Source organism: Staurois parvus, unplaced genomic scaffold (genome assembly GCF_062004578.1).
Source record: "Staurois parvus isolate SC_StPar_1 unplaced genomic scaffold, SC_StPar_1.0 ptg000021l, whole genome shotgun sequence".
In the NCBI taxonomy this organism is placed as follows: domain Eukaryota; kingdom Metazoa; phylum Chordata; class Amphibia; order Anura; family Ranidae; genus Staurois; species Staurois parvus.
In genome coordinates, this window is record NW_028317817.1 from 10,183,075 (window position 1) to 10,327,253 (window position 144,179).

Sequence of the window (144,179 nt, forward strand, 5' to 3'; positions counted from 1 at the left end):
TGAACATACTCAGACTTCTGGTGTACAAGCCTTGACCTCTCCCAAACAGACCAGACCTACTGGCCTAAGGCATCTTATTCCGTCCTGCTTCTCAGTCACTGGCTTCAACAATATGGCTATACAGGATAGAGGTATTTCTGACTATCTTATTCCCACTTTAATCTGAGCAAGAAAATCCGAATCCTGTAAGATTTATCTTTGCATATAGAAGGCTTAATTTGCCTGTTGCAAGGACAAGAAGCTGGATCCTGGGAAATACTTAATACATAAGGTTTCTGTCCTATCCATTCTATTCCAGAAACCTCTTGCCTCAAAATCCGCATTCAATACTTTTCATCAGGAAGTTAAACAAACAAATCCCCATATGGACCTCCTGTATCACCTAAGGATCTTAACCTAGTCTTAACCTGGTGCTCTTTGTTCTTCAGAGACCCCCTTGGAACTGATAAGAGGCATTCCATTTTCAGAACTAATTTGGAAGATTGCCTTCCTGATGACCATTATATCTGTTAGTCTTGTAAAGAGACTTTTTTCACACAAGGACAAGGTGGTTTTGAGACTAAAACCTACTTACCTACCTAAAGTGATCTCTACTTTCCACCTCAATGAGGACGTTGTTTATCTTTACCTTTGTCCTGTCCCAAGACATAACAGGGGAAATGCCCTACATTGCTTGGATGTGGCCAGGGCAGTCAGAGTCTAACTGGCAGCCAAAGCCTTTATTTGCAGGACTGAATTTCTCTTTGTTTTGCCTGTGGTCCCTGGTAAAACGCATCTTGTTCCCTACTCCACCATTGCCAGGCTTATAAGGCAACTTATCTCCAAGACCTATGCCCTTAGGGATAGAATTCCTCCTTTTCCTATCAAAACCCATTCCACAAGGGCTGTTGATATCTTTTGGGCTTTAAGCATCAAGCATCTGCTTCTCAGATTTGTAAGGAATAGGGCCTGATGCTATTTTGGTTATAAATAATATAACAACTGGAGAATTTAGGAGGTATAGATAAGAGGGAAAAAAAATAAAGTGTATCGAGTGAAGGTATCAGCTTCAGTAAATTGAGGTAATTGATAGGAAAGGTTAGAAGTGGTAGGAAACTGCATGTGTGTCATGGTCAGGCTAGGAGACCAATAGCTAAAGCAGTAAAGAGGCTCCCACTGACCAGCTGGATAAGTATACATGCAGGTCACCCTGGCTGAGGATATGGGCTCACCCGGTGTACACCTGAGCTCCTGATGAAGGAAGATGAGCTTTGCTGCATTTTAGTACTAGGTCACGGTCCTCAGCATCGCAACACCAGGGGCCCAGACTTGTTTTTTTTAACACATCCTACAAATGTTTGATTGGATTGAGATCTGGAAAATATGGAGGCCAAGTCAACATCTCAAACTTGTTGTTGGTTCAAGAATGGTTTAAGGACATATTTTGGGACATATTTCCTTGATTCCTTGAGCCTGTGATCATCTCCAGCATTTATTTGTACCACTGTTTACTTTTAACAGTGGAGGCATATCAAAGTGTAATATGAAGTTTCCTGGATGCATGTGCAACCTTCAGTTTATTGTTTGGGTAGATCCTATGGTCTGTGGCTGTACTGCTGATAATGATAGTAGGAATTTTGACTTACGCAGCACAATCCTGAACCCTGCACTCTGTACGTAGCACAATCCTGTATGTAGCACAATCTTGAATCCTGCTCTCTGTACATAGCACAATCCTGAACCCTGCACACTGTACGTAGCACAATCTTGAGCCCTGCATTCTGTATGTAGCACAATCCTGTATGTAGCACAAACCTGAACCCTGCCCTCTGTACTTAGCACAATCCTGAACCCTGCACTCTGTATGTAGCACAATCCTGAACCCTGCACTTGCTACATAGCACAATCCTGTATGTAGCACAATCCTGAACCCTGTTGTCTGTACGTAGCACAATCCTGAACCCTGCACTCTGTACGTTGCACAATCCTGTATGTAGCACAATCCTGAACCCTGCACACTGTTTTTAGCACAATCCTGAACCCTGCTCTCTGTACGTAGCACAATCCTGAACCCTGAACTCTGTATGTAGCACAATCCTGAACCTTGCACTCTGTATGTAGCACAATCCTGAACCCTGCACTCTGTGCATAGCACAATCCTGAACCCTGCACTCTGTACATAGCACAATCCTGTAAGTAACACAATCATGAACCCTGCTCTCTGTACAAAGCACAATCCTTAATCAAGCTGCAGTGGAGATTTGGCTTGGTGTCCCCATAGAGAGGCCTGTGAGTTACTGTCAGCTGGGAGTCACCAGGGAAGCAAGGTGTGTTGTTACCCCTAGCAACAGAAGTAAAAATCTTGTTTGGCCTGCAGGGGATGCCAAAGAGTCCATGGAGCCTATGAGGGCATCTGTCACTTCACCTTGGGGCCGCAAGGGAAAAGTTGCCAAGGAAAGTGCAGCTGATGACTGGTTCATGAGACGATGCACTCAAATGAAGATGGCAACACCTACTACTCTGGTGGGTAAGATTGTCTGTGATAAAACAATGGCTGGGACTGCTAATGTCATGTTGAGAAGGACTGGTTATGAAACTGTCAATTCTGATGTAGGAGTGATCCCAGTTAGTTGGGCCACTGAATGTGGTAAGATAGCACAGGTGTCCCTAGAAATCTCCACGGAACTCCGTGTATTGGAGCCGTAGGTTGCCCTGGACAACTGTGATGTCACTCTGGTTGACCAGAGTAGAACTGCAACTTGTAATAGGAGTGTGTTGGTGCGATCTACTAATACTGAAAGTGTTCAGGTAAACAACGAGTTAATACAGTCTGTGAAAAAATGCAAATGTGTGGGTAATTCATGAAGCACCACCAGAGTAAAGTGCTGGATGTGAGGTATTGCAGCCTGCAGTTGTAAAACAGGTGTTATTTTAGTCTGACATGATTCAGAGTGACTTGTGCAATGGGTCTGCAACTTAGCCCGTTGGTTGTTATGTGTCTCCTAGGGTGGATGAATCAATGCTGAGGAGCACTGGCGAATGGAGCACATGTACAATGGATTGCGATATTTGGGGTAAAGGCTAATCTCGATGATGGATGAGGATATTATGCAAAAAAATGAGGTGGACACTGTTTCTGCTGTGCCAGCAGTAGGGTCTATAGAACAGCCTATACATAAGGGCGAGAATACAGCAGAGACTTTGTCTTAACCCACAAAAGTGATGTTGGCATGGATTGTCAAATTGATGTTGTCACTGGGAATAATCAGGGGCAGCTTACGGATGCCGAGCCTGAGAAGTTAAGAGTGAGCCCAGCACCTGGCAGCTCTCTGGTGGAGCACCAGGCTGTGCTTACCTCCAGCTGGGAGGAGGTCCCTTTAAAAGTTGCAACTTCTCAAGTCTCAGCAGGTGAGTCTCTCGGTATTCCCAGTGTCATAAATATCTTCAGGAAGGACTTGGTTCTGATGTCAAGTGGCTGGTTTATAACAAAAGTATTAAAGGAGATGTTTAAACTTTGGGATGTACAGCCAATCTATACTGGGGTGTCTCCTCCACAGTCAAATGGTTTGGTACTGCAGATTATCACTAGGTGGAGCACCAAATGTCTGTTTTGTACAGAACAAAGGGGAACAAGAGTGTTTTATTTCTGAATTTGTTGATGGTGTTAAAAGTTGCCTCTGGGTACGCTGCTGGACTACTTCCTGTAAATATGATATATGACAGAGGTTTTGGAGAAATTAAGTAAAAAAAGGTTTCACCTCCAAACAGCCAGATGGGAAGCATTTCTGCTGCTATTGTCCAGGATAGTGCTGGTCAGTTGTCGGTGAAGGATGCGTTTACTGCTCCAGTTGAGAAACCACATAAGATGGAAAGGCCGAGCATGGACCAGAGAACAGCAGAGATCCTGACCAGGGCTCAGACAGATGTGCTTAACAAAATCAGGGTCACTATGCCAGGGACAAATGGTATGTGAAAACTGGAAAAATGGATCAGAAGAGAGCTCGTCTGTGCAGGATTTGGATACAGATCCAGGTGGTGTTGAAAACTTTAAATGGTGGGACAGCTGCCTGCAGAGTGCATGACACCAGGTGAAGTGGCATCTTGTGAGGTTCCCGTAGGTGATGGCTGCCCTATGGTGTGTGTGCCCTTTGTAGACACTGTCCTAACAAATGCTGGAAAAGATATTGAGAGGTGTACTATTGACTGGAATATATCTGTTTATGGTAAACTGAATACTGTGGTGATGATTCATGCAGGTTTGATATCCAAATGTACCATAAATAGGAGGGGTGGTCCTGGTACAAGTACAATAGAAATAGGCCCCCTACAGCCTTGGCACAGTAATACTGAGAGAGGTATCATGAAACCTGGGAACCTGAAGCAAAGAGGCAGAAAGGTCAATAGAAAGACCAGGGGGACCCTGTTGAGATTTCAGAAGAGGAAGTCTTTATGGAAGTGCACTTGTAATGTGTTTATGGAAATGCACGGGGATGTCATTGTAGAGCCCAAGTAAGGCTAGCAAGAGGACAAAGGGGAAGTCACCTCTCGAGACAGGGAGTAGCATCTCCCTTTTGATGAAAATTAAGGCAGTCGGGGTTGGACCCCTGTAAGTGAGAGCTAGCACAGAGGTGCCAGAAGCTGTAAGTTGTGTGTTCACCCTCCAGGTCAAAACAAGGGGGGGGGATTATGTGACAGTGGGGTTATCTGTCACAATGTGAAAAGGATATTTCACCCAGGAGTCTCAACAAGGCAGGTTGAGGGACTCCAGAGGGTTTGCTTAATGCAGAGAAAACTAGTTTTTCAGTTTCCTCTTTTGTTTGTAAAGTCAGTTTTGGGACCTGGAGATTTCAAAGTGATTTGGGAGGGATGAAATCTCCAATCCTGGGACCAGGTTTTGGGAATGGCCAGGAGACTGTGCAGGTGTGTGTGTGGGTCACTTCTAGAGTCAGGACCAGGGTTCTGGGCTCCACCCTCCCGACCAGTCCATGTGGGTGCAAGGGAGCAGCCACAAGTGTGCATGGTGGCACAGAGTAGTCTGACAGAGCAGACAGAGCCCAATCCTGTAGGCTGGAGAGGCAGGGATGCTGTGAAAGGGCACCAAACCAAGGTGCAGCGTGTTGGTAAGTGAATGGTCAAGAGGACCGGGGCATAAAGCCTGAGCAGCAGTGCTGCTAAAGAGAGCCAGGAGGCTGAATCTTTTTTTCTTTTGCATTGCTGGTGGATACCCCTGCGTGGGAAACCTATATTGTATGGAAATTTCTTGTAAATAAAATTGGGCAAAAATGGCCCTTAAAAAGAAGAAAGGTTGGCTGTGTGCTTTAAAAGCTCTACCCGTGATGCTAGTTTTCACAACATACATACACCTGGCTATCCACACGATGTAAAAGAAAACATGATTTATCAAACCAGGCCACCTTATTCCATTTCTGTGGTCCAGTTCTGATGCTCATGTGCACATTGTAGGCACTTTTGGCTGTAGACACTGGTCAACATGAGCACCCTGACCAGTCTGCAGCTACGCAGCCCCATACACAACAAACCAAGTTGCCCTTTTTTTCTGTTTTCAACACATCAGCTTCTTGAACATGTTACCTTGCTGCCTAGTATATCCCACCAACTCTTAGATGCCATTGTAACAAGACAAGCAATGTTATTTATTTAACCTGTCAGTGGTCATAAAGTTATGGCTGATCAGTGTAAGTAACAGGAATTTGCTTTACACCTTAGATAATTTAATATTAGTATTCATATAATTTATTGTGTGAAGATTCCCAATTCTTTTAGTGCATCAAGTTTAAAATATAAAAAATGGATAAATCAAAAACTTGCTTATACACAACATTAAATCCACAGTTGACCCAGAGGACGTCATAAAACTCATGATATCATTTTCCCCGACAGGGGACAAAAATATAACCTGAAGCAATCAGATATTCCCTATATTACATCTATTTTAAGAAGGCAAATTGAGCTTGCACACTGTGATTCCAATTTAATTGTGTTTACTGATCCAGTGTAGAAAGATCAACATTTTGAAGCAAAATAGAACCTTTTTCTCAAGGTGACATGGATAACATTAGCGGTCCTCCCCATCATCCCTAGCATCTCCCAATCAAGGAGACAGCTTTCCCACAGGCTGCAGCTAACAATTAGAAGTGGAGAATGGACACTTTCCTGTATATAATTGTCAGAACACTTGAAGAATTTCCCTACTGGTTGGTAATTTGATTGCTGTCTACGGCTTTGTCCTTATTGTTACCTATACAGTATCTTGCATACTGTGCATAGCAAGGCAAAAATCCAGTGTTATCCTGCATCTGATGCATAGGCAGGGGTGGAATGACCATTTGGAAACTCGGGCACTGCCTGAGGGCACGGGGTCAGTAGGGGGCCCCATGAGATGCCCCTTGTACCTTTTTCATAGGCTTTTTTGAGTTTGGGCAAGGACACAAGGGCCCCATGATCCCCTATTGCCCGAGGGCCCCATGAGTTGTCAGTCTGCCCCTGTGCATAGGTAATTTCCTAAAGAAAAGACTGCCTATCTGCATTTTGTGTCATTTGTGTTATAGCTGTTAGCAATAACAAAGCTGAATTTAATTATTGGCCCTGTATTCTACCTCTGACAGACCCACTTTAGGAATTTATGATTCTGTTGTTTTTGCTGCACTCTTGCAATAACAAGAAAACATATTGTACTGTGTATTATGTTTTTAGGCTATTAGGCCTGATATAGAGAAATGGGTGTTTCAACATTCAGGTCAAAGTGGTTGTAAAGGCTCAAGGTTTTTTACCTTTCTATGCACGAAGGTAAAAAAAACCTTCTGTGTGCAACAGCCATCCTTAATACTCACCTGAGCTTCCTCTCAACCCACCAATGTGCACAAGAGCAGCGACTCTCCAGGGACTCTTTCTCCTCATTGGCTGAGACAGCAGCAGGTGCCATTGGCTCCCGCTACAGTTATTAACAGCCAATGAGGAAAGAGTGGGGGTAGGGCCGATTCACTCTCTGTGTCTGATTGGACGGACAGAGCAGCAGCTTGGGAGAAAGCCTGCTTGGGTAGCCCCATAGCAAGCTGCTTGCTGTGAGGACAATTGGCAGGAGGAAGGGGCCAGGAGTGCTGGAGGAGACCTGAGAAGAAGAGTATTGGGGCTGCTCTGTGCAAAACCACTGCACAGAGCAAGTAAGTATAACTTGTTTGTTTTTTAAAGTCAGCCTATTATGTAGCATGCTATAGTGTGCTACTAGAGTAGTGTAGGTAAATTTATTGTGTATGACTCATGGTAACTGTGTGAGTCTGTAATTAGTTTGGGTTACTGCAGGCGAGGCAGGATGGCTTAACAGGTTGGGACACTATCACCTCCACCTAGTTCTGGGGGTCCATGGAACCTTCCAGAAGCCAATTGGTGGAAGGGGTGGTGACCTAATCTGCATGTCTTTGGGAGTCTAACCAATCCCAGGTTTGGAAGGCCTGGTAGAGTGGTGAGATCAACCCATAAATATAGGAGAGTCAGGCTGGTGCAGAGCTGGGTGGAAGATGGAGTGCTGAGGAGGCTGTCGGTGGCCTGGGAGGGGTCCCCTAGGTCTAGGAGGGCTGGCCTCCAGGCTGGCTCAGGAGGAACTATTCAGCATAACGGTATGAACAAGACCAAGGCTTGGGAGCAGTTGGAGCAAAGAGGACAGCGTGAGTACATCAGGACACCCAGGCATTCACAAGGAGAAAGACTGCCACATGTAACAAGATTTCAAAGGACAGCACTGTGCTTAATCCTTTATCTTTGTCCTGGGAGATCTTCAGAACAGCAAGCCGAGCTGGTAGTGTCTGCAGGCTGTGGAACTGGGAGCAGTTCTACAGAAGAAAGGAGACATCTCCTGTAGTTTGCAATAAGCTAAGCTAACTTTCAGAGGGATTGCGAGTCCCTAGCCCGTAAGGGGCAGTTGCTGCTTATCTGTAATGACTGACTGCTTTCAAGGAAAAGAACAGTCCAGGATCTGTTTCTGTAAATAGGAAGTAAGTTGTCCCCGTGCATTGATTCAGCCAAGTTGGGCATCCCATAATCCCTATTACCCTATCCAAGTTATATCCCCTAATAAAATAACAAAAACCAAGTTCATGGACTGTGCACTGACTGTTGATGCAGGTGCAGAAAATTAATGTTGCCTGGCTATGCGTAGCTAAGAGGGATCCAGAAACACAGTAACCCTCAAGAGGGTAGCACTATATTAATACCAGATCTTTTTTTTTTCAGACAGCACACAGAATGGAAAATCCTACCACAAGATGACTACATATTTTTTGTATATGCCATCATTGTTCAAATGTTGTCACTACCCATATACTGTGGATTCCCAATCTATTACAGAGCTATTTCAAGCTTTAGTACTGTCCAAGTCGCTGATTTGCACAAAACACGTAAAGTCAAAATTTTCGATCTGCATACTTGCTTCAGATAATTGAAGCACAGAACCATACAACAGCCAGGCAAATACCAAGTTTAGGAGAGGTCAGTAATGTCAGCCTGGGTAGTCCTGTAAAGATAAAACATCCATTAAAATATGGAACACCCGTGTACTGGTGCTTCTTGCCTAGCCTTGCCCAGTAGTGATAGTCCTGCTTGCAAAAAAAATACAAATGTGATTGAAGAATGCTGACAGACACCATTGACTCATGGGAAGATTGTGTTCAAGGGTGGAACAGGACAGAGAGATCTCCTGGTTTCCAGTATCATAGTCAGAATCATTGCCAACCTGTGCAAATTGTCACATGCCTGTTTGAGACTAACAGGCCAGTTAATGGTTAGTGGTTTGCAGTTATTTTTGGGAAGACTTCTGTATTCAACATTTGGAAAATGTTTAGTTTGCAGAGAAGAACCTCTGAGAAGTTGCTGCTGTCAATTTTCTCACCACCACTGGTTCCCTCTTACCTTGGACTATATTTTGGATAGATGGGGAACTGGAACTATCTGTGGCACACCTATGACTAGCACCCTGCTTTCTTGACTTTTTTTCATCAGCAGTTATAGCAGTCTTGGGACTTCTATCAGTGTTCAGCAGAGCACTGGTTAAAGCTTGTAGGAGGAGTTTTTCTGCTCTAGAAGGATGCAGAACCCCTGACCTTTGTCTGGACAGTGCTGATTGGCCCTGTGCTGATCACATGCACTCTCCCAAGAAAAAAAAACCTCTCCAGCAATACACAATAAACTCTCTCTCTCTCTCTCTCTCTTTCTCTCTCTTCCCTCTTTCCTTCTTTCCCTCTTTCCTTATTTCCTTCCTTTCTTTCTTTCCTTCCTTTCTTTCCTTTCTCTTTCTTTCTCTCCTTCCTTTCTTCCTACAAAAAAAAAAGTAAAAAAAATAATAAAATATAAAATTTGTAAAAAGTTAAATGAAAATAAAAACCTACTGACATTAGTGGTGGAACTACCAGGGTCGCAAAGGTCGCTCTTGGCCAGGCCCTGGCATTCCGTCACTGGGCTCAAGGCTTTGGGCTGATGAGTACAAAATGCCTGGGCTTATTTTTTGTCCCAGTCTGGGCCTGCTATCAATGAAAAGACTGTATGTCCTATAAAACTAATATCAAAACACAGTGGCTAAATGGTTAGCAGTTCCGCCTGGCAGTACTAAGGTTGTTGGTTTGAATCCCAACCAAGGCACCACCTGTCTGGAGTTTGCATGTTCTCTCTGTGCCTGTGTGGATTTCCTCCAGGCACTCTGGTTTCCTACCACACTCCAAAGACATGCTGGTAGATGAGTTGGCTCCTGTCAAAATTGGCCCTAGTATGTGTATGTATGAATGTGAGTTAGGGACCTTAGATTGTATGCCCCTTGAGGGTTAGGGACTGATGTGAATGTACAATATATATGTAAAGTGCTGCGTAAATTGATGGCGCTATATAAGTACCTGAAATAAAATAAATAAAACTAAAAAAAACATATTCAGTACATCTTTGAAATACATGCACATTTCACCCATTCAAACACACTGCAAGAACAAAAAATAGCTGTTGATGTGCCAGAAATATAGTGTGTTTCTCTTTGTAATAACACAATGGGGTTGATTTACTAAAACTGAAGAGTGCAAAATCTGGTGCACTTCTTGGTGGAAACCAATCAGCTTTCAGGTTTTTTTATATATCAAAGCTTAATTGAACAAGCTGAAGTTAGAAGCTGATTGGCTAGCATGTACGGCTCTACCAGATTTTGCAGTTTTAGTAAGTCCACCCAACTATAGCTCTGAGTTCCTAGCACTTGTTGTCAGTCCTGTCTAGAGATGTAAGATTTTTACATAAAATCTCAAAAATGTTTCATTGAGCTCTTCATGTTTGTATAGTTTGAATACCATGTCATAAATATTTTATTTATCATTGTAAAATAACATATTCCATGTTCCTTATTTTTCCATTTTTCCTGGAAAAAAACAGCTTTGGGAAAAAACAAAAAAAAAGTTTTCCCCAATTTTTCAGCTTTTTTTTCAGGCCTTCCCATCTATAGTCCTGCCTACTTCATCAGTGAAGAATTACAAAACACAAATACCTCTATATCTCCTCCCTCCATATCTCCATAACCTTTCCTTGTGCACACTGTGGGGTTGATTTACTAAAGGCAAATAGACTGTGCGAGTTGCAAAATGCAGATGCTCCTGCTAAATGAGCAGAAGCTTTGTTGACTTTCATCATCTAATCAGGTGCAATCAAAAATGCAGTTTTTTTTATTTTGCTTGCATGCGATTGGGCATTCTTTGTAAAGTGAAGCTTTGCATCATTTACTAAGCTCTGGAGAAGCTACACTTGCAGAGTGGAACTGTACTTTGACAAAAGTGCACAGTTTTTTGCCCTTACTAAATCAACTGCACAGAGAACACAGGAAGTTATCAGCTCACGGGATTTCGGGTAAAATCAACAAGTAAACTTTGCACTTATCATCATACAGATGTAACAAAATACTTGCAATAGTATATTTAGCAATGCAAATGGGAGAAAATAAGATGGGTTCAATGTGAGGGTATAGATATATTTTGGCTCAATGCACACTAGCATTTTTTTTTAAGCTCCTAGAAGCTGTTATTAGCATTTTTCTGCGGCTAGAAGTAATAGTGTTAGCCTAAAGTAGTGTACATGAACACACAGGATATTAGAGTTTTTTTTAGCTTCAGTGTCTAGGAGCGGAAAAAAATATTGCTTTGTAGAGTTTTTTGGAGCGTTTTTCCAGCAGAAAAAATGCTATATGCTGCTAAATGCTACTAAAACAATTCTAACCAGGGTGAATAAAAATCAATGATTTTTTTTTAAAAATCGGATTTTTTTTTTATTTAAATCTGATTTTTTTTATTTAAATCTGATTTTTTTTAAATAAAATGCTTTTTAAGGAAAATATATTACCATCCAAAGGTTATTCCATCATGAAATAAAGATTAGTTTTTTAATTATGTAGAATAAGGCTGTATATGTTTCATTTTTTTGGTAAATAAATTCCATTAATCCTTTCACAATGTCATGCTCTTCCAGAGGTTTTTGTAAGATTATTGGGCAGTTTCTCTGCCTACAAGATATTATCACAGATGCTTGGTTTACTTTTGCAGTTCTCAAAACTGACTTTGACTCAGTGGAGATCACATGCCTCTTCTTCACAGCAAAAATGTTATAACATGAACAGAGTTAAGAAAAAGACCTTAATCCTAACTTCTACAAACCTATGAATACAGAATCAACCCCTTCAGTGCTAAGTTTCAAGAAGTTCAGTGAATAGAATAGAAACAATATTTTTCTGATTGTTTGGAGTGGAATAGATCTGCACAAGAAGAAAGTGAAACTAAGTGTGAGGAGGAAGGGCTGACAGTCTAAGTTTCTTAAAATATATATATTTTGTTTAGCCAAATTAGTTAACAAACATGGATGTTTGTTTAACCTCCCTGGCGGTATGATTATGTCAGGAATTTTGTACCAAAAGCGGTACCATTTTTTTGCATGGAAATATGTAGTTTTTTATTGTAGGCTGTAATTTTTAGGAATAACTCACTGAAATCTATCCGAAAAAGAGTCTATTAAACATTCCGGATATGATAAAACTTGAAACACGAAATCATAAATTATAATTTAATAAATAATCATAAAAAATAATAATATAATAATAATAAATTTAATTCAATAATATAATCAAACCAAAAACACTGAAATTTGAAATACAGAGGCAAATTCGCACATCGCTGAGCAAAGTCGCAAAATCGTTTTCAGTGTCTGATGATGAATTTCCCCACAAATCATTATCACTCAATTCTGCAAGTGGTTCTGATTTACTATCGCTGTTCTCTGTTCTCTAGCTTTGACGTAAAGGGATGCTTTTTGGACGCCATGGACTTTTCTAAGTTTCCAGGCACAAAGAACAGTCAAAATGCAGGCAGGGTACAGGACAAAGCAGTAGGGACAAAATGTATGTGAAATGCAGTGAAAAAGCAATGACAGCAAAAATGTCATTTTTTAAAAATTTCAAATTTCCCGCCGGTTCCGCCGCCCGAACGTTTCCGACGTCACAGGGACCAGAACACGGAAGCCAGATGCCGGCATCCGCCGGAGGAGATGGACGGGGACGCTGCAGGGGACACATCGCGGGAGCGAAGGACAAGGTAAGTGCTGCAGGGACCCCCAGAGAACGCTGCATGGTAAGCCCGAGTGTAGCTCGGGGTTACCGTTCTTGGTATAGAAATTCTACCCCGAGCTACACTCGGGAAAACCGCCAAGGAGGTTAAGCAAATAACATATGCTGTAATGTTATTGTTTTATTTGAATAAATCTATTTAAATTATTATTAAGGTAATGATTATTTTTCTCCTTCCTAAGTACAACAGAAAAGTTGTCCAAATATGAATGATTAAACTGGGGATAAAAAAACTAATATGAAAAGTTATTCTAAAAATCTTCATCTACTTGCATATTAAAGTTATACCAGCAAGAATTAGTCTTTATGTAGAAAACTATGATTTAAATCAAGCCTTACTGACTAGTGATTTAAATCGTGATTTAAATCAGTTTGATTTAAATCAAATCCACCCTGCTTCTAACAGTTATTTTCTAGCCTTTTTTACATGTATTGTAAAAACTCTAATAAAACGGCAATGCTACTAAAACGCTACTAGAAAACGCTATTACCAGTACTTTTTTTCCAGTGTTTTTTGGGCTTAAAAAAAAAAATGCTAGTGTGCATGGAGTACTACGCTGTAAAGTCATCTGTTCTGTTACCTTATTTTGCCATATTTATTGTCCTTCTATTCATTCTTTTGTTGATGGCTATGGTATGCTTCTAGATAAACTGTCTCAGTGTGTTATGATCAATAATCAGTAAATGATTTATTTTATCCATGTGCCTACTTTTGTTATACATCTGTGTATGTACAAATCAAATGTTGATTCCATATAATGAGTTCTATCTTTAAAGCTGAGCTGTGGCAAAAGTAATACTGAAATGTCTGTGTCAACTAAGTGTAAATGTCCCAAGTATACACTTGTAGAATTTAGTTCTACATTTTTTATTGTAAGAACATTGAAAGATGTTTTTCTAATCTTTAGTAGGGTCAGCTTGAAAAGAAAGATCAAATAAGCAGGATGGAAAATATTTCTGGAATGTACAAATTTCTAACAGTATATGTGGCTTTTGTGTGTAAAGTCTGTTCAATTCAAAAACAAATGTTAAAAGCAAATGAAATCTTGAACTATTTTCAAATGACATGTGAATAAACTGAAAGTTTTCATACAAATTTTCCTAAGAATTTTTATATGAATTTTAGTTCATAATTCTACTAGTGTAAACCCAGCTGAAGTTGAAAAAAATGCAGCCACCAACATGCCCCATTTCTGATTACATTTATAAAGCATGTAGTGGCCATTAGGGCTTGTGTACACGGGACGTTTGGAAAACACTTATGAATGATGGAAACTGCTGGAAAACGTAGGTTATAAAACGTTTGTTTAGCCGCGTTTGCATACCGCGTTTATGCGCATTTGCGTTTAGAAGCGTTTTTTAAACATAACATCAGTAGACCTTCCAAAATGCCCAGAATGCACTGAAAAATAGTAAAAAATTTACTATTCCAGACATTTTGATAGGAATAGAGAGAGCAGAAGCAGAGAGAGCAGTATGTGTTGAGATTACCTCTCATTTCTTGTTGTATTCACTATGGATCCCATCATGAACATAATGCAGCACGTTCTACCATTTTTTCCTTCACGCAAAACCTGGAACTGAAAAATGAAAAAAGGCTCTGGACAGCATTTGGATATGGAACAGTTTACAAGCGTTTGGCGTTTGAAACGCTGATAAAATCTACTTCTGAACGCAAGTTTGGTGCATTAAAAAAAAATGACTGTAAACTCAACTACCTGTAAACGACTGTAAATGGCATAGTGTACATGGACACATAGGAAAACATTAGGGAGCGTTTAGGGGCTGCTGATAAAAATGCAGAAAAGCTCCTGAACGTGGGTTTAGCAGCTGCAGTGTACATGAGCTGAGTAGGCAGAGCAGGACAGGTTACATGTATAACAGTTCTAGTGGCCATTACCGAGCGGGTTGAGCCTGATTAGTGTGTTTTCCTTCATTCTTCCCAAGGGCAGCATCTGCAACCCTGCTTACACTAATGCATGTCCATTTCAGCCTGTATGGTGAATCACATGTGTAAGTCTGGATAGTCCCTTAAATTTCTTATTTGAAAACACAATAAATTGCAGAATGTACATGTGAATCAGCCACATAGGAAATATTAGGGTTTTCATTTAAAATATATTTGCATGCAGCAAAATTCATGTATTTTACAGGAAAATAGACAGTGCAGTTCCGTTTATGGTGCCTACAGCTATTTACCTGCTCAGTAATGACTATTTCAGGCTGGTAACAATGTTCTTTTTATTGTATTGTTATATAGTTACCTGCACTATTCACATCTCCACAGCCTGTTATTTGTTCCACTTTATTATTACAACCCTGAACTTTAGTGGGAAATATTCTTCATATACTCTGTTTCTTCTTTGTGTATTAGAAAAAAGATAAACCTCTAAGCAAAAGTTCACGGTAACTTGCTACATAACAAACAAATGTGAAATTGCATTAAAACAACCTTTTCTGTGAAAACCAGGTACTCTTTATAGGGTTTCCATGACTTTGGGGGTCAAGAACATCCGCTCATTATCCTCAGCATTGCTGAACAGGTTTGAGCCAGAAAAAATATATCTGATCCTGTTAAAGTGAAATGTCACTCTCTCAATTAACATGGACTATTTTTTATCCTTGTGCTGCTAGCATTAGTAAATGGATAGGAAAGTATATCATATTTACTTGTTTTAAACTTTTTTATACATTTCTTCAGTTACTTCCTGGTTTCCATGTCTAGGCAAATGATGACATACATCCCAGCAGTCTTCAGGGAGGGTTCTCAGCTCAGCCAATGCCTGAGCTAAGGGCAGATGGATTCCAGGAAGTAATGCTACATGAATCACCTGCCCTTAGTCAAGATGGACACTGCCAGAAATGCTAGGGTGTGTTTTTCAAAGTGATTTCTCAGCAAAATAAAGCATGGATGGGTGAGTTTGCTTTGAATATTAACAATGCATTACATAGTATTTTTGGTTTGCGATGCTCAGAGGCAGAGCAGTTCTGCTTTAAGAAATAGGAGCTTCAGCATCCTGCTCCATGGCATTGTCATTCAGCATCATATTCTGTGCATAGACACAACATTTTTCAATGTTCAGTCCCATACAGCATGTAAGCTGCTCTCAATTGTAAGGAAAATAGGCAATTATGTTTGTAGCACTACACATGTAGGAGCCACGTGGATTGGAGGAGTGAGGAGTTGGAGAGCCAGGGGAGCCACTGCTCCCATGCACATAGCTGGATCGAGATTGGGCTCAGGTAACTATTAGGGGAGGCTGGGGGGAAGCAGCACACTGAAGGTTTTTTACCTTTATGCATTCTATTCTATATAAACCTTCATCCTTTATAACCACTTTAAAGTAGATGGCAGTATGTACATGTAGCAGTTAGCTTTTTTTTTTGTGTATGTATAGTTAAAAGCTTGCTAGAATCCTGGGTATGATTAAGCCTAGGTGTGAATATGCAAGGTTACTTTAGCGTAGGGCTAGAGGACTCTACAGGTCAGTCCTCTGGTACCTCCCCATGCTGTATAGACTTGAGAGGTTTCTAAAAGCCAGTAGGCAGAGGTGAGGAGGGGCCGATCTGCCTATTTATGGGAATCTGACCAATCCCAGGCAGGAGGCCTGGCAGTGTGGGAGGTCAACCCATAAATATGAGAGATCCTGGCTAGCAAGGGAATTGGATGGAAGATGGAGTGAGGACGTGCTGCTGACGTGGAGCCTGGAAGGGGTTCCCTGAGGAGGGGAGTCTACCTACAGGCTGGAAGCTGGAAAAAAGGACCTCCATTGTTCTACAATCTACAAGGACTACATTCTACAGCTAGGTGGATGAGGAGATTTTAGTCTGGGGTCTGAATAGGTTCATTTAAGGGGACTGAGTGCTCCTAGTAAGGACTGTGAGCTAATCTGCCAAGAGACCAAAGCCACTCCGGTTGGAGTAGAAAAGTCCAGGACCCTTTTTTGTGCTTTTTGCTAAGTTTTTTTGTACATAGGAAGTTTGTCCTCTAAAGTTGTTTCAGTTCAGCTAATAAAACAACATAACCAAGTTCATGGACTGATTACTGACTTTAGATGCAAGAGTGCAAAATGCATGTTGCCTGGCTGTGCAGAACTTAGGGAGACCCAAAAAAAACTCAGCAGCTCCTGTGGGAGTAGCACTACATACATAAATTAACAAGCAGAGTGTAGGTCTGACAATCAAGTCACTATCTTATAGCAGCTTAGAATAGGGGTCTATATGATTGGATTGAGCTGTGCCTGGCAATCTACACATCAGCATTAAGCAATGGCAGAGATAAATAAAGGCAATGTAAGGCAATGGTGACCATCACTGCAATAACGTCTCTGCAACCAGTAGACTGTAACTGCTTAGGGTGTACTCAGTATGAATTGCTACACTAGAATTTGAGACCAAGATACTTCTTAATATGTACAGCAAGCAAAATTCTTGTAGGGCCACTAACTGAGCAAACAGTCCTTTGCGCTAGTTATTCAGCCAGCTAGCGTTGGGTCCTAGTCTATATGGTGGTGCACATGAGTACAACCCCAGTAAAGTCTGACTGCAGTAAATAATGCTGCTAGTTAGATGTCCAGTCCCTATGTGTTCAGTCTCTGCTAGCAGCAACAGGTTAATTGCAGCAGTGTCCTCTCACCAGTCCCAGCGATATAGCCGCATTTGTCCTGTTGTTCGGGTGCCAGCTCACTTCCTGGTTTGCCTGGGGTGACTCCTGTCCTTAGTACCCACTGCCCCAATCTTTGGCTCAGGCCACAGGTTTGTGGCAGGCTGATGTGCACACCTCAGTCTCCTCACAAAAAAAGAGAGAGAATGTCTGCTCTTCAGCTTGGGAAAAAGCAGCCCTTTCTCCTTCCTGCTCTCTGGGAAATGCAGTTCCCCTGTCCATTAACTGTCATAGCAGAGTTCCCTTCTCAAACTACATCTCCCATGGTTCACTGCTGCCAACATTAAAGTATTTTGAGCTTCTTCTGCTTGTCAGCACCCCCTGGTGGGTGGAGTTGAGGTGGTGTTAACCCATTCAGACTGATAATCCAGGATAGGTGGGGGGAAACACATAGAGCAACTGGAGCACATTGTCCTAAACTTGTCCTCTTCTCAAACTAAATCTCCCATGGTTCACTGCTGCCAACTTTATAGTTTCTTGAGCTCCATATGCTTGTCAGCTCCCCCTGATGGGTGGAGTTGGGGTAGTGTTAATCCATTCAGAATGATAATCCGGTATGGGAGGAAACACAGAGAACAACTGCAGCACAGCGTCCTAAACTTGCTCCTTTCTCTTTCTAGCCAAGCACCTGGCTACATGTCTTATCATTATAATTATCTTTAAAGTGCATGCAACGCCAAATCTTTACTTTGTAATAAAGTAGAGAATGGCTAAGTACCCTGTCAGATTTTTTTCATGACTATTTGTGTCCCAAACTTCCTGTCCCAAAGAAACAAAAGGAAGTAAGAAGAAAATCATCCAAAGTAAGGGAAATCCCCTCTGCCAAATTTCACCAGAACTCTCATCTCCTGTTCTTGTGACAACCCTTAACATTTTGGCTTTTATCTTTTACTGTTAGTTCCAGTTACACTTGTCACCAGGACATAATATGTTGGGTTGGAGGCACTTAGCGGAGATGCTTCCCATTAAGACCTCATCCAGAGCAGGACCCTCGGTCAATAACAGCTGCTGTTATATCTCCATAATCAGACATGTGATCACAGCACCTGGCAGATGAAAATCTTCCAGAATTGATTTCCTTTGGGGCTTTGTGATGTCATGTACCTTAATGCAGAGAGCTGCAAATCAAATCAACAATGGAGGAAAGCCAAACTGTTTCACCATTTCCTATCTGCTGTATATACAGTGAGGAACAGAAGTATTTGAACACCCTGCGATTTTGCAAGTTCTCCCACTTAGAAATCATGGAGTAGTCTGAAATTTACATTGTAGGTGCATTCCCACTCTGAGAGACAGAATTTAAAGAAAAAAAATCAGGAAATCACATTGTATGATTTTTAAAGAATTTCTTTGTCTTGCACTGCTGAACATAAGTATTTGAACACCTGAGAAAATCAGTGTTAATATTTGGTACAGAAGCCTTTGTTTGCAATTACAGAGGTCAAATGTTTCCTGTAGTTCTTGACCAGGTTTGCACACACTGCAACAGGAAATTTGTCCCACTTCTCCACACAGATCTCCTCTAGATCTGTCAGGTTTCGGGGCTGTCGCTGAGCAACACGGAGTTTCAGTTCCCTCCAAAGATGTTCTATTGGCTTTAGGTCTGGAGACTGGCTAGGCCACTCCAGAACCTTGATATGCTTCTTACGGAGGCACTCCTTGGTTATCCTGGCTGTGTGCTTCGGGTAGTTGGAAGACCCAGCCACGACCCATCTTCAATGCTCTGACTGAGGGAAGGAGGTTGTTGCTCAAAATCTCACAATAAATGGCCCCATTCATCCTCTCCTTAATACAGTGCAGTCGTCCTGTCCCCTTCGCAGAAAAGCACTCCCAAAGCATGATGTTACCACCCCCATGCTTCACAGTAGGGATGGTGTTCTTGGGATGCAACTCATCCTTCTTTTTCCTCCAAACACGACGAGTGAAGTTTAGACCAAAAAGTTCTACTTTGGTCTCATCTGATCACATGACTTTCTCCCATGCCTCCTCTGGATCATCCAGATGGTCATTGGCAAACTTCAGAAGGGCCTGGACATGTGATGACTTGAGCAGGGGAACTTTCCGTGCAATGCATGATTTGAAACCATAACGGCGTAGTGTTCTACCGACAGTGACCTTTGAAACTGTGGTTCCAGCTCTCTTCATGTCATTGACCGGCTCCTCCCTTGTAGTTCTGGGCTGATTACTCACCTTTCTTATCATCAGTGATACCCCACGAGGTGAGATCTTGCATGGAGCCCCAGTCCGAGGGAGACTGACAGTCGTCTTTAGCCTCTTCCATTTTCTAAAAATTGCTCCAACAGTTGATCTATTTTCACCAAGCTGCTTGGCAATTGCCCCGTAGCCCTTTCCAGCCTTGTGGAGGTCCACAATTTTGTCTCTGGTGTCTCTTGACAGCTCTTTGGTCTTGCCCATGGTAGTAGTTGGCGTCTGACTGACTGTGGGGTGGACAGGTGTCTTTAAAGAGCTCAGACAGGTGCTACTAAGTTAGATTAATGAGTGGAGTAGAGATGGACTTTTTAAAGGCACAGTAACAGATCTTTGAGAGCCAGAATTCTTGCTGTTTCTTAGGTGTTCAAATATTTATTTTCAGCAGTGCAAGACAAATAAATTCTTTAAAAATCATACAATGTGATTTCCTGATTTTTTTTTTTAATTCTGTCTCTCAGAGTGGGAATGCACCTACAGTTGCAAGAAAAAGTATGTGAACCCCTTGGGATTAAGTGGAGTTTTGCATGAATTTTGCATAAAATGTGCTCTGAACGTCATCTAAGTCACAACAATAGAAGAACACAGTCTGCTGAACATAATACTACACAAACATTAGATGTTGCCATGGTTTAATTGCACATAACATGTAAACATTCACAGTGCAGGGAGGAAAAAGTATGTGAACCTTTGGACTTAATAACTGGTTGACCCTCCTTTGGCAGCAATAACCTCAACCAAACGTTTCCTGTAGTTGCAGATCAGACCTGCACAACGATCTGGAATAATTTTGGACCACTCCTCTTCACAAAACTGTTTCAGTGTAGCAATATATTTGGGATGTCTGGTGTGAATCGCTCTCTTAAGGTCATGCCACAGCATTTCAATCGGGTTGAGGTCAGGACTCTGACTGGGCCACTCCAGAAGGCGTATTCTGTGCTGTTGCAGCCATTGTTTTGTTGAATTACTTGTATGCTTTGGGTCATTGTCCTGTTGCATCACCCATCCTCTGCGGAGCTTCAGTTGGAGGACAGATGGTCGTACGTTTTCCTGCAAAATGTCTTGATAAACTCTGGAATTAATTTTCCCATCAATGACAACAATCCAGCCAGGCCCTAAGGCAGCAAAGCAGCTCCAAACCATGATGCTCCCTCCGCCATGTTTTACAGTGGGGATGAGGTTTTGATGTTGGTGTGCTGTGCCTTTTTTTTCCACACATAGTGTTGTGTGTTCTTCCCAAACAACTCAATCTTGGTTTCATCTGTCCACAGTATATTTTGCCAGTAGTGCTGTGGAACATCCAGGTGCTCTTTTGCAAACTTCAAACGTGCTGCAATATTCTTTTTGGATAGCAATGGCTTCCTCCGTGGTGTCCTCCCATGTACTCCATTCTTGTTTAATGTTTTCCTTATTGTAAATGTGTCAACAAAAATGTTAGCATGTGCCAGAGATTTCTGTAGGTCTTTAGTTGACACTCTGGGATTCGTCTTTACCTCATGCAGCATTCTGAGCTGTGCTCTTGCAGTCATTTTTACAGGACGACCACGCCTAGGGAGAGTAGCAACAGTGCTAAACTTTCTCCATTTGTAGACAGTCAGTCTGTGGACACATGAACATCAAGGCTTTTGAAGATACTTTTGTAACCCTTTCCAGCTTTATGCAAGTCAACAATTGTTGATCGTAGGTCTTCTGAGAGCTCTTTTCTGTGAGGCATGGTTCGCATCAGACAGTGCTTCTTGAAACCAGTAAACCCAAAACAGGTGTGTGTTTTTTAAGGGCAGGACAGCTGTCAGCAACACATCCAATATCATCACACTGATTGGAGTCAAGGTTGGCTCACTCCTGCTTCCAATTAGCTGTGGGAGAAGTCATTAAGCTAGGGCCTCACATACTTTTTCCTCCCTGCACTGAATGTTTACATGTTATGTGCAATTAAACCATGGCAATATCTAATGTTTGCATAGTATTATGTTCAGCAGACTGTGTTCTTCTATTGTTGTGACTTAGGTGACGTTCAGAGCACATTTTATGCCCAATTCATACAAAACTCCACTTAATCCCAAGGGGTTTATATACTTTTTCTTGCAACTGTACAATGTGAATTTCAGACCCCTCCATGATTTCTGAGTGGGAGAACTTGCAAAATCGCAGGGTGTTCACATACTTCTGTTCCTCACTGTATATATATATATATATATATTTTTTCAGATTGGAAGGATGATATCTGCAGAAATGATTGAGATATAATTTTTTCTGTGATTCCCTACAAAGTAAAAGTAATCCTAGTGGCTAAAGAGCCACTGGATTAATTTTACAGGCAGAGAAAGGGGGTCCCACACCCCTCCCACTGAAGTCGTCTTTACCATGTTCTCCTTAATGACCGGGGAGCCTGGTAACAACGGGAAGGGCGGCATCCAGCTGGCACACAGTGAGAGGAACTGATGTTGTTCCCAGGGGCGGACTGACCATTTGGAAACTCGGGCACTGCCCGAGGGCCCGGGTCAGTAGGGGGCCCCATGAGATGCCCCTGGTACCTTTTTCATAGGCTTTTTTGAGTTTGGGCAAGGACATAGGGGCCCCATGATCCCCTATTGTCCGGGGGCCCCATGAGTTGTCAGGTCGCCCCTGGTTGTTCCTCCCACTGTGTGATATCAGAAACCACAAGCGATGAGGATTTTGTCACTTTTGGTTTCAGTCCCATGTAAACAAGCCATTACTAGCTTCAACAGGCATCTGTTCAAACCGATCTTGGTATGATCAGATGCTTTGGAGGGCAGAGGAGAGCAGTCCCCAGATCTCTCCATAAAGAGGACCTGTCAAAGCTCATGCCAGGCCCAGACTGGGACAAAATTAGGCATGGGCATTTTGGACTGAACAGCCCCTGATTACAGTGCCACTTTACAGCGCATTCCCCTTTATATCACAGTGCCCCTAGAGATCTAATCACAGTGCCCCCTATATATTCAAAGAGATGGCCGAATCCAGCAAAGAGACATCCTCATCCAGCAAAGAGACATAAGAGATAGCCCCATCCATCAAAGAGACAGCCCCAACCAGCACAGAGACATCCCCATATAGCAAAGTGACATCCCCATCCAGCAAAGAGACATCCCAATGCACAAAGAGACAGGATGTCTCTTTACTGGACAGGAATGTCTCTTTGCTGGATGGGGATGTCCCTTCTTGGATTGGGCTGTCTCTTTGCTGGATGGGGCTGTCTCTTTGCTGGACCCAACTGAGCAAAGAGACAGCCCCATCCAGCAAAGAGACATTCCCATTCAGCAAAGAGACATCCCCATCCAGCAAAGAGCCCATCCAGCAAAGAGACAGCTCAACCAGCAAAGTATAGAGATGGTCCTCCTGCGCTACCTCCCTACCTGCAATGACCCCCCAAAAAAATGTCCGCAAACACCTAACTATATACCAAAATAGTGAAAACAAATAAAGGAGTGAAAGGGTGCTGTGCTACTTAGTGATACAAAAAAAAAATAAATAAAAAATATGGTGAATACAGATATGCCCCTCAGACAAGTGTAAACATAACATATCCAAAAAAACATGTGAATGGGTGCAAAAAATTGACAAATGACAATAACAGCAGCACAAAATGCTATAATGTGCTGGTGACAGAGGTGAATATATCAATTATGATGATGTGTATAGTGTAATAAAAGTAACTCAGTCCCAAATATATCAATAAATAAAGTGACTCAGTCCCAAAAAATATATATGACAGTCCCAAAACACAGGAAAAAACACAGTAAATCTTCAGTGCATGCTGTGAAACATCCAGTGCTGCAAATATATACGAAAATATCCTCCACCAGCTAGCGTGTGCGCTCACCTTCAAAATGCGACCCACAAGGAGTCACAAAGCATAGAGAACCTCAAATGATGATTCCAAGCCATTGGTCCTCGATAGCAATCAAAGAGTAAAAGTTCATCTCCAATGGCAATCTTTGACAAACACTCTCAGTCATGCTCCAGAAATGGCCACAGACCTCTTTCATCTCCAGTGCCTCACATAGAAGATGCAAACAAGAAGACTCCCATAGTGTAATATGTCACAAACTTTATTTTGAATAACATCGAAAAATAACTGCTCACGTTTAAAATAGGTCTGCAGACCAAAACAGGTAAAAAGTCTTGCAGTAAAAAAACTGCAAGGAAGGTGTATGGGATCGGGAGTACCAAGATGGTGGCTGCTGTCCATACCGCATATGATGTCACCAGGCTTCCATCCTACAGCTCAATCAGCAAAGAGACAGCCCAACCAGCAAAGAGATATCCCATCCAGAAAAGAGACAGCTCAACCAGTGAGAGACAACCCATCCAGGGAAGAGACAGCCCATTCAGCAAAGAAACAGCTCAATCAGCAAAGAGATAGCCCATCCAGCAAAGAGACAGCTCAACCAACAAAGAGAGAGCTCAACCAACAAAGAGACAGCTCAACCAAGAAAGAGACTGCCCATCCAGCAAAGAGACAGCTAGTTTGCTGCACAGCACAGCCATCCAAAGCAGTGTGATCCCAGTGAAGCACACACACAGAGCTTACTGTGAAACAGCACACAGTTAACCCTTTGATCGCCCCTCATGTTAATCCCTTCCTGCCCAGTGCCATTAGTACAGTGTCAGTGCTTTTTTTAGCACTGAACACTGTGTTGGTGTCACTGGGGATGTCAGTGACACCAAGTCAGTTTTCCCCAGTGTCAGAATGCCCATCGCAGTCCCGCAGTCCTACTATAAGTTGCTGATTGCCACGATTACTAGTAAAAAAAAAAATCCGGTATCTATACCGCCATTTGTAACCACTATAACTTTCACGTAAACCAATTAATTTACACGTATTGGATTTTTTTTTTAACAAAGACATGGAGCAGAATACATTTTGGCCTAAATTTATGATTAAATTTGATTTTTTAAATTTTTTTACTGGACATGTTTAATAGCAAAAAGTCCAAAATATAGTTTTTTTCTCAAAATTGTCGGTCTTTTTTTTTATAGCACAAAAAATAAAAAACACACAGGCGATCAAATACCACCAAAAGAAAGCTCATTTCATGGGAAAAAAGGACGTAAATTTCATTTGGGTGCAGCGTGGCATGACCGCGTAATTGTCAGTTAAAATAACACAGAGCCATAACACAAACTGCTTCTGTAAAATGCTACCAGTGGTTGTGCTCTACTTGTATGTATGTTGACTGCTCGTGGTAAACAATGCACTCTCTGGCTGATTTCTTATCTCATCAGTTGTTTACATGCCATTCAAGGCAAAGCGTTCTTATGCTGTACTTGCACATTATGGCAAACGCTTGTGTGTCACGTCACATTTCGTTGCGCTTTAATGTAAAGAGAAAGAGTGAGGCTGAGTCAAACACACAGCTCCATCTAGTGGATTATCTGCAAGTTGCTACATTTATTACAACAATAAAACTGTGAAAATGTGAAAGTCACTTCAAGGTAAAAGCTGCAAGAATACCTCAAAATGTGTGCTCAGTGAAAATACATTGTAGTTTCCTTTTAATTGAAGATCCCTGACTGATTATTTAAAACTCTCATCTAGCCCTGTTAGTCTATTTATAGGTATAAAGATATGTCTATTGCTGGTTGATAACCTGCTCTAAATCCATATCTCAGATTCTTGGCTTTCCTATAATCAAGCCACGCTCTTATCATCTCTAAAAAAAATGTGCCCTGATTTAAAGTTTGCTTCCCATGAATATCTTTGCTGCACACACTCCACTGATTCTTATGTCTTTGATAAGCTCTGGATAAGCTTCAATCAGCTTCATATTTAGAAAGATTCAACTGTAATTTTCTTGTTGTAGTTAAACATAAAGAATCAATCTCCCGTGATAATCTGTTTGCTGCTTCCTAGAATATTGAATGCTATTCTTATTCTGCAGAATTATTTTACACATGTTCCTTAGATAAGCATAAACAATGTTTAAAGAACCAGCAAACATAAAATTTAAACTATTTTATATGTAATAATTTTTTGTATGTAAAAGCTATTAAGAAATTTGCTATAGTATGCATTCAATTGTTCTAATGTTTTATAAAATATTTGAAAGAAAAGAAAAGTTGAATGAAAGTATATAAGGAAACTGTGAGTAAACATGTAGGCAGGTGTAGATTGACCTCCCTACACAGGTGGCGCTGTCCACAACCACTATGCAGGGAGGACAGGAGGAACTCGCATTCTACATAGGCTGCTGCCACAGACGTTCTCCTTGGCCATCTCTAGTGAGGGCAGTACTTATAAAAGGCACTGGCTCACTGCAGTTGGTATGCGTTCTGTGAGTGGTTAAGATAGGGGCAAGATCCCGCTGGATAGGGAGAGTGTGACTAGTGTATGGAAAAGTTCCAGAGGAGGAGGGACATTATAGGGACTGTTCATTATTGCTGCTGTGTGAAACCTTTCCACTTCTAGTGCCTCGTTCCATGCTGCCTTCTAGTTGCTTTCTGTGCCAGGTGATGTGGGTCCTTGAGGACCGCAAGCACTGCAGAACTATCTTTGAGCGTTTCTGCCAGTTTGGAACCTCTACATAGACTCTATTCCAGATGTCTTTAGAATGTTCTTGACAATACACTTCTGTGAAATCTCGGACCTCCACTTGTCGTTCCTTCCCTCTTGGGTTCCTCACCAGCCTCACTCCTGCCTGCAAACAGATGTCACTATTACCAACATTTTAGTTCTGAGTGTTAAAGCGGAGTTCCACCCAAGAGGGTACGTTCCGCTTTAAAGACTGGTCCCCCGCTTCCCATTAACCCCTTGGAGCCGGTGCCTCCCGGTGCCTCCCGACCCTTTTCAGAAGCCGGGAGGCGGGGTGGGGTTTTAAGGTCATGTGACCACCGTGATTCGCCGTCACGGCGGTCACATGATTTGGAAAGGTCCCGATCGAAAGAAGAGATCAGGTCCTTTCCGTGAGTACCGGACATGTGTGCTGGGAGCGTGCAGGGCAAGCGCTCTCAGCACATATGCTTTTGTTAAATGCACGCAAATGTGCAGCCGCTCAATGTCAAGGCACAGCCATGCAAAGCACTGTGCTTACAGTGAAGCACTCACATGTTAACGCCTTCCTGCCCAGTGATATTAGTACAGTGTCAGTGCTTTTTATTAGCACTGATTACTGTATTAGTGTCACTGGGGATGTCAATGACACCAAGTCAGTTCCCCCCAGTGTCAGACCCGCTATAAGTCGCTGATCACCGCAATACTAATAAAAATAAAATTCCAGTATACAGTGAGGAACAGAAGTACTTCTCCCACTTAGAAATCATGGAGGGGTCTGAAATTCACATTGTAGGTGCATTCCCACTCTGAGAGGCAGAATTTAAAAAAAAATTCAGGAAATCACATTGTATGATTTTTAAAGAATTTATTTGTCTTGCACTGCTGAACATAAGTATTTGAACACCTGAGAAAATCAGTGTTAATATTTGGTACAGAAGCCTTTGTTTGCAATTACAGAGGTGCTCTGACTGAGGGAAGGAGGTTGTTGCTCAAAATCTCACAATAAATGGCCCCATTCATCTTCTCCTTAATACAGTGCAGTCGTCCTGTCCCCTTCGCAGAAAAGTACTCCCAAAGCATGATGTTACCACCCCCATGCTTCACAGTAGGGATGGTGTTCTTGGGATGCAACTCATCCTTCTTTTTCCTCCAAACACGACGAGTGAAGTTTAGACCAAAAATTTCTACTTTGGTCTCATCTGACCACATGACTTTCTCCCATGCCTCCTCTGGATCCTCCAGATGGTCATTGGCAAACTTCAGACGGGACTGGACATGTGATGACTTGAGCAGGGGAACCTCCTGTGCAATGCATGATTTGAAACCATGAAGGCGTAGTGTTCTACCGACAGTGACCTTTGAAACTGTGGTCCCAGCTCTCTTCATGTCATTGACCAGCTCCTCCCTCGTAGTTCTGGGCTGTTTCCTCACCTTTCTAATCATCAGTGATACCCCACGAGGTGAGATCTTGCATGGAGCCCCAGTCCGAGGGAGACTGACAGTCGTCTTTAGCCTCTTCCATTTTCTAAAAATTGCTCCAACAGTTGATCTATTTTCACCAAGCTGCTTGGCAATTGCCCCGTAGCCCTTTCCAGCCTTGTGGAGGTCCACAATTTTGTCTCTGGTGTCTCTTGACAGCTCTTTGGTCTTGCCCATGGTAGTAGTTGGCGTCTGACTGACTGTGGGGTGGACAGGTGTCTTTAAAGAGCTCAGACAGGTGCTACTAAGTTAGATTAATGAGTGGAGTAGAGGTGGACATTTTAAAGGCACAGTAACAGGTCTTTGAGAGCCAGAATTCTTGCTGTTTCTTAGGTGTTCAAATACTTATGTTCAGCAGTGCAAGACAAATAAATTCTTTAAAAATCATACAATGTGATTTCCTGAATTGTTTTTTTTTTATTCTGTCTCTCAGAGTGGGAATGCACCTACAATGTGAATTTCAGACCCCTCCATGATTTGTAAGTGGGAGAACTTTCACATAAACCAATTCAGTTACACGTATTGGGATTTTTTTTTTGCAAAGACATGTAGCAGAATACATTTTGGCCTAAATTTATGACAAAATTAGATTTTTAAAATCTTTTTACTGGACATGTTTAATAGCAAAAATCAAAAATATAATTTTTTTTCTTAAAATTGGGAGGCTTTTCTTATTATAGCACAAAAAATAAAAAACGTACATGCAATCAAATACCACCAAAAGAAAGCTCTATTTGTGGGAAAAAAAGCATGCAAATTTTATTTGGGTGCAGCGTTACATGACCAAGCAATTGTCAGTTAAAGTAACGCAGCGCCGTAACACGAAAGATGGCCTGGTCAGGAAGGGGGGTAAATCCTCTGAAGGACAAGTGTTTAATTGTGGAGTGCAGTGGTACATTGGGCTCTACTGTACAATATATTTGGGTGCTACTAACAATGAATGTCACAACAACTCACATAGGGCAGGTGTATTGTGGTAATTGTCTATTTTCATGTGTGTTTTAAGCATACCTAACCACAACACACAAGATCTCATCCCATGCATGCACATGGGAGTTGGTCATTCCAGCACAGCCAGTGTGCCAGGAATGTACCATGAGCTGTGCATGGCCAGCTCAGTGTACTGTACATTCGGTAGAAAACTGCGAGCAGGCAGATAAGCTTGTATTGTTGCAGAAGCATATCTCTTCTGCAATAAAAACCTACCTGCTTTCAGTTTTCTAGAAGTTAGGTTTAGTTCCACTTTAACTTGGTGCTTGCACCCTGCAGCCCCCTTGGCTGTAACTGATTCCCTGTAAACTAACAGGAGGGGCAGAAATCAATTACTACCTATGGGGATGCAAGGTGCATGCGTAAAGTTGAAGAGGATGTCACAGTGCTAACGTTTCTATAGAAACCTGTAACAGACCCAACCGGAACAGGGCTTGTGGAGGGGATTAGGGGCTAGCCTTCTACCCATTGATTATGGCATGGTATATATACATGATTTTGCGCACCCGTGCAGCCCAGTATTTCTGCTATAGGGTGGCATGGAAAGAATTAATTAAATTCATGTTAGTTGTACTGTTTACCGTTTACACTGTTTATGATAATGGGATAATGTGCTCTTAACTAATCAGTGTGTGATGTTTATCTCAATGTGGAATATTTGTTTTATTCTGGGGGCTGCCCCTATTTCTGACGTATATAAAAACCTGTGTTCTTGTTCAATAAAGAGGTTCAGTTTAGCATCTAAACTAGTCCTGTCTAGTCTTGGGTGCAATGCCTGGCTATAATACCTTGGTCCTGTGTCCCAGTGGTGAGGAAGGCATTCTGTCACAACCCCCAATTGCCAACATGCCAGTCAGCTTACAGTGGCATTAAAGTAAAATTTTTGTATTAATAGAGTTTCTGTACATAGCCCTACAGAATAGACAGTGCACAGTCCACATGTGTTTATCTGCTGCTTCTCTGCAAACAGGAAACAGGAACTTTTATAATAGAGAAAAGGCATACAGTTTAACCATAGATGCAGCTACAAACTTATAAACACTGCCATCTACTGGTGGAAGAATATATCTCTACTGAATACTGTTTACCCCAACTCAACAACTACTCCTTATATTAGTCCCATTTTGCATCTATAAAGCTGCTTCAGTTCAGTAAGAGATGTCATCTCATCATCAGCAGCTCTGATCCACTTACGTTTCTCATGGGTTGGACGCTTTTGCATCTCATCCCATGAATCTGGCTCTGGCTTTAAAGTGACGCGAGCAACATAGGACATATGTGTGGCTGGGATGCCTTTATTGCTTCTGATTGATTTCCTGATTGAAGTTTCTTGTCTGGTTTCTTCTTTTACAGTATTTAGATTGTCTGTGTTAATTTCTATATCTATGTAATTTTGTTGCTCATCTTCATGTGACACTAATGTTTGTGTTAGTTCATGAAATTTTAAACACACTGATGTTTCAACGACAGTTACACTTCTACCGATGGTTACCTTCTTTGTGTCTTAGTGTAGAATTCTGTATCCCTTTTGAAATTCACTGTACCCCACAAGTACACCTTCCTTTGCACAAGCATCCCATTTTGCAAGTTTTTCTTTTGGGATGTGCACATAGGCTTTGCTTCCAAAAAATTTTACATGGTTCAAATTCAGAGCTTTTCCATTTCAACAGTTCATATGGAGTTTTCTCAGTTGATTGTCCTGGTAGTCAATTTTGGAGATGCATGCAATCATAATTGCCTTCCCCCAGAATGTGGTTGGCATATCTGCATCAAACAGCATGGTTCTTCCACTCTCACACAAAGTACGGTCAATTATTTCTGCAACTCCGTTTTGTTCTGTGTTGTATGGTACAGTAGTTTGAAATATTACACCATGCTTTCTGAGAAAGTCTGTGTTATCACCTGTATCTTCAGTTCCATTGTCTGTGCGAAATACACTCAGCATTTTGCCAAATTTGTTGCTTACTTGAACCAAATACTATTCAAGTTTCTCAGGTACATCACTTAATATAGTGTAGTAAATCTGGAGTAATCATCTATAAAAGTGAGAGAATACCTCTTCTTCCCTGAAGTCAATTTTTCCATTTGACCGTATAGACCTCAATTAATTAGGTCCAGAGGTTTCTTAGCTCTGCTGTTACTCTGCTTTCTTGTCATTTTCTCTATTATACAGCTGGTTCATTTCATTTTTTGATCACATGGACTAATTTTTATTCCACTTGCATAGTTATTCTCAGGTACCGTATTTTTCGCCGTATAAGACGCACCTGACCATAAGACGCACCTAGGTTTTAGAGGCAGAAAACAGGAAAAAAAAAATTCTGAACTAATGGACTGCAGACACAGTACAGGAGATGACCAGAGACTGCGGACAGCACAGGGATGACCAGAGACTGCGGACAGCACAGGGATGACCAGAGACTGCGGACAGCACAGGGATGACCAGAGACTGCGGACAGCACAGGGATGACCAGAGACTGCGGACAGCACAGGGATGACCAGAGACTGCGGACAGTACAGATGACTGCTGACCTTTGGGGAGGTGGGGAGCGGGTACCTGAATTTGACAGGTACCCGCTCTTACTTCCGCAGAGTTTTTGTTTGATCTTACCTGTTCCTCGATCCAGCCGCGCGCTGTCTTCCCAGCTTCTGTAATGGCGCTCGGCATGACAGCCGGGTGCCCAGTGCGCATGAGCGAGAAGCACTTGCGCTTTGTGATTGGTCCGGCGGCTTCTGGGATCTGTCATGTGTCCCAGGTACCGCCTTACCATTCACAAAAAGCACCGCTTCTTGCGCATGCGCACTTGGCATCCGGCTGACATGCCCAGCGCCCACACTACAGAAGCCGGGAAGACAGCACGCCGCTGGATAGAGGAACAGGTAAGGTCCCGCTGCAGAGCTGAGCGGCCGGCCCGGTATTCTGACACGGCCGCGGTGGAAATACCGGACCGGCCGCTCCATATTCGCTCCATAAGACGCACTGACATTTCCCCCCCAGTTTTGGGGAAGAAAAAGTGCGTCTTATACGGCGAAAAATACGGTAATTTCTTTTTTTTTTTTTTCAAACAAGGACTGTAGTGTGACATTACAGCTTCAAACAGTATGTAAACCAGAAATAAGGCAACACTGAAATGTACATTGCAAAAAGTACAATCATGTAGAGTAAAGAAGAAGAGAGGAAAAGAGAGAGAGAGAAAAGAACTTAAGTACATGAATAATATAAGTAGAAATATAGGTAGAGTTATACAACTAACAACAAAGCATCTATCAATCCAAACATGAGTTTTCCCTAATCGTGTAGTAAATGTCTAGGTAATTTCTTAATTATGTCAGTTGTCTGCACCATGTGTGAATGCAGTTTGAATGTTGCTCCTTGGCAGTATTAACCACCTCATTGCAGTTCAACTGATACAGCTCATCTGTAATTTTAGCCTTGCAAGTAAGATATCCCCTTTTGTGATGGCACAACTGTCACCTTGGAAGGTCACTACATTGCCTTGTTTTGTGAGCTTCTTCACTGACAAAAGATTAGTTAGCAGGGATATACAGGACATTTTTCACAGGTATCCTTCTGATTCCATTATTTGCCCATTAGCTGTGGTGATTTTTTCTGTTTTACTTTGGACTAGGTGAATAAAGAAATTTCTGTCATTTGTCATGTGACTCATAGCTCCTGAATCAACACACCATGCAAAGATGAGCTCCAACTTTTGAATTAAAAAACATATTCAGAATCTGAAGAAAAATCAGTTTCTTACTTCACGCTTTAGGCCTTTTGTAGTTTAGTTTGTTTTTGCATTCTAGCTTTCCAGATTCTGAAATCTGTTTTTAAATGGCTTTGTGTCACGCACACAAAGCATTCACGTTTCTTGTTGCATGTTACTGTTTTTATTCCTATTTTTTGTCTTTAATAGTAGACTGTGACAGAAGCACTGTCACTATTTAGGCTTTCTGTTTTACACTTATATTCATCCATAAGCTTGCCCTTAACATATTCCAATGTCAGTTCATCACCTGGACGTGCATCAAGTGCTGGGACAAGCATTTCATAACTTTCTGGTAAACCACTAGGTAATAATGCTGTAACATGAAAACCTTTTATTTCTTCTCCTATACCTCTCAAGCATTCAACCATTTCTAAGGTGTGCCTTATATAATCCTGCATATCCTGACCTTTCAGCAGTTTGGTTTGGTTTGGTATAGCTTTCTAATCAAATACAAATTTCTAATACCTTTTGTAATCCTTCCCACATTTCTTTAGCAGTTTCACACTTGCATAAATGTATGATTTGATCATCTTCTCTGCTAAAAGAAATTGTACTCTGAGCTTTCTGATCTTTCTCTATCCACTCATCTGAAGGGTATTCTGGCCTGACTCATATATACATTTCATCATACCTTCTCTCATTAGCAACATTTTCATCTTGAATTTCCAAGATTGGTAGTTCTGGTTTGTCAGGTTCGCAAATGAAAGATTTGTTGCCACTGTGTTACTGGCCATTTTCTTTTATTCTGTTACAGTTTTGTTTCTGTTGCAGTATCTGGCACTTATTTGCTGTAGCAGGCTATGACTGGGCTGCTATATCCTGTTGCCCAAGGCACATGGCCCATAACCTGTTAGAGATTCTGTATATAGCTTTACAGAACAGACAATGCACAGTCCACATGTGTTTATCTGCTTCTTCTCTGCAAACAGGAACTTTTATTACAGAGAACAGACAGAGAGGGGGATTTACTAAAACTGGTGCACTCAGAATCTTGTGCACCTGTGCATGGTTGCCAGTCAGTTTCCAAACTTAGCTTGTTCAGTTAAACGTTGGAAATAAAACCTGGAAGCTGATTGGTTTCTATACAGAAGTGCACCTGATTTTGCACTATCCAGTTTTAGTAAATAAACCCCTTAGAGTTTAACCATAGATGTACCTAAACACTGCCATCTACTGGTTGAAGAATATATCTCTACTGAATATTGTTGATGTAGTTGCACAAATATGCATGAACAACATATTACAACATTTATATATGTAGAAAAAAATATGGCAAGGAGAGAACACTTATATTTTATATGTCTATTCATTCATTTATCCTGTATAGCTGTAGATTCAAACTCTTACATATGCCTATTTCTGACTGGTTCTCTTTAAACAAGATTTTAAGGGTACAAAATATGTCCTTGCCCTCAGTTTTACCCTTTTACTGCTTTGTTGTTTTCTTTGCCAGTCTTTACACCTTTGAGACCAATGATTTTAGACAAGTCGTTCCATTATTACCTAAATAGACATCAGAGAATAAAAAGAAAAAGAAAACAGTCAACACAACAAGAATACCTATCTTTTGCAGTTTTCCCTTGTGCTAAGTAAATTGTGTATACATTTTCACATGTGTGTTTTATCTTTTACTTTCTTCAGTATATAGTATATTATATTAAGAGTAATATAAGAGGGTAATTGTTTAAGTGTATAAAATACTTTCTTTGGGTATTTCCTGGAGGCATTTTTGTTCTTTTCCTTTTGTTTTGTGTAGTTAACAATTATTGCTTTGAAATATGTTTTATTGCAAGACATTTCTTAGCTTTTTTTTCCATTTTATGGGGACTAGGACGCTGCCACTAGGTTAATAAAAATGGTTTTCTTTTTTAAAGTAAAATGTTGTTTGTTTTTTTGCTTCAAGAGTTTGTTTCTAAGAACCATATGATTTGATTTATAAAGAGAATAGTCAGCGGTATAGAAATAGGGATAGCAAAAAGGCCTGTGCCCCAAAGAAAGCAAAGGAAGCAATAAGCATAGCACAATCGGCTTAGTTAGTAAAAATAAATTTGCCATATACAGTGTATATAAAAAGTCTACACACCCCTGTTAAAATGTCAGGATTCTGTGATGTAAAAAAAATGAGACAAAGATAAATCGTTACTGAACTTTTTCCACTTTAATGTAACCTACAAACTGTACAACTCAGTTGAACAACAAACTAAAATCTTTTAGGTGGAGGGAAGTAAAAATAAAAAACTAAAATAATAGGGTTGCATACGTGTGCACACCCTCAAACTAATAATTTGTTGAAGCACCTTTTGATTTTATTCCAGCACCCAGTCTTTTTGGGTATGTGTCTATCATCATGGCACATCTTGACTTGGCAATAATTGCCCACTCTTCCTTGCAAAAACACTCCAAATCTGTCAGATTGCAAGGGCATCTCTTATGCACAGCCCTCTTCAGATCACCCCACAGATTTTTGATCGAATTCAGGTCTGGGCTCTAGCTGGGCCATTCCAAAACTTTAATCTTTAGCTGGTGAAGCCATTCCTTTGTTGTTGAAAGATGAAGTTCCTCTTCATGTTCAGCTTTCTAGCAGAAGCCTTTTTGAAGGTTTTGTGCCAATATTGACTGGTATTTGGAACTGTCATAATTCCCTCTACCTTGACTAAGGCCCCAGTTCCAGCTGAAGAAAAACAGGCCCAAAGCATGATGCTGCCACCACCATGCTTCACTGTGGGTATGGTGTTCCTTTGGTGAGGTGCAGTGCTGTTTTTGTGCCAAACATATCTTTTGGAATTCTGGCCAAAAAGTTCAACCTTGGTTTCATCAGACCATAACATATTTTCCCACATGCTTTTGGGAGACTTTAGATGTTTTTGAAAAATCTAGCCGGAATTGGACGTTTTTCTTCGTAAGAAAAGGCTTCCATCTTGCCACTCTACCCCATAGCCCAGACATATGAATAATATGGGAGACTGTTGTCACATGTACCACACAGCCAGTACTTGCCAGATTATCCTGCAGCTCCTTAATTGTTACTGTAGGCCTCCTGGCAGCCTCCCAGACCAGTTTTCTTCTCGTCTTTTCATCAATTTTGGAGGGATGTCCAGTTCTTGGTAATGTCACTGTTGCACCATATTTTCCCCACTTGGTGATTACTGTCTTCACTGTGTTCCATGGTATAGGAGGGTGTGCACACTTATGCAACCACATTATTTTAGTTTTTTTTTTATGTTTACCCTCCCCCCCTCCCCTAAAAGATTTTAGTTTGTTTTTTAATTGAGTTGTACAGTTTATAGGTCACATTAAAGGTGGAAAAGCTCTGAAATTATTTATCTTTGTCTCATTTTTTTTACACCACTGAAACCTGACATTTTAACAGGGGTGTGTAGACTTTTTATATCCACTGCAGACACATCCAAGTAAACAAAAATGTCTCTTAGACGTTAGCCCTACCTAGAAAACAACCAAGTTAAAAATAATGACTGGTGGTTGTTTGGAAATCAAATTTGAAAGAATCTATTACCAATATTCAGAAAGGACACATACACATTGAATCAAATAGCAAATATGCCTCCAATATTGAGGTAGATTGTCTATCTGCTATCTGACAGTTAAAAACAACCCTGGCACCAGAATAAACATTTAAAACAAAGTGCATTCATACTTATCTCTGCTCCCATCTATGGCACTGATATGTAGTGTATTGCAAGGATACAACTGCCTAAAGTTTCCCATCGTGTGTACGAGGTTTTAAAGCACTGAGCAAACTGTTGGTGCTATATACTGTAGAATAATATTGATTTTGTATAAGCACTATACAATAAAAACACACAGAAATCTTTTTTTAACAGGTGTGAAAAACATTTAATTGAGCATTACTTGTACTGTGATTAAGATTAATGTACACAAGAGGATATAAAAAAAAAAGAACAAATTCAGCAAAGCAGAAGAAAACAGCCCATATGCTTCTCCCTTCCTGTTTATCAGAACTGACCAGGCATACAGTGGAACGGTCTTAATAATTCAGGTGTTGTGCTGTGTCCTTGGCTGCTGCATTTGGCTTTTTATTACCATTCCAGTTTTTAAATGGTGAATTAATTAGACATTTTTCTAATTAGATTATCTAACCAGAACAGTCTATATTTTATTTATGAATTATCCAATTAAATGTAGTGCACCCCCCACAGGAGCCACTATCAGGTCCTCTGCTCCTGTCTCAACCCTATTCAAGGCCTTAGGTCAAAAAATAAAAGTCAGCAGCTACAAAAACTGTAGCTGCTGTCTTTTAAAAAACAGCCACTTGCCTGTCCCTTGGTCCCGCGGTGTGTCCCTCGCAGCCCGTTTCATCAGCTGTCCTGTATTCCAGGAGGCCGGCATCTTCAGTGTGGGCACCCGGCTGTGATACCTTGCAGCTTCACAGCCGGGTACCCACTGCGCATGCGTTGAGAAGTGCTGCAATTCCTGAATGATCCTGTAGTCTTCTGGGATCTGTCACGTGTCCCAAAAGACTACAGGAAGGGAGGGAGGACACCTTCCGTTTCCGATCACCTAGGCGATCGGACTGGATGTGGGAGCGGGTACCTGTCAAATTTGAGTACTTGCTCCCCCCCCGCCCCTTAAAGGTGCCAATTCTTAATGGGGAGCAGTCCTTAAAGGGGAACTTCCTCTTTTGGGTGGAGCTCCACTTTAAGGGCACACAAGAATTAGACTTGCAACTCTATGGTACATAAAAAAAGTTTATTGACAGATTAAGGTCAATCAAGATGAGGTATAATAACGGAGAACACAATCCGGTACACAATGTATACAGGTTTCCTTACAGTGATTTCAAAACCCAGCATGCACTGTAAACCCAACAGCATAAACTATAGCTCTCCTCCTAACATGAGCCACAGCAAGTGACAAAGGTGGATAACAATTTTGGATAGAGGCTAAGTCACATGAGAGCTCTCGCAAATGAAGTCAAGGACTGTAGTTAGGACGTGAGCTCATATGCAGATCTGCCCTTAGGATCAAGTAGCCTAAATACAGTCATTAGAGTTACTCTTCTGCCAGCTAAGTTGGGGTCCTTGAAGACAATGGCACGCGTGAATAGGATATGTCAATGGTAAAGGGAGCTTTAGTCCTGTACCCAGTGAGATATGCCAAAGGATAGTAGGAATCTTTAAGATACTATTGCAATAAGTTGGATAATCAGCAGAAAGGATAGGCCGGTTTGGGTCTAGTCCAGCAGAACAGCAGAACATCAGGACAACTGTGTGTACTGAATATGAAGCACAAATTCGGAGCAGCCGACAGTGCTGAACTCCATCCAGCCAAGTCCAGCAGGGACCGGCTCCCTGTGTAGTTTCAGCCTGCCGGCTGTTACCAGCAGCGAACTACAGACAGAACTTCCACTCCGATTGGTGACAATCTCCAACTCCCTCTGCTCTCTTCCTGGGCTTTTCAGTTATACCCCTCCTCGGTTTACTCCTGTTCCTAGGTGCTTTTGGATCTAGTAGTTCTTTATCCAGCAATAATAAAGGCTCTGCTAACTATGTAAACTACATTTCCCAGCATTCTGCATTCTAAGTTCAACCTCATTAATAAGATTATACATTATTACCATCTTGTGGAAGAAAAGGAGATCTTCATAGTTCAGTGACAGTAGTTCTGGTTACATTAGTATGCAGAAACCTGTTATAACATTTTGCAATATGTTTGAAAATTATAACAAAAAAACATTGTATTTCGATCATTGCAAGTGATCAGTATATGTCATGATAGTACCTAAAGCCTAACTCTAGGTACCAAAATTTCAGCAGTTTGAAAGAGCTGTGGGAGTTTAAAGTGTTACTAAACCCGCAACAGTAACATCAGCCTGTATATGCAGTAAAGCATGCTTGTTATATTCACTGTGGAACCTAAGGGGTTAATCCTCTGCACTGTGTAAAAAGGCTGTTTGAACCTGACTTCTCTGACCCTCCCCTTCTTGCAGTGGCCCCCTCTTATCTCCTGGTAAGAAATATTGTGTGGAGTCACTCTACACATGCTTATTTTGGTGTGTACTGCTAGAGAGGTTTTTTTTTTAATTTTTTTGGGAGAGTGCATGTGATCAGCACCCATAACCCTCTATTGATGGGTATGACCTGCTCCGTGCGTACGTGGCATCAGGACATTGTGCAGATGCAGTGCTGAGCATGGGGCACCGAGGGAGCCATTTTTGATGCAGGTTGGGGGATCAATTGGCAGTCCATCCACAGCTAAAGGTTTCATAGCATCCTCCTCTCTTTTTCTCTCAGATACATATCTTATATTTATTCTCTGGGTACATTAATCCTCCACCTGCAAACATTCATGCTTTGAAATCTTAATATAAATACCTAGAGGTAATTATTATTTTCTAGTGATCCATTAGTGTTTCTATGATAGACGTTTAGGAGGGTACCATTTTTTCTTTATGATTTGCATTTATATTTTTAACCTCATAGTGCTTTCTGTGGATGGGCACTGTCAATTGCACATAGCCTGTGTTTGGACTCTTTGGGGGCCCTGGCCTACCCGGGTAGATGTGTGGGTTCCCCAGGGTTACTCCTTTACATAGTGGAAACAGTCGCCACAGTCTAATATCCATTGTAAGTGTTCATCATACTGTCTATTGATGTACTGATGTTTATATGAATACTGATTATTATTAATTGACAGTATTATGATTACCTTTATACACCTCTCTATCTATACATGTAGGGACTTCTCCAGCTTCCCCTGATGAAGACATGTTCATAGTCGAAACACGTTGGATATATTTTACTGGAGATTGATATATGGCATTGTAACCTCCATGTTGATTTGGTAAATGTACTGGAGATTGACACGGCATTGTAACCTCCATATTCATTTGTAACAATTAAGCTTTGGAGATGGCTTCTTCATATTGCATCATAGTGTACATGGCATTGGCATCATGTCTATTGCAGACATATCTGACATTTTATATTGCATGGTATAGAACAGCACAATAAGATGTTTGCATGTAACATTGAAGTTGGAAAGACAAGACTGTAACTTTTTGTCTTTCATGGAAAGACCTTTATACAAATACAATATAATTAGATTTTTATGATTTTGTTTTTAAGATTCTTTGATGATAAATACTGTTTTTCTATTGTACTATTGTTGCTACTGAAAGGTCCCAGGGGAGACATGTTTGTTACCTTGTAGATTATAAGGAATACATCTCACAGTACTAAGAGGCAGCATGAAACAGAAATGTCTCAAAACATATATCGAAGAATTTATACATACAGTAATGTGCACATCAAGAAGTGGTAACCTTAACACATAGTAGTAAAATGTTACACTACCTTCTATTGATAGTCAAAAGCATAGAGACCTGGAAAATAAACCAGGTAGTGTATTAATCAGAAGTACCCAGTTCACCAGTCACTATGTCCAGCGGGCTCAAACCAGGCGTATCGAGCCAGCACGACCGTGGTTTTTCAAATTTATCAAGATGCCCCCTATGTAGGTAAATAAGGCATTCAAAGCTGAGCATATCTTCCACATTTTTAATCCACTCACCTAATGAGGGTAGAACATCAAACTTCCAATGAATCAGAATGGCTCTGCAAGCCTGGAATAGGGCTCTGGAGATTGCCTTTATGGTATAGTAACCATAAATACACTATTAAGGATTTTCACAACCTCTGCCCAGTATACATGTAATTTGGGGCAGCGCCACAACAGGTGTGAAAGGTCCCCTGGTCCCTCTGACACCTGCCAAACGTGGATTCCTGTAGCACCCCCATTTTAAATAATTTGGAGGGAGTGTAGTGAGCATGAAGTAAAATATACAGTTGAGGTAGTCTCTGGGGGTGGTTAAATGAGCACAGTGGAACCATTTGGTGGGCAGACTCCCACTCATCTTCCATTTAGTCACTCACATCATCTTCCCAATTCTCAGCAACTCCCTGAAGCTGTTTAGTTTTGGTCCAAATTTTTCACATGAGGGCATATGTGGGATGAGATCAGAGGCGTATTTACCACAAGGCAAACAAGGCATTTGCCTAGGGCGGCATTTCTCAGGGGGCAGCACCCCCTCAGGAAGAAGCTACTTATGCAGCATGGGGACCAGGTGGGATCCAAAAGAGGCTGAGGGCTACTCATTGGTGTATGCAGAGCCCGACTCTCGTTCCTGCGGATGTCCGTAGCTCTGAAGGTGAGTGTCTTTCTCCCTGTTGCTGTGGGAGGGGGTGGGTGGGTGTTAGTGGAAGGCTCTCTCGGGGGGGGGCAGGTGTTTTGTTGGTCATGGTCAAGCTCTTTCCACGGGGGGGGGGGGTCTGCTGTTGGTCGGTAACAGGCTCTCTCCGGCCGGGGGCATCTGATTTTTGTGTTGCCTAGGGCAGCACAAAACCTAAATACACCACTGGATGAGATTTGTTAGGCTTGCTAAAGGCTATGAATTTAAACCCGAAGGAACATCCCGAGCCCCTGTGTGGTGTAATAGAATCAAGGGAGTGAAACTGAACACCGAATTGGCCAGCTTAGGCATGCTTTCCATCAAGAGCTGCAATTGGGAAGCCAGGGATTGGGAAGAGCTATGCCATCTTTGGGCCTCTGAGGTTACTGCAATTTAATTCTCAGTAGGTGGTTATGCCAAAGCAGGGAGCGAAAGAGAGAGTTAATGACTCAAAAGGTCTTCAGAGGAACAACCACCGTGGAGTTATGTAACAGGTATAATAACTGGGGCATAAAAATCATTTTAACTAGATTGGTTTTCCCTATGAGGGAGTGTTTCAAATTGTTCCATATTATTATGGGCTAAAAGAGGGGCTATGTTAGTGCGGTAGAATATTGTAAGGTCCAGGCTGATGATTATACCTAAGTATTTAAACGAGGTTGCAGTAGGTATAGGGCAGGAGGAGGCAACTAGTTGGTTCGTGGGATCATCTAAAAGCATTAGAGGGGATTTTGACCAGTTAATTGTCAACTCAGAATACCATTCAAAAGTGGAAATAAGGGAAGTACCCATTTCTAAAGATGAGAAGGTACCTCAGTCATAGCATGTCATCCACATACAAAAGGATTTTTTCATGTAGCTCCCCATACTGGAAGCTCACCACCCCAAGGCCGCCAGAGGTTCTATGGCTATGGCAAACAGAAACAGGGATAGGGCCATCCGTTCATCATGCCCCTGCCCAGACAGAAAAGATGTGAAGTCCAGCCCACTTCCCTAAAGACCACTTGGGAGCTGTAATACAAAAGGTGGACCCAAGAAATAAACTGATCCCCAAAAGCTGGATTTACAGTCAGATTTAGCCAGGACCGTCCCTAAATATCTCCACTTAATGCAGTCAAAGGCCTTGACAGTGTTGAGGGATAACAGCACCCTTTGACCCTAGTTGTCTGACGGGGTTTGCATGTTAATGTACAGGCACCTAAGATTGATGGAAGTGGATTTAACAGGCATAAACTCCACCTGCGCAGAGTGTTGATACTGGTTATAATTTAAAAAGATGTAGGGCCAACACTGCAGCTAGAATCTTAACATAATTTTGCAGCAGTGAAATGGGCCTATATGAGCCAGGGTCCAATGGGTCCTTGCCTGGTTTCAACAAAACCACAATCATAGCCTTTGTCATAGAAGTCTGCAATTTATTCACTTGGAGGGAGGCATTAGACACATCATATAACACAAATAATAAGGGATCTGAATATTGCAGGTATATATCTATCAGTAAACTATCATTCCCAGGTGCCTTATGGTTGGGAAAACCCAGCAGCACTGTAATTCCCCCAAAGCAAGGGAATTGGGAGTCCAACGTATGTCTCTGAGATGCTGACAAAGCAGGGAGGGTAATGTCCTAGAAATAGTGGAGAAAGGGGTCCTCTGGTTAGTCCTGTTGGGACCTGCAGTATAAAGGTTTGTTTAGTAAGTTACAAGCTCGTCCAAAATTTTTTCTGGAGCATCTAACAATCTACCCGAGCTGATCTTAAGGGTGCCTATAGAGGGTAAACTTTAGTGTTAGTGGGCCAATTTAGCGAGCAGGCAGCTGGTTCTCTCCACCTCTCCATAAAAAGCTGGAAGGAGAGTCAATGCACACCCTTTATAACTGTTGCACCTGTAGTTCAACCTGTCACTCCTGCAATTTGGTCACCTGCTTAACAGCAGAAATTTCAGCAATATCTGCCCCCCCCCCACTCCCCCCCGCAGGAAAGCTTTAAATACCTCTCATTTATGGACAGGATCTAAGCCATATTCATACATTTGGAAACATTCCAAAATTTGCTGCTCAACTCGATCATGATTAGAGAATAAATTTAGCCAAAATTTAACTTCCAGTAGGCTCACAACAAATTGGTGGGCAGCTAATATAGAGCCATCCCAGAAGAGGAGAGTGGTCCGACACCGTACTAGGGAAATATTGGATTTGGGTGATCAAAGGCACTAGTATACTGTTAACAATAAAGAATTTATTGAAAAAAGGGTTATAACAATCCACATGTAGAACACATGTCTTGCTCATCACAAGAACCAGCAAATGGAAGGGGCTTCCCACTGTGTCCACGGGGCAGAGGAGCTGTGCAAGGTCCTGGAACTGCTTGTGGACAGCTTGGAGTGCATGTGTCCAGGCGGAAGTAACGTCAACTCGGAGGAACTGGGTGGTGTGACAGGCTACACGTTTGGAGCATGTGTGCTCCTTTTTCAGGCCTAAGTGAATGGCATCTTAATTGTGGTATTTAAAGGAAACGGAGGACTACAACGCCCAGCAGAACCCCTGAGACACCAAATGACCTACATGAACCACATGTTAAAAATAGCTGAAAACACCATATGAGAACAAATATATTAAATCATTAACATTAGAAGAAGTTAAAAGAACAATAGAAAATAAGTACTTACAGTGGCATGATTCTAAAGACCTTAAGGGTCCCAGGAGCATAATTCTAAAGACTTTAGGGGTACCGTGTAAAAGAAAAATAATGGCTTAGAGATCTTATATATGTTTTTAACTAAGAACATTATCCTACTGAAATAAAGCAAGCAATAAAAAAGGTTAATGATTTATACTGATGTAGTTTGATATGATGTACTGGAGGAATAGATAATAAAAATTATGAATAAATGATAAACAATTATATTAAATTAGAAATTGTATATGTAGCTACTGTATGCACCCATTTTCATAATGATGCAAAATATAACAGGGAAAAAAATAGTAATAATAATAATTCATACAAGCAATCCTATTAATTGAGGAATGTGTCAAATGACAATATATTAATACACTCACAAAATCAACACTATTTCACTATACAAAAAGGAAAAGATTACAATACATCATGTTACAGAAAGATATAAATATAAAGTAAAATGGTATCTAGATAGAGGGGGAAAAAACATGAAAAATAATCACAGCACAGTATGGACTTCTATTTCCTCATTCAAACCGCCTTGGGCCAAGTTATGCACTGTGTAAATCCAATACGTCTCCTGCGGGCAAAGCCAATTAAAATGCTCAGCCACGGTAAAATGTCTTGGGTATGGACTCAATGACACAATTATCCGCAAAGCCAAACCTGAAGAGGATTTTTGGTGGAATTCAAGAAAGTGCCTGGGGACGCTGTGCTTGTCAACATCATCCCCAACAAAGCACCTACCCCCCCCCCCCAAACCTCTTTCTTAAGGTCCTAATTGTTCTCCCCACATAAAACAGTCTGCAGAGGCACGAGAGACAATACATAGCATACTCGGATGAGCAGTTTTTCTGCCCATGTCAAACATGCTTACAAGTGAGTCACTGTCTTTTTTTTACACTAATAAATACCCTTTACCACATAGAAAATGTTCCTGGGTATGTGAGGTGGACTTAATTCTACTCTGAGCTACCCTACTTTTTAAATTTCTGACCTTTCGATAAGAAAGCTGTGGTCTGGAGATCAAAGATGATTTTAAGTGGGGATCTTCAAGGAGAATGGACCAGTGTTTGTTCAGCATTTTTCTGTACTGTACATGAAATTGGGCTGTAAATCTAATGGGTTGATGGGTATTCAGGGGACTATTAGCCTCTAGTGACTTTTTTGGAATACAACCGGAAAGCTTCATTAATCAGGGTACTCAGGTATCCTTTATCCAGGAATTTTGCCTTAAGTAGGTTGCTATGCATGACATAGTCTTCATCACGAGAACAGTTGTTGCGCAAACGACAAAACTAACCTCTCTGTATATTACTAACCCATCTGGGGTGGTGGCAACTTTGGAAATGTAAAAAAAAAAGTTGCTTGGCACAGTTCAAGGTCTAAAAAGGCCAACACATTTGGATCCCGAACACACATAAACGAAAATCTGAGGTCATTGGTGTTACAAAATCTTGAAAAATCATCTACTAGCACAGGGGTCTCCAAAATTTTCAGCGTGAGGGCCACATCATTTATTTTACACATATTCATGGGACGAAAATATCAGTCATTTGTAAATGAATGAAGTTTAAATGAATACATTTTACATGAACCTTTTTCCTAATCAGCGTGATATGAGTCTGAACAAAAGATAAAGAACTTTAGTAAAACAAAGTGAACAGTCAAAATGACTTTGAGCCTTTAACAAAGATTGAACAAAAATAAATTCAGTCACCCTGTATGTTTGTGTCCTTGTACATGTGTCTCCATTAGGGTTTTCCCATACATTTGTGCCCCCAGCAATGTTTCCCTTTCCAACTCTGTCCCCAGCAGAGTGTCCCTGTCCACTAGTGTCCCCAGGAATGTCCTTGTCCACTTGTGTCCCCAACAGAGTGTCCATGTCTACTTGTGTCCTCAGCAGAGTGTCCCTGAAAAAGTTTGTCCCCAGCATAATGTCCCTGTCCACTTGTGTCAAACGTAGAGCATATTTATCCAACAGTGTCCCCAGCAGAGTGTCTCTGTCCACTTGTGTCCCCAGCAGAGTGCCCTTGACCACCTGTGTTCCCAGCAGAGTGTCCATATCCACTTGTGTCCCCAGCAGAGTGTCCATATCTACTTGTGTCCCCAGCAGTGTCCTTGTCCACTTGTGTCCCCAGTAGAGTTCCCTTTAGCACCTGTTTTCCCAGTAGAGTGTCCATATCCACTTGTGTCCCCAACAGAGTGTCCATATCCACTTGTGTCCCCAGCAGAGTGTCCTTGTCCACTTGTGTCCCCAGCAGAGTGTCCATATCCACTTGTGTCTCCAGCAGAGTGTCCTTGTCCACTTGTGTCCCCAGCAGAGTGTCCATATCCACTTGTGTCCCCAGCAGAGTGTCCTTGTCCACTTGTGTTCCCAGCAGAGTGCCCTTATCCACCTCTGTCCCTGTACATTTATGCCCACCTCACATTTTGCCCTTCAGAATGCCTTACTGCTAAATTCATCATACAATGTGTCAGTGTATCAGCTGCCTACCTGCTGCACCTCCCAGCTCCTGCCCCACTGTTAATATCAGCATCCTTTACTGCTCTAATTCAGCATACAGTGTGCCTGTGTATCAGCTGGAGACCTGCTACACCTCCCGTATGCCACCCCACTATTACACAAATACGCTGTATGCTGAATTGCAGCTGTAAAGGACACTGACATTAACAGTGGGGTTCAATGGCAAATGCCAATCAAGCTCTATGGTGCCAGGGAGTGACCACGGGGCCCACTAGAGTACATCAGGCCCTCAGGCCACCCTCATGAAGTCTGTTTCTGATTGGTTGGTTAGAGACATTCACACCAGTGGCCTGCTGGAGGTCATTTTGTAGGGCTCTGGCAGTTCTCATCGTGTTCCTCCTTGCACAAAGGAGCAGATACTGGACCTGCTGATGGGTCAAGGACCATCTACGGCCCTGTCCAGCTCTCCTAGAGTAACTGCCTGTCTCCTGGAATCTCCTCCATGCTCCTGAGACTATGCTGGGAGAAACAGCAAACCTTCTGGCAATGGCACGTATTGATGTGCCATCCTGGAGGAGTTGGACTGCCTGTGCAATCTCTGTAAGGTAAAACCATTTCTGTTTTGGGGGTCGTCTCATTGTTGCCCATCTAGTGCACCTGTTGTTAATTTCATTAACACCAAAGCAGCTGTAACTGATTAACAACCCCCTCTGCTACTTAACTGACCAGATCAATATCCCAGGAGTTTAATTGACTTGATGCTATACCCTGATTAAAAAGAAAAGTGTTCTTTTAATTTTTTTGAGCAGTAGCATGACACTTTCATTACTGTGTTCGTAAAATAGTTTTTGGCTAAGTAAATAGTGAGGTTGATTTACTAAAACTGGAGATGCAAAATCTGCAGAGAAACCAATCAGCTTCCATTTTTTTTGTCAAAGCTTAATTGAACAAGCTGATGTTAGAAGATGTTTGGCTACCGTGTACAACTGCACCAGATTTTAGACTCCAGTTTTAGTAAATCAACCCCACTGTCTGTTTGCCCAATCCATCTAGCAGTTGCATATGAGCTTGTATCATATTTTACAGGGTGTTAGCAGCTTGTGTTTGTTTATGGGCTACCTCTAATTTTTGTATCCGCGCTGTCAAAGCCCTTACCACAGCATGATGTTCTTTTTTCTTTCAAAGTCATTGACTATCAATTCGCCTAGCAGGACACATTTGTGTTTCTCAGTCATCCAGGAATGAACTCAGTTTCTTGTTGTCTGTAAAGCACTCTTTAGGAAAGTTTGGAGAGTACTAAATCTAACTGGGTTAATCAACATATAGTGATTCATCCTTTTGGGTTTTGATCCTTTTTGGTTTGGTTTTAATTTCCATTTTAGGGAAATTGGATGGTGATCCGAATGGAACATTGGTTCAATAGTGTCATTGTCTAAATATAGCAAATCAGGCTGGGAAAGGAATAAGTCAATCAATCCTTGAGATTTTGTTTGGGTGTAGAGTTCACCATGTATCATGTGCACGTGCAATGGTGGTTATGACAATCGTGAAGAAGTGTCGAGGAGCAGGTGAAGAGGTAAATTGAAGTCTCTTCCTAAAACAAGCATACATGCCCTTCTTAACCTCCCTGGCGGTCTGATTATGTCAGCATTTCTGTGCTCAAAGTGGTACATTTTTTTGCATGGAAATATGTCGTTTCTTTATTGTAGGCCTGTAATTCTTAGGAATAACTCACTGAAATCTGTCTTAACAAGAGTCCATTAAACATCCCGGGTATGATAAAATTTGAAACACAAAATCATAAATTATAATATAATAAATAATCATAAAAAATAATAAGATAATAATAATAAATTTAATTCAATAATGTAATCAAACCAAAAACACTGAAATTTGAAATAGAGCGCCAAGTTCGCACATCACTGAGCTCAGTCACAAAATAGTTTTCTGTTTCTGATTTCTCCAGGAATCATTATCACTCAATTCTGCAAGTGGTTCTAATTTACTATCGCTGTTTTCTAGCTGGTCTAAAATCGCTTTTGACCTAAAGGGACGCTTTTCTCCGTTTCCAGGCAGAAAGAACAGTAAAAATGCAGGCAGGGCACAGGACAAAGCACTAGGGACAAAATGTATGTGAAATGGTTTGATACAGTAATGTTATACTATAAGATTTTAGTGTTTTTAGTGAATGTCACTTTTAAAATGTTTGAATTTCCCACCGGTTCCGTCCCCCGTACGTCCTAACGTTAGTAGGGAACGGAACCCGGATGCCGCATCGGCCGGAGATGGCCAGGGACGCTGCAGGGGGGACATTGCGGGAGCGAAGGACAAGGTAAGCGCTGGAGGGAATTCCTGCAGGGTAATCCCGGGTGTAGCTCAGGGTTACCGCTTTTGGTACTGAAAGTTAACTCCGAGCTACACTCTGGAATACCGCCAGGGGGGTTAAACTCACTACGTTTATCACAGGTGTTCCTAAAGAAAGAAACCTGTTTTTCCTTTGGACAGTATCATCCTGTCCTGCCCTTGCTAGGACATTGCTAAGAGAATCCATCTGTTACCGTTCACCTCCATCACAGGAGCAAGCTCTCAAACGCTGAGCTCTGGGCTACTTCATCAGGGCATGTGAGAAGGTTTGAATCTGAGAAAAAGAGTTTGCTCCTGTGATGGTGAAGATGAACGGTAACAGCTTGAAATCTCTTAATGTCCTTGTTACATAGATGGACAGATTGCTGTAATCTTTGGGGGTCTTTCAGGCTTCAGGAGTTATGTAAATGGCCTACATCTATAGCAAAGGCATTAATCAACTTTGGTCAAAACTGCACAGTTTGTTTTAAGCTACAGGCTGCATAGGAAGTTTTTTTGGTAAATGTGAACTATGCCTTTAAGTATTTGAAAATGGTGCGAATGCTGCTAATTTGTAAAATTCACTTTGTGTAAAACCCCTCCCCCCACTTAATTTGATTACAAGAGGTTGTAGAGGCTGAAAGGATTATCACTATTAACCACCTCTAGTCTGGCCGTTGTATATAAACGGCTGGACGGTGGCAGTACATGGTCGGGTGGCCGTTTATAAACGGCCTCCCCGCCCCCTGCTTGTGCACGCTTCCCTGGGAGCATGCAGCACCGCGATACGGTGCCCGCTGTGTCCTCCGGACACAGTGGAACACCGATCATCGTACGGGACCTCTGTGCGAGGTCCCAATCATGTGATCACTGATTGGCCAATCAGTGATCACATGCATAGTAGTAAGCAAGATGTCACTTCTGACATCATTGCTTACTGCATGTGAAATCTGTGAATGATCACAGAGGTCACATGGTACAAGGCTATTTACAACAGCCTTGTACCATGTGACAAGTTGTGACCAATCACAGCTCACACAGTAGTTCTCAATGGCTGCAAGAATGCAGCCAGAGAGGAGAAATGAATGCTTTTACAGTCTTTATGGGTGTAAAAGCAATCAGTGTAAAAAAAAAAAATCTTCATCACCCCCCACAAGTAGTACAGTGTCACCATGGTGACACTGTACTGCTAGGGTGAGAGTATGTAAAAACAAAACAAAACACAAATAATAATATTGAAAAAAAAAAAATGTAAAACAAAATGTTTAAAAATTATAATTTTGGTTATAAACTAATTTGGGGTTTTTTTTTTAATAAAAAGATAACGAAATAAATTTTGGCCAAGATTTATAATTAAATATTATTTATTTGCAAAATTTTATAAGCAAAACACTTTTTTTCAAAATTTTTGGACTTTTTCATTTACATAGCAAAAAAATTAAAATTCCAGTGGTGAATAAATACCACCAAAATAAAGCTTTATCTATCTCAAAAAATGCTGAAAAATTCATATGGGTACAGTGTTGCATGACCGCGCAATTGTCATTCAAAGTGTGATAGCACTTTAAGCTGAAAATTGGCCTGGACAGGAAGGGGGTAAAAGTGTCCGGACTTGAAGTGGTTAAACCTCACCCCTTAAAAACATATGCACATATTACAACCAAAACAGACACATTTTAGTTCTCACTGTTGGCTTCTCAACCTGATGCAATAGCTCTGCCCCAGTACATCATTTTAGTCCATCATCTGACTGAGAACCCCTTGCTGCCCAATATGGAATTTCAGCACACAGGGCCCAACTTTAAATTTTATACCAGGATCCTATTTTGTTTAAAATTGCTTCATGATAAACGATGTGTTCTTTTTGTTCTTGTCCATTTATATGTATAGCAATATCAGGAAATGTGGTCGCAATGACATGCTTACAGTAATTACAGTCTGATAATTACAACTATTTAGAAGTAGCAGCCATTTGCATTTACTGCTGGGTAATTGCAGTTTGAGAATGATGGCATTACATTTTAAATCAATTTACATTGCTGTAGTTCCCAAGAAATGGATCATTAAAAGGACTTTAGAAGAGGTTAAATGCTACCCGGAGATGAGGAACACGAGAGATTCAATGTCCTCCTAGTTGTAAACATCGCTTCCAGATGGTGCACAAATGACACTGTGACAACTCTGGATTAGGTATTTTTAGAGGAGAGTGGAACAGAAATGACTGACAGTACTGAACAATACACAGGCAGGTGGTTTGCTAAATAATCAAACAAATTTGGTCTAGCTTACTAATGGTGAGTGGGAAACTAACTTGATTTAGTGAAGAATGTGAAATAAAAACATTTCAGTACAGGTAATCAGTTAGGGCTGGTTTTAGAGAAAATGGGCAAAAATGGAAATATGCAAACGTTATATACTGGCTGTGATGGTGGTGTGTACATGTGGGGGGAAGAAGGTTGAGGTGTTGTAATAGATCAAAGGGGCCAACAAAATGGGCACATGGTCAGTTGCAAGCAAGGAAAAAGATGTGTGTGTTTTTAAGTGGTGTGGCTAATTGGTGACGAGCCTTTCAGTTTCTATGAACCAGCAGCATTACAACCCTACCAAAGTATAAGTATACCACCAACGTCAATGTAAGAGAATACTCATACTTCAGAATGTATGTATGATGGAAACTAACAATTCTGTCTGCCCTGAGATCTACATACTTCCGATGAAGCATGGTGGTGGTAGCCTCCTGTTGTCAGAAAGATTTTTACTGGTAATAACAGAGAAACTGGACAAGATTCATGACACCTTTGATAAAATAAAAGAGGGCAATTGTTGAGGAAAAAGCTTCTACAGTCTGTAATAAACCCGAGTTTTAGGTTGAGATTCACATTCCAGCAGGACATTTACCCCATTTTTTTAATTCATGTAGCGGGTTGAAAAAACTGACAGATCCATGTATAAACACACGCAATTTTGATGCAGGGATAACTTTCCCGTCACTATTACCGGATGCTCCTTTTCCATCGGGGAGCCTGGGACTGCTGTAAGCAATCAATTTGGCTGTGCACAGCAGAGATGAAGGAACATTCATTCCCCAATCTGCTTTTTGACTAATGAAGCAGAAAGCGAGGAGGTTTCATCACTTATGGTTTTGGTGCTGTGCTTCCCTGGCTAGTACTGGCCACAGAAGCATCCGATCAAACCGATCTGCATTTGATCAGGTGTGTTGAAGTACAGAGAGTAGCTGTTACTGGCCAAAACTATCACAAGGGGTAGGGTTCATCCCTTGTGACAGCAAGAAAGTAAATAAAAAAAATAAAAATAAAATTATAAAAAATAAAGCAAATTCTTGTGCCAGAGCTCGTATTTAACTCAAACTGGTAACCTGTAAAGGCTTTTAAAGTGACAACTATGGGCAATTTTAATTACTGTAGGTATAGCAATTGCACAGGCGTGCACAATTTTAAATCTGGACATGTTTGGCATCTCTTTACTCGATGCAACATCATCTTTTATATTTTACCAAAAAATGTTGTATTATATTGTGTCCGTGTGCACTAAAATTAATTTTTTCTTTTCCTGCAAATCTGAGTTTGATAAATGGCTGTGCAACTATCGTGTAGCATAAAAAATTGCAACAGCAACCATTTCATTCTCCAGAGTCTCTGCTTTCAGAAAATATATACCGTTTGGGGGTTCTGATTAATTTTCTTGTAAAAAAATGCAGATTTTAATATGTACAGTCATGGCCACAAATATTGGCACCCCTGCATATCTGTCAGATAACGCACCACTTCGCCCAGAAAATTGCTGCAATTATAAATGTTTAGGCATTCTTGTTTTTCTTTTGTTTGTATTGGAATGATACATAAAAGTGGAGAAATAAAAAGCCAAATCTGACACATTCCACGCAAAACCCCAAACATCGATCGGACATAATTATTGGCACCCTAAATTTAATATTTGTTAGCACAAACCTTGGAAAAAACAAATGAAATCAATTGCTTCCTGTAATCGTCAATGAGTTTCTTACACCTCTCTATTGCAAGTATCTGCCTGTCCCCTCCCTGATGTGTCAGCGGGAGAATATCCTCATCCAATTTTTCCATCAATACTTGTCATGTATTATTCCATGTGGTGTAATTTGTAAGTGTTTGAGTAACCAGCTGTTCCTTACATTTTCATAATACTATGCTATTTTATGGTTATTGTTTCTCTTATATGCTGTCATGTTTCTAGGCCTGACATATTTAGCCCCTGAAGAAGGAAATCAAAGTTCCGAAATGCGTTGGTATGTCTGAATAACATCACTGTACAAGTTTGGTTGGGCTGCTTGCCCATTGGATATTTGATGTGATACAGACTGTCAGGCTCAATGCACACTGTATATGTTTTGTATATGATACAGGAATTATTGTATTACAATTTACTACATAAAATCTTTTGATTCGTTTTTATTATGCTTTTGTGTTATAATAAACATTATCGTTTTATACACTTTTTGCATACTCTTTGAGGTTTTTGCCATTTAAGTCCCAGGAGAATATTTCCAGTTTTTTCTCTACTGGAATTTTGGACCACTGTTTTTTTCTCCAACTGCTCCAAGTCTCTCAGATTGGAAGGGTTCCTTTTCCCAACTACTGTTTTGTGATCTCTCCACAGGTGCTCTCTGAAATCAAGATCTGGACTCTGGCCAGTTCAGTATTATCCAACGCTTTGTCTGAAACCATCTCTGGGTGCTTTTTGACGTGTACAGTGGGTCATTGTCCTGCTGTAAGACCCATGACCTCTGACGGAAACCCAACTTTCTGACAATGGGCCCTACATTGCCTCCCAGAATTCTTTGGTAGTCTTCAGATTTCATAATGCCATGCACACGTTCAAGACATTCAGTGCCTGAAGCAGCAAAACAACCCCAAAACATCAGTGAACCTCCACCATGTTTCTTTAAAGGTCTCATTTCTTTTTCTGAAAACAGCAGAATGACAGGCTTTACCAAAAAGCTGTAAGTTTGTTTTGTTTGTCTACAGCACATTCTCCCAAAAGGATTTTGGCTTCCACAGGTAAGTTTTTAAGATTGGAGTTTGCTCCAATCTGGCTTTTTATGTTTCTGTGTCAACAGTGGGGTCCTCCTGGGTCTCCTACCATAGCGTCCCTTTTCATTCAGATGGTGACGTATAGTATGAGCTGACACAGATGTTTCCTGTGCCTGAAGGTCAGCTTGAATTTGTCTGGGAATTGATTGAGGTTCTTTATCCACCATTTGAAAAATCCGTTGTTGCAATCTTTGACCAAGTTTTTCTCTTTCATCCAGGGAGATTAGCTACAGTACCATGGGATGCAAGCTTCTTGACAATGTTGCGCACAGTGGACACGGGAACATTAAGATCTGTTAGTTGATACAGGTGAGTTTAATTTCAAATTACAGGAGCATCACAAACTTGGAATGCAAATATTTCTTACAATCTTGAATAGGTGCCAATAATTTTGTCCAGTCCATTTTTGGGGTTTTGCATGGAAGGTATCAGATTTGGCTTTCTGTTTCTCCACCTTTTTTGTATCATCCCAAAACAAACAAAAGAAATAAACATGAGAATGCCGAAACATTTGTAACTGCAACTATTTTCTGGGTGAAGTGGTGCATTATCTGACAGAAATACAGGGGTGCCAATATTTTTGGCCATGACTGTACTGTATGTGAAAAATGTCATAAGTGGTAGTTTTTTTCCCAAATCCCTCTTACCTGATTTGCTGGGTTATGCTCAATAAAACCAAAGAAAACCCTAACATTAACTATTCCTAAAAATGTTCCTTCCCTCTTCCTGCTGCATACCCTGTGTAAAAAAGATCTGTGTACTTACCTATTTTTAATTTGCTCTGGTCTGGTCACATGATCCTGCAGTTTCGGCTCCCCTGTGTCAGACAGTGGCTGCTGCTGGGGAGAGGAGGGAGCACCGACAAAGGACCCTATGGTTTATGTCACAAATTCACAGTTGTCAAGCGTTTTTGCCTAATAAGGTATCTGCCAGTAGCTGGTTACATCCCTTAGAAGCAGAAGATTAAAATTGCCTGAGTATCTTTACCCTAAATCAGGGCTTGACAACTCCCAGGTGCCAGGCCACCTGGCTTTTGTCAACCCATTCACTGTTGCACCAGGCAGACCCGGAATGGTCATACAGCACACCAGGGTTAGGGCCACATGTCCTTGTGGGTCCCAAAACAGCTGCAACTTTTTTTTTCATTTAACCACTTGACAACGGGCTATAGCCAAATGATGGCTATAGCGTGGTTGTCCAGTTCTGGGGGGGGCGTCATATGACGTCCTCCCAGAACGTGCCCTCCCGAGCGCCCCCAGCGATCTCTGTGATCACTGTGTACTAAGGATACAGTTGATCACGTGATGTGGTAAAAGGCCAATCACAGCGGCCTTTTACCACATGATCAGCTGTGTCCAATGACACAGCAGATCACCAGGTAAATGCAGTTGCCGGTTGTCGGCTGCACTTTCCTCACGCTGTTACAGCGTGAGGAAATTACTGCCGATAACCGGCAACTGTCAAAAAACAGATCAGCACTGAGCATCAGGGCAGTGATGATCAGTGCCCTGATGATCAGTGCCCAGCAGTGCCACCCACCTGTGCCCAGCAGTGTCACCCACAAGTGCTAAGCAGTGTCACCCACAAGTGCCAAGCAGTGCCACCAACCTGTGCCCATAAGTGCCCAGCAGTGCCACCCATCTGTGCCTAGTAGCGCCACCCACCAGTGCCCCCCATCAGTGCTGCCAGTCAGTGCCCAGCAGCGCTACCAGTCAGTGCCATCAGTCAGTGCCACCCATCAATCAGTGCCACCCATCAAACATCATCATTGCTGCATATCAGTGTAGCATCAGTGCCACCTAACAGTGCTGATCAGTGCTACCTTTCCGTGCCACCGCATCAGTGCCACCGATCAGTGCTACCTATCAATGCAGCTTCATCAATGCACATCAGTGAAGGAGAAAAATTACCTGTTTGCACAATTTTATAATAGAAACAAAGAAAATCTATTTTTTTTTCAAATTTATTGCTCTTTTTTGTTTATAGCACAATAAATAAAACACCCAGTGGCGATTAAATACCACCAAAAGAAAGCTCTATTTGTGTGAAAACAAATTATAAAATTTCATATGGGTACAGTGTTGCATGACCACGCAATTGTCATTCAAAGTGCGACAGTGCTAAAAGCTGAAAATTGGCCTGGGCAGGAAGGGGGTATAAGTGCCTGGTAGGCAAGTGGTTAATACAGCGTAAGGGAGGGTTATAACCCTGTCAGTTTTATTTTTGCCATTTGTGTCCCATTGGTGAGATTTACCTTCACTTCCTGTCTCATAGCTGAAACAAGAAGTGAGAGAAAATCCCTGCAAATTAATGAAATGTCTTGGTGACCCCCAGCTCACCAGAACTAGTGTCCCCATTGGAAGAAATCCCACCTATTACTTTTCTTTTACTTTCAGTATAATTGATAACAGTAAACAGGACAAACAGTAAGAGGGAATCTCCCTAACGGAGAAATAGACAGCAAAATGTTCTAATCCATAGCCCCTATCCAAACTTAAAGAAAGTTTAGTCTTTAGTTATACTTTAACTTCTGAAGTTTAGCTAGGAATATAACATTTTCACAAACTGCCAAAACAAAGTGTGGCATTGGTTCCCCCAAAACCAAATGAATTGCTTAATGCTACACATCTCTTTCCAGGCTTCCACTGTTGGGCTTTCAGAGGGGTATAATTAAGGTCAAAATCCGGTTCTGTCCTATCAAGGTTCAGAGTAGGTGGTATGATCCCATGATAGCAAGACAGAACCGTAAAAGCTGCTTCAATAGCACCTGATGCACCCAGCAAATGTCCTGTAGCACCTTTGGTTGCAGATATTGCCATTGAATATGCATGGTTTCTAAAAAGTCTTTTGATAGCTTTGTTTTCAGCTGCATCACCAAGAGGAGTAGAGGTGGCATGAGCATTTATGTAGGATATATCTTCAATATGTAACCCTGAATCTGCGATGGCTGCTTTCATGCACCTAGAAAAAGAAAAATAATAATAATTAGGACAGGGACTCTTGAAAGACAAAATTGCACTTTTAGTCTGAACTGTAAAATCTGCCAGTGTTTTTTTTTTTCCTGTGTCCGGGTTTCCTGCTCATATTACACATAAGATATGTAGGTGTTCTCTTTGGGCTTTTTCACAGAGGGTGGTAAAAACAGGCAGTAAAGCTGACCAGCTTAATTCTACCATTGCAGTACAATGAAGAAGAACACACGCTGCAGCCGCAATGCTTTGCTTCGTTGCTCCAGCAAATATAACTTGACTTGCAGAGTCTGACAGGCAGCCCAGCCTGTAAAACACACCCATTAAGGTCAATGGGAGCACACTGCAACTGCAAACCAAACACTTGGCTTGCAGTTGCAATGTGGTATTTTAATATGAAATCCCCCTTGAGATTTAAAAAAGCAGACATTCACGATGCCACAGGATCCCCTACTGAAAGCCTGGCAGGGCAGTTGCTGCTCTACCACCCTCTGAAAAGTGATCCACCACAGATCATCTTTTAAAGGGTGGTAGATACTGAGTCCTTTGTGTGATATCTGTATGTAAGTGCAATCAGTATTCTAGCTGAACAATGCAACAAAAAACACATGTAAGGATCAACGTCTATGAAGCAAAAGTAATTTTTTTTGCCCAAGGGCTTAATGCAGTCTATGTCCACATCTGTTAAGCTTAACCATAGATTCATTTGGACATATATATGAACTATTCACAAAGGTAGCCAACGGCAAGTATTCTGACTCCAACTGTTGTATTAGTGATTAAAAAAAAAACAATCATAAAATAAAGTGAGCGCTTCCTAATATAGCAGCTGGCACAGCAAGGTAACCAAATAAAACCCCAAAAAAACAATAACATATAGTAAAGTGCAGCGCTAAATAATCAATTGTATGGTCACAAATGAGGTCTTTAGTGTAGGTAAGTCCGTGAACATATGTGGTAATAACATCCGAGTGAGCCAGATCAGGGTGGTAGTGCTTGGGAGAGGTGGTAAAATTGCGCACTTACCAGATGCGCATAGGATATGGGCATTAATATATCCGCCTCGGGAAGAGGTATGGTAGGAAAGGGTCCTCCTTCAAAGAATGGGTTGATCCCCCTCTGAAGACGTGCTTTAGCACGAAAGGCCTCAGGAGGCTCAATACACTGCCGTCACACCGCCGGAGCCACGAGTTGGTCCAGCGGCCATCTTATTTAAAGGGTCAGTCTCTCCTTCTTTCTTTTTTTACTTGTTATACTCACCTTTATCTACAATAAAGCTATTTGAATATACTACACTATGGGCACCTTTTCTATGGCTTCTTTATGGAGCTATTAAGTTACAGAGTCAGTGGAGTTTTGCTGAATGACACAGTATCCAGAGGAAGGGAATCCCTGTAAGCAGGCTGCAGACCCAGTCTAACCTAAAGGAGACCTCTGGATTTACAGCCTTCACCCACTTACCGCTGTGCTGCCCATTCTTTGAAGGAGGACCCTTTCCTACCATACCTCTTCCCGAGGCGGATATATTAATGCCCATATCCTATGCTCATCTGGTAAGTGCACAATTTTACCACCTCTCCCGAGCACTACCACCCTGATCTTCTGGCTCACTCGGATGTTATTACCACATATGTTCATGGACTTACCTACACTAAAGACCTCATTTGTGACCATACTATTGATTATTTAGCGCTGCACTTTACTATATTTTATTGTTGTATTAGTGACTTATCCCTTGCTGAGCCCTTTATGTCTGGCCTGTGATACATTCACCATGAACAGTCTTTATCAGACAGCTGAACTCACCAAACACCCTTTTCTCATCAATGAAGGTCTTTTGTTCCAAGCAGCTTGCTTACAGCAGACAACAAGATGTAGCAGATGAATAAAAGGACAGTATTTGCAGGTCAAAACATGGTAATGTGTTCCCCCATGAGAGCAGATTAACATGTCCCTGTGAGACTAGCAGCCATATATATCTCCTAGATTGTAAGCTCCAAGGAGCAGGGCCCTCCTATCCCTCTTGTATTGAACTGTATTGTTGCTGTATTGTCTCCCGTTATATTGTAAAGCGCTGAGCAAACTGTTGGCGCTATATAAATCCTGTATAATAATAATAATCGTATAAAGCATTGCAAGGAGAATGGGAAGTACATTATAAAAATGGGAGGGAACACTGAAAAAGATGGAACCCTAACCAAAATGACGAAGAGATGGCAGTATATTAACCAAATTTACTGAAGCCAATAAACAATGGCTTAAGGAAAGTCGCAATTCACAGTAATATGAATAGTAACCATGATTATGCATTGTATTATATTTTCACACAATAAGTGTAACAGCACAGCGAGGGTCTGCGATTCTTACAGATGCATACTCTTTGTGAAAATCTGTACCCTGTATGAGTGAATGGGTGGTGTTGCTGCTGTTCACATGTAACTGCTGATCTGAGTGCTTACATGTGATTACGACCTCTGACCAAGCCCTTGACATAGACAGTTTGGGGTTGATTTACTAAATCTGGAGCACTCAGAATCTGGTGCAGCTGTGCATGGTGGCCAATCAGCTTCTAACTTCAGTTGGTTCAATTAATCTTTGCCAATAAAACCTGGAAGCTGATTGGTTTCTAGGCAGAGCTGCACCAGATTTTGCAGTCTCCAGGTTTAGTAAATAACCCCCTTTGCGCCCAGAGATGGAGGTTCTGGCTTGTCAAGAGGTTTCAGCTAATCGGCCAGCGTGTATGCAGTCCAGATGCAGAGTTTAGCCACATCTGAATGCTGTATTCTAGCTGCACTTTGGAAGAAGCCGTAAGACAGGGTTGGCTTTACCATTCCTATCTCATAGACACTATCCATAACTGATGTGTACAATTGTAGATAATATTTCTAATGATCAAAGACTGATCTCTGCGCATCAACACTGGAAACCTGCTAAAGATAGGCTTGGGCCTGCAGTGAAACACATAACAAGGAGTTTCAGAAGTAGTCGTCCTTTCAATACATCCATAGCTGCTGGAGGTTTTCATTATCCTGAAAGCTTCGATTCCTGGACTATTCTCAGTATTATAGATTTATTCCTGGGTGAAAGATTACAATCTTTTCCAAGAAATTGCGGCTTTTTGATAGCAGCATTTCGTATTCTGCTGTGGTTCAGAGGGAAGGCTCGATTAAACATGAAAAGGAACAGAGCCAATTAAAACACCGCACAAGAAACTTAAAAAGATGAATGAAAGTATTGTTCCCATGGAAACAGCAGATATTTGTATGCAGTGGCTAACGCTCAAGACGAAGCAAGATGCCACCAAAACTACAGACTATAAGGAAGAACATAGTGCCAGGTAACCAGAGAAAAACTGAACAGGTAGAATCTGGGGACCTGAGGATGAAACTATGAAAAGACTTAAGCAGGCCATACATGGGTCGAATTCCAAACGATTTTTCGATCGAAAACATTGTTCGTTTTGTAATCCGATGGTGCCACCAATGATTTTGAAAATCGGAGGTTTTTCACAAATTTTCCAGCATGCCCAAAATGGGGAGGAAAATCGTCCGGTGCCATTGCCCCACTAACAGAGCGAAAATCGGCGAGTTATCTTTTATAGGTCCGATTTTTGAACTAAAAATCGTTTGAAAATCGACCCATGTATGGCCGGCTTTACAGCCCATTTCTGCAAGCCATTGTCACGTTGTGTTAACTATAGAAAGTGTCTGTTTTCCCAGAGCAACTTTTTATAGCCCCTGAAACCCCTTGCTGCTGCTGTTGCCTGGGAGCTCTTTAAGAGGGTCTTAAAAGAGGAACTTTACATCCCTTACATAAAAATCACAAGCAGAGGCACGTTTAGAGATGTTTGGTAATGGTAATGTACAAACAGACACTAACCCCTGGGATCACATATATGCGGGCATGCGGGCCGCATTTTGCGTAGACACAAGAGCCCATTCATTTGAATGGACTCCCGTGCCCTGTGACACGCAGGGAAGAAGTCCCAGCACTTCTTCTGAAAACGCAGCCCACACAGGAACCTCGGTTCCCAGTACGGTTGTGTTTTCCAGTGCAGGCGGCGTACCATTAGAACTAATGGCAAGCACCCGTGGGTCTGCATTTCTCTGTGCGGGTGGTGCGGCTGCACAGATTTTCATGCGGATCCGCAGCAGCACTACCCGCACATATGTGAACCTAGCCTTAGAGATAATTGTATGCCATTTATTCTTTGCATTCCTTATTTTACTTTTCCTGCCCATTCTTCTCACAGTGGCCATTTTCACTAATGGCAGATTAACCCCTTGGTGCCGGCGCCTCCTAGCCCTTTAAGGGTTTCAGAAGCAGGGAGGCGGGGCGGGGTTTGGGGACATGTGACCGCCATGACACGCCGTCACAGTGGTCACATGATCGGGAAAGGTCTCGATCGAAAGAGGAGATCGGGACCTTTCTGTGAGTACCGGACATGTGTGCTGGGAGCGTGCAGGGTGCATGCTCTCAGCACATGTTTTTTTTTTAATAGAGCACAAATGTGCAGCCGCCCGGCATCTAGGCCCAGACGCCGGGAGGCTGCACATTTGCGTTCGGCTGGCGCCAAGAGGTTAATCCATCTCCCTATACTTCTGGGAATTCTTCCTAGAACTCTGGGTGTGCATCCTAAACAATGTGACAATAACTTCCCAGGATGCATCTCTGGAAGCCTGGTTACATCACCAGTGCCTCACCCAAACAGGAAGTGGAAAAACATTATTGCAAATAAAAGAAAAAAAAAAAAGTTCAAAGCCCAACTCCAAGAAATTTCAGTCATCCCTTGCAGCCGGGCTGCGCCGCACTGCGTGGGGTTATTGCTCATTTAAAGGATAGGTTCACCTTTTATAACATTTTACACCCATACTCAGGGTGTAAACATGTAACATGTTACTGCTGCAGGTGCCTCCTCCCCAGAGTCTCTGCTGTGAGAGTAGATTGGGGATCTGTCACAATTCAAATAAGACGTGGCCGTGCGGGGCTCCGCCCACCAAGCTATCTTGTTTATTCACAGAGTTCTGTGAATGAGAGAACTACCAGTACCAGCAGCCTATGTGACTGTCAGTGCTTAGTTCTCAATGAACTACCAGGATGCTGTTTAGTGCCTTGGATAGTTCACTGATGCTTCCTGTCAGTGTGTAACGTCCTGCCTGTACAATGTCCGAGCAGACAGCTTACACTGACAGTCTGCAAGAGCCCCGCATTGCACCCACAATCTGCTGAACGCGGGTGCAATACTGTACAGGTTCCCACTATGAAAAATAATAAATGCACGTTTTGTTACCTGCAAAAAGATGTGTATTTAATATTTTTTTAAAAGGGGAACTTATACTTTAACCCCTTCACGCTGGCGGCACACAAATATGCGGCCTCACGGAACTGGGCTTTTTTCCGTGGGGCCGCATATTTGCATACCTGTCTTTGTGCTTGGAACGCACCACTCAGCGCGCTCCAAGCACAGAGACCGCGGTGTCACTGAGAGCCCCGGGTCCCATTCTAATGATCGGGACCTGGGACTCCCGATTCCGGGTCACGTGATCGCTGTGATAGCCTCTGATTGGCTATCACAGTGATCAGTCACTGTGCAGCCCAGCCCCCTTGTTTTTTCTCTCTCTATGAATGGAGAAGAGAGATATATTATATCTCTCTAACTCCTGACATAGAGAGGAAAAAAAAAAGATAAATAAATAAATATTAAAAAAAAAAAGAAAAATACCTAGATCAAGGTTTGATCTAGTTCAGTGCCAGCGTTAGTGTTTGGGTCAAGGTCAGGGTCAAAATTCAGGATTTTTAAAAAAATTGCTTGCTGCAGTCCCACTATAAGTCGCTGATCACTGCCATTACTACTAGTATAAAAAAATAAAAATAAAAATTCCAGTACATATACCACCATTTGTAGATGCTATAACTTTCATGCAAACCAATTAAGGTACACGTTTTGGGATTTTCTTTTTTTTTAGCAAAGGCATGTAGCAGAATACATTTTGGTCTAAATTTATGAAGAAATTTAAAATTATTTATTAGATATGTTTTATAGCAAAAAGTCAAAAATAATGTTTTTTGTTTAAATTGTTGGTCTTTTTTTGTTTATAGCGCAAAAAAGAAAAAACGGCAGGGGTGATCATATACCACTGAAAGAAAGCTCTATTTGTGGGGAATAAATTTCATTTATATACAGTGTAGCATCACCGTGCAATTGTCAGTTAAAGTAACGCAGCGCCGTATTGCAAAAAATGGCCTGGTCATGAAGGGGGGTAAATCCTATGGAAGGCAAGTGGTTAACAAAATAATTTAAAAACAAAGGTCAATATAAAATTCCATTACTGAAACATGAACAATGTCTCCCTTTAAAACATTCCTGTGAGGGCTAAAATCCCCATACATAGCCTGAAACCACCACAATCACAAATAGTTTGAGACCCTTCTAAGTTTCCAGGGGAGGGGTGGGAGCTGTGTCCTTCGATTAACTCAGAGAAAAGGATTTTACAGTGAGTACAAACAAACCCAATTTTATTTTTCATTCACTGAAAGATACAGCCCAGTAAGTAATCTTAAACACAGGGACATCCATCAAGGGGTGGAAAAAACCCAGAAGGTGCAATCACAAAACAAAACTCCCAGAAGGTAAGAAAAACCCTGCTAAAAGAAAAGGAACTAAGAGTCCCAGCAGGTTGCTAGGTCCTTCCTAGGTAAAAAACTGAGCTGCCTGTGCAAGATGGGGGGTTTGGCCACCAGCAAGGGCTGTCCCTAGGCGGATCTTTGCTTTATATCTAGTGTCCTACTCCTAGAGGTGACACTATAACCCTGTGTTCAAGATTACTTACCAGGCTGTGTCCTTCAATGAACGAAAAAGAAAGTACTTTTACTCACCTATCTTCTGCTGCCGCAGCAGGTGGCATTCGCCCATGCTCTGGCAGTGGACTGCCACTCATTGCGACCAATGTAGGGCATTGGGGAGAAGACGCAGCAGAGAATGGTCTAGCAGAGTGGAGCATTAGGTAAGTAGATCTTTTGTTTATTGCTCTAAACGAGCATTTAAACCTTGCACTGCGTGTGCAGCCCCGATGTACAATGAAGGAAGTAAGTATTTTATCCCCTGCTGATTTTGAATGTTTGCCCACTCACAAAGTAATGATCAGTCTAAAAATCGAATGGTAGGTGTATTGTAACACTGAGAGACAAAATAGCAACACAAAATTCAAAAGAAATGCATGCCTAACAAATTATGCACTGATTTGCATGTTCATGAGGGAAATAAGTATTTGATCCCCTATCATTCAGCAGGATTTCTGGCTACCAGGTGTCTTTCATACAGGTAACAAGCTGAGATTATCAGTCTCTTAAAGGGAGTGCTGCTAATCTCATTTTGTTCCCTGTATAAAAAACACCTGTCCACAGGAGCAATCAATCAGATTCCAAACTCTCCACCATGGCAAAGACCAAAGAGCTGTCCAAGGATGTCAGGGACAAGATTGTAGACCTACACAAGGCTGGACTGGCCTACCAAATTATCACCAAGCAGCTTGGTGAGGTGACAACAGTTGGTGCAATCATTCACAAATGGAAGAAACACAAAACAACTGTCAGTCTCCCTAGGCTGGTGTACCATGCAAAATCTCACCTCGTGGAGTGTCCATGATCATGAGAACAGTGAGGAATAATCCCAGAACTACACGTGAGGATCTTCTCAATGATCCTCAGGGAGCTGGGACCACAGTCACCAAGAAAACAATTGGTAACACACTACGCCGACAAGGATTGAAATCCTGCAGTGCCCACAAGGTCCCTGCTCAAGAAAGCACTTGTCCAGGCCCGTCTGAGGTTTGCCACTGAACATCTGAATGATGCAGAGGAGGACTGGTTGAAAGTGCTGTGGTCAGATGAGACCAAAATCAACTCAACTCGCCATGTTCGGAGGAGGAGCAATGCTGCCTATGACCCCAAGAACACCATCCCAACTGTCAAACATGGTGGTGGAAACATTCTGCTTTGGGGGTGTTTTTCTGCTACGGGGACAGGACAACTGCACTGCATCAAAAGGGACAATGGACAAGGCAATGTACCGTCAAATCTTGAGTGAGCCCCTTCTTCCCTCAGCGAGGGCATTGAAAATGGGTCGTGGATGGGTGTTCCAGCATGACAATGACCCAAAACAAGGCCAAGGCAACAAAGGAGTGGCTCAGAAGAAGCACATTAAGGTCCTAGAGTGGCCTAGCCGGTCTCCAGACCTTAATCCGATTGAAAATCTGTGGAGGGAGCTGAAAGTTCAAGTTGTCAAACGTCAGCCACTAAACCTTAATGACTTGGAGAGGATCTGCCAAGAGGAGTGGGCCAAAATTCCTCCTGAGATGTGTGCAAACCTGGTGGCCAACTACAGGAAACGTCTGACCTCTGTGACTGGCAACAAGGGATTTGCCACCAAGTACTAAGTCATGTTTTGTGAAGGGGATCAAATACTTATTTCCCTCATGAACATGAAAATCAGTGCATAATTTGTTACATGCATTTCTTTTGAATTTTTTGTTGCTATTCTGTCTCTCAGTGTTACAATACACCTACCATTCGATTTTTAGACCGATCATTTCTTTGTGAGTAGGCAAACATGCAAAATCAGTAGGGGATCAAATACTAATTTCCTTCACTGTATTTCTCTACTGTACTACAAAGCAGATGTGAAGGGGACCTTTTGTGTCAGTTAAACAGAACAGAAAAATTAGTTTCCTACAGGAAGCCTCCCTAATCTATTTTAGCACAGGTGGCTTTTGTTCAAATGATATGCATAGCCAAAAATAGGTGTTTTGCTAGTAAGAAAGCAGAACATTCCAATAAAATCAGCTGTTTATTCACCCCCCACTGTTTGTTTGCTGTTTTTAGTTCCCGCTTTACACTTGCACAGTTGTACAGACTCCTCTCTTGAACTGAAGTTGCTTACTCCAACTTCACTGCACACTGTGAGAGTCTCACATTGTGTTTTAGAAGCTGCAGCAAACCTCCCAACTTATTTCCTGGCTGAAGGACATCCAGCACCATCTAGCCCTTTCCTCCCCAGTCTGACTGTCCCTGGCCTGCCCCTTTCATTCATTGGATTTCAGTTTTTGCCCATCATGAAGACCAAGCATGTGTGGGTGTTATCTAGGGTAGTCAGCATAAAAACGTCATCTGCTTAAGACCTCCCACTCCTTCAGATGGACACCCTCTCCCCATGAATCCATTTTGATAAATGCATACTAGCCCACTAGAGGCGGGGTACTGTGAAGTCTTAATGCGGTATTAAACCGAAAACCAAAAATATATGTAATATATATGAAATATGTAATATATTTCAGCTTACCGATCATTAGATGTGGTGGCTGCATCACTTTTCCTTTCTTTGGCTTTTTTGCCTGTTTTCACCTAGTGATCTGGCAAGTAATGACCCTCCAGCATTAGTGAGAAACAACTCTGGAGGAATGAGCACAAGAGGCACAGCAGATAGCAGTATTGTCAGTCTGGGGGGAGGGGAGTGTTAAATGTGCCAGCAGATTTAACTACAGTAACAAACTAAACTCAAACTCCAGCTCACACTTTGTCCACTTTCCGACTGCCCACAGTACTTGTGCTGCAGGCAGGCAGCGTGCACAGGGAGAGAAGAGAGAACACCACACTGAGTAAAGGCACTACATTTTACCATTTTACTCACGTTAGATTAGGACATTTAACCCTTCAATTGCCCCTATTAACCATCTGATCACCCCTGTCACCCAGCCAGTGCCATTAGTACAGTGTCAGTATATAGAATTTTTCACTGATCACTGTATTACTGCCACTAGCCACATCAGATAGCGTCAGGATTAGTTAGCGCCCCTCCCATCCAGGGTCAGCCCGCACACTATCGCACTCACATTATAGGTCGCTGATCACCACCCTTACTAGTATAGTGTGTGTACGGATCAATATATAAATCACGAACAGAACTATACTAGTGCCCCCTTAGTCTAGTGTCCGCAAAAAAACTGTGTTAACAGGATCACCCCAGTTCACTGCCAGCACTAGCATTTAACCACTCCACTGTTTTTAATTGGAAACACAGGATTATTTTTTTGTTTATTTGAAACACAGACTGAGCACGAGTGTTTTCATATAAGTTCAGTGGATGGACTTTTTTCATGATTGAGTTATACGGACTTTTCCATTATAATGAATAATTGCTGGATTTATGTATTCTGATGTATTGTTATTTAACAATCTAATACTTTGGGTTATGCACTATATGTACTTCATTGAATTTTAAATATATAAAAACTTGCAACACCCACCATTTAGTTCGCTAGGGCCTCTGCTTTAAAATAATTTTCTAGCGTAAAAAATGTTTTTTGATGTAAAAAAAAAGTGTCAAACAAAACTTGGACTTCAAGTGGCTAGAAGAGTGGATGATGTGTGGCATAGGCTTGTAATGTTGGTCCTGAAATGCCAGGATAATAGAAGCATCCCCCCAAATGACCCCATTTTGGAAAGCCGACACTCCAGGGTATTTGCTAAGGGGAGTATTTTGCAGATCTTATTTGTTGGCACAAGTTTTTGTAAATGAAAAACGGAAAATGAAAATGTGTTTTGTTTTTTTTTCTTTTGCAAAACCCTGTGACAACAAATACTCACCATGCCTCTTATCAAATTCCTTGGGGTGTCTACATTCCAAAAAGGAATAATTTGGGGGGGGTGCTTGTACTATCCTGGAATTTTAGGGGCCTCGGAAACTGTGATAGGTAATGGGGAAGTGACATGAGGAAATATGCCCTTTGAAAGCCTGAAGGGGGTCATTGGATTTTGGGGGCCTGTTTGTGGATAGGCTTCCAAAAAGTCTCTCACATGTGCAATCCCCATAATCGGGAGAAATCGCAAAATGTGTTTCGGGGTGTTATTCCACATATATTGCTCACACATGCCATGGGTATATCATTTAAGTGACAGCAATATCAACTCAGTATGCCTCGCCACAAATTCCTTGGGGTGTCTACTTTCCAAAACTGCCTTAGCATTTTAACTGCAAGAAATGTGATGGGCAGTCAGAAAGTAAAAGCTGCATAAATTCCAATATACCTACCATAGTTTGTAGACGCTATAACTTTCACACAAGCCAATCAATATACAGTTATTGGGATTTTTTAACCAAAAACATGTAGCAGAATACATTTTGGCTTAAATTTATGACTAAATTTGAGTTTATTGTTTTGGTTTTTTTTTATAAAGAAAGTACAAAATTAGTGGTGCACCGAAATGAATACAGCAGCCTGCGGACAGGTGACGGCGAGCGGCTTTGAGGGGCGGGGTTTTTTCAGGACCTGTATCGATGCTTTTTTTCATTTCAGCTGACAGTCAAAAGGGGTGTTTTCGACCGAAACAATTCGGCCACTGGAATTTCAGTGCATCCCTATATAAAATATAGGGTTTTTTTTTCAAAATGATCGGTGTTTTTTCCTTTAATTTGTTAACAAGCAATAAAAAACCCAGTGGTGATCAAATACCAACAAAAGATAGCTCTATTTGTAAAAAAAAAAGACATAAATTTAGTTTGGGTATAGCGTTGCTTGACCGTGCAATTGCCAGCTGAAATAGCGCAGTGCCGAATAGCAAAAAATGGCCTGGTCAGGAAGGAGGGAAAATCTTTCGTGGCTAAAGTGTTTTTAAATTATTTACAGCGATTTTTTTTTTTTTCCATTCGGATTAAAGGTTACATGAATAACTAAAATCTGATTATTTAAATCGTCTGTGCCTGTGGTACATGGATTGTCACATCCATGTAAACTGATACAATCTGCTGGAGAGCTTGTGCTTCTGAAAAGCAACAGACTTGTTGGCCAGATTACTAGATGAAAATAGAAGAAAGAAGGTCTAAAAAAGTAATACAGCCATCACATCTAAAAATTAGTAAGCTACAATATAATAAATGTTTGCTTTTGGGTTTAATACTGCTTTAAGGAAGCTATGTACAACACCTTGCCATCCCTTACCACCAGCTATGATCTGCCTGCATTGCACAGAGAAGCATAATGATATTTGAATAACTCCTCTCTGCATGAAAGCTGAGGGCTCCTGACAGCAGTACTGAAGCAGGTTTCTGGCCCCACCCACCAGCCATGATCTGCCCACATTGCAAAGGAAAGCACAGAGATCCAGTGATTAGAACACTGGAACTAAAATACTTTAGTGAAAAATAGAAACCTTTTAAAAACATTTCTTTAGCATGTTATGTTTAGCATTTGGAGCAACCAAGAAAGGCAAAATATACGCAGGTTAAATTTTAGCATTACCTGTAAGCTTTTAGACTGCTAATAGCTGCTAATTCAAAGCTTCAAAGAAGTAAAGACTTATGCCCCGTACACACTATAAGAATATTGTCCAAAAATTTTCATACTAGGACCGATCGACCGATAATCAGATCGTTAGTACACAGCTTTTGAGAGCCGATCATGACAATTTGTGCGACAATATCCGAAGGGACAAGCGCAAAAATGTTTCTCATACGATACCAGATCATACAATTTTCCCTTAATCTCTACAGTAGTCGTCCGAAAATACAATACATGACATCACTTTCTAAATTCTTTTCTTTCATACGAGAATTTTCGTATCTTTAATAACCTTTTCACTTTCGATGTGAGACTAGCAGGCGAAAAAAAGCGTTTGTCCGATATTCTCATCGTGTGTACGGGGCTTAAGGCATTCCTTAAATCCCACATTTACCTGAATGCACCATCACCCTCTGAACTAGGAGCAGTTATGTGACAAGCGTCGCCTGACAAACCATAACCCAAAATTTCGGCATAGATTTTAGCATTCCTTGCCAGAGCGTGTTGATATTCTTCTAGTATAAGCACAGCTGCTCCTTCTCCCATAATAAATCCTTCTCTTTCAGGATGGAAAGGTCGGCAAGCCTTGTCAGGAGTAGCATTGAAGCTAGTGCTGAGTGCTCGAGCCCTTGAAAATCCAGCAAGTGACAATGGGCTGATGCAGGACTCTGCTCCACCAGCCACCATAACATCAGCATCCCCATGGGTGATAAATCGAAATGAGTCTCCAATAGCATGAGCTCCTGTAGTGCAAGCGGTGGATACGGCATGATTTGGCCCTTTAAGTTTGTATTTAATACTGATTTGCCCAGCAGCCATATTGATCAATATCCTTGGAACAAAAAAGGGACTGACTTTGTTATATCCTTTTGCTTGAAATAATATGGCAGTCTCTGTGATGTCATTAAGGGGCACCATTCCCATGCCTATCGCCACCCCAGTAGACTCTTGTTCCTCTTCAGAGTTTGGACTCCATTGTGAATCGATCATCGCTTGCTCTGCAGCTGCTAACGCCATAATCGTGGCAGATGACATTGCCTTTAAATCTGACCTTGAGACATACTTTTCTTCACTAAAATCCCCTGCTGCAAGACCTCTGGGGACACGAGCAGCTACTCTGCAAGGGATATTTTTATATTCATCCCCTTGAAGAGTGACTATTCCACTTTCTCCTAGTATGAGTCGATCCCATGCCAGCTGTGTGCCAACGCCAAGAGGGGACACTATTCCAATACCTGTCACAACAACTCGACGGTGACACTTCCTTGATGTATCATTACTCAAGCCTCTTTTCTCCACACTAACACATCTAAAAGTATTATGTAGCAATGAGTAACACTGGCAGGTTCTTGCTATGCTTCTCAGATGAGAAGCCATGAGTGGTCTCGAGCCTTACACATATGCCTGAAAAGAAAAAAACAAAATACAATTACAGAGGAAAAACAATTCTATACAATATTGATATAACAAAAATGTGACATAAAACTCACTATACATATTACAATCTGACCATACAATCTTTTTAAATCCACTTAAACCAAAAGCGGAGGTTCAGCTTTAACCACTTCAAGTCCGGACACGTTTACCCCTTTCCTGTCCAGGCCAATTTTCAGCTTTCAGTGCTATCACACTTTGAATGACAATTGCGCAGTCATGCAACACTGTACCCATATGAATTGTTTTGCATTTTTTGGAGACAAAACTTTATTTTGGTGGTATTTATTCACCATTGGGATTATTTTTTTTGCTATATAAATAAAAAAGTCCAAACATTTTGAAAAAAAGTGTTTTTCTTATAAAATTTTGCAAATAAATAAATAATCTTTCTACATAAATCTTGGCTAAAATGTATTCAATTATCTTTTTAGTAAAAAAAAAAAAAATAACCCAAATTAGTTTATAATTACTGGTGCACTGGTTAACCCCATTCTCAAAAAACCCTTGTTGGACCCCACCTCTTTGAATAACTTAAGACCCATCTCCCTGCTCCCGTTTGCCTCCAAGCTTCTCGAGCGCCTTGTTCACAACCGTATGAACTGCTACCTCACCGACAACAACCTTCTTGATCCCCGACAGTCTGGTTTCCGCCCACAACATTCCACAGAAACTGCCCTACTAAAGCTCACTAATGACCTACTAACTGCTAAAACCAACAACCATTACTCCATACTCGTACTCCTTGACCTTTCCGCTGCCTTTGACACAGTCGACCACCCGCTCCTCCTCAGTAAACTCCACTCCATCGGCCTCCGTGACTCTGCTCTCTCCTGGTTCTCCTCTTACCTTTCTCAGCGCACTTTCAGTGTCATATACACCTCCTCCTCTGCTCCTCTTCCTCTTTCTGTTGGGGTACCCCAAGGTTCTGTTCTTGGGCCCCTCCTTTTCGTTCTCTATACCTCCTCCCTGGGCCAACTGATAACCTCCCATGGCTTCCAATACCACCTCTATGCTGATGACACCCAGATCTATCTCATCACTCCCCAGCTCACCCCCTCAATCTCCTCACGTATCACAAATCTACTAAGCGACATATCAGTATGGATGTTAACTCAATCTTTCAAAAACTGAGCTTGTAATATTTCCTCCTCTACGATCCCCCACTCATGACTTTACCATTAAGATCAAACAGCACAACCATTGGTCCTTCCCCTCATGCCAGGGTGCTATAAACGGCCACCCGCCCCTGCACTGCTCCCTTCCGGCCTTTTATATACATGGGCCAGACGGGAAGTGGTTAAGGACTCTGTTTTTTTTTTTTGTGCAGTTTTGGACTCTTATCCTTATGACATTATTGTATTTTATTCATGCAGTATGACACTTATCAGGTTTCAATTTATGTTTAATATATGTCCACTATATGTTTATACATGTATATGCATTCTATTGATTACTCAACAATTGTAGCTATCAGGTCCTTCAGTTCCACCCTCAAAGGCATTTGGTATGCTTGTCATCCCTGCCCATGGGTGGGTCTTAAATCACCCACCCTCCGGATACCAGGATATTTAAGAGAGGATACAGGCATTATAGCTATTGGCTCTGAGGAAGAGGCAAGTCCTCGAAACGCGTCAGCCAGTTGGAGGTCTAGGAATCTGATTATGGATATCATCCAGTGAGACTGGACCTTGCTGTATTTTGTATGTTGTGCCCTTGACATTGTATCCTTTGTGAGTATATTACTACTTCTTTTATACAATAAATTATTTTTTAAAAGGTAATGCACTAGGCCTGTGCGCCCTTTGTTTGTTTCTTTGCATGCAGTACATTTGGATTTCCCTGGTCCGTTGAGGGCAGCAAGGCGTGCATTTTCAAGGAATCCTACATGTGGCTCTAGCCTTTGTGGAGTCCATCTTCCAGTGCAGCGAGTATATGCATTTGCCATTTTTTGTCATTATTCTTTGTACTCCCCAGCTTTGCAGCACCAGAATATTTATCTTGGTCTCATCACTCCAGAGTACAGGGTCCCAGTAGTTGTCTTCTTTTTCAACATGGGCCCTGGCAAATTCCAGATGCGCTTTTTTGTGCATAGGCTTTGGCAGTGGCTTCCTTCATGGATGACACCCATGCATGCCATTCCTCTGCAGTGTACGCCGTATTGTGTCAGGAGAAACAATCATCCCAGTTTGGCTTCCTACTTCTTTAGCTAACTGCAGTGAACCTGCATGGCGATTTTCTTCAACCCTTCTCATTAGAAGACACTTCTGTCGAGGTGTTCCCTTCCATGGATGCCCTGGACGTCTCTGTGAGATGGTTGCAGTTCCATTTCGTTAAATTTTTGTATCACTTTTGCTACAATATTCTGACTGATAAGTAAAGCTTTTCTGATCTTCTTGTAGCCTTCACCTTTCTTGTGTAAAGAAATTATTTTCTTTCTCCGGCCTTGTGACATTTCTCTTCCATGTGGTGCCATTGCTGACATGAAATGGGAAGGGGTTTTCTTTGTTAAGTAATTGCCTTTTATAATCAACTGTCTGCTGGACACCTGTTTTATGAATAATTAGATTCACCTGTAGTTGAATTCTTGTTAATTAGGATTTTGTTGTCTAAAATTTAGCTTTGCACCTAAGGCTACATTCACACCTATGCAGGTTGCATTCAAGCCATTTCTGCATTTTTTGCGTTTTTGTTTTTTTTTTTGCGTTTTTTTTTCCTCCATCTTTTAAAAATTTTTTCTTGTTGCTAGGCAGATTTAAAAACACAAGATGCATCAAAAACGTGGAAAAACTGCACATGCTTTTCTGCATTTCTATTGAAGTCTATAGAGCCAAAAACGCAACTTTTTGCGTTCAAAAAAGTCCCTGACCCTTTCCAAAAAACACACCGAAAATGCAGACATATGAACATGCCCATAGTAAATCACGTTAAATGGACTGTACTGCGTTTCTGCAAAGCGCTACGGAATACGCTTTGATGTGAACCTAGGATTAGACTTTCATTGGCATGGATTCATTTTTGCCAACATGGTCTTGAATGAATTTGTTAGGAAAAACACTTTTTTGTGTGTGGAAATTAACAAATCTTGTTTGCAATCAATGGCCTGCATATGTGGGAGTATTTTGAAGTATAGTGTCCCATAGGAAATGTTGATTCGGAAAGGAAAGGTTTTCTGACAAATCTGTTTGGGTTTATGCTGAGCACTGTATGCATTACACAGACCTTGTCTACTGTTGTCACCATCAACCCCCTGAGGATACTGTCACACTGTCCTGTTGCAAAAATGTGGTAAAAACATATATGCTTTTTTACCTGTGGAAAAAAGACACATGACTCAATAAAGGCACCAAAAACACAACTGCAGGTGTGTTTTTGATGCATGTTCCATTCATTTCAATGGGGAGGTGTGTTTTTTTACAACACCAAACATGCACCAAAAACGCAGCTTGCAGAACTTTGAAAAACGCAATGGACCCACAACTGATCAGTATGAAGAATTCCATAGGATGTAATGGTCATGCATTTTTCTTACGCTTTTTTAATGTAATAATGGAAGAAAAACTGATCCGTGTGAAAGCAGGTTGAGAAATGCCATGCTACAAAAATACAAGTACTGTAGCTTGAAAAACAGTCACAGTTAGTCAGCTTGAAAAAAAGATACAAGTCCATCTAGTTCAACTAACAGAAAAGAAAAAATACAAACAGAAAACCTCCATATGCACAATCCTATACCCACAGTTGATCCAAAGGAAGGCAAAAAAAACCCCAAATGATTCAATTTATGCCAGCGAGGGAAATAAATTCCTTCCTGATCCCCCAGGAGGCAATCGGATATTCCCTGGATCTATTACATCTGATGGTATTACCTATAAATATTAGTATCCAGTTATATTTTGTGCATTCAGGAAAGAATTTGGGCCTTTTTAAACCTACTAATCTACTGACCTGGCCAGAACCAGCTCTTGAGAGAGTCTATTCCACATTTTTACTGTGAAGGACCCTGTGACAGACCGCCTGGCCCCCCCAACTGGCTGCCTCCACCAAACAGTGCCTCCTGTCCTTCAGACCTGTCCAGCAAACCGATAGCTAATACCAGCCCTTTACCGCAAGCATCATACACAGATAAGATGTTGTGGTAAAACCAAAGGAAAAACTGTTTATTAAAACCCAAACACATTTTATACCCCCAGGACATTCCCCTCTTGGGGTGTGACAGTGTGGTGATCTGTTACGATGTAAAAAGGATATTATTTTGCCCCAAATTCTCAACAAGGCAGGTTGAGGGGCTCCAGGGTGCTGGTTTAAGTTGGAGGGAACTGTGTTTTCAGTTTCCTTGGTTCTTTGTAAAACTTTGGGACCTGGAGATTTCAGTGATCTGGGTGGGAGGAAATCTCCAGTCCTGAGACCAGGTTTTGGGAATGGCCAGGAGACTGATTGTGCAGGTGTGTGTAGGTCTCTTCTAGAGTCAGGACCAGGGTTCTGGGCTCTGGAGTCCATGTGGGTGCAAGGAAGCAGCCACAACCATGCATGGTGAAGTCTAACAGAAGACCCAAGCCTGTAGGCTAGAAAAGCAGGAATGCGGCAAAAGAGCGCTAACCAAGGTAAAGCGTTTGTATGTGAATGGTGCAGAAGACTGAGGCATAAAGCCTAAGCCGCGATGCTGCAAAAGAGAGCCAGGAGGCTGAATCATAGTTTTGCATTGATGGTGGATACCCCTACATGGGAAACATACATTGTATGGACTTTTCTTTTGTTTTCTTTAATAAAAGTGGGCCAACAAGCCTTTAAACAATCATTTCTGGTGTGGACTCTACTCACTGGTAAGCGCTATCCTGAGCTAATTAACCCCCAAATATTAAAGAGGATATTACCATAGGTAAGATAAGACGTACTACCAGTGAAAAACATGAAAACGCAACCTTTAAACATTAATCGAATTGACAGCTAGGCACCTAGACAAGTTATGGCTAGTAGTCACAGGAACTCCCCACCCTACCTCCCTTGTCTATGTGCTGGAAAACATGTTCACAAGTCTTGATTAGCCAGGGCATGCCCACCAGGATGCTCAGAAACAGTTCCACGGCACGGATACATAAACTACATTACATCACTTGTTTCTAAGTGTCCCACCCCAGATCCAGCTCGGATCGAGGTTACCAAGTGGCACATCTTCGGTGAAAGTAATATAAAAAGTTAATATAAAGTTGGTAGTAGCCAGGTCAAAATGGCCAAACGCTGCATTATGCAGCTCTCGAGGACCATCCGGGGCAAGATATTAAATATGCCCAAGAAGAGTACCATATTCCTGGCTGGTGAAGGAGTATCTGCATGATCTGTCTGACACAATGTTCCCGCAGACACACCACTGTTCTGGGGACTTCATGGCTTCGTAATCCTGGTAGATATTCCCAGCCAAAGGGTTTCAGGACCTGGCTCTCCTCCATGCTCTGTCCGGAGAAGCAGACAAAACCCCTGGTCTCCTCCATGAGACATAATCAGTGGGTAGAAGGCCAGCCCATAGTCCCCTTCAAAAGTCCCTGTCCCAGCTGGGTCTGTCACAAAGCCTTTTTTGTATTTAGAGGTTAAATCTCCTTTCCTTCAGATGTAAAGAACTCTACATCCAGTTCACTATGGACCACCTATATATTTATACATGGTGATCATATCTTCCTCTCAAGTGTCTCTTCTCAAGATAAAATAACTTTCAGTTGAGCTAATCTTTCCTCATAGCTGATCTCCTCCATGCCTTTTATCAGTTTGGTTGCCCTTCTCTGTACTTTCTCCAGTTCCCCAATGTTTTGGATTGAGATACTATGGAGCAGGGGTCTCCAAACTTTCTAAACAAAGGGCCAGTATACTGTTCTTGAAGTTTTAAGAGGGCTAGACAGTGGCCAGTGGGAGTAGAAAATATCTTTGTGTCAGTGGGAGCAGAGCGTCCCCTCTCTGGTATTAGGGGGAGTCAGTGTCTCATATTTAGTGTCAGGGGGAGGATTGGTGCCCCGTCGTTGGTGTCAGGGGGAGGATTGGTGCCCTGTCGTTGGTGTCAGGGGGAGGATTGGTGCCCGTCGTTGGTGTCAGTTTGGAGACCACTGCTATAGAGGGTTATGCTTTGTTCATATTTCATATCTGAGGTTTACAACCACTTTAACAAATTAGCTATGTGGCTAACTGTGTCAAAAGCTGGGTCATGCCTCACCCCTTCCTTCCCAGTAAGTTATCATCCTGGACCACCACATGCCAAACCCTGGCACCAGGGAGACTGCAGACCATTCAGTTGAGGAGATCCTGGCAACAAATAATTCTAACAGTCCTCCTAATCACTATATTGCCAAAAGTATTGGGATGCCTGCCTTTACACGCACATGAACTTTAATGGCATCCCAGTCTTAGTCTGTAGGGTTCAATATTGAGTTGGCCAACCCGTTGCAGCTATGACATCTTCAACTCTTCTGGGAAGGCTGTCCATAAGGTTTAGGAGAGTGTCTATGGGAATGTTTGACCATTTGTGAGGTCAGGCACAGACGTCGAACAAGAAGGCCTGGCTCGCAGCCTCCACTATAATCCATTCCAAAGGTGTTCTATCGGGTTGAGGTCAGAACTCTGTGTAAACTAGTCAAGTTCCTCCACTGCAAGCTTGCTTATCCATGTAGCCATGTCTTTAAGGACCTTGCTTTGTGCACTAGTGCACAGTCATGTTAAAACAGGAAGGGACCATCCCCAAACTGTTCCCACAAAGCTGGGAGCATGAAATTGTCAAAAATGTCTTGGTATGCTGATGCCTTAAGAGTTCCCTTCACTGGAACTAAGGGGCCAAGCCCAACCCCTGAAAAACAACCCCACACCATAATCCCCCCTCCACCAAACTTTACACTTGGCACAATGCAGTCAGGCAAGTACGGTTCACTTGGCAACCACCAAACCCAGACATGTCCATCGGATTGCCAAAGAAGTGTGATCTGTCACTCCAGAGAACATGTCTCCACTGCTCTAGAGTCCAGTGCATGCTTTACACCACTGCATCCGACACTTTGCATTGCATTTGGTGATGTAAGGCTTGAATGCAGCTGCTCGGCCATGGAAACCCATTCCATGAAGCTCTCTGTCTGTTGTTGTGCTAATCTGAAGGCCACACGAAGTTTGGAGGTCTTTAGCTATTGACTCTGCAGACAGCTGGTGACTTCTGCGCACTTCACCATACGCTGACCCCCCCTCTCATTTTATGTGGCCTACCACTTCGTGGATGAGTTGCTGTTGTTCCCAGTTGCTTCCTCTTTGTTATAATACCACTAACAGTTGACCGTGGAATATTTAGTAGCAAGGAAATTTCATGGATGGACTTATTGCACAGGTGGCAACCTATCACGGTACCACGCTTGAATTCACTGAGCTCCTGAGAGTGACCCATTCTTTCACAAATGTTTGTAGAAGCAGTCTGCATGCCTAGGTGTTTGATTTTATACACCTGTGGCCATGGAGGTGATTGGAACACCTGAATCCAATGATTTGGAGGGGTCTCCCAATACTTTTGGCAGTATAGTGTAGGATCGCCTATTAGCACCAACTGTCTAAGCCTCCCCGCACTCCCCCCACATGGGCTGATCTCCCAGCTGCAAAGAAGCTGTAGAGGGTGATCAGCAACTAAAGAAGCACTGAGTGGATTGCGGCTTATCGGTGATACCCAGCGCCATAGACAATACAAGGCATTGGGGTGGGATCGCCCTGTAAGGTAGTACAGAAAACAAGAGTACAGAGATGATCCCTGTGTACCTGCAGGAGGAGGAGGACGGCGTGTTCCGCTGGGTGCTCACTTCCGGTCCTGCGCTTTGCCCGGTGTCTCGGCTCTTCCTGTCCGTGCTCAGCTCGCTGCTCTCCGTGAGCTCAGGATGGCTTCGTACCAGTCCTCCGCCGTCACCGAGCTTTGCCAGAACGGACGGCAGGTCTTCCTGGACGCCTCTCAGCTCCTCCTCACTTATGCCGACAACATACTGAGGTGAGGCGGACTCATCCCGGGCTTTGTGCTCCGGACATCTGCCGGTAACTGGGGGTGTCCTGTCTGGAGGGTCACCGTTCTCATATCAGGCGGCACAATAATACGATACGGGGAATGTCGGCAGTCCAGCTGCTACAGGGTTTATCAATACTGATCAATAGGTACAGATCATCAGTACTGGCATGTATCACCTCCCATAGAGGAGAATGGGGGACAGCCTACATCATCTCCCCATAGAGGAGAATGGGGGACAGCCTACATCATCTCCCCATAGAGGAGAATGGGGGACAGCCTACATCATCTCCCCATAGAGGAGAATGGGGGACAGCCTACATCATCTCCCCATAGAGGAGAATGGGGGACAGCCTACATCATCTCCCCATAGAGGAGAATGGGGGACAGCCTACATCATCTCCCCATAGAGGAGAATGGGGGGCAGCCTACATCATCTCCCCATAGAGGAGAATGGGGGGCAGCCTACATCATCTCCCCATAGAGGAGAATGGGGGGCAGCCTACATCATCTCCCCATAGAGGAGAATGGGGGACAGCCTACATCATTTCCCATAGAGGAGAATGGGGGACAGCCTACATCATCTCCCATAGAGGAGAATGGGGGACTTCCTACATCATCTCCCATAGAGGAGAATGGGGGACTTCCTACATCATCTCCCATAGAGGAGAATGGGGGACTTCCTACATCATCTCCCCATAGAGGAGAATGGGGGACTTCCTACATCATCTCCCCATAGAGGAGAATGGGGGACTTCCTACATCATCTCCCCATAGAGGAGAATGGGGGACTTCCTACATCATCTCCCCATAGAGGAGAATGGGGGACTTCCTACATCATCTCCCCATAGAGGAGAATGGGGGACTTCCTACATCATCTCCCCATAGAGGAGAATGGGGGACTTCCTACATCATCTCCCCATAGAGGAGAATGGGGGACTTCCTACATCATCTCCCCATAGAGGAGAATGGGGGACTTCCTACATCATCTCCCCATAGAGGAGAATGGGGGACTTCCTACATCATCTCCCCATAGAGGAGAATGGGGGACTTCCTACATCATCTCCCCATAGAGGAGAATGGGGGACTTCCTACATCATCTCCCCATAGAGGAGAATGGGGGACTTCCTACATCATCTCCCCATAGAGGAGAATGGGGGACTTCCTACATCATCTCCCCATAGAGGAGAATGGGGGACTTCCTACATCATCTCCCCATAGAGGAGAATGGGGGACTTCCTACATCATCTCCCCATAGAGGAGAATGGGGGACTTCCTACATCATCTCCCCATAGAGGAGAATGGGGGACTTCCTACATCATCTCCCCATAGAGGAGAATGGGGGACTTCCTACATCATCTCCCCATAGAGGAGAATGGGGGACTTCCTACATCATCTCCCCATAGAGGAGAATGGGGGACTTCCTACATCATCTCCCCATAGAGGAGAATGGGGGACTTCCTACATCATCTCCCCATAGAGGAGAATGGGGGACTTCCTACATCATCTCCCCATAGAGGAGAATGGGGGACTTCCTACATCATCTCCCCATAGAGGAGAATGGGGGACTTCCTACATCATCTCCCCATAGAGGAGAATGGGGGACTTCCTACATCATCTCCCCATAGAGGAGAATGGGGGACTTCCTACATCATCTCCCCATAGAGGAGAATGGGGGACTTCCTACATCATCTCCCCATAGAGGAGAATGGGGGACTTCCTACATCATCTCCCCATAGAGGAGAATGGGGGACTTCCTACATCATCTCCCCATAGAGGAGAATGGGGGACTTCCTACATCATCTCCCCATAGAGGAGAATGGGGGACTTCCTACATCATCTCCCCATAGAGGAGAATGGGGGACTTCCTACATCATCTCCCCATAGAGGAGAATGGGGGACTTCCTACATCACCTCCCCATAGAGGAGAATGGGGGACTTCCTACATCATCTCCCCATAGAGGAGAATGGGGGACAGCCTACATCACCTCCCCATAGAGGAGAATGGGGGACAGCCTACATCACCTCCCCATAGAGGAGAATGGGGGACTTCCTACATCACCTCCCCATAGAGGAGAATGGGGGACTTCCTACATCACCTCCCCGTAGAGGAGAATGGGGGACTTCCTACATCACCTCCCCGTAGAGGAGAATGGGGGACTTCCTACATCACCTCCCCATAGAGGAGAATGGGGGACAGCCTACATCACCTCCCCGTAGAGGAGAATGGGGGACTTCCTACATCACCTCCCCATAGAGGAGAATGGGGGACAGCCTACATCACCTCCCGTAGAGGAGAATGGGGGACAGCCTACATCATCTCCCGTAGAGGAGAATGGGGGACAGCCTACATCATCTCCCGTAGAGGAGAATGGGGGACAGCCTACATCATCTCCCGTAGAGGAGAATGGGGGACAGCCTACATCATCTCCCGTAGAGGAGAATGGGGAATCATCCTACACCACCTCCCATAGAGGAGAATGGGGGGCGTCTCACACAGCCTACATAATCTCCCATACAGGAGAATGGGGGATCATCCTACACCACCTCCCATAGAGGAGAATGGGGGACAGCCTACATCACCTCCCATAGAGGAGATTGGGGCATCCTACTCCACCTCCCATAGAGGAGATTGGGGCATCCTACTCCACCTCCCATAGAGGAGATTGGGGCATCCTACTCCACCTCCCATAGAGGAGATTGGGGCATCCTACTCCACCTCCCATAGAGGAGAATGGGGGATCATCCTACTCCACCTCCCATAGAGGAGAATGGGGGATCATCCTACACCACCTCCCATAGAGGAGAATGGGGGGGCATCCTACATCACTCCCCATAGAGGAGAATGGGGGGCGTCTCACACTGCCTCCCATAGAGGAGAATGGGGGGCGTCTCACACCGCCTCCCATAGAGGAGAATGGGGGGCGTCTCACACCGCCTCCCATAGAGGAGAATGGGGGGCGTCTCACACCGCCTCCCATGGAGGAGAATGGGGGGCGTCCCACGCCGCCTCCCGTGGAGGGGAATGGGGGGCGTCCCACGCCGCCTCCCGTGGAGGGGAATGGGGGGCGTCCCACGCCGCCTCCCGTGGAGGGGAATGGGGGGCGTCCCACGCCGCCTCCCGTGGAGGGGAATGGGGGACAGCCTACATCATCTCCCGTAGAGGAGAATGGGGAATCATCCTACACCACCTCCCATAGAGGAGAATGGGGGGCGTCTCACACAGCCTACATAATCTCCCATAGAGGAGAATGGGGGATCATCCTACACCACCTCCCATAGAGGAGAATGGGGGACAGCCTACATCACCTCCCATAGAGGAGATTGGGGCATCCTACTCCACCTCCCATAGAGGAGATTGGGGCATCCTACTCCACCTCCCATAGAGGAGATTGGGGCATCCTACTCCACCTCCCATAGAGGAGATTGGGGCATCCTACTCCACCTCCCATAGAGGAGATTGGGGCATCCTACTCCACCTCCCATAGAGGAGAATGGGGGATCATCCTACTCCACCTCCCATAGAAGAGAATGGGGGATCATCCTACACCACCTCCCATAGAGGAGAATGGGGGGGCATCCTACATCACTCCCCATAGAGGAGAATGGGGGGCGTCTCACACTGCCTCCCATAGAGGAGAATGGGAGGCGTCTCACACCGCCTCCCATAGAGGAGAATGGGGGGCGTCTCACACCGCCTCCCATAGAGGAGAATGGGGGGCGTCTCACACCGCCTCCCATAGAGGAGAATGGGGGGCGTCTCACGCCGCCTCCCATAGAGGAGAATGGGGGGCGTCTCACGCCGCCTCCCGTGGAGGAGAATGGGGGGCGTCCCACGCCGCCTCCCGTGGAGGGGAATGGGGGGCGTCCCACGCCGCCTCCCGTGGAGGGGAATGGGGGGCGTCCCACGCCGCCTCCCGTGGAGGGGAATGGGGGGCGTCCCACGCCGCCTCCCGTGGAGGGGAATGGGGGGCGTCCCACGCCGCCTCCCGTGGAGGGGAATGGGGGGCGTCCCACGCCGCCTCCCGTGGAGGGGAATGGGGGGCGTCCCACGCCGCCTCCCGTGGAGGGGAATGGGGGGCGTCCCACGCCGCCTCCCGTGGAGGGGAATGGGGGGCGTCCCACGCCGCCTCCCGTGGAGGGGAATGGGGGCGTCCCACGCCGCCTCCCGTGGAGGGGAATGGGGGGCGTCCCACGCCGCCTCCCGTGGAGGGGAAGGGGGGGCGTCCCACGCCGCCTCCCGTGGAGGGGAAGGGGGGGCGTCCCACGCCGCCTCCCGTGGAGGGGAAGGGGGGGCGTCCCACGCCGCCTCCCGTGGAGGGGAAGGGGGGGCGTCCCACGCCGCCTCCCGTGGAAGGGAATGGGGGATTATCCTACATCACTTCCCATAAAGTGAATGGGTGGATCATCCTACATAACTTTCCATAGAGGAGAATTTAAATGAATAAAAATTGCTCTAGTAATGTTCTATAGTTTCCATCCCCACACCCTTCTCTGATGTCATCTGTCACCACTGCCGATTCCTGCCAGTCCTTTCCGCTTCTAGAGATGGATACTGAGGTCAGCAGAGCCATAAGCTCCCAAGAATTTGGGGAAAGAGGAAGTAAGGGGTATAGCTTGCTGTGTCAATGGACACATACAGCATAGGCCAGGATTGTGCATGCATGAAGACACCCACAAACAGGCAGGGGGCCGGTGACTTGAGAACCAGCCTAATGACAAAATATGAGTTCCTAAAGAAGAAAAAAAAATAGCCAGTGCCTCCTCTTTAAGTTATACTTTAAAACCTTTATTTTTATATTTTTAAAGCGGAGTTCCACTCACACTGTAAAAAAAAAATAGCAGCTACAAAAACTAGCTGCTGATTCATAAAAAAAACTGCCACTCACCTGTCCCACGATCCTACATTGTCCTCCCCGCAGCCCGTTTCACCAGCCGTATGATGTTCCAGGCATCGGCATCTTCAGTGTGGGCAAACGGCTATGAGAGCTTGCGGCTTCACAGCCGGGTGCCCATTGCGCGAGTAGCGCTGCCCTTCCTGAATGGCCCTGTAGTCTTCTGGTGCCTGTCACGTGTCCCAGAAGACTACGGGGAGGGAGGATAGGAGGACAACTTCTGCTTCCGATCGCCTAGGCGATCGGAGTGGGTACCTGTCAATTTCGGGTACCTGCTCCCCCCCCCCTCGCTCCCTAATGGTGCCAATCCTTAATGGGGAGCGGGGGATCAATCTTTAAAGCAGAACTTCCCCTTTTGGGTGGAGCTCCACTTTAATACTTATAACTTTTTTGTTGTTTTACATAGAGAGGAGAGGGATTAGTACATCTGCCAGGTTTTGCTGTCTGTGTCCTTGTTAGGGAGATTTACGCTATTAGTCCTAGTGAAGTTATCACCATTAAAGCGAGTGTCTCAATTTTTAAAATGTGAAAAAAAAAATGCAAAATTGCGGTTTATCACCAGAACAGGAAGAGAGGGGAAATCCTCCAATGAGGTCCCTTAGTTCTGGTGACTGTAGTAACAACCAGGGATTCCCTCACCTAGGAAGGATTTAATCTCGCTTCCTGTTTTGGCCATGGGAGAGGAAGTGCACAGAAATCTCCCCAATGGGGCATAGATGGCAAAAAAAATAAATGACAGTGTTTGTAACCCTTCCTTTATCCAAAATGGGAAATATTTTACTTTTATCTATACTTCAGTTTATTTTAACTCTGCTGGCATCATTCACTTTCCTTTTACCACATATAACTTGCATTCTACCACTTTCTGCGTGATTCAATTGATGTGTTTTTCCTCTGTGTTTTTTGTGCATTTTTTTGTGTATTTGTCGAGGTTTTTTATGCGTTTTGTTTGTTTTTTTGCCAATCGGAAAGTATTAACTTTGATGTGACTTTGGAAGGGTGCAACTTTGATGCGCTTTTAGATGGATACGCCTTTGGATGGGTGCGATTTCAATGTGACTTGGATGCTGCTCTGATGCTGCTTGAGTGCCAAAGTGTGTAAAGTTGCAACAAAGTCGCATCATATAAATAGAACAGTCATACTTTCCTATTAGCCAAAAAAAGAGTCATCATAGTTAATATTTTTCTTTTGGAAATAAAAATGCATCAAAAACGCACTACATGCATTTCTGCTGTGTCCATTGAAGTCTATTGAGCCACAAATGCACTGTGTTGCGTTTAAGAGAGTCCCTGACCCTTTCCAAAAAACGCAGCAGCTGAAAAATGCATAGATGTGAACATGTCCCATAGGAAACCTAATTGGACTGTAGTGAGTTTCTGCAAAATGCACTAAAAAGCATATGTGTGAACCAGGCCTGAAGAAGGTGAGAGGATCGCTTGACAGCTTTACTCCAAGCACAGCAGTTACAGTCAGGTCCATAAATATTGGGACATCGACACAATTCTAACATTTTTGGCTCTATACACCACCACAATGGATTTGAAATGAAACGAACAAGATGTGCTTTAACTGCAGACTGTCAGCTTTAATTTGAGGGTATTTACATCCAAATCAAGTGAACGGTGTAGGAATTACAACAGTTTGCATATGTGCCTCCCACTTTTTAAGGGACCAAAAGTAATGGGACAGAATAATAATCATAAATCAAACTTTCACTTTTTAATACTTGGTTGCAAATCCTTTGCAGTCAATTACAGCCTGAAGTGTGGAACGCATAGACATCACCAGACGCTGGGTTTCATCCCTGGTGATGCTCTGCCAGGCCTCTACTGCAACTGTCTTCAGTTCCTGCTTGTTCTTGGGGCATTTTCCCTTCAGTTTTGTCTTCAGCAAGTGAAATGCATGCTCAATTGGATTCAGGTCAGGTGATTGACTTGGGCATTGCATAACATTCCACTTCTTTCCCTTAAAAAACTCTTTGGTTGCTTTTGCAGTCTGCTTTGGGTCATTGTCCATCTGCACTGTGAAGCGGCGTCCCATGAGTTCTGAAGCATTTGGCTGAATATGAGCAGATAATATTGCCCGAAACACTTCAGAATTCATCCTGCTGCTTTTGTCAGCAGTCACATCATCAATAAATACAAGAGAAGCAGTTCCATTGGCAGCCATACATGCCCACGCCATGACACTACCACCACCATGCTTCACCGATGAGGTGGTATGCTTAGGATCATGAGCAGTTCCTTTCCTTCTCCATACTCTTCTCTTCCCATCGCTCTGGTACAAGTTGATCTTGGTCTCATCTGTCCATAGAATGTTGTTCCAGAACTGTGAAGGCTTTTTTACATGTCGTTTGGCAAACTCTAATCTGGCCTTCCTGTTTTTGAGGCTCACCAATGGTTTACATCTTGTGGTGTACCCTCTGTATTCACTCTGGTGAAGTCTTCTCTTGATTGTTGACTTTGACACACATACACCTACCTCCTGGGGAGTGTTCTTGATCTGGCCAACTGTTGTGACGGGTGTTTTCTTCACCAGGGAAAGAATTCTTCGGTCATCCACCACAGTTGTTTTCCATGGTCTTCCGGGTCTTTTGGTGTTGCTGAGCTCACCGGTGCGTTCCTTCTTTTTAAGAATGTTCCAAACAGTTGTTTTGTCCACGCCTAATGTTTTTGCTATCTCTCTGATGGGTTTGTTTTGTTTTTTCAGCCTAATGATGGCTTGCTTCACTGACAGTGACAGCTCTTTGGATCTCATCTTGAGAGTTGACAGCAACAGATTTCAAATGCAAATAGCACACTTGAAATGAACTCTGGACCTTTTATCTGCTCATTGTAATTGGGATAATGAGGGAATAACACACACCTGGCCATGGAACAGCTGAGAAACCAATTGTCCCATTACTTTTGGTCTCTTAACAAGTGGGAGGCACATATGCAAACTGTTGTAATTCCTACACCGTTCACCTGATTTGGATGTAAATACCCTCAAATTAAAGCTGACAGTCTGCAGTTTAAGCACATCTTGTTCGTTTCATTTTAAATCCATTGTGGTGGTGTATAGAGCCAAAAATGTTAGAATTGTGTCGATGTCCCAATATTTATGGACCTGACTGTATAAGGAAGAAAAGCATGGATTATGTTCCTGCTGCATTGAAGCCTTAGCTGTTTGCCAACATTATGCATCCAGGAAACATCCTGTATTTGAAGACTGTGACATTTGACTTGTTTGATTTATGTGAGGTTTTATTTAGAGTAGACACAAATTGCACCATTTTTAAATTAATGTATATTCAGTTTAGAGATTGCTTAATCTCATGAACTAATAGATTCTGCCGTCTTTAGGTTTTCTACCAAATATTTTTTTTTTCTTCTAACAGGAGTCCAAATGAGGAAAAATACAGATCCATAAGAATTGGAAACACAGCATTCTCTACCAGACTTTTGCCAGTCCCAGGGGCTGTTGAATGTTTATTTGAAATGGGATTTGAAGAGGTAGGAATTGTCTGCTACATGAGGACAATTGGTGTACACTCTGAACATTGTGTTGCTGGAACATCCATTAAAGGGTTCGGTGGGTGACTCAGTGGTCACAAAGCAGATCATAAATAATTATACTGTAATACAAAACAGGTATAGAGGCACTCGTGGGTCTTGCAGAAAGCAGCAGCATTTTATTTTCAATGATATGACAAAGCTCTATAGTTCTCAACAATTCTATGCTTTTCATAATAATGCCCATAGACAATGGTTACTTTGCCAGCACGTTCCCCTCATTTAGGCTCCATTCACACTTTTGCAACTTCAAAATTTGTGCGATTTTTTTTTTTTTTTTTTTTTTTTTTTTTTTTTTTTTTTTTTTTTTTTTCTTTTCATTGCGATTTTGGCTTTGACCAAGGATGATTGTTTCTGCTGTACAAAGTCGCACACAAGTCGCATTTATAACATTCAGGTCCAACTTTCATTTGACTTTACATTGAGCTCTATGGCCATCAAGTTGCATGAAAGTCAGACCAAAGTAGTGCAGGAACTACTTTCAAGTCGCTTCGACTTGAAGTCGCACAGATATGAATGGTACTCATTGGGAAACATGGGGTGTGACTTGTCATACAAGTTTGGAGTCCAAAGTCACATGACAAGTCGCACAAGTGTGAATGGGCTTTAGCTGATTTCCAAAATCTACATTAAAGCGAGCGTCACAATTTTTAAAATGTAAAAAATCCATGCAAAGCAAACGGGTTACATTTACTTGTCCTTCTGCCCACACCACCAATGTCATTTGTGTTGAATGGTAATCTTGCTGAAAGATCTTCTCCATTTGACATCTAAGGCAGGCCATAGACGGGTCGTTTATCTCCTTAACAACTCTACAGAGCTATTATAGTGAATACTTGTGAGCTAATTATGGATCGAGGTGTTCAATATGTTCTGAAAGTGTATAAGGTGCGCTGGCACTTGCACTGACTCACTTAACTAGTGTGTATAAATAATAGAAAAAAGATAGCGCCGCGCTCCTATGTATTAATATATACAGCTTGAGCTTCTAAGGTGTATCAAATATCAATATAAACTGTGACTATACCACTAAATGCATATACAATAATACATAAAAATACCATATATAGTGAATCTTAAACTAATATTGCCTTAGTGGGTGCCACGGTGAAATCCTGTGTTGCACCCATATAAAGCTGTGTGTACTCTATGTTAATAGTGCAAAAGCACATGTGCACGTGCTAAAATTAAACAAATAAAATACAGTCTTTAAGATAAATGTGCAAGTGAATATTCTGTTCCTTGTCTCCGAGTGCTAGATGGTCTCCTTATATGCTCACCTCTATATTTGCCTGAATGAATCCAGGCAAATACGCTTTTTATCCTTCCAGGATTGATGAAATGGGATGATGCCTTTGCTCTAGCCGTCCTATGAGGTGGACATGTATATGGATGGATCCTCCTGTTGTCTCCTTTATCTCCCTGTGTATCTATGAGTACACTGAGTAGCTCTCTTGGGGTCTCCCAATTCCCCTCCTGGGGTTGTTTCCTCGTTCACTCCTCCTTATATCAGCTCATGGGATGTTTGGTCAAAGAAAAGGAAAAGCAGACCATAGTGTCTTATCCTTATAAAAATGGATTTATTTTTGCCAATAACAAGTATACCTTGATGGTATGCAGCTCATAAATGATCCAATCAGGCATAGATGGCAATCAGCAGGTAAAAAAGAAAACCTCTCTGCAGCTGCCCTTGCAGTGCTGTCTGCCTGTGCTTGTACTCGGATCTGCTCGCTTCTCCAGTGCAATGTCGTGACGTCAGAGCCCCTCCCCTACGCGTTGCGTCACAGGGTCACGTGACTTCATCAGGGGGAATTTGATTCAAATTCAAAGGTATACTTGTTATTGGCAAAAATAAATCCATTTTTATAAGGATAAGACACTATGGTCTGCTTTTCCTTTTCTTTGACCAAACATCCCATGAGCTGATATAAGGAGGAGTGAACGAGGAAACAACCCCAGGAGGGGAATTGGGAGACCCCAAGAGAGCTACTCAGTGTACTCACAGATACACAGGGAGATAAAGGAGACAACAGGAGGATCCATCCATATACATGTCCACCTCATAGGACGGCTAGAGCAAAGGCATCATCCCATTTCATCAATCCTGGAAGGATAAAAAGCGTATTTGCCTGGATTCATTCAGGCAAATATAGAGGTGAGCATATAAGGAGACCATCTAGCACTCGGAGACAAGGAACAGAATATTCACTTGCACATTTATCTTAAAGACTGTATTTTATTTGTTTAATTTTAGCACGTGCACATGTGCTTTTGCACTATTAACATAGAGTACACACAGCTTTATATGGGTGCAACACAGGATTTCACCGTGGCACCCACTAAGGCAATATTAGTTTAAGATTCACTATATATGGTATTTTTATGTATTATTGTATATGCATTTAGTGGTATAGTCACAGTTTATATTGATATTTGATACACCTTAGAAGCTCAAGCTGTATATATTAATACATAGGAGCGCGGCGCTATCTTTTTTCTATAACTCTACAGAGCTGCCACCTTGTTCAATTTGCAGTGCTAACCACTTAGCCATTGTGCTGCCCCAGTATGGCCCTACTCTCCTGTCAGGAATAAACCTTATGGAATAGGTCCTGCAAGCGGTATAACCAACCCTGGGGGTTAGTTTTTGTTATTCCTTCCTGTACTTCACTGGAAGATGACAATTATGTTAATGTGCATGGATTTGTTAAAAAAAGTTGGGTGTATATTACTACTATAAAGGAGATGTACAGCTAAAGCTCTTTTGGCTGTACTTCTCCTGTGGTTCACAGGAGTGCAGAACGAACCTGTTTTCAGCTGACAGCGGGCTGAAGTCACTCAGCCAGTCCAGGCTGGGGAAAGATGCCAACTTTAAAGACGAGATCCACCCCAGAGTCTGGAGCAGCACCTGGTTCAGCCTCTCAGCAAGCTGCTCTGGGCATGAGCCAGCCGTTCCCTCCGCTTCCACAGCCCAGCGCTCTAGTAAGTGTCCCTGCTCTCTGCTCACAGCGGTGGTGAGAACTCTGTGATCAGTGGTCATGTGAACACAATGTTCTGTGAAGTGAATAATCCTCAAAGATCACAACAAAGACTCTTAAGACCTGGTTCACACTTGTGCGATGCGGGAAACGCGGTGAATCTTGTGCACTTTCTGCACCGCATTGCAATCACATGGCGTCCATGCGATCTAGTATGGTATCAGTGTTAATTAAGGACACCCCTCAAAACAGATTGAAAAACGTAACACCCAGTGAGAAAACCCATGCAATGCGAATCGGATGGGGAAAAAAGGGTCCTGCACAAAATGTATAGCTCAGACCACACCGCACAGACATCGCATGTGATGTGCATAGAAATGCAGTGTGGTTCCTGTGCCAATCACATGCGGTGTCCCGCACTGCACAAATGTAATCCTAGGCTGAAGTTTATAACAAAGACTCTGGTTTCTAACAGTTTAGAAAAATCTGTTGTACATTTACTTTACAAGTCTGGCAGACTGCTATGTTTCTGCTGCCTTAGAATATAAAGGGAGATGAGATATGATTTTATTGTGTTTTGAAGATTAATTTCTTCACAATGTCTACAGCTACAGAGGTCAGTGAGGGCCTGTTTTAAAGTTCTTTTATTGCTTGTTCATAATATGTAAATACTTTACCCGCTTCCCATCTGCCCTATAGTAGAAGTACTGCTACAGGGTGGCATGGGTGCGCAAAATCGCGTGTGTGCTTGTGTGTGTGTGTGTGTGTGTGTGTGTGTGTGTGTGTGTGTGTGTGTGTGTGTGTGTGTGTGTGTGTGTGTTTTTTTGCATTTCCAGGTAGGGGGGTGTGCACGAACGCCCTACCCATGCCAACCATTCGCGGCCTAGGCTGTCAATCACCGGGTACTGGCTGGTGATTACTCGCCGGCATCTGGTGATTGCCGAGCATCTCCGACGGAGGGGAAAACTGTTTGTAAACAAAATAGTTTGCTCCCCTGTCAGCTCCGGCACACTGCTTTGCATAGCTGTGCATAGCACAGCCATGCAAAGCAGTGTGCTTACAGTGAAGCACAAACAGCCCAGTATGCAAAACAGCACACAGTTAACCCTTTGATTACCCCACGTTAACCCCTTCCTGCCTAGTACCATTAGTACATTGTCAGTGCTTTTTATTAGCACTGATCACTGTATTGGTGTCACCCTAGTGTAAGAATGCCCGACGCAATCCCGCTATAAGTCTCTGATCGCTGCCATTACTAGAAAAAATTAAATAAAAATCTCAGTATATATACTGCCATTTTTGTAAACCAATTAATTTACACTTATTGGGATTTTTTTTTTTAGCAAAGACGTAGCAGAATACAGTTGGGCCTAAATTTATGACGAAATTTGATTTTTAAAATTTTTTTACTAGACATGTTTAGCAAAAAGTAAAAAATATTGTTTTTTGTTTTTTTTTTCAAAATCAAATTGTCAGTCGAAGTAACATAGCGCCGTAACGCAAAAAATGGCCAGGTCAGGAAGGGGAGTAAATTCTCTGGAGGACAAGTGGTTAATGTGCATAGTCAGCGCAGAGGTGTACTTTAAATTGTGAACCATTAATCTAGAACAAGTATGCTGTCAATTAGGTGGGATTTCCTGACCTGCATACAGTGATTCAAAGTATTGAAGCTAGAGGATTATCATGACAACTGGGTAGCTAGCATTTTTAAGAGGTCCGCAATGGCAGAGTATATGTTTTTGTCAAGACAGGTTATACTCAGATGGTACTTTTCCAAAGCTTTTTAATAAGTAATTTTTTTAAAGATTTGCTCTAGTATAAATGTTTGAGACCTAAAATCACATACAAAGGCTGTTCATTATAAAGCCATGGTCTGATAACCCAATACCTTTGTGACTTGTGGTGTCCTAGAAATTATGTAAAAGCACAGCCCTCTTATTGCTAATTGCCAATTAAGCATGCGACTGATCTGCCCTTGTCATTACATGCAAATAACTGCCAAAACAGTGATTCCAGTAGAGGTTTTTATTTATTTTTAATAAGGAACCTGTTGTGACTGAGATATAAAAGTTACCATAGCAGAGCGGTCTTTGAAATTTCAAGTTACCTGGTTGCCATGTGACTCTTTTGGGTCAGAACAGGTATACAAATAGGACGCTTTCCTTTTCTGAATCCCTGTTCTGCAGTATAACAGCTTAGCATTTTTAGGAGTTCATCAGCACTACTTTATCTCTCAGGATAGGTTTACTGTATGGTTGAGCTACAGTACCAAAATGTTAGCAGACGTTGGCATTGCAGGTACAAATAATAATCTGAAGCTGGATTGGTTTCCCTGCATAGCTGCACCATATTTTGCTCTCTTCAGTTTTATAAATCAACCCATATGTGCTTTCTTCAATGAAGGAAATTATTGGTTCGTTGTGTTGGGGTCTTTGAGTGTCACAAGCTTATAGCAATAGATAACTAACCAAATAAATCGGTATTAAACCCAGAAGCAAACATTTCATTATATAGCAGTTTGCCAGTTCTTAGGTGTGATGGCTGAATTGGTGTTCTTTTCTAGGCTTTCCTGGTTGGTAGGTTTGTTGTTTTTCAACAAAACAAGCTGTTCTGCAGATGTAGCGGTCACAGGGGTGAGGCAAACCATTTACTACTGACAGCTTTAAAATGATCAGTTTTTGTTTCTGTAAAAGATTTATCTGATAAAGAAAAAAAACCAGTTTTCTGTAACTGCTTATAGAAGTGTTAGGTGGAGTTTTGCTTCTATTTGTTTAGTGTAATTAAGTCTGCTAGTGCATCTACCCCCCCAGCTTAAAGTGGTTCTAAAGACTGAAGGTTTCTATGCATGAAGGTAAAAAACATCTGTGTGCAGCAGCTCCACCAGCCCCCTCAATAATTACCTGAACCTCATCGCGATCCAGCAATGCGATTGACTGCCTTGGCTGTCTAGGGTCTTTGCCTCCTCATTGGCTGAGAGAAGCCGTTAGCTCACGCTGCTGTAAATCACAGCCAGTCAGCCAATGAGGAGAGGGGGCGGGGCCAAGCTGCATCTCTGTGTGTGAATGGACACACGGAGCAGCGGGTGCACCCACAGCAAGCTGCTTGCTGTGGGGGCACCCGACAGAAAGGAGAAGCCAGGAGAGTTTGCGGGGGACCTGAGAAGAGGATGATCTGGGCTGGTCTGTGCAAAACCACTGCATACAGTAGGTAAGCATAGACATGTTTGTTTACAAAAACAAATGAACCTTTAGAATCGCTTTAACTGCTGCTGTCCAAAGGTGTCCCTGTGCTCATTCATCCAGAGTAGGGGGCACTCTAATACAGGAGGTGTGTTACTGGCCAGATCACTTGGTGAAAACAGAGGGAATAAAGCCTGAAAAAAATAATGCAGTCAACGCATCTAATGATATTAGTAAGCTGTTTTGGTTATGGGTTTATTACTTCTTTATAGTTTTACCAGTGAAATAACTATTCCCTGTTATCTCAGCTTGTAACTGTTGTAATATTTGCGGATTTTGCAGGGGGAGACACATCTTGTGTTTCCCAAAAAGGCATCAGTTGAGAAACTGCGTAAGGTAAGAGACTGTATAGCGTCGGAGAGAAACAAGAGGATGGCTGGGTCAGAGCCAACTGCACCAGCTGCTTCAAGTACACCACAACCATCCAACCCCAGCCTGACAAACAGTCCCGAGCACACAGCAGAGACTTCCTCCAACTACACGGTAAGGAGCAGGGATGTGGACATTTTTGGAAAAATTACTTGTCCAGGTACTAAATCAGTGTCTCAATCTGCTTGTCCCTCATGACAATCTACTTGTCCAGATAAAAAAATAAACAAATTTATCCAAAACCGTATTTAAATCTGAGGTGCTTTTAGGAATATCTGGAGCTTTTTAAAACAAAAGGGGCTTTATGGCGACTTAATATTTTTAATATTGCGCTGTTTATCTCCTGCTCACCTCCCTGCCTGTCTCCAGCACCGCACCCAGGAACTTGCAGGGAGGAAAAAGATCTCTCAGTGTAATGAGCACTGATTGGATGCTCGTCAGGAAAGGGGAGTGTTCGGCTTATCCATTTTTTTGCACACACATTCAAAAAATCATCATTTTATGACTGAAGATTACACAAAACCCCCAACATTATATAATTTCTGAAAGCAGACACTCTAGAGACTAAAATAGTGGTAGCTCCAATTTTGTATCTCACAGGATATTACTACAAAGGTCTAGGAAACATAAAATGTCAGTAAAAAATATGCTTAAGTTAATTTTAGGACACAAAAAAATCAAATTACCCAATTTTTTGGTAAAATATAAAAGATGAGGTTGCACTGAGGAAATAGATATCCAACGTGGCAAACCTTTAAGTTTGCGTACACTCATGAAATGGCGACAAACTTTAGTACCCTATATTTTCTATAGGCAACGCTTTTTAGGCCCCTTATAGGTCATCAGTTTAGTGTTACGGAGGTCGTCTAGTGCTAAAATTATTGCTCTCATTCTGGATGCGTGGCGATATGCAATATGTGTATCGCAATTGATGTCTTCATGCGTAGACACCCCAGCATATGATTTTACGTTTCTTTCCCAGCCTCGATGGTCGATAAATCTGTCATCGGGACCCGGAAGTTATGTCAAAACGTTACTTCTGGGTCAGGACAAGAAGGGGAGCGGACATGTCCGCTCTCCTGTCTCCCCTATACCTGCTGACACCTGCTGAACCGATTTTGGTCCTGCAGATGGGCAAGCGGAGCCCAAGAGCGGGCGGGGGGAGCGTACGCTGGCACTGTAGTGGGTTGTGTGAAAGCAATTGGGCTTCCACCTGACAGGTGAGCTCTGCAGCAGGGCTAGAAGTTAAAAAAAAAAAAAAAAAGAGAGAAATAAACTACCTGCCAGGCGCCTGGAACTACATGTCCCGGGGTTGGGCGATATAAATTGAACATCCCTGAAGGAGTTTAGAGGGTATTGCAAAGTCTACATTTATAGCTCCATTTGGAAAATCGGGCACTGCCCAGGGTCAGTAGGGGGCCCCATGAGATGCCCCTGGTACCTTTTTTTTCATAGGCTTTTTTTGAGTTGAGCAAGGACACAGGGGCCCCATGATCCCCTATTGCCCGGGGGCCCCATGAGTTGTAAGTCCACCCCTGGTCAGCACATATTAATTGAAACAGGTGAGTTTACAAATTACAAGAGTATCACAAACTTGTAATGTAGTTATTTCTTACAGTTTTGAGAAGGTGCCAATAAATTTTTCCAGTCCATTTTTGGAGGTTTAGGTGGAATGTCAGATTTTTTGCTTTTTGTTTCTCCACTTTTAGTGTCTTACCACTACAAACAAAAGAAATAAACATGAGAATGCCTAAACATTTGTAATTGCATCAATTTTCTGGGCGAAGTGGTGCATTATCTGACAGAAATGCAGGGGTGCCACTATTTTTGGCCATGACTGTATGTTTGGGAATCCTCATCTTTACTTCCCCCAAGCTATGTGCCAATCCATTGTGGCATCACTATACTGACCAGTGAGGCTCTCGTTTTGGGTTGGTCTGTGTCTATAGTGTAAGCATTATGCTTTTTTGTTTCTTTATGCCTGTTTACAGCTGTGCATTTTACTAGGCAGGACACCAGTACTTCAGTACAAAAACCTGGCTGGAATTTAACGGGAGCAACTTGATGTGAAATTGTCATGACTTTCCTGTTTTGCAATGAATTTGTGTTTGCCTAATCTAGAAATTTTGTAAATGCAGTAAGTAAATTGTCCTTTTTTTTTTTTTTTTTTTTTTCTTCTTTCTTTTAATCCTAGGCTTCTGAGATGCGATTTTTGCAGACACTACAGTCAAATGCACATCACGTGCTTGTTTATGAGCGACCCGAACTTCAACAAAAAGCTCGGGACCTGTTGCCTGTATCAGAACTGCAAGCAAGAGCTCAAGAAAAACTGCTGCAAGTGAAAAGTCTTGACTCTGGTAATACATGCACATTTCCATAACAATATAGATCTATAAAAAAAATTATAAAGTTTGTTTTGCTGTTTCTTAGCATGAAACTGTTAAAGGCATGTTGGTCTACAAAAACAAAATTAAGAATTGTTTTATTTGTAGAGTCCACCATCAATGAAGACGATTTCCTCATGTTAGAATTATTACGCTGGTTTAAGGAAGACTTCTTCCAGTGGGTGAACAGCCTGCCCTGTAGCCAATGTAATGGACAGACTGAGACTAAAGAGTCACTCGTCCCATCAACAGACGATCTTCGATGGGGGGCAACAAGGGTGGAAAATCATTACTGTAACAAGTGTAATCACATCAACAGGTTTCCTAGGTGAGGTTCACCGCTTTTGTGTGTGATACATCTAACTGTAATGCATAGGTCACTTCTTTTATGTAGTAGTAGTTATCGTGTAGTCATCCTCATTCAAATACTTATTTTTTACCCGGTACAGGGATTGAGGGGGGTCACTGTGAGGCACCCTATGCAGAGAAAAGTGGAGTGTTGTGAATACTTAACGCCTAAAACGACTATTGAAACCCTCCCCTATACTACATATTCTTTAAAGCCTAAGTCAAGGGTGTAGTGCCCACACAAACTATTTCTTTTACTAACACACAGTGCAGCTGCATGAGCTGTAGACATTGTAACATCAACTACATACAGCATAGAGCTCTGTTCCTGCAGCAGGGACTACCTGTCCTGCTCCCAGAACAAAACTGAGTCAGACTGAGTGCTTCTCAGCCATTCACAGGAAGCTTTGTATTTTATAAATGAATACAAGGCTTCCTCTGGTTATGGTGGGAATCGTGACATCGTCTGATTTTTTTTTTTTCCTAGGTATACATAATATAACTGGATACTAAAAGTTTTATAGTTAAAGTTGATCCAGGGGGAATATCCAATTGCCTCTCAGGGGATCAGCAAGGAATTTTTTTCCTCTGCAGGAGCAAATTGGATCATGCTTTTGCTGGGGGTATTTTGCCTTCCTCTGGACTTCAACTGTGGTTATAGGATTATAACTTTTTGGTTGAACCGGATGGACTTTTGTCTTTCTTTTTCAGCTAGACTAACTATGTAATTATATGCCTGCATCTACCTTAGCCAATCAGAGGAAGCCTTGTATTTATTCAGAAAATACAAGGCTTCCTGTGAGTAACTGAGCAGCATTCAGCCTGACTCCAATTTTTTTTTTTTTTTAATTGAAACTGTATATCATAGACAAGAAAATGATACGCCACCACAAAAAGTGGGAATTAGCTAGTGTGTGCACAAAGAAAACAATACACAATGGATAACAATGCCCAGAAGAGGTTTCCATAAGGCCAGGCATGTTCCAAAAAAGAATGGGTTAATCGGGCTAAATATACATGACAGCTGTATAACAGACAATAATGTCTAGAAAATCCTTGACCCCTAGTGGGCTATTACTCAAAATAGTGGACAAGATCCATAGTAGGAACAGTGGTAGAGCTACCTTGGTAACAAGAGAAGGGCTCGTTCACACTAGAATGTGGTGCAGGAGATCCGCATTCCCATGCGGCTTCCCACACCGCATTCCGATTGCAATGCCCTTGCGATCTGCTGGGAGGGGGGGTCAGTTGTTAACCACATCCAAAGCGCAGGTCGGAAACACATTGCATTTGCCCGTACCGGCCCACACCAAACTGCATGGTACAAGGTACTATGTGATGCAGTTGCCATGCGTTTAAAAAAGTGCATACATTACCTTTTTAGTGTGGTGCAATTTCAGCCCTTTCAAATGAATGGACTTGAAATTGCACCACATACGAATCGCACAGGAACACACTGTACGTTCCTGTGCAATTCAGATCAAAGCAGTGTGAACCGGCCCTAAAGGAAGAAAAAGGCAACAAGAAAGAAAGAAAGAAGAAACGAGACGATATGCTTCACGCCATGTGACACCCTTATAGAGTCTTACATGGGTAAAGCACCCGAACATGATTTTTCTTGGTTCCAAAAGATGCCAAGGACGCCAGATCTTGCTGAAGTGTCAAAACGTATTATTCAAACAAGAAGTCAGATATTCCATATTAGAAATGTCATGAATACATTTATATAAATTTACTTAAGACGGCGGCAATGATTTTTTCCATTTCAAGGCAATCGGACACCTGGCTGCTGTTAGAACATGGTTAAATAGCCTGATGGGATTTGTAAGTTTTAAAGCAGAACTACACTGCATCTGAGCATTACAATTCCAAAACACTATTGAATAAATTTTTAATATCCAAAGCAAATTCCCCTATCCATCCATGTCTGCATGCTTTATTTTGCTGAGAAATAACTTTGAAACTTTTGCATTTCTGGCAGTGGCCGTCTTAAGTAAGGGCAGATGATTCATGTTGACTTCCTGGAATCCATCTACCCTTAGCTTAGGCAGGCAGACAGGAAGGTGTTCTTAGCTGAGAAAACCCCTCCTAAATACTCCTGGGATGTATGACATTATTTGCCTTGGCATGAAAACCAGGAAGTAACTGAAGAAATGTAAAAAAATGTACTTTCCTATCTATTTACTAATGCTAGCAACATAAGAATTAAAATAGTCAATGGTGACTAAGACAGTGAAGTTTCACTTTAAGCTTTGTTAAAATAATACTTTTAATGTGTGTCCAATTTTTAGATATAATAACCCAGAGAAGCTCTTGGAGACCAGGCAGGGTCGCTGTGGAGAGTGGGCCAACTGCTTTACTCTGTGCTGCAGGGCAATGGAGCTAGAAGCGAGATATGTATGGGATAGTACAGGTGAGTGCTGGTATTACAAAGCCCTTGATTTCTTAGTACTGTAACTTTAACATAGTATGGTGTGAAGGAAAGAAGTCAGTATTTCCAAAGAATCTGTAGTAATACAGTTACGTTAACCAGTTGATGTCTAACATTTTGGAATACTTTGCCATAGGCACACACCATTGAGGTTCTGCTGGTTCTTGTGTAGGACCAGTGGGTGCTATGGGATTAATATGTATTTCCACTTTTGCCTTCCAATTTGAGAAACCCCCTCTATATTTGTGTTCATATTCACAAAGGATACCTACAAATAATATGAAAATACAAATAAAAAATGTACGTTAACTGTTTCGTAAACTTGTGGTTATGGTTGCCACGCATTGACAAAAAACTAAAGTAAATCCAGTGGAATAATACCAGTAAGTTCATATTTTTCACATCCTGCAGATCATGTCTGGACTGAGGTGTTCTCTTCATCTCAAAACAGATGGCTCCATTGTGACCCATGTGAAAATGCTTGTGACAAGCCTCTCTTATATGAGGTTGGATGGGGAAAGAAGCTGTCCTACATCATTGCATTCTCCAAAGATGAGGTTTGTAAAACAGTATTTGATGCCATGGTAAGCAGTTGCTGTCATTACAAAGAAAAACATTTAATCCACATTTTAATCCATTGGGAAGGAAATGCCACTATTTAAATCAAGACATCAATGACTTTCTATTTATTCATGAATTATTGATTAAAAAGTCAGAGTATGGAGGGTTCAGAACAAGCTCATGGCTGCAGTAGCATGCCTAGAACTATCTTATCAAGGACTGAGTGAACTCAGTATTGCCATGGTAACCATTGGACCACTAAAGAAATGTGTACATAAGATAGAGAATGCATTAGATGCAGTTCAAGTTATATGTTATGAGAAATTTCTAGATGATTTGTACCCAGAGATATAAAACAGTCTAAGGATTGCTCTGTGATCATTGCAGGTGGTTGATGTTACTTGGAGGTATTCGTGTAAACATGAAGAAGTCATCTTGCGGAGGAAAGAGCTTCGAGAAAATTGGTTACGGGAAACAATTTCTGCTCTAAACAAGACGGTAATATATTTTTAAAAAAAGTTAGCTTCTTTATCATAAATAATTATTTATAGATAAGTTGAATTTTGCAGGCACCTGCAAAAACCTGTACACTGAAAAAAAGAAGGTAGGCAAACAAAAAAAGAGATTTATATAGCGGAGTTGGGGATGGAGGAGGAGGAAAGTTTTTTCAGGATGAAGAACCACTTTGAGCTGTTCAGCCTGATTCTGAACCCACCCCAGCCTGTGATTAGGCTATGAAGAATCAGCAACAATTTGAAGTATTCCTTCTGCTCACTTCTGTAAGCATGTTGACCATATGAGACTGACAGCATGGTGCAACTTAAAAGAGCTCTAATTGGCTTAATGTGCTTAACCACCCCCCCAATCCCCTTCAACAATCCTGGCCGCCCTACACATGGCCTAACATTCGGCTGTCTGAAGTTCAACTTTAACATGTGGACACCATACGAGACCATACAGATTTCAATTTTTCAAATAGTAAGTGTTTATGGTCTGTGATCATTTTAGAGACAGGTCTGGTTACATTTCTTCTTTAACCACCTCAGTACTGGGCACTTTTATCCTCTTCCTGCCGAGGCCAATTTTCAGATTTTAGCACTGTTGCACTTTGAATGACAATTGTATTGTCATGCAACACTGTACCTATATGAAATTTTGTATCTTTTTTTTGGTCACATCAATAGAGATTTCTTTTGGTTGTATTTGATCACCACTGGGTTTTTAATTTTTTGTGCTATAAACTAAAAAAGACAATATTATGAAAAAAAATGAACTTTTCTTCATTTTCTGTTGATTATTTATTTGCAAAGTTGTATTTCTTAAAAAAATTAGGCCATAATGTATTCTGCTACATTTCTTTGGTAAAAATAACCCAAATCAATGTTTATTATTTAGTTGGTAGGAAAGTCTACAAACTATGGTATGTATCTGAAAATTGATCAATCCTGATGTACTGACCTATCTAATTTCTTAAGGCCCAAAACCGCCAGGACAAATACCCCCCAAATTACCTTATTTAGAAAGTAGACAGTGTGAGGTATTTGGTAAGAGGCATGGCAAGTTTTTTGAAGTTGTAATTTTTTGTCAGTTTTTGTGGAAAATTAAGAAATTAAAATAGATGTTCACGTGTGGTGGTGTTCAGGGACACCGACTGGTGACAGTATGTATGAAAAAAAATAAATGACATCCTCCCAGGTCAATGAGGATCCTGCACGGTCGTCATATTACAATAGGCCGGGCAGGAAAGTATTAAACCTTCAATAAACTACAGATTTGGTGGATCAGACTAAATAATAGAATGTTATATTCATTTTTAAGACCATATTCTTTGCTTTGTTATTAATACATTTATTCAAACTGCAATGACATTTAACGATTACAATGCCATTCGTGCCAAATGTTCGTATCAAATTGAAATAATTGTGTTTGAAATTGTAGAGGCAGCAGGCCCTACCAGAACACAGGAAGAAAGAACTCCTCGAGAGACTGATAGTGGAGATTGTAGAGTTTATGTCTCCGAAGACACCAAAACCTGGAGAGCTTGGTGGCAGAATATCAGGATCTATTGCCTGGAGGGTGGGACGAGGAGAAGTTGGTGTGCAGGTACCTGTTAATTTTTTCCTTTTACTCAAATTTATTTTTTAAATTTGCTCATTTAAAGCTGGCAATAGAGAGGCAGATGTGTTTCTGAGGAATGATGAATAATGAGACACCCTCTTCAATTTGCTCTGGGACCTTCTAAGGCCACTCACATGACTCGCTTGCAGTTCACTGTTTCTCAGTGAGAAGATGGGAGTATGAACCAGGCCATTCAGAGTTAAAAGATGTTTGCCAGCAAAAATGAATACTTGCAGTGCCAGAAACGCTTGCTCTTAACTCAGAAAGTTCATTGATAAACAGCCAAAACCTCACGAGTGTTGAAATGAAGGAAGAATTGAGCTGTTTTTGAGCAGCTCAACAGAATCGCAAAAATATTGTAGAGTACTCTATGAACCACAATAGTCTTTTTAAATGTTAAGAGAGAAGTATGAGAATTTTTTTTTTTTTTTAGATTTGCCTAGGTCAGTGGTGGGCAACCTTTTTTTTTCCACTGAGCCAAATCTCGCCAAAACCACGATTGAAATTTATTTTGAGAGCCACATTTTTAAAACTGAAAATACATAGGATGGTACACTGTTTTTAGTTTCAATAAGTTTTTATAGTAATTCATCCCCCCTATAGTAATTCATCCCCCCTATAGGAATTCATCCCCCATATTAATTCATCCCTCATATAGTAGTAGTAAGTAAGTAGCAAGTAGTAAGCCAAGTCCCCCCTGTGTCAATTCACTTACCTTTGCTCCGCGCGTTCTTCTCGCCGTGTTCCCGCGCCGTTCCGGTCTTCAGGGCGGACTGTGAGAGGAGCCTAGCTCCTCTCACGTTCGTCACGCTGCCCCGCCTACACGCATCCTGACAGCCAATCACTGGCTATCAGGATGTGAGTGGCAGCGAGACTGGCCAATCATTGCATTTGAGCGCGCTGCCCTGGCTGTTTTTTTTTTTTGGATCGCGCTCCACGGGCCGGATTAAAAGGTCCGCCGGGCCGTAGTTTGCCCATTGCTGGGCTAGCTGCAGAGTCCTGACTTTTGGGGCGGCCGCCCGAGAGGAGGGAGGGGAGCGGGCGCCCGGCACACAGAAGAGCCGCATTAAAGTGTGTAAAGAGCCGCATGTGGCTCGTGAGCCGCGGCTTGCCGACCACTGGCCTAGGTGGATCCGATGCCGCATCTGTCTCCTGCCGCTTTAAGGTTGAGAGTAGAGCTATCGGACACTGCTAAATGCTCAGTGCTGTCTGCTGCTCTGAGCAGAGAGCAGTGACTGTCAGCGCTGGGCTGTGGAGGGGGAGGGAGCGGTTGGCTCAGGCTCTCAGCAGCTCGCTGAGAATTTGAGTCAGGTGTCAGTCCAGACATCTGGGTGGATCCAAACTTTAATCAGTTTCAGCTGCTTTGGTGTTAATGAAATTAACAACATGTGCACTAGATGGGCAACAATAGGATGACCCCCAAAACAGGAATGCTTTTACAGGTGGAGGCAACTGACAGTTTTTTCCCTACTCATCTTTTCTGTTTTTCACTAGTTTTGTATGTGGCTAAGGTCAATGTCACTACTGGTAGCATGAGGTGATACCTGGACCCTACAGAGGTTGTACAGGCAGTCCAACTTTTCCAGGATGGCACATCAATACATGCCATTGCCAGAATGTTTACTGTGTCTCCCAGCACAGTCTCAAGAGCATGGAGGAGATTCCAAGAGACAGGCAGGTACTCTAGGAGAGCTGGACAGGTCCGTAGACTGTCCTTAACCCATAGACGGTCCTTAACCCATCCGCAGGACTGGTATCTGATCCTTTGTGCAAGGAGGAACAGGATGATCACTTCCAGAGTCCTACAAAATGACCTCCAGCAGCCCACTGCTGTGAATGTCTCTGACCAAACAATCAGAAACAGACTTCATGATGGTGGCCTGAGGACCCGATGTCCTCTAGTGGGCCCTGTGCTCACTGCCTGGCACCATAGAGCTTGATTGCCATTGAACACCAGAATTGGCAGGTCCGCCACTGGCGCCCTGTGCTATTCACAGATGAGAGCAGGTTCACCCTGAGCACATGTGACAGACGTGACAGGGTCTGGAGAAGCCGTGGAGAACATTATGGTGCCTGTAACATTGTTCAGCATGACCGTTTTGGTGGTGGGTCAGTGATGGTCTGGGGAGGCACATCCATGGAGGGACACACAGACCTTTACAGGCTAAACAATGGCACCCTGACTGCCATTAGGTATCGGGATAAAATCCTTGGACCTATTGTCAGACCCTACGCTGGTGCAGTGGGTCCTGGGTTGCTCCTGGTGCACGACAAGGCCCGACGTCATGTGGTGAGAGTATGCAGGCAGTTCCTGGAGGATGAAGGAATTGATACCATTGAATGGCCCCCACGTTCCCCTGACCTAAATCCAATAGAACACCTCTGGGATATCCTGTTTCAATCCATCCGACGCCACCAGGTTGCACCTCAGATTGTCCAGGAGCTCAGTGATGCCCCGGTCCAGATCTGGGAGGAAATACCCCAGGACACCATCCGTCGTCTCATTAGGAGTATGCCCCGATGTCAGGCATGCATACAAGCACGTGGGAGGACATACAAACTACTGAGGAGCATTTTGAGTTGCTGCAATGAAATTTCAGCTAAATGGAGTAATCTGCTGCATCATTTTTTCACTTTGATTTTTGGGGTGTCTGAATTCAGTCCTCTGTAGGTTGATAATTTTCATTTCCATCAAATGATAGGGCATACTTATATTCCTAACACATTATCCAGTCCATATCAGTATAGATATCCAGAATATTTTTCCCCATTGAGATCTGATGTGTTTTCAAAGTGTTCTTTTAATTTTTTTTGTTGAGCAGTGTACAAAGGAATTATATGAGAAACTTCATAAAGTATCTGCAACCTTATTTCAGTGTGGTGACCTCCCCTTTTTTTAATGTTGTGGGGTTTTGTTTTTTTTTTTTTTTTTTTTTTTTTTTTTCATTTATTTGCTTTTGTTTACCAATGTTGGCATTTTGGCAGTGATATTCACACTCCAAAGTTGCTTTTTCACTTGTTCTTTTGCTTTGTTGGGTCATGTGTGCCATGTCTGAGTTCAGATTACACACTCCTACACTTTAGTCATGTTTTGTGTGATCATTAGGGTTTTTCACATTGCAGGTATGCCTGGCATTTGTTACTTTGCTGGGCAGCCTGCTATTCTATTTGCTGCTACATTAGGTGGAAAGAGGCTCACCAGTATGACTGTGTGATTCCTTTACTAAAACTGGGGAGTGCAAAATCTGGTGCAGCTCGGCATAGAAACCAATCAGCTTCCAGGTTTTATTGCCAAAGCTTAAGTGAACAAGCTGAAGTTAGAAGCTGCCTGACTACCATGCACAGCTGCAATGGGTTCGGAGTGCACCAGTTTTAGTAAATCAACCCTTCTGTGTAAGGGTGAAATATACATATCTTTTAAAGCTAAGAATCAGCATTCTGTAAACCACTTATGGTAGTCCCTGCCCACCAATACTTACACCATTTGGCAGGAATACTGAGATGGTAAAACCCAGATTTGAGACCTGGAGCCTAGAGACTTCATAGAGACTTGGGAGGGATAAAATCTCAAATCTTGAAGTTTTCAGTCTTGGGTTTTGTGAACAACCAGCTTACTAATTGGGCTGGTATGTGCATGTTTTTTTTTAGAGACCTGACAAAGGTCCAGGGCTCCACTTTGGTAGACAGAGAAGGTATCCACCCAGGAGTCAGGAGGGTGCCACCTAGGAGACAGGTGCGAGCCAGTGCAGCAGGGAGCTGCAAGGCATGCACCTAGTGTGTGCCAGCTTGGAGGAGACAAAGGGCCTGAAGTGGGAGGCCAGAGCAGCAACGTTGTATGTGTAAACCAGGAGGCTGATATTTGTTTTGTAACAATAAAGGGTTAATGACGCATGGAGATTAGACACCATAGGTCCATAATAGTGAAATGAAAGTCTATACAATACTGATGAAAAATATTTCCAACACTTGTCGCAGCCAACCTTTGTAATGATGAGCAAACCGAAAAGGAGGGGGCGCCAGCTACATGTAGCATTAAAAGATATCCACTTTATTAAAAAATAGTTGGCAATTCAATGTGTACTGTATAACATTCGCATGTCTGGTACATCAACTGTTACATCCCCGCACTTGTAGCAGCCGCCAACTCTCTATGGTGAATGGTAAGTGCTGTGAAGCGAAACTAGAAGTGATGGTAACCACCCTCGAGCACACGGGTACAGGAGCAGAAGTAATATCACACTGGGATGTTCCTGTAGGCGTGACCATGTGTTTCAGGGGTTCCTGCTCTTTTCTCAGGCCAATGAGGACATGAAGGGGTTGTCGTTTATACCTAGCAGCTGTGGAGAACCACAATGCTCAGCGGAACCATTAAACACGATTAAGCAAAGTAAAAACAGGAAATGCATATCTAAAAATGTAACAAGTCACTAATAGAGGCTCTATTGTGTACTTGCTATGTATTGATCAAACTGACTTCATTAACCCCTATCTAACCATAATGGGTCACCCTGAGAATGATTATGATGCACATGAATGACAGGAACTTGCTGCATAACATATTATAAATTAAAAATGTAAGCAACAATATTCTTCCCAATATAGCACTGCTAAGAGAATAAATAAAACACTGGTAATCATACATAAATACATAAAAACTTAAAGGGGGGCTCTGACCAAAAATTTTAAGTATAGTGCTGACCTCAATTTCTTCATTAAGGCCTCCAGAGGCTAGGGTGTCTAAAGTGTATATCCAGAACATCTCCTACTGACAGAGTTTCTTAAAACTCTGCCAAGGGGAACTTCTCGGGTACAGCTTCTATCACCCAAACATGGAGGCCAGAAGATGATTTATTGTGGTATTCTAGGAAGTGTCTGCGGACACTGTCTACACTGCTACAAGAGGGAAGGTGCACCAGTGGGGCATGTAACAGTTGCTCTACCAGATATCTGAATGTTATACAGTACAGTGTGAGTTGCTAATTGCTGTTAATAAAGTGTATATCTTTTAATGCTACACTCAGTTGGCACCCCCTCCTTTTTTTCTTTTTGAATATTTATTTTGTAGCTGAGAAATGCTGAAAAACCCCAGCGAGGGAAAACTACAGTGAAGCAAATAAGTATTTGATCCCCTGCTGATTTTGAATGTTTGCCCACTCACAAAGAAATGAACAGTCTAAAAATCGAATGGTAGGTGTATTGTAACACTGAGAGACAGAATAGCAACAACAAATTCAAAAGAAATGCATGTCTAACAAAGTATGCACTGATTTACATGTTCATGAAGGAAATAAGTATTTGATCCCCTTCACAAAACATGACTTAGTACTTGCTGGCAAATCCCTTGCTGGCAATCACAGAGGTCAGACATTTCCTGTAGTTGGCCACCAGGTTTGCACACATCTCAGGAGGGATTTTGGCCCACTCCTCTTGGCAGATCCTCTCCAAGTCTTTAAGGTTTGGTGGCTGACGTTTGGCAACTGAACTTTCAGCTCCCTGCACAGATTTTCAATTGGATTAAGGTCTGGAGACTGGCTAGGCCACTCCAGGACCTTAATATGCTTCTTCTTGAGCCACTCCTTTGTTGCCTTGGCCATGTGTTTTGGGTCATTGTCATGCTGGAACACCCATCCACGACCCATTTTCAATGCCCTGGCTGACGGAAGAAGGTTCTCACCCAAGATTTGACAGTACATTGCCTCGTCCATCGTCCCTTTGATGCTGTGCAGTTGTCCTGTTCCCTTAGGAGAAAAACACCCCCAAAACAGAATGCTTCCACCACCATGTTTAACAGTTGGGATGGTGTTCTTGGGGTCATAGGCAGCATTCCTCCTCCTGCAAACACGGTGAGTTGAGTTGATGCTTAAGAGCTCGATTTTGGTCTCATCTGATCACAACACTTTCAACCAGTGTGCCACTGAACATCTGAATGATGCAGGGGAGAACTTAAGACGGGCCTGGACATGTGCTTTCCTGAGCAGAGGGACCTTGCGGGCACTGCAGGATTTCAATCCTTGTTGACGTAGTCTTGTGTAGGTCTACAATCTTGTCCCTGACATCCTTGGACAGCTCTTTGGTCTTTGACATGGTGGAGAGTTTAGAATCTGATTGCTCTTGTGGACAGGTGTCCTTTTCTACAGGTAACAAAATGAGATTAGCAGCACTCCCTTTAAGAGACTCCTAATCTCAGCTTATTACCTTTTATGAAAGACACCTGGTAGCCAAAAATCCTGCTGAATGATAGGGGATCAAACACTTATTTCCCTCATGAACATGCAAATCAGTACATACTTTGTTAGACGTGCATTTCTTTTGAAATTTTGGTTGCTATTCTGTCTCTGTGTTACAATACACCTACCATTCAATTTTTTTTTTTTTTTTAGACTGATCATTTCTTTGTGAGTGGACAAACATTCAAAATCAGCAGGGGATAAAATACTTATTTCCTTCACTGTATGTGATGTCATGAACTTTGTTTTTAACAAAGGTGGTAAAGCCCTCTATTGAGAAGTTTTACGTGAGTGGCCGGTTTCTCAGCGCTCTATTGTTTGAAGCTGGTTCCCTAAATGCACATCACAAAGAAACCCCACTGACATGTCCTCCAGCATTCAATCAGAAAGCATGTACACAGATGTACACACATCTGCAGGAGCCTACATTGCACCTGTCATCTATTGATTGTGGGTGCAATGCTTTAATGTTCCTGCAGGAAAAAATAGTAAATGCACATTTTTTTTCTGCAAAAATGTTTTTTTATTTTTTATAAAGGCAAACTTGGCCTTTGGGAAAAAAAAGTAATTAAAGCATACCTTTTTTAAAAGCGTTTAGTCTATCTTATCTTAAATGTATCATAATATATCAAGACGCGCTGTATATGCTTGATATATTATGATTTGTATTTATACTGTGTTAATATATCATAGTAGAATAAACTTCTATATTTGTTGATATTCGATCAATTTTTGCATTTTCCACACAAGCGCAGCATCTTGGTTTTTGAGTATCTTAACCGCCTCCCACCCGCCATATAGTAATATGACGGACGCAAGGCGGTTCTCTCGTTCTGGGAGGACATCATATGACGTTCTTCCATTCTAACCGCGCATGCGCGGCTCCCGGAGCGCGCAGCAATCGGCTGTACGCTATTTTCCTCGGACACAGCGGATCACCGATCCACGGAAAGAGCCGAAGATGACGGCTTGGTCATGTGATCAGCTGTGTCCAATCACAGCTGGTCGCATGTAAACAGGGAAATGCCGGTCACGCTGACCGCTCGAGAGGAGAGCTGGTAATCGGCATTCCTCGGAGGGGACATGTACACAGATCATCAGAGCACTGATGATCAGTGTGCCCTGATGATCTGTGTATCCCCAGCAGCGCCACCTGTCAGTATCCATCAGTGCTCATCCATGCCACCTGCCAGTGCCCATCAGTGCCACATTTCAGTGCCACATAGTGCTCATCTGAGCTGCCTTTCAGTGTCACCCGTCAGTGCCGCCTATCAGTGCCAAATGAGTGCTGCCTTTCAGTGCCCAGCAGTGATGCCTGTCAATGCCCATCAGTGCCACCTACCAGTGCCTCCTCATCAGTGCCACCTATCAGTGTCCATCGGTGCAGCCTATCCGTTCCCATCGCTGAAGCCTCATTAGCGCACATCAGTGAAGGAGAAAAATCACTTATTTACAAACTTTTATAACAAAAACTAAAACTTTTTTTTTCAAAATTTTCAGTGGTTTTTGGTTTAAGAAAAAATATAAAAAACCCAGAGGTGATTAAATACCACCAAAATAAAGCTCTATCTGTCACAAAAAAATTATAAAAATTTCATATGGGTACAGTGTTGCATGACTGCACAATTGTCATTCAAAGTGCAACAGCGCTGAAAGCTGGAAATTGGCCTGGGCAGGAAGGGGATATGAGTGCCCTGTAGGCTAGTGGTTAAATGTAGATCAAGCATTGTTTCTAGGACAGTGTTTGGATCACTTATGACCTTACAGATGAAGAAATAGACGAAACATTTAATTGAATCATACAAGGTGTAGTTTTTGGTTGAAGATAATTTTGTTAAAAAATGTTAGGTGTACAGACATATAAAAAAGGGAATAAATTGTTTCACAGATGCAACAAAAAAGTTTGAGGATCATCAAATCTTATGAGTATATTCAAAGTTCAGATGGATGCGGTCAGCAATTTGTAAGTTGTAAATGCTGTGATTTCTTTGTCTTGTAACTAGGTCAAGAACGTGGCATTTGTTCCCACTGAAAAAGAAAAGGCTGCTAAACGTTTTCATCTGCAGTACAATATTGTGGATGATCAGTACATACGAGTCTCAAATGGGAATGAAGTGATTGTTGGCTGGGAAAATGGAGCCTGGATAAATGAGTCCATGTACAGAAAAGTAGAAAATGACTGGAAAATGGTAAGTGTTCACTGCATACAATAGAGCTGTCATTCAGTTTGTCACCTTTTCTTTACAAGCAGTACCATGTCACTGTCTACTGATTGGAGACACGGACTGCTCTACTGATGACACTATGCTAGTGCAACACTCAGTGTTGCTCTTTAAAAGCCACAACAGTACAATGTCATCATAGTGACACTGCACTGTTCTGGTGACAGTATGATGACATTGTACTGCTGTGGTGGTGATAATCATATACGGTGGCTGGAATTTCTGATTTCACTGTAAGACAGGACAGCCAGCCATTGTCCAGATCATTGCCACAGCAGTACAATGTCACCACACCAGTGCAACCAGTCCTAGTGTCACCATAAGGCCTTGTTCACATGAGGGTGATCGGTAATCAGGAATTTAGATGTGTAATGTATGCCCCTAGAAAGCCTGAAAGTGCTCCTTGGATTTTGGGCCTCTCTACGTAGCTAGGCTATGTAAAATTCTCACACGTGGTATACCCATACTTGCAAGGCATAGCAGAATGTGTTTTGAGATGTAATTGTAAGTATGCTTATGCTTTGTGTGCAAAAATAAAATACTTTAAAATGACAACTTTGTAAAAAAGGTGCATTTTATTTATTTTCTTAATTTTTCAAAAAATGACAACTTCTAGAAACTCACCAAGTCTCTTATTAAATACCTTGGACTGTCTGCTTTCCAAAAAAGAGGTCATTTGGAGGTATTTGTACTGTACACATCTTGGCAAGGTAATAAAAAAAAAAACCAAAATCTCTGAAATGCATGCAAATGTATGTACAGAAAAACACCCTTTTGATTATACAGAGAAATCCAGAGTGTACAATTTCTGTAGTGAGCTGACAACACGGTCTTTGTTGCACTGAAATCCCAAGCAGTGTTTCAGCCCTGCTTGACTTTTCTGATGAACAATGGAATACAGACACCCCCCCCCCCCCCCCCCCAGGAGAAGGGAGGTGATATATAGTCTAGCTGCAAAGAAATAGATGGGTCTGACATGTTTCAGATCTGGGACCAAGCTGACATAGCCACTAATGATAGTGACCAAGTCTATCAAAGTGTCAGCTGGTAATTGTTTAAAAGGTTAATGTAAAATAAACTCTGTATGGGACTTCATGCAGATTGCAGGTAGGAAGGAGTTAAAGTATGTTGCCTTTTTGGCCAGGAGTCACCATTTGTTTTACATAAGTCCTCATGTTGATTGAATTTGGTGCACTAGTCTGCTCAGGCTTATTTGGGAGAATTGTATGGGGTTTCAAATGCAAAAATATTGTGTATAGTTGTAAATCCTTTAAATCTGTTCATTATAGAGCAGTTGTTATTTAATGCTCAATGTTTTTCAGGTATATTTAGCTCGCAGGGAAGGTACTCCATCAGCCAAAATTGGTTGGAAGGTTGAGTGTGCATCATCTGGACTAAGAGTGGAGAGTATAAGTGTCCGGACTAGCAGCCAGACTTTCCATAGTGGTACAATAAACTGGAAGCTGTATTCTACAGAAACACACGTGGATGTTAATCCCGGTAATTTTCCTCTGATTCTTTTGTACAGAAAAAGTTGAATGCTTAATTATTAGGAGATGGGTATTGCATATTCAGTTTTTACCAAAAGTGTTAAAAAAAAAAGGACAAGGTGGCTATATCTAATATTTGTCAGTATATGTTCAAACACAATCTGTGACACAACCTGGACAAAAATACTTCATTCTAGTAGCAGTATTCGTTATTATAGTTATGTAATCATTAAACAAAATAGTTACACAACACACACAGAGGGAGGGTCAGCAGCATCAGCCATTAAAGCTCTTCTGCTATGATGCTAATCTAACACAAAAAATCTGCTTTCAGGATAAAGAGAACAGGAATGAGCCTATCAGTGTGCTGCTGCCCCTGCAGTGCCCAATCAGCAGGCTGAAGGAGAACAGGTGACTAAAGAATGAAATCTTCTGCAGTACTTTTTAACTTTAGTCACATATCAGTTAACACAAATTCAGATGAGAAGGCTGTTGGGACTGTGCACATTGGGATGCCTACAACCCAATGTGCAATGCACAACTAATTGGATTGTTCGCTAGGACATGCAGTATATGTGATTTAGATTCCAAGATTATATTTGCCTGGAGCGCTACCTTTTTTATTAGCTGCATGCAAGCAGATCATTCCTTTATGGCTCTGTGGACAGCTGCAGTTGCTAGAGATAAAGAATCATTTAGCCAACCTGCATACCATTTTAATACTTGCTAGATAAGGAAACATTGACCATGCAGTGAAAGAATCTAACACAAGCAACAAAAACATGCAGCACAATTATAAATGATAAATATATACAGATAAAAATATATTACTATATCAATAAAAAGTCCGAACAGTCCTTTTGTAGACAAAAGCCACCGGTGATAATCTGATGAATATGGACAGCCCACACACAATGGAACATGTGAAGAATCATATAATGGTCTCCTTGTGGGAAGAGAGATCCCAACACTCAGAAAAAGCACTCTACCTGTTAGTTCAGGAGTCATGTATATAAGGTGAAAGACCTAAAGTGCTTTTTTTGGGTGATGGTATCTATCTCTCTTCCCACAAGAAGGAGTCCTCTATGCGATTCATGATTCTTCACATGTTCCATTGTGTGTGGGCTATCCATATTCATCGAATTATCACCGGTGGCTTTCATCTACCTAACTGTTTTTGACTTTTTATTAATATATTTTTATCTGTATATCTTTATCATTTTTTATTGCGCTGCACTTTTTTGTTGTTTGTGTTATTTTTGGAAGTATTATGATACCTTGTGGTGTACAACTTGCATATTAGTAGGTTATATGTACTAGGTCTGTGCTGATTTGTTTATATAGATTCTTTCATTTCATTGTTTATTTCACTCCTATCAGCTGCATTCATGGATTTATTTCTATATTTGGAACAGAGAGAGGTCCAATTATGTGAGGTTTTCTCAGATGGGAAATCTGGGGATAGACTGGATGAATTTATCCATTTAAAAAACTAGGGCATTTGTTTGAGAAATAGACTAAAGTATGGTGGGATATTGTATCTTTTGAGCAATACATACCCTCTAAATTAGTGCCCAGACATCTCAGGTGGGATGTGCCACCAAACGATGGATTAGTTGATGAGTAGTCCTGGAATGAATGGTGGGAATTTTTTAATCAGAAGGGATTGGAGTTGATGAATTTTTTGCTCAAACGTAAGCAAAGGTAGATGTCACTGGAGACACAGATAAAAGACCTTAAAGATCATATTAAGCCGTTTTCAGGATACTCGGGAGTTTATTAAATTATCAGTGGAGTGTAAAGCTAAGCTCATTAAATGGGATAAGGATGCACAGGGTAAGAAGAAGAAGAAACTGATAAGGAATTATGATGATTTCAACAAAAATGAGCCACATAAGTGGCAGAATAATATTGCTGATAATCAGGAGGATATGCCTATATTATTTATACCAATGGGAGGTTCACCGACACCTGTTACCTTCCATGCTTCCCCTTATCCTAACCATAATCCGTACACTAAAGGTATGCATACATTCAACTAAGCCTAAAGGAGGCATCTATAAGCCCCCCCCCCCCCCTTTTTGGGGTCTAAGGGCACAGATACATGGGAACAATGGTCATATGAGGTCCCAAGTTCGCCCCCCCATAGGCCTCCCCATCAGGGGAATATATATCATGGGCCTCCCTGTTGGGAAGAGGACCCTTTGGATCCCCTAGCCAATCTTTCTCTAGAAGGGGAGGTTTTCAGTGTTCAGGGAATCAAGTTCCCACAAATAATAGATTTGCCCCATTGCATGATGTGGGACTAATGTCCGGTAAGGATTTTTTAGGAGTACAACGAGTCCCAAGGGGGGAGGGACCACTCTTAACACTGGTTGTAGGTGGCCAAAAGGAAAAAAACAAGAGTGAGAGGAAGAAGGGCAGGGAGAAGGATACAGGCAAAAAAAGACTGGTATCTGTAATTTCAGTGGTACGTCTTTTACTCAAGATGAAATGCGAGTTCATGATAAAGGTGTCAAATTTGCTCCCATTCAGAATATGAATAAGTTTCAGATTTATATTAACCATTAGCCACCCAGCCAATAGCTGTTTGGTGGCCGGAATAATGCTTTAGATTTCTGGGTGGACGCCATATGGTGTACTCCTGGGCATGCGCAGTTTGCGCACTTGCAGAGCCGCGCAGCGGCGTGATCTGTCACCGGCCATGTACCTCGGACACGGCCGATCACAGATCTGAGTACCAGCCCCCGTTGCCGGTACCATGGGACCTGCTGTGACCAATCACAGCAGGTCACTTGACAGTTGTATACAATGGATGGCTTCATTCATGCCATCCATTGTATACTAGTGTCTAGCTGTGAATGGTCACAGCGATCACATGCACATGTCATGTGATTAGCTGTGGCCAAATCGCAGCTAAGCACAAAAAAAAAAAAAAAAAACCCTGAATGAATCGATGTCATTCAGGTAAACGCTTGCTTATAGCAAAGTAATTCTTTGCTATAAGCAAATTGTGTAAAATAAATAAATAAGTAAAAAAATACTGATCACTTCCCCAAAGTAGTACAATGTTACTATGGTAATATTGTACTACTTAGTCATAGTAAAATATGAAAAAAAAATCTTAAAAAAAAGAAAACAAATGTAATAAAAAATTAAAAATAAAAAAAAAATATATTTTTCATACTGTCACCAGTCAGTGTCCCTGATCACCGCCATGCCAGTTATATGATGATGCTGTACTGCACTGGTGACAGTAAGTATAAAAAAAAAAAAAATAGTGACCATTTTTTTAATTTTTTTCATTTTCTGAAAAATTTACAAAAAAAATTAAACTTCAAAAAACTCGCCATTCCTCTTATGAAGTACGTCGGACTGTCTACTTTGCAAAAAGGGGTCATTTGTGGGATATTTGTACTGTTCTGACATTCTTGGACCTCAAGAAATTAGATTGGCTGTCAGTACTTCAGGATTGATCAATATTCCGATCTATACCATAGTTTGTGAACTCTATAACTTTCCTACAAACTAAAAAATACATCCTAATTTGGGTTATTTTCACCAAAGACATGTAGCCAAATACATCTTGGCCTAAATTTATGAAGAACAATTATTTATTTGCAAACATTTATAACAGAAACAAAGAAAACCGTGGTTTTTTTTGGTTTTTTTTCTTTTCAAAATTTTCGGTCTTTTTTTTGTTAATTTCGCAAAAAATTAAAGCCCCAGCGGTGATTAAATACCACCAAAAGAAAGCTCTAGTTGTGTGAAGAAAATTATAAAATTTTAGTTTGGGTACAATGTTGTATGACCGCGCAATTGTCATTCAAAGTGTGAGAGCGCTGAAACCTGAAAAATGGCCTGGGCAGGAAGGGGGTAAAAGTGCCCGGTATGGAAGTGGTTAATATCCAGAAGTTAGAACACTTAACATTAAAAAATATTTCCTGTCTAACTCAGGTAATCGGGCACAGCCCTCTTGTGAGGTGAGGCATTCCAACCTTTGGAATAGGTCCACGTTTAATCCTTCTAATGTGAATAGTAAGCATATTAAGGTTTTCAGGAATATGGTTGTTAGTGATTTGGAAGGCCTTAATATCAAAAGGGTGAGGGACCCCATCTCAGTCAAAAGAGGAATTAAGGCACTGGAAAATAAAAACAATATTGTTGTCTGTCCTGCAGATAAAGGTGGTATTTTAGTAATTTTGAGTAAATCCTATTACACGGAAGAGATGAACCGTGTATTAGGAGATAGAGATACGTTCCAGGTTTTGAGAAGTAATCCTGTAGTTCAATATAAGAATTGCATAAGCTGAATATAGCCGGTAAGAAGAAAAAGATTTTAAATAATAAAGAAGCCCTTTTCTTAGGCCCTTTTTATCTTGCAGGACTCCAATTACATATTTTTTTTTTTTAATCTAAAATTTACAAAAATATTCAATGCTTCCCTGTTAGGCCTATAGTCAATGGCATTGACTCTGTTTTGGCCGGTTTGGGCCAGTATATTGACTTTTTACTGCAGCCTTTAGTGTCAGGCACTTCAGATTTTTTAAGGATACTAAGCATATCATATAGGTCCTTGAGTCTCTAAGTGAGCACTCTGTCTAGTATGTTAGTTAAAGCGGATGTGAGTTCATTATATACAATTATTATCCATGAGGATTCTTTATCCTCTGTTAATTTGGCCCTTTTGAGTTCTGATCTGACCAGGAAACATAGGAAGTATATATTGGATTGTTTTGAGTTCTGTCTTGTAACAAAATATTGTTGATTGTACAAGAAATAGTTTTTACAAAGTACGGGGAGTATCTATGGGTGCTTGGTTTGCTCCCAGTGTTGCTAACCTTTTTATGGCACACTGGCAGGAAGAAGCTCTGTTTGGTGACAGTCCTACCCAATTAGTATGTTATAAGAGATACATTGATGACCTCTATATGATTTGGGAAGGTGATATGGCCAGTCTGAAAACATTTATACATAGATTGAATAGTAATAATAAAAATCGATATTTGGCTTGGAATATTGATTCTAATTTAATGGTCTTTCTAGAACTTGAAGTCTGTAAAGAAAATGGTCACTTCAAGACACAAAATTACTTTAAACCCACTATGGTTACATAGCCCTTGATAGTTGCCACCATAGGACATGGCTTTGTAATATTCCAGGGGGCCAGTGTATACGTCGTAGACGTAATTGTTCATCGGTGGATGATTTTTTTTTTAATCACAATCCCAGGTTTTGGCCACTAGATTTCAACAATAGGGTTATCCCAAATTAGCTATTGATAATGAGATAGATGGGGTCAGGGCTATGGATAGGAGTCTTGTAGTCTCCAATTCCCAAATATCTAGAAGTACGGTCTCCAGTGAGTTCAATATTATTTTAGATAATGTACAATATAAAAAATTGGAGAAGAGTGTTACTAAGCATTGGGGTATATTGAAAAAGGTAGTGTTGGGCCCTGTCCTTCCTACACGTCCTCAGTTTATTTATAGGAAGGCCCCTTCTTTAACCACTTGCCTACCAGGTACTTATACCCCCTTCCTGCCAAGGCCAATCTTCAGCTTTCAGCGCTGTTGCACTTTGAGTGACAATTGCGCGGTCATGCAACATTGTACCCATATGAAAACATAATTTTTTTCACACAAATAGAGCTTTCTTTTGGTGGTATGTAATCACCGCTAGGTGTTTTTTATTTTTTGTGCTATAAACAAAAAAGGAGCAAAAATTTTGGAAAAAAAAATTTTTTTTTCTTTGTTTCTATTATAAAATTTTGCAAACAGGTAATTTTTCTCCTTCAGTGATGTGCGTTGATGAGGTTGCATTGATAGGCAGCACTGATGAGCTGGCACTGATATGCAACAATGATGGGCACTGATATGCAACAATGATGGGCACTGATAGGTGGCCCTGATGAGTGGCACTGACTGGTGGCATTGCTGGGCACTGGCAGCACTGATGGGTGGCACTGCTGGTCACAGGTGGGTGGCACTGCTGGGCACCGATCATCAGGGCACTGATCATCAGTGCAGATCCCTCTTCTGACAATTGCCGGCTATCGGCAGTACTTTCCTCACGCTGATGATCTGGTGTGTCATTGGACACAGCTGATCACGGAAATCGCCAGGTGCACGCCCCCGGGGGCGCGTGGGAGAGTGCGTTCTGGGAGGACGTCGTATGATGCCCTCCCAGAACTGGCCGGCCGCAGTGAAGCCGTCATTCGACTATCTGCGGTCAGCAAGTGGTTCAGAAATATTATAGCACCAGGGGTGGTCAATATCCCCCCTGTACATAAACAGAATAGGTTATTCTCTTTTTTTGCCTGGGTTTTATGCCTGTGGACATTGCATGGCTTGCAAACATTCTAAAAATAATAAAAAATGAAAGGAATTTGTATCCACGGTCACAGGAAAGAATTACAAAATACACGATTTGATTACATGTAGCACACAGGGAGTAGTTTATATGCTGGAATGTGATTGTGGCAATATATAAGGAGGACATCGAGATCATTGCATATTAGATTAGGAGAACATGTTAACAATATTAAGAAAGGTCTCAAAACACAGTGTTTCTAAACATGTCAGGCAATGTTATTATAGAGATCCTAGAAGCTTGAGATTTTGAGGTATTGAGAAAGTTAATGAACACTGAAGTGGAGGAAATTTCATTAGACAATTAAGCCTTAGAGAATCATTCTGGATATATGAAATTAATGTTCTCGCTCCCACTGGCTTAAATGTTGAATTTTATTTAAATTGTTTTATTTCAGACCGTTAATGGTTATTGTTGTGCACGTCTTTTTGCTATCAGTTATTGTAAGAGATGGCTGCGGAAAATATAATTTATATATATATATATATATATATATATATATATATATATATATATATATATATATATATATATATATTCCATTCTGTGTGTGGGCTGTCCATATTCATCGGCTTATTATTATTAATATATATATAATTTTTTTTATGAGTTTTAAATTTATTCCCCATGGATAAAGTTATCTATTTTTGGCTTCCTGGGGGTCACCTAATGCTACTTCTGGTTTCCGGTTTTGTGGCAAGATTTTAATGATATATCATTTTTAATTGTTCTCTGTTGAGCAGTTTCTGCCGCTAGAGAAAATCTTTGAATAACCAAGTTGGATTATTTCTATACTTATTTCTGGCATCCTGGTTTCCATGGCGGCAGCGATAGGTATATGTAAATGTGGGTGTAAGTGTAGCTCTATCCCCGCTGACAAAGTCCCACCCAGGACGTAAGGCATACAGGAGGAGGAGTCGCGCTTGCTGACGTCACGCGCAGCCATCTCATTCTGCTGTGGATGTTGGTTTTACACTGGCACTGTTACTTTCACTTGGATGCAAGTGCTATTATTGTAAGTGAGATTTTTTATTTTAATTTAAAATTTTTAAACCTAGCAGAGAGCACTATTTCTTCTGTTTTTTGCTTTTATTTGGTTTTATTGCATATCGGACAATCTGCCTGCCTGGACTGGTATTGGTGCCTCTGGAAATCAGTTACCCGCATGGGAAAGTGCTGTATGACCTACCTGTTAGTTCAGGGGTCATGTATATAAGGTGAGAGGCCTAGAGTGCTTTTTTTCTGGGTGATGGGATCTATCTCTCTTCCCACAAGAAGGAGTCCACTATATGATTCATGATTCTTCACGTTCCATTCTGTGTGGGCTGTCCATATTCATCGGATTATTATCACCAGTGGCTTTTGTCTACCTATGGGCTGTTTGGACTTTTTTATTAATATTTTTATCTGTATATATATATATATTTATCATTTAATATTGCACTGCACTTTTTTGTTGTTTGTGTCATTTTTGGAGGTGTTGTGAAATTAGCCTTGTGGTGTACAGCTTGCATATTGGTAGGTTATATGTACTAGGTCTGTGCTGATTTTGTTTATATAGATTCTTTAGTGAAGTCTGTCTGGAAACTGCACTACTAAAACCTCTATGAGAGGCAGCAAAACAAATACAGTTTAAAGAGTGTTCATTGTGGATGCCTAGCTTAATCTTCATAATTTCTTAATCAGCTTAATCAGCTATATGACAGTTTTAATATTTTTTTTTCCCTCAGATAAAAACCTCTATTCTTACCCAGAGTTTTTAAATGCATCAGAAGTTGTGTTGGAAGCTGAATTATATGGCGGAGAGGGAAATGGTGCATGGCAACATACACAGCTTTTTCGGGAGAGCCTGACTGACAAAGAAAAGACAATGGAAATTATTGTGACTTTTAAAGACATCTAGAAATTTTTAATTAGCATTTGTTTTTAATTATTAAGGGACCTGTTGACTGGCAAACTTTAATTTTTAAAACATTTTAGGTATGCAATGTGTTTGAGATTTTATAGGTACAAGTTATGCAAATTATCTTTCCAAAGTTACTTTCCCCAAGAAGCGCATATAGTAGATATACTACATTGACCTGTTTTAAAATGTACTTTTCTATCATCAGATTATGTTTTCTATGTCTGCCTTGTGGTAAATGATTACAAACTGTGGCTTCATGCATGAAACTGGAAGTCTGCGTTGCCTGTAGCAACCAGTTATCTACATTCCTTTCTCTACTGCAGTTTATACAAAAATTCAGTCAACATCTGATTAGTTGTTATGGGCAAATTCTTCCACTGCTGATATCCTCTCATTTTATTAATGTAATCTATTGGGTCTTTTTGGAAAGTGGCGGTGTTGTCCATCACAACCAATAAGGTGTGTGTATTATACACACATATACATCTTTTGTTTCAGTAAAAATATTAAAAAAGACAGCTTGAGTATCATTGGTTGCTACAAGCCACATAGACTGATATATTTATTTTGTTCACGTCTTGCACGTATGAAGGCTATTGAAATATAAAGCAAACTTGTACTGTACTGCTATTTCTGACCTCTAAGTTGCAAATGTCATTCTGACACAGTGGCTTCTGTACATTCTGATGACTTTCCTGATGAGTATCCTTGTTCCAGGTGTGTGACTCAGAAAGTATTGAAGATGGGGACAGCCAGGCAACTTGCATTTTTAGTAGGCAGTCAGATCAAGTTTCCTTTAAAACCCAATTGAACTCTCCAATAAAATGTTGTAAATTGAATAGTAAACACAGACAGTATTGCTATTTATTTAGCTGGTAAAGAAGGAACGCCGAAAGTTAAACAGCTTGGCTACTGCCTTCATGCTGCAGAGAAGGACTGCTGTTCTGTGTGTGGAAGCAGTGACCCCTCTGCAGCAGTCTAAGCTAGAGCTCTCCACTAAGTAAAGCTCACACTCCCTGCTGAATGGAGAGCTTTAACTCTAACAGTGGGTGGATTGGACACAACAGAAAGCAGTGGTCTTTCCCTGCAGATTGATAGGATATTTTACTATGGCTGTAGCTTTACTAGCTAAACAAATGGTAGGACTGCAAAAAGCAAATGTTCTACTGCACCTGGATACTATTCACAGCGTTTCACACAAGAGTTCAGGATTTTACTGACAAAATAGGAAGATATACATTTCATTTCTCTTGTATTGATTTTACACATTTTAATACAAATCTGCCAAGGATATTTTATTTTAAGCAAAACCATATTTTCTCTTTTGTCCATTGATGGACACAGCTCTTCATATTCTTGACCATAGGGTTATAGCACCACCTACAGAAGTAGCACACTACTCCTGTAGGTGGTGCTATAACCCTTTGGTTGAGAATATGAAGAGCTGTGTCTGTCAATGAGCTCAGAGAAAGGGATTTTACAGTGAGTAAAGAAAAAAAAAAATCTTGTTTTATTCCAATTGATTTTAAAAAGACGTTTATTTGGTGTAGCAGTACGTTTACAGATCTCCTGCTGATTGTCTTCGTCTTGTATTGTGTCCAGATAGATTTTCCTTTTCATCCTGTTTGTGTTTGCTAACCTGTTTCTCTCCAGGGGTTGCCAAATCTCCAAGCATAAGAGGTGGGAGAAGCATGCTGGAAGTGCTGGACAGAAATAACTTGCTTAGTTGATCTTTAATTTGTATTTTAATGTAAAAAGTAATAAATACTTTAGAAGGTATTTGTAAATACTGTCCAAAGGAAAAAAAGATTTTAACTAAGATGTCACAGACTCAAAGTTGCTGTCTTTTAAACTGGTTTTTCAGAGCCATAATTTAGGCTCCAGCCTGGAATTATAGGATACTGAATGCAATATCACAATACATTGGATGAATATGCACATAGTTCTGTCTGTATATTTAAATAAATGTCTATATTTCTACAGAGTGTAGAATTTCTTCTTTATTTGCCCCATGTGGGCATTGCAAGATATGGGTGCCAATTAGTCTGCCAAGGTGCTAGCTCCAGTTTGGGATGGACTAGACCTTTTATTATGAATCTGGAGGTTGACTCAAGTGCCCCTCTTTCCTCCCTGCACCTTCCATTTACTCCCTAAAAATCCATTGAGATGAAAAGAGAATTATCCAGTAAATCTGGATATAGTTGATAATGTAACTCTCTCCCCTTTCCTCCCATGTGACAGCTTTGGTGTCTAGCAATTGGAACTTCAGGCACCAGTACTATCACAAAGGGTTGGTAGAGAGTGATCAGCCCTATGTAAGTTCTGAATAAAATCCTAAAACAGTATTTAGACAGGGCCTGGTCTCCTGAAATCGAATGCCAGGGAGGGAAGAAAAAAATATAACATGCTGCTGAGGGCAACATAATATGAACCTGTTGCTCTGCCATGCATGTTAAAAGCACAGATTCTCTTACAAGTGTCAGGTGGATGCAGTCGGGTGGCTACAATGCCACCTGATTCCTTCCACAGCCCCCGGTAACGGTGCCCTCTCTATCCCCCCATGTCACATATCGCTGCACACGCCGGAGTTAGAGCAATAACTTGAGCACAAGACCTCCTCCATAACACTAAAATGATGACCTGTAGGTGCTTTTGAAGCGTCTCCTATAGAATATATAGGGTACTGAAGTTTGTCACCATTTCATAGGCACCAACAAACTTAAGGTTTGACATGATGGGTATCTATTTATATTTTTCAAAAAATGTGGATGATTTATTGTGCTTGTTTGCCCTAAAATTCACTTTAGTGTGTTTTTTACAGAAATTTTGTGTTTCCTAGACGTTTGCAGCAATAGCGTGTGACATACAAAATTAGAACTACCATGAATTTATTCTCTAGCGTGTCTGCTTTCAGAAAATATATAATGTTTGGGGTTTTTGTGTAATCTTCAGGCATAAAATTATTTTTTTCTTTTTAAATGTGTGTAAAAAAACGCAAAAACTGGCTCTGGTAGCAAAAGGGCTAAAACTGAACTTGCAGAAGGCACAGAAAACTTAATAACCACAAAGGATATAAATACATGTTGTGTGCACCAAATGTCTTTTCAAACCCAAATATTTAATTGCTTACAGAACACTACCCCAACCCCCCAAAACAGATACAGTACAAGATCAGGCATCCTGTGAACGGAGAATGGCTGTATCAACAACTGATTGTCATTATAGAGGCAAAGTGAATGAGTTTGTTCTTACTTAATTACTGAACAAATCTATGCAATCATGTAGTGGTTGACAATACAGGTTGGAAATTTTAGGGGGCTCATGTTAAAACTTGTGATGAGTCAGCATCAAGCGTGACATCAAGCATCATCATGGAAATTGCATTGCACTGAATCACACAGGAATGTGGAGCGCGTTCCTGTGTGATTCCAGTATGAACCAGCACTAAACCATTATAGTAGTTTCCTTTTTAATAGTTTTGGAAGCCTAAACCCCAAAGGATCTAGGGGTATTGAGAAGTAACAGCTGTAGTCTTTTTGCTAACATGCTGGGAAATAGTTTAAAGGGGATGTACCGTGAGAGGCTCAATATAGACATTGAAACAGAATTTTGGCATTATTAATGTATATGGAAAGCTTGCCAAATTCATAAAATAATAAATCTGAGACCTGTATCCAAAGCGTGCAACAAGAAAAAGTTCCCAAAGAGGATCTTCAGTTAGTTAAAAACAAAAAAGCTACAAATACTGTAGCTGCTGACCTATAATAAAAGGACACTTACCTGAGCCAGTTCTTTGCCAGTCTTTGGGTCCCCAGTGTTGCCATCTTGCATGTGGAAACCCAGTTGTGATTCCTTGTGGTTTTACAGTCTCCCACTGTGCATGTGTGAGTCAAACTGCACTTTGTAAATGGACCAGCAGCCTCCTGTGGTGTGTCCCTGGAGGTTGTGGGCAGAGTACCTACCAGAAATAGGGACCTGCTCCCCAAAAAGAAAAAGTGTAACTTTCCTTTTAGGGTGAAGTTCTGCTTTAACTGCAACAGTTCACTTTGTCACAATTGCTGCAACAAATTTAGAAGAATTTCAGAGGTAAGGAGGGTGGAGGTAAATAAGACCAATAAGACATATGGAGTAATTTGTGCAGATTCTAGCACCAGAATGTATTAGCTGGCACTTGCAGAGAGCCTTAGGGCCCACAATGGATTTTCAGAGGGTGTTTGAAAGGTGACTGGGAAGAGAAACGTCGTTTCTGCACTGCCTGTTTTAATCCTGTAAATTCCATTGTGGTTGCTACGTAGCCCATATACTTGTAGAGATTGCGTTTGGCAGCGATACTGCCTGCTAAATGCAATGGGGGGTATAATTCTTGCCACAGCAGAGAAGCAGAGCATCATGGTTGTGGCATAGGGTTGGTAAAACCATAGCTTAACTGCTGGTCTTTACTACCCCCAACCCCAACCAGGCACAATTGTAAATTAGGTCGTAGTTGCTCTCTCAGCATTACAACCACCTATGACTAATAAATTGTAATAATTTATTCTCAATCCACATTAGCCAGATGCACTCTGGATAGATGCCACTCTCCCAGCACAGATAGAATCAGGTAAACTTTTAGGCCTCGTTCACACCATGCATGCAGAATAACCGATGGAAACTGATACGCAGATTTCACTTGTATAGACCTCAGTTTAAATCAGTTTTCATGCACGTTTCTATGAGTTTTATATACGTTGCAGATATCTGCACAGAAAAAAAATCTGCATGTTATACTAGTGCTGTGGTGTGAACAGGGCATATAGAGAATAATTGCTTTTGTTATGCCCTTGCAGAACAAGTGCAGGAAAACTGACATCTCTGCACGATGGTGTGAGTGAGCCTTTAGAAAAGAACTACTTACACAAGTCGTGCAGAGGGGTATATAGTATACTCCAGCAATACCGCCATATTTTTCTTTTAATAAAAACTGTTCAGATCTAATCCAGCTATAGTGGGGCAAAAAAGTATTTAGTCAGCCACCAATTGTGCAAGTTCTCCCACTTAGAAAGATGAGAGAGGCCTGTAATTGGCATCATAGGTAGACCTCAACTATGAGAGACAAAATGAGAAAAAAAAAATCCAGACAATCACATTGGCTGACGTGGAAAGAATTTATTTGCAAATTATGGTGGAAAATAAGTATTTGGTCACCTACAAACAAGCAAGATTTCTGGCTCTCACAGACCTGTACCTTCTTCTTTAAGAGGCTCCTGCACTCATTACCTGTATCAATGGCACCTGTTTGAACTTGTTATCCGTATAAAAGACACCTGTCCACAACCTCAAACAGTCACACTCCAAACTCTACTATGGTGAAGACTAAAGAGCTGTCGAAGGACACCAGAAACAAAATTGTAGACCTGCACCAGGCTGGGAAGACTGAATCTGCAATAGGCAAGCAGCTTGGTGTGAACAAATCAACTGTGGGAGCAATAATTAGAAAATGGAAGACATACAAGACTGCTGATCATCTCCCTCGATCTGGGGCTCCACGCAAGATCTCACCCCGTGGGGTCAAAATGATCACAAGAAAGGTGAGCAAAAATCCCAGGACCACACGGGGGGACCTAGTGAATGACCTGCAGAGAGCTGGGACCAACGTAACAAAGGCTACTATCAGTAACACACTACGCCGCCAGGGACTCAGATCCTGCAGTGCCAGACGTGTCCCCCTGCTTAAGCCAGTACATGTCCGGGCCCGTCTGAAGTTTGCTAGAGAGCATTTGGATGATCCAGAAGAGGACTGGGAGAATGTCATATGGTCAGATGAAACCAAAATAGAACTGTTTGGTAGAAACACAACTTGTCATGTTTGGAGGAGAGAGATTGCTGAGTTGCATCCAAAGAACACCATACCTACTGTGAAGCATGGAGGTGGAAACATCATGCTTTGGGGCTGTTTCTCCGCAAAGGGACCAGGACGACTGATCCATATACAGGACAGCATGAATGGGGCCATGTATCGTGAGATTTTGAGTGCAAACCTTCCATCAGCAAGTGCATTGAAGATGAAACGTGGCTGGGTCTTCCAACATGACAATGATCCCAAACATACCACCCGGGCAACGAAGGAGTGGCTTCGTAAGAAGCATTTCAAGGTCCTGGAGTGGCCTAGCCAGTCTCCAGATCTAAACCCCATAGAAAACCTTTGGAGGGAGTTGAAAGTCCGTGTTGCCCAGCAACAGCCCCAAAACATCACTGCTCTAGAGGAGATCTGCATGGAGGAATGGGCCAACATACCAGCAACAGTGTGTGCCAACCTTGTGAAGACTTACAGGAAACGTTTGACCTCTGTCATTGCCAACAAAGGATATATAACAAAGTATTGAGATGAACTTTTGATATTGACCAAATACTTATTTTCCACCATAATTTGCAAATAAATTCTTTCCAAATCAGCCAATGTTATTGTCCTGGATTTTTTTTCTCATTTTGTCTCTCATAGTTGAGGTCTACCTATGATGCCAATTACAGGCCTCTCTCATCTTTTTAAGTGGGAGAACTTGCACAATTGGTGGCTGACTAAATACTTTTTTGCCCCACTGTATATTTACTCTGTGCAACATAACATCCAAGTGAAAGATATTACACCAACTTGTCAGAAAAAAATGTTAAAAATTCAAAAACAGAATCACTGACTTGGAAAAAGGATCACCCCCTTGTGTCAGTATTTTGTTGAACTGCCTTTTGCTTTAATTAAAGCCTTTAGTCTGTTGGGATATGTCTCTGCTAACTTTGCACATCTAGACTTATTATTTGCCCATTCTTCTTTGCAGAGCTGCTCAAGTTCAGTTAAAATTGATGGTGACCATTTGTGCACTGCAGTCTTCAAGTCATTCCACAGATTTTCCATGGGGTTTAAGTCTGGGCTCTGACTAGGCCATGCAAGGACATTCACCTTTTTCTCCTTCAACTACTGTGGGGTCATTTGCTGTGTGTTTTGGGTCATTGTCATGTTGGAAGGTAAACCTTCTTCCCATTGACAACGATCTGCTAGAGGGCAGCACATTTTCCTCCAGAAATTGACTATTTTGCCCCATTCATTTTTCCTTCTACCCTGACAAGTGCTCCAGTCCCTGCTGCAGAGAAACATCCCCATAACAGGATATTACCACCTCCATGCTTCACTGTAGGAATTGTGTTTTTTGGATGGTGAGCTGGATTGGATTTCTGCCAGACATATCATTTGGTGTCGAGGCCATATAATTCAATTTTAGTCTCATCTAGCCATAACAACTTTTTCCATGTGGCCTCAGAATCTTCATGGTGCGTTTTGGCAAAGTTAGGTTGTGACTGTATGTGGCCTTTCTTGCAACCCTCCCATACAAGCCATATTTGTGGAGAATTTGTATTATTGTTGTCACATGCACACAGTGACCACTCTTTGTCATAAATCGCAGGGTACTCTGGTTTCCTCCCACACGCCAAAGACATGCTGGTAGGTGAATTGGCTCTTGTCTAAATTGGCCCTAGTATGTGTATGTATGAATGTAAGTTAGGGACCTTAGATTGTACGCCCCTTGAGGGTTAAGGACTGATGTGAATGCACAATATAAATGTAAAGCGCTGCATAAATTGATGGCGTTATAGAAGTTCCTGATATAAATAAATAGACTGTGCAAGTTGCTCCAGAGCTTAGTACACGGGAAAAGGCTTCACTTTACAAAGAGTACTCAATCACATGCAAGGGGAAAAAACAGCAATTTTGCTTGCACATGATTGGATGATGGAAGTCAGCAGAGCTCCCCCTCATTTATTAAGCGCTGGAACAACTTCGCTTGCAAGTGCTCACTTTATCTGCCCTTAGGATATCAACACCATTACATTTAGTAAATCTACCCCATTACATGTAGAAAAAAACTTTTCTTCTGTCACTTCACCAGATTTTTAGAGACTTTTTTTGTGACTGCAAGCATACACATTTGATGCAAAAAACATCCCAATCACTCCAAACATAATACAATGTACATGCATATCAAAATGGTCTGATCCCTTGTTAGAACATATATGTCATACATAGTGGGGATACTTTTTCATAATTTTATAGATATCTTCCCACTGACATCATTGATCTTTTTAGCTATCTATAGGGGGTAATTGTTCCCAATGAGCACAAGTGTAAGGCTCCAAGTACACGAGCCTACCCTGACCGCTGGCTAAGGGAAACCGCAAATCGCGGGAAAACCACCGTGCTGCGGTCTTGCCACGTTTTGCGTTTTCCTGCAGTCGACGGTCAAAACGGTCCTATCCTGAACAAGATTCTTCTGCATTCAGGAGAGGGAGGTTTAACCTCACCTAAATGCGGCAGCTCCTAAACTCTGCCTACTGTATGTGTATATGGACACAGACTTTATAGAGTTGAGTTTAGGAGTTTTGGCAAAAAAAATGCCAAAAGCTCCTAAACTTGAGTTAGCAGCTGCTCGTGTATATGAAGCCTAAGGAGCATTCTTCCCATTGACCATCTCACTAATGTATCATGAGTTGTAGATATAGTAACTTTTAGCAGGGGTTCCCTGAGACAGGAAACATATTTCAAGGGTTCTTCTGTGTTGAAAATGTTGAGAAATGCTATTTAAAAGTGTGACTAAAGACAAAACTTTTGTTTTCATTTTGGATGAAGTAATGGAGTTTACAACCCCTGTCAGATTTACCTTCATGATCATGGTAAACAGGACAAAATGGGTGACTCTCCCTAATGGCACAGACTGCAATAAAAACCTCATAGGAGTTCTAATACCTCTCCACCCTATCCAAAAAAAAAAAGTTTTCCTTTAGTTATGCTTTAAGTAAATACAAAATATCTTTGTCAAATATTGAAAGAAAATGGTATAAAACCCACACATACCCCCACACACACCCAAACCCCTTCTTCAATGTTGCTTTTTTATTGGTGGAAGGAAGAAGGATATTTATATGTGTGTGATTTTTTTTTTTTTTTTTATATACGGTTTTCTTTCAATATTTGACATTTATAAAGATATTTTGTATTTACTTAATTTAGCTTAGTGTATTTGATACAACCTGTGTGTCATTTGAAAGCAGCTTCCCTTTGACTGGTATTCTAGTCACATTTTTTCTTTTGTATTAATACACTGCAGGGACCGCACTGACTTAGTGAGTTGGCATATTTCTATGGTTTAAACCATTTTCCCTCTTTATTTGCAAAAAATCTGACAAGGGTTGTCATTTTTCTCCACTGTATACATCTCACTGGCGGTCACATGAGATCAAATACTGTATGATTTCATGTGATAAATACTGCATATTTTGATGAAATACCACATACCTTATTTTTGTAGCTTTTTTTTTTTTAATTGCAAAAAAAATGTTTGGAAAATGCTATGAGGTCCTTTAGCCACACATTTTGAAGAGGAAAATACCACTCTGAATGGTGTCCACAACCTCTATATTGAGGCTGCATTCATACACTGGAATTAGCCCCTGGTCACATCGGGTGCAATTTGGTATGCAATTTGCATGTTAGGTGACTTGCAAATCGTATGCCAAGTCGCACCCTATTGGCCGCCATCAGAGCTTTCATATCGGTGCAGTTCTGACTTGGAGCCGCACCGATTTCAAAAGTAGTGCATGCACTACTTTTGTTGTGATTTGCATAAACATCTGTGTCCGATGTCTTGCAAATTGCAAGGAAATCGGCAGGTCACCTGATTTTGAAATTGTGTGACTTCACTGTAAGTCGCATGATTTCAAAATCGGGTTTGATATGACCAGGGTATTAGAGTGGTTGTAAACCCTATCAGTGTCCAATCATATCCTCATTGTTTCGCAATTAAAGCACTCAATCCTTCAAAAGATAAAAAAAAGTGCTTCAAAAAGTAATCATGCATCAGCAGCACTCTCCTTCTGAAATGGATATATTCCTCTAATGCTGTGGTCGATAATAGCTACTGGTCAATATGCATTTAATATCAATCCACATCCAAGAATCACATATCAAGTGAAGATTGCTATAATATCATCATGTATAATAATGTGCTTAAAGTGGTTTTAAAACCAAAACCAAAAATTTAATCTATTGCAGTTTACCAATCGGATGTGGTGGCTTCATTTGTTTTCTTTTTTAGGATTTTTTTCCCCTCTGTTTTCACCTGGTGATCTGGCCAGTAACACACCTCCTATATTAGAGAGCCTCTGTTCTGGATGAAGGAGAATAAGGGGCACCTTTGGACAGCAGCATTGTTAATGTTGGGGACAGGGGAGTGTTAGATGTACTAGCAGATTTAGATATACAGTTGTGTTCAAAATAATAGCAGTGTGTTGAAAAAAGTGAATAAAGCTCAAAATCCTTCTAATAGCTTTTATTTCCATACACACAAATGCATTGGGAACATTACACATTCTATTCCAAATCAAAACATGAAGAAAAATATATCAAATTTGTGTTGTTCCTCTAAAAAAAATTGAAGACAAGTGAATATTAGACTGTTCAATAAAATAGCAGTGTTTGTATTCTTCTTTACAAACTCAAACATTCACTATATAAACTGAAAAATGTTTGAAGATTTTGATTTCCTTTGAATCACTTAATTAATATTTAGTTGTATAAGCACTGTTTCTGAGAACTGCTGTACATCTGTGTTGCATGGAGTCAACCAACTTCTGGCACCTGTGAACAGGTATTCCAGCCCAGGATGATTGGACTACATGCCACAGTTCTTCTCTATTTCTTGGTTTTGCCTCAGAAACTGCATTTTTGATGTCACTCCACAAGTTTTCTATTGGATTAAGATCCGGGGAATGGGCTGGCCACTCCATAACGTCAATCTTGGTGTGGAACCAAGATGTTGCACGTTTACTGGTGTGTTTGGGGTCGTTGTCTTGTTGGAACACCCATTTTAAGGGCATTTCCTCTTCAGCATAAGGCAGCATGACCTCTTCAAGTATTCTGATGTATTCAAACTGATCCATGATCCCTGGTATGCGATAAATAGGCCCAACACCGTAGTATGAGAAACATCCCCATATCATGATGCTTGCGCAACCATGCTTCACTGTCTTCACAGTGTACTGTGGCTTGAATTCAGTGTTTGGGGGTCGTCTGACAAACTGTCTCCGGCCACTAGACCCAAAAAAAACAATCTTACTTTCATCAGTCCACAAAATGTTGCGCCATTTCTCTTTAGGCCAGTCAATGTGCTCTTTGGCAAATTGTAACCTCTTCAGCACGTCTTTTTTTTCAACAGTGGGACTTTGCGGGGGCTTCTTGCAGATAGTTTGGCTTCACATAGGTGTCTTCTAATTATACCAGTGCTCACAGGTAACTTTAGTCCTTCTTTGATCTTCCTGGAGCTGATTGTTGGCTGAGTCCTTGCCATTTTGGCTATTCCTCTATCAATTTAAATGGTAGTTTTTCGCTTTCTTCCACATCTTTCAGGTTTTGGTTGCCATTTTAAACCATTTGTGATCATTTTAGCTGAGCAGCCTATCATTTTCTGTACTTCTTTATGTTTTGCCCTCTCCAATCAACTTTTTAATCAAGGTATGCTGTTCTTCTGAACAATGTCGGAACGACCCATTTTCCTCAGAATTTCAGCGAGAAATGCACTGTAACCAGCATGTACAACATTTGCTGCCTTCCTTCCTTAAATAAGGGCAATAATTGCCACCTGTTTTTCAAAGAATGAATGACCTCACTAATAGAACTCCACACTGCTATTATTTTGAACATGCCCCTTTCAATTAGTGATTCAATTACACAGAATCAGTAGCATGCATGTCATGACTGTTGGGTCTTTTGGATTTCTATTGCTCTACTACACCTGCTAGTAAATTATTTGCCACGTAGAAATATAATTTCTACCAAAAACAGTGATTGATCAGGTTAGTGATGTCTGACTTATTATTTTGAATACAACTGTACACTGCTCAAAAAAATTAAAGGAACACTTTGAAAACACAATAGATCCCAATGGGGAAAAATTTCATGCTGGATATTTATACTGATATGGACTGGGTAATGTGTTAGGAACGTAAGGTTTTTCCATCATTTGATGGATATGAAAGTTATCAACCTACAGAGGACTGAATTCAAAGACACTCTGAAAATCAAAGTGAAAAAATTATGCAGCAAATTACTCCATTTCGCTGAAATTTCATTGCAGCAACTCAAAATGGTACCCCACGTGCTTGTATGCATGCCTGACAACACCGGGGCAAATGAGACAACGGATGGTGTCCTGGGGTATTTCCTCCCAGATCTGGACCAGGGCACCACTGAGCTCCTGGACAGTCTGAGGTGCAACCTGGTGGTGTTGGATGGACCGTAACATGATATCCTAGAGGTGTTCTACTGGATATAGGTCAGGCGCACGTGGGGGCCATTCAATGGCGTCAATTCCTGTATCCTGCAGGAACTGCATGCATACTCTTGCCATGAGGCCAGGCATTGTCGTGCACCAGGAGGAACCCTGGACCCATTGCACCAGCGTAGGGTCTGACAATAGGTCTAAGGATTTCAACCCAATACCTAATGGCAGTCAGGGTGCCATTGTCTAGCCTGTAGAGGTCTGTGCGGCCCTCCATGGATATGCCTCCCCAGACCATCACTGACCCACCACCAAAACAGCCATGCTAAACAATGTTACAGGCATCATAATGTTCTCCACAGCTTCTCCAGGCCCTTTCATGTCTGTTACATGTGCTAAGGGTGAACCTGCTCTCATCTGTGAAAAGCACAGGGCACCAGTGGCAGACCTGCCACTTCTGGTGTTCAATGGCAATTGAGCTCTATGGTGCCGGCCCTCAGGCCACCCTCATGAAGTCTATTTCTGATTGGTCAGAGACATTCACACCAGTGGCCTGCTGGAGGTCGTTTTGTAGGGTTCTCATCCTGTTCCTCTTTGCACAAAGGAGGAGATACCGGTCCTGGCGATGGATTAAGGACCTTCTACGTCCCTGTCCAGCTCTCCTAGAGTAACTTCCTGTGTCCTGGATTCTCCTCCATGCTCTTGAGACTGTGCTGGGAGACATAGCAAACCTTCTGGCAATGGCATATATTCATGTGCCATCCTGGAGGAGTTGGACTTCCTGTGCCACCTCTGTAGGGTCCACGTATCGCCTCATGCTACCAGTAGTGACACTGACCCTAGCCACATGCAAAACTAGTGAAAAACAGAAAAGATGAGTAACGAAAAACCAGCAGTGGCCTCCACCTGTAAAAGCATTCCTGTTTAGGGGGTCGTCTCATTGTTGCCCATCTAGTGCACATGTTGTTATTTTTATTAACACCAAAGCAGCTGAAACTGATTAACAAACCCCTCTGCTACTTAACTGACCAGATCAATAGCCCAAGAGTTTCATTGACTTGATGCTATATTCTTATTAAAAAGTGCTCCTTTAATTTTTTTGAGCAGTGTACTTATAAATTGAAGCTGAGCTCCAGTTCACACTTTATGAGCAGTTACAGAAGCAGTTTTCTTTTACTTTTGGGACTAAAGGTTTTACATAAATAAAAGCTGATCATTGTAAGCAGCCCTGTCAGTGATAAATAGTTTGCCACAACCCTGTAACTGCTACTTCTGCAGGAGAGCTTGGAAGAGGGAAGAGGAGGAGGATTTTTTAAATTTACTAAATGAAATCTATTCATTACGTTTTGTTGTGATTAGCTGTGATTGGTCACAGCTAATCATGTGGTACATATGGGCTGTGATTGGCCTTGTATGTACCATGTAATCATTGTGACCAATCACAGCTAGCAACACAATTGTACACAATGAAGGACATGAAAGGAAGCTATTCATTTTTTACAATTGTCATGGAATCTGTTGTGATTGGTCACAGCGATCACTTAGTAACAGCAGAGTGCCGATACAGTGATCTGTCACACGCTGTGTCCGGTGAACACAGCAGGTGACAGATCGCACCTGCAGTGCGGCCGCGCACAAGGAGCGTTCTGGGAGGACATCATATGACATCCATCCAAAATGAGCAAAGTCCTACCCAGCTTATTGTAATATGGTTAAATAGTATGTTTGTGCCAACTTGGCCTAAATTAACTATTTCCTTTCCTAACAGATGCGCCCTCTGGGAGCACTACATGAACTCTTTGTAGCATCAACTACATAAAGCATACAACGCTGTGTTCCAGCAGCAGTACAGTAACATCCCATCCTATTCCAAGAACAAAATTGAGTCAAGCTGGGCCCTGCACAGCCATTCACATTGCATTTTTCCATTGAATTCTACTGAGAGAGATCTAGTGGAGAGAGACAGAGTACCATACAGTGTGGATTGATGATATCAAACACATATTGACCATTAACTATTGTGGTCCACAGCATTTGGTGAAGCTATCCATTTCAGAGGGAGAGCTCTGCTGATGCATGAACAATCTGAAGCTTTTATGTTGACTTCTGCTCAAGGTAGAGAGACTGCCAATCTCCAAGCACAACTCCTGTAGGTGCTAGCCCAGCTCGTGTGCTGCATAGATGAGAACAATTGGCTGCACTTCAAACAATCCACTTTATTGAACCAAGATAAAACCAATACAGACAGTAGAAATCCAGTGGGGGACTTGCAGGTAAACGCATTTCATGCTAAAGACAGCGCTTAGTCATAACCCCCAATGAATAAGCACTGTCTTTAGCATGAAACGCATTTACCTGCCAGTCCCCCACTGGATTTCCACTGCATTGGTTTTATCTTGGTTCAATAAAGTGGATTGTTTGGAGTGCAGCTGATTGGACTTCCTTTGTTCTAATCTGGAGCTTTTATTGGAAGACTGAGCACTTTTTAACTTCAAAGCAGTGAAGATATGATTGAACATTGATAACCAGGGAGAAGAAACAAACATATCATTCCCTCTCTACAGAGCCCTGTGTTGTTTGTAAAAACAGGGCTCTGGGCTGTGATTGGACGCTGATCAGAAGGTCTCAGCCATGAATTGTCTGAAACCTGCTGACAAAATTTGGCAGTGGGGTGGTGAAATGGGGGGGGGGGGGGTGCGTGTGCCCTGAACCCAGAAGTCAAAGTACAGGTATGTAATCATGTGGTCGAAAGCGGTTATGAGATTAAATGGTAGAAACAGAGATGTGACTGAACCATACAATCATAAATCGTATCTTAACTATCAATCAATAAAACTACCTTTAAAAAAAAACCTATCAATCAAAATCAACTTCCCCATGTGACACACAGGCAATTATTTTCACTTGTGCTGCTGTCTCCTGCATTCAATTAAATCTTCCTCCTCTGACCTAACCCCCCCCCCCCCCCCCCGACTTAATTTTCCAATGTTGCAGAGGTTAATAGAGCAGAGGGACCTGTCATATGCACACAAGTGTGCTGACTATGCCCACCTTTTCCGCCCCCTTCCTCCACTCATAGAAGCTATACTATAGCTTTCATGAATGGAGAACAACCTATGAATGGAGGTCAAAGGAATGAATAATCACTTTTTATTCATAAAAGCTATAGTACAGCTTCTAGGAATAGAGGGGGAGGTGGAAAGGAGGGGTATAGACAGCACTCTTGATCAGTGCATAGGACAGGGCTTGTATTAACTCCTGCAGCACCAGGAGATTACTGCGGGGGAGAGCACTGGAGAACAGACCTTTCAGCCAAAGCAGGAGATGGCAGCATACAGTTATAAGTCTCACTGATAAGTAATGGCCCTCTCGCTGATTTTTCTTTTCATTAAACTTTTGCTGTAAACAACTTTTCCACTTGGGCATTTTTTATTTTTTTAATACACATGATAAAATGTGCATTTGTTTGCTAGACATTACTTCAAACCTCCAAACAATATATTTTCTGAAACCAGAGACCTTACCTAGAGCATAACATAATGGCAATTGCAATTTTTTTATGTCATATTTGCGTACCTGCATATCAAAATTATATTTGCAGGAGTGAATACTCTAAAATGAATTTCTAGTGCAAACAAACACAACATTATACCCAATTTTGGTAAAAAAAAAAAAAGATAGGGTTGTCTCCAGTAAATCTTTATCAAACATGTCAAGTCTAAAACTGTATCCATCTATGAAATTGCAAAAAACATTTCCCACAGGCAACGCCTTTACAGGTTATCAGTTTAGAGTTAAAGCACAACTAAAGGCAAAACGTTTTTTAGTTTTGGATAGAGTGGAGATGGATTAGACCCCATGTCATGTTTTTATTACTGTCTGTATCCCCATTAGGGAGATTCATCCTTTCTATTTGTCCTGTTTACCATTATAGGTGAAAGTAAAAAAAAAATGGTGTTGTCCCCAGAAAAGTAATAGAGGGGAAATCTTCCAATGCGCACACTAGTTCTAGTGACCTGGGGTTCTCAAGGAATTCCCTCAGCCACTTCAAGTCCAGACACTTTCACCCCCTTCCTGTCCAGGCCAATTTTCAGCTTTCAGTGCTATCACACTTTGAATGACAATTGCGCGGTCATGCAACACTGTACACATATGAATTTTTTTGCATTGTTTTTGAGACAGATACAACTTTATTTTGGTGGTATTTGTTCACCACTGGGATTTTTATTTTTTTGCTATATAAATGAAAAAGTCCAAACATTTTGAAAAAAAAGTGTTTTTCTTACAACATTTTGCAAATAAATAATATTTCTTCATAAATCTTGGCCAAAATGTATTCAGCTATCTTTTTAGCAAAAAAAAAAAAAAAAAAAACCCCAAATTAGTTTATAACCAAAAATTATAATTTCTCAAAAAAATGTTTACATTTTTATTTTATTTTTTGATATTATTTGCTTTTTTTTCAACATACTGTCACCCTAGCAGTATAGTGTCACCATAGTGACACTGTACTACTTGTGGGGGATGATGAAGATTTTTTTTTTGTTACACTGATTGCTTTTACACCCATAAAGGCTGTAAAAGCAATAATTTCTCCTTGTCTCTGGCTGCATTCTTGCAGCCATTGAAAAATACTGTGTGAGCTGTGACTGGTCACAGCTTGTCACATGGTACAAGGCTGTTGTGATCATTCACAGATTGCACACGTAGTAAGCAACTGTACCCATATGAATTTTTTAACATTGTTTTTAAGACAGATAAAACTTTATTTTGGTGGTATTTATTCACCACTGGGATTTTTATTTTTTTGCTATATAAATGAAGTCCAAACATTTTGAAAAACATTTACTGTCACCCTAGCAGTACAGTGTCACCATAATGACACTGTACTATTTGTGGGGGGTGATGAAGATTTTTGTTTTGTACATTAATTGCTTTTACACCCATAAAGGCTGTAAAAACAATCATTTCTCTTTCTCTCTGGCTGCATTCTTGTAGCCATTGAGAAATACTGTGAGAGCTGTGATTGGTCACAGCTTGTCACATGGTACAATGCTGTTGTGAATAGCCTTTTACTATGTGACCTCTGTGATCATTCACAGATTTTACTAGTAGTAAGCAATGATGTCAGAAAGTGACATCTTGCTTACTACTATTCATGTGACCACTGATTGGCCAGTGATCACATGATCGGAACCTCACACAGAGGAGCGTGCACAGGCAGTGAATTCGGAGGCCGTTTAAATGGCCACCCACTCCTGCACTACTCCCGTCCAGCAGTTTCTGCACATGGGCCGGATGGGAAGTGGTTAATTTGAGGATTTTCTCACTTCCTGTTATGGCCATGGTCCTTCAGGACCTGGCAGACTCCTGAAGGGCTCTGCCAGGCTTCAGGATTTCGCAGAGACCTTCAGCACACCTGCAAACGTGTGACTTTCTATGTGCAAGCAAGGCCAACTCATTGCAGGATGTGCAGGACAGCATGTGCCTCCAAGCTGTGATCATGCATGCGCAAGAAAAAAGGTCCTGCACCTTTTTCACTGAGCCGTCCTCGCATACTTCTATATAGAAACCAGGTCCTGAAGCCCAGCAGAGCCCTTAAGCACATCTGTTCATGCATGCGCAATGTCATTCTCACCTAGGCAAGAGAGGAGAAAATGCAGCACATCAAACTTACAAAAAATATGTGTGTGTGTGTGTATATATAAAATTGTAATAGAGGGAGAGAATGGGCTATAGCCAGATATACCCAAACTGTTTTCCGGGGTAAAGGTACATTTTAAGGGGATCAAATAACTAGAAATTCTATTTTAAGGTAATGAACACTTTTGTCTAAGGATACACCCAAGTTTTCTCAGTTGAGGGCACTGGTCAAGTGTTGCCCCAAAAACCTTTATGGAGGTACAGGGGGTATGTAGTATACCCAGTTCTTCTGCCCTGAAGCTCTCTCCTCACATTTGCCAGCAGTTCCCAGCTTTCAAAATGACAGTTGGGAGTTATTGTTTAAATAGATTGTAGAGGATGCAGCTGTCAAATAACGGATCATCCGACTCAGAGTTTGAAAAAAAGAGATACAAAAAGAGACATTAAAAATAATGATACAAAGTATCTTTATTGCTTTTTGGTTCCCTTCATCTACAGTGCAAAGGGATGAGCTTAGATCTGTGTATGATGTCAGTTAAAGCAAAACAAAAGTCTCAAACAGAAAACCGCAAAAGGGCAGACTCCTTATTGCAGAAGAGATAGGCAATGATTCTTCTGCATCAATTTTTATATTTATTTACATTGCCTTTGCTTGGTATGGGACAGATGCTGGCTGCTTTTTAGCTTATTTTACTGTTCACCATAAGAGCGCAGGAGGATATATATCTAAATGATTCTTCTACTTTAACTGACAACTGCACAGTCATGCAATACTATACACAAATTAAATTTATATAATTGTTTCACACAAATAGAGTTTTCTTTTGGTGGTATTTGATCACCCCTGGGCTTTTTTTTTGTACTATAAATGAAAAATACTGAAAATTATAAAAAAAAATAAATTTTTTTTTACTTTTTGCTATAAAACATATCCAAAAAAAATTTCTTCATAAATGTAAGAAAAAATGTATTCTGCTTCATGTCTTTGGCAAAAAACAAAATCCCAATAAGTATATATTCATTGGTTTGCATGAAAGTTATAGCGTCTACAAATGGCAGTATATATACTGGAATTATTTTTTTTTTATACTAGTAATTGCGGTGATCATCAACTTATAGCAGGACTGCGATAGTATGGTGTGCATTCTGACACTAACTGACACTGGGTGGGACCTAACTGCCTCTGACATCTCCAGTGACACTAATACAGTGATCAGAGCTAATAAAGAGCACTGACACTGTACTGACACTGGGCAGGAAGGGGTTAACATCTGGGCAATGTTAGGTTGTGATTTAAGTGTGTACTCTGTAGTGTTTTACATAGATAAAAACCATCATGTCCCCACTGCCAGGAGAGAAATCTGTGTTGTTTCCACTCACAGATCTCTTGCCTGTCAGCTGCTCCCCTGATCACCTAGTCCCGACCCTGATCACCTAGTCCCGACCATGAATCACAGCGTGGGTAGGACTGCTCACGTGCCCCCTATCCAGAAATGCAAAATGATGTATACATGATTTTGCGCAGAGTGGTTGCCCTATAGTAGTAAAACTGCTACAGGGTGGTTGGCAAGTGGATAAAATACACTTACTTGCCTGTTTACAATCCTCTGTAGAATGCACGCTGAGCTGAGCATTCGCAGTTCAGTTTACATTGCAACAAAGTACCTATGTGCCAGGATGACTGCACTTCTGTACATACAGTTGTGTTCAAAATAATAGCAGTCAGACATCACTAACCTGATCAATCACTGGTTTTGGTAGAAATTAGATTTCTACATGGCAAATAAGTTACTAGCAGGTGTAGTAGAGTAATAGAAATCCAACAGACCCAACAGTCATGACATACATGCTGCTGATTCTGTGTAATTGAATCACTAATTGAAAGGGGCATGTTCAAAATAATAGCAGTGTGGAGTTCTATTAGTGAGTTCATTCATTCTTTGAAAAACAGGTGGCAATTATTGCCCTTATTTAAGGAAGGAAGGCAGCAAATGTTGTACATGCTGGTTATAGTGCATTTCTCTCTGAAATTCTGAGGAAAATGGGTCGTTCCAGACATTGTTCAGAAGAACAGCGTACCTTGATTAAAAAGTTGATTGGAGAGGGCAAAACATAAAGAAGTACAGAAAATGATAGGCTGCTCAGCTAAAATGATCGCAAATGCTTTAAAATGGCAACCAAAACCTGAAAGACGTGGAAGAAAGCGAAAAACTACCATTCGAATGGATAGAAGAATAGCCAAAATGGCAAGGACTCAGCCAACAATCAGCTCCAGGAAGATCAAAGAAGGTCTAAAGTTACCTGTGAGTACTGTTACAATTAGAAGACGCCTATGTGAAGCCAAGCTATCTGCAAGAAGCCCCCGCAAAGTCCCACTGTTGAAAAAAAGACGTGCTGAAGAGGTTACAATTTGCCAAAGAGCATATTGACTGGCCTAAAGAGAAATGGCGCAACATTTTGTGGACTGATGAAAGTAAGATTGTTCTTTTTGGGTCTAGTGGCCGGAGACAGTTTGTCAGACGACCCCCAAACACTGAATTCAAGCCACAGTACACTGTGAAGACAGTGAAGCATGGTGGTGCAAGCATCATGATATGGGGATGTTTCTCATACTACGCTGTTGGGCCTATTTATCGCATACCAGGGATCATGGATCAGTTTGAATGCATCAGAATACTTGAAGAGGTCATGATGCCTTATACTGAAGAGGAAATGCCCTTGAAATGGGTGTTCCAACAAGACAACGACCCCAAACACACCAGTAAATGTGCAACATCTTGGTTCCACACCAACAAGATTGACGTTATGGAGTGGCCAGCCCAATCCCCGGATCTTAATCCAATAGAAAACTTGTGGGGTGATATAAAAAATGCCGTTTCTGAGGCAAAACCAAGAAATAGAGAAGAACTGTGGAATGTAGTCCAATCATCCTGGGCTGAAATACCTGGTCACAGGTGCCAGAAGTTGGTTGACTCCATGCAACACAGATGTACAGCAGTTCTCAGAAACAGTGCTTATACAACTGAATATTAATTGATTCAAAGGAAAGCAAAATCTTCAAACATTTTTCAGTTTATATAGTGAATGTTTGAGTTTGTAAAGAAGAATACAAACACTGCTATTTTATTGAAGTCTAATATTCACTTTTCTTCAATTTTTTTTAGAGGACCAACACAAATTTGATATATTTTTCTTCATGTTTTGATTTGGAATAGAATGTGTAGTGTTCCCAATGCATTTGTGTGTATGGAAATAAAAGCGATTAGAAGGATTTTAAGCTTTATTCACTTTTTCAACACACTGCTATTATTTTGAACACAACTGTACATAAGAGTGACATCATCCTGCGCCGGCCATTCAAGATGGCTGAAGACCAACACCTGGAAGAAGCCTGGGAAAAGATGCTGCGCTGATGAAGGACTTCACAGGCATTAGATTGTTGGAACAGAGGCGTTTTTAAGTTTTGTACAGATTAAAGCAAACTGGCAAGTAAAAAAGCTGACCACACACCATACAATTCGATTATACAGTCTTCTTTAGATCTATGCTGCTCAAACATGGATCAAAATTCAGCCATTTTGGCAGGGACTAGATGAATTTTGATTGATGTATGGGCACTGTGGCTGAACAGAGGTTGATCTACCAATTGACTTCTATGCAACCACCCTGTTGGTCAATGAAACGTAAACACCAATAACCCAGTGCTTGGCAAAAACCATATGTATCCAGAAAATAATTATAAACATATGTGTTCCCCCCAGCAGCTGTCATGCTGACAGCTGTCACCCAAATGATGTACGATTCCAAAACGTGCAGTGCAACAATGTGAATAACTATGATAAAAAAGAATAGACCACAATCAATAAAGTATTGGGTGTTTACTTACTACACCATGAGCTTTTTTATGTTCTTTCCCACTTGCTGTATGAGCTGAACACTGGGTTCACTGCACAATAATGACCCAGTGTCTGGGAAAGCGTGATAGACCTTCCCTTAGCTTTTGCGGGGTTCCCCATGACGTTCATCAGGTATAATGAGGAGGAGGTGTGAGATGACTTGGATGGTTACACACTCAATGGTGTTTTTCTTGTCTATAGATCAGTATGGTACTAGTGTATGACACATAATATGTTCCTACTCATTTATACAGCTACTCATTGCAGTGACTTGGGGTGGGCCCTTGTGATTCGTGCCTGGGGGGTTCCACTGTGTGGGTTCAGCTGGTTTTCCAGCCACATGAGGCAGTTTTTTGAAGCACCGTGTCTTTTAATGGAGTTTAATAATTCATTTATGATAAAAAAGAATAGACCACAAACATTAAAGTATTGGGTGTTTACTTACTACACCATGAGCTTTTTTATGTTCTTTCCCACTTGCTGTATGAGCTGAACACTGGGTTCACTGCACAATAATGACCCAGTGTCTGGGAAAGCGTGATAGACCTTCCCTTAGCTTTTGCGGGGTTCCCCATGACGTTCATCGGGTATAATGAGGAGGAGGTGTGAGATGACTTGGATGGTTACACACTCAATGGTGTGTTTCTTGTCTATAGATCAGTATGGTACTAGTGTATGACACATAATATGTTCCTACTCATTTATACAGCTACTCATTGCAGTGACTTGGGGTGTGCCCTTGTGATTCATGCCTGGGGGGTTCCACTGTCTGAGTTCAGCTGGTTTTCCAGCCACATGAGGCGGTTTTTGAAGCACCGTGTCTTTTAATGGAGTTTAATAATTCAACTATTTTTTCTTCACTTTCATGTATTGTAAGTAGATTATAAATTGGTAAATATCGTAATGAATATAAGAAATGTTTCAAACAAATATTTGTGAAGTCAATCCGAAACGCGTTGGAGCATTTAGAATACTATTTCTGTGATCATGTATACAGACAGTGATTTTACAATATATTTTTATGGCCAGTCAAACACAGTCATACTGGGTATCCTTATCATGTAATTCATGTTCTGATGTTGATGCTGTACTATGACTTTGGATGATGTATTGTATTGTATGTCTATGTGCTACAATAATTCTTTGACAAAATAAAACATTTGTGCTTTTTAATACAAAAACTCTTTTGGCATACAATATGATCAAGCCTTTAAAGTCCCAAGCCTTATAGGGGTCCCTGTCTTCACCTATTTTCCCTTAGTGTAGGTCATTTTGTGCGCTAAGAGGCTGTAGTGTAAGGTGGTGGGCACTGTGGTGTCTTTATGTTAGGTGGCTCACATATGAATAATATATAATTGATAATTACTGAACGAACATCAGGAAGCACGTTTGACCAAAGATACGAGGGGCGTTCAACTGATAAAGTATAAAAATGGATACTAGCATAGTGGTACTAGATGCATTAGTAAGTGGCAACTGTGTCCTATTGCTGATAGGCTTCGCACATGTCGCGGGACAGTCCAGAGACCGGTAATCAAGATGGCAGACAACAGTGTTAGTACGTCCATGGAACAGCGTGTGGTGAAGAAGTTTCTTGCAAACAAAGGCGTAAAACCCGCAGATATCTACAGAAGACTTCAAGCACAATACGATGATAAGACACTCAGCTGCCGTAAGATATCTGAATGGTGTAAACGTTTCAAAGATGGCCGTACATCTGTCAGTGACGATCCGTGGTGGTTCCCAGCCCACAGCAGTCATTCCTGTGAACATCTGTGGAGTGCCTGATCCGGGATAATCAACGCATAACCTGTCATGAAATTGCACAAGAGACGAATCTTTCTGTGGGAACGGTGAACACAATGATGACGAAGTGAAGCAGGCTGTCCTGGGATGGTTCAGACCAGGGGCGGACTGACCATTGGGGAACTTGGGCACATACTGACAAAATCTTTCTATTCTTGTTATGCTCACCATGGAACCTAAGGGGTTAATCCTCTGCATTGTGTAAAAATGCTGTTTGATCCTGTCTTCTCTGATCCTCCCCTTCTTCCAATGTCCCCCTCTTAACTCCTGATAAGACATATCCCGTGGAGTCACTCTGCACATGCTCAGTTTGGTGTGTATTGCTAGAGATGTTTTTATTTTCTTGGGACAGTGCGTGTGATCAGCACAGAGCCAATCAGCTCTGCCCAGGCAGAGGGTCAGGGGTTTTACATCCTCCTTGAGCAGAAAGAAAACTCCTCCTACAATCTTTAACCAGTACTCTGCTGGACACTGATAGACGTCACAAGACTGCTCTAACTGCTGATGAGAAAAGGTATTTAGCAGTTTATATTTACTAAAATAATTGCATTTCCATGTTGTGTGTACTGTGGGAGACCAGGTATAGTAAATGCAGGGTCCTGGGTTTAGTAACACTTTAAGTATTGGCACCTTTGGGGAGTGGGTACCTGATTTTGACATCCGCTGTGTGCCTTGGAGATCAGAGGTTCTCCACCCCCCACAGTGTTCTGGGGCACGTGACCGGTCCCAGAGGACTGCTGGACCATTCAGCATGTGTAGCGGGCACCCGGCTGTGAAGCCGCAAGCTGTCACAGCCAGGTGCCCACATTTAAGATGGCGGCGCACAGGACAGCCAGTGAAACGGGCTCAGCTGGATCCTAGGACAGGTAAGTGGTTGTTTTTTAAAAGTCAGCAACAGTTTTTGTAGCTGCTGACTAGTTTTTTCACCAGAGACTGGAGCTCCGCTTTAAGTCATGTGAGCACCTGCATACTCAGATGCACATTGAATCTGCGGTTTGGGTTTTCCTCATATTGCATAGTTTTGGTGAACATCAATCAGATTGTATGGTGTATGGGCAGCTTGGGGCTTCCAGCATGATGGGATTTCTGATTCTCTCCATGAAGACATTTCTGCTCCATTCATAACTAAGTAGACTGAACGATCAGACTGGTAACCAATGCGGTGGCAGCCCTGGGAAGGTGATCATGCCAGGGTTGTACATTATTCCCGTAGGATGCTCCGTTGCTGTGCTCCCCATGTTGCCCGCACTGCTCCTCCATTGTCCCCTCTGTCCTCCTCCTGCTCTATGATGGCACTTTACATAAACCCATCGCTCTCGTTTACCCTGCCGTGACGTCACCGCCACAGCTCCCGCCCTCTCCCGATGGCTCTGCCCAGCTAGGCAATGACGTCAGGCGCTGGGGCGCACGCCATTGGTGGCTCGGTGTTCCCGGGCCCCCGTGTGTAACTGCGGAGAGCGGAAGCGGCGCTGTGTATTGTCTGCGGGAGGAAGAGGAGGGGGAACCGGGGGGTCATCTCCGCACACCGAGCCTCTACACAGGCGGCCTGCGTCATTCATGCGACCCCTCCACATGACGAGCCCCCGACAGCCGCACTCCGCCGGGCCGCTCTAGCACGGCCTCTTTTATCCTAATTTATTTCAGCGCTTTTATCCCGGCCTACGGAGCGGCGGC

General features: G+C 41.9%; 3 protein-coding genes across 3 annotated transcripts in view; 2 read left to right on the top strand and 1 right to left on the bottom strand.

Annotated features, from left to right (window-relative positions):
* Positions 1–54,975: 54,975 nt before the first annotated feature.
* OXSM (3-oxoacyl-ACP synthase, mitochondrial) lies at positions 54,976–77,674 on the bottom strand. The gene is made up of 3 exons (XM_089690896.1): positions 77,533–77,674; positions 68,726–69,735; positions 54,976–55,991 (listed from the first exon to the last, which is right to left on the bottom strand). Exons 2-3 carry the CDS (start codon positions 69,706–69,708, stop codon positions 55,589–55,591), a joined length of 1,386 nt encoding a protein of 461 aa, XP_089547022.1. The 5' UTR covers positions 69,709–69,735; positions 77,533–77,674; the 3' UTR covers positions 54,976–55,588.
* NGLY1 (N-glycanase 1) lies at positions 77,588–120,843 on the top strand. Its single transcript, XM_089690887.1, has 12 exons — positions 77,588–77,755; positions 86,042–86,156; positions 92,716–92,916; positions 94,997–95,159; positions 95,295–95,514; positions 97,826–97,947; positions 98,377–98,522; positions 98,914–99,024; positions 100,465–100,629; positions 108,875–109,060; positions 110,416–110,593; positions 118,686–120,843. The coding sequence occupies exons 1-12, from the start codon at positions 77,649–77,651 to the stop codon at positions 118,856–118,858; spliced, it is 1,887 nt and encodes a 628-aa protein (XP_089547013.1). The 5' UTR covers positions 77,588–77,648; the 3' UTR covers positions 118,859–120,843.
* A 23,087-nt stretch (positions 120,844–143,930) lies between these two features.
* TOP2B (DNA topoisomerase II beta) overlaps positions 143,931–144,179 on the top strand; it is an 89,431-nt gene continuing 89,182 nt past the window's right edge. Inside the window, exon 1 of the mRNA XM_089690901.1 lies at positions 143,931–144,179. This exon is cut by the window's right edge and continues 227 nt beyond it. The gene's annotated coding sequence lies outside the window, so the exon portion shown is untranslated.

Coding starts and splice junctions, on each gene's coding strand:
- OXSM (XM_089690896.1), bottom strand. CDS start 69,708: ATGGCTTCTCATCTGAGAAGCATAGCAAGAACCTGCCAGTGTTACTCA. Junction 55,992..68,725: donor GAGGGTGATGGTGCATTCAG/GTAAATGTGGGA, acceptor TTCTTTTTCTAG/GTGCATGAAAGCAGCCATCG.
- NGLY1 (XM_089690887.1), top strand. CDS start 77,649: ATGGCTTCGTACCAGTCCTCCGCCGTCACCGAGCTTTGCCAGAACGGA. Junction 92,917..94,996: donor AGACTTCCTCCAACTACACG/GTAAGGAGCAGG, acceptor TTTTAATCCTAG/GCTTCTGAGATGCGATTTTT. Junction 95,515..97,825: donor CACATCAACAGGTTTCCTAG/GTGAGGTTCACC, acceptor TCCAATTTTTAG/ATATAATAACCCAGAGAAGC.